The sequence below is a fragment of the Poecile atricapillus genome, chromosome 6 (assembly GCF_030490865.1).
Source record: "Poecile atricapillus isolate bPoeAtr1 chromosome 6, bPoeAtr1.hap1, whole genome shotgun sequence".
Lineage (NCBI taxonomy): Eukaryota > Metazoa > Chordata > Aves > Passeriformes > Paridae > Poecile > Poecile atricapillus.
The window spans coordinates 34,209,214-34,333,313 of record NC_081254.1 but is presented as its reverse complement, the minus strand read 5'-3'; the positions used below and the strand labels follow the sequence as shown (position 1 = coordinate 34,333,313).

Below are 124,100 nucleotides of genomic sequence, written 5' to 3'. Positions count from 1 at the left end.
AGTGGGAGGATTTAACCTGGCCTAGAGTGAGTCAGCTGTGTTTATTATCTGGAGTACCAACAACAAAACTGAGTGAAGCACATGCATACATACATTTATTTCTTATTTTTCCCTCTTACCTGAGTGCTCAGCAGCCCTGAGATGTCTTTTCAGGCGGATGGGACCCACTCCAGTGTTGGTTTTCCATGTGTATGGAGAGATGGCTCTTTCCTGCCAGGAGATACAGCCTGGAGAATGGCTTGGGAGCAGCCCTGGGGGGATGGATTTGGGGATGTTGGTGGGTGAGAAACTCAGCATGAGCCAAAAGTGTGCATGTGCAGCCTTGAAAATGAACAGGTGTGGGCTGCCTCAAAAGAAGGGAGATGAGGGAGGTGATTCTTCCCCTCTGCTCTCGTGGGACCCCACCTGGAATGCTGCATCCAGCTCTGGGACCCCAACATGAGAAGGATGTGCTGGAGTGAGTCCAGAGGAGGCCATGGAGATGTTCCCAGGGCTGGAGCCCCTCTGCTCCAGGAAGGAGAAACCAACAGGAGCTTGGTTTCTGCCACCTTCATTTTAACATCTCTCCCTTTAGGTTACCCTGGGCAAACAATTCCCTGTCCTTGCTGAGGATTCCTGAGGTTGTAAAGTGCAACTGTTGTAAAAGAGTTGTCATGAAGATATTGCTGAAACACCCAGGGATAAGCAAAGCCAGGTTCATGTTTATCACAGATTAAAAGAAGATTGCACTGCAACCACTTTGCAGACAGAACTTACTTAGTTCTGAAAGAACCTGTGCTAGGAACTACAGAAGGAAAAAGGAATCTGCCTTTCTTACCTGAGGCAAGGGAACAAGCACAGTCCTGAAATCCTGAATTCCTTTCAGCACAGCTTTAACAAAATACCTGTTCCACTATATTCACCCTGTTTTCTCTCATGAGGACCAAAGCTCTGAACTCCAGAGTATTTCTCAGTGCAGCAGTGAGTCCCCAGCCTTTGAATCTCCTGGGGTTGTGGCTGTGCCAGTGCCCCAGGTGTGCTGGTACCTGGCCTTGGCTCAGGCTGGGAGCAGCCAGGGCTCCAACACAGGCAGCACAAGCCCCTCAGCTGTGCAAACAGGGATTCTTCCAGCTCTCCTAGAAAAGCCAAGACCTTCTTGAAGCACAGCCAGGTGCTTTTTTTTCATAGTATTGTTATTTTTTTGACAAAACCATTTTCTTTTGTAAGCAAAGGGATATATAATGCATTTGTAATGCTACTGTATTTCTAATCTCAGACCTATGCCTTCTTTAAAACATCTCTCTCTGATTTTTAACTCACTTTAAGGATTTTGAATGCAACTGTCTCTTCACCCTGAAACGTACTTACACTGCCTTTGAGTGTGGAGGCATTGAATACATATTTAAAGATATGTCGTGGTTTTGAACCAGTAATTAACAAAAAGGGGAAAAAAAGATTTATTTCTTGCTGTGAGATATGGATTAAAACAAGAGCAAACTAGGCATAAAACTTAAAAGGAATAAAGAAAGTTTATTGACAAACTACAAGAATAAGAACACCAGAATAAACTTTTAGAAAAAACCTTTTCATTTCTCACTGCCCACCACTCTTTTGTTCACGTGACAACAGAGACAAAAACTTTATAGTTTTGATGGTTTAAACAATCTCAATTCTTTCTACAGTCTTTCCATCAGTTTCTGTAAAGAAACAGAAGTTCCTTTCTGTTAATTTATGGAGTTTCTCACAAGAAAGCTATTTTTGTTATAGTTTTCCGTTTCTCTGATATCAGCTGCCCAGAGCTGCTGTTATCAGAGCCCACCCCTCCCATTCCACATCACTCTGAAATGTGTTATGGGTCATTAGTTTAGGGATAGCATTTTTAAGGATAAGTTATTCAAAGGCAAAAAGTATTCTTCATCTGTTTCTATGAGCTTCACTAGAAAACAGTTTTCTCATTGCCTCTCAAGGCTTCAAATCTCCCAGCACTTCACTATACCATAATTACTCTACTTTTTACTCAAATTTACACTTTGAACACTCTAGTCCTCCCCATACTCCATCATGAATTAAAGGAGTTCTTTTCAGGACTTCATTGTCCATCCCCATAGTTTTAACAGAAAGATATTTCAGCTTAATTAAAGCATCTCCTTAATTCTCTACCTTCCTTGAAGCTTCTTTTCTTTCTTGCCACTGGTAGTTTATAAAGTCTCTTTTCATGTTGATCACTCTCCTTTTCTCTCTCTGGATAAAAAGATTAATCCGCAAGTCTCATCTGGATAAGAAAGAGTTGAAATCCTGCCCGAGCTTTTGTAGATGGTTCGGTGATCTCTGCTGAACAGGAGCTGGAGCCGTCTGCGATGGAAAGTTCTTCATAGCTGCTCTAGAGAGTGTGGTCACCGTCTCTGCTTGCAGCAGGCCCAGAGCTTCTCTCTTTCTTTACTCGGCAGTTTCTGGTAAATTCCATCCCAGCAAAACCTGCAGCCAAGCCAGGAACCGGCCTGGCCCGGCTTGGCTCGGGGCAAGCCCCTGCCGGCCCCATCTCCCGGCCGGGAGAACGGCAGGCCCAGCCCGGCCCCCGCCCGGCCGCATGGGCTGGGCAGGGAACCGGAGGCCAGCCGGAGCTCTGCTACCTTTCACAGCCAGGAAACAAAGAGAACAAGAGAGCTCTGGGTTTTTACTTTAAGGTGGGGTTCACAAGTTGATCCCCCTTTTGAATGGCTAAAACTGCTGTCAGTTCTCAGCAATGACCGATAATTGGTCATGAGAAAGACTCCAGGCAGTCCCCAGCAACTCCAACTTTCCTTAAAGGTAAAGTAACTCCATGACACTACCCTACCCTTCTCATCCCAAATTTTTGGGGTTCCAGGCCCAAATTTTGGAGGTTCCAGGACCAAATTTTTGGTGTTCTCATCCAAAATTTCTGGAGTTCCAGGGCCAAATTTTTGGGGTTCCTACCCTAACCCTTCTCATCCCAAATTTTTGGCTTTCCAGGCCAAAATTTTTGGGGTCCCTACCGTAACTCTTCTCATCCCAAATTTTTTGGCTTTCCAGGCCCAAATTTTTGGGGTTTTTATCTTCAGTGTTTGGGGTTCCAGGCCCGATTTTTGGGGTTCTCATCACAAATTTTTGGGGTTCCAGGCCCAAATTTTTGAGGTTTTTATTTTCAGTGTTTGGGGTTCCAGGCTCAATTTTTTTGGGGTTCTCATCCCAAATTTTTGGTGTTCTCATCCCAAATTTTTGGGGTTCCTACCCTAACCCTTCTCATCCCAAATTTTTTGGGGTTCCAGGCCCGAATTTTTGGTGTTCTCATCACAAATTTTTGGGGTTCCAGGCCCAAATTTTTGAGGTCCCTACCCTAACCCTTCTCATCCCAAATTTTTTGGTGTTCCAGGCCTACATTTTTTGGGTTTTTATTTTCAGTGTTTGGGGATCCAGGCCCGATTTTTTGGGGTTCTCATCACAAAGTTTTGGGGTTTTTATCTTCAATTTTTGGGGTTCCAGGCCCAAATTTTGGGGGTTCTCTACCCTAACCCTTCTCATCCCAAATTTTTGGGGTTCTCATCCCAAATTTTTGGGCATCCTACCCTTACCCTTCTCATCCCATATTTTTTGGGGTTCCAGGCCCAAATTTTTGGGGTCCCTCCCCTAACCCTTCTCATCCCAAATTTTTTGCCTTTCCACGCCCAAATTTTTGGGGTTTTTATCTTCAGTGTTTGGGGTTCCAGGCCCGATTTTTGGGGTTCTCATCACAAATTTTTGGGGTTCCAGGCCCAAATTTTTGAGGTTTTTATTTTCAGTGTTTGGGGTTCCAGGCCCAATTTTTTGGGGTTCTCATCCCAAATTTTTGGTGTTCTCATCCCAAATTTTTGGGGTTCCTACCCTAACCCTTCTCATCCCAAATTTTTTGGGGTCCCAGGCCCAATTTTTTGGTGTTCTCATTCCAAACTTTTGGGGTTCCAGGCCCAAATTTTGGGGATTTTATCCCAAATTTTTGGGGGTTTTATCTTAAATTTTTGAGGATCCAGGTCCAAATTTTTGGGGTTCTCATCCCAAATTTCTGGAGTTCCAGGCCCAAATTTTTGGGGTTCCTACCCTAACCCTTCTCATCCCAAATTTTTGGGCTTTTAGACGCAGAATTTTCCAGGTTACATACTCCGTTTTTTTTGGTTCTAGACTCGAAGTTCTGGGGTTCCAGACACAGAATTTGCAAGGTTCCATACTCAGGTTTTGGGGTTCTAGGCTCGGGGGTTTCGGGGTTCCAGACTCAGAATTTGGGGTCCCAGACTCGGACTTTGGGGTTCTAGACTCAAGTTTCGAGGCTCTAGACTCGAATTTTGGGGTTCTAGACTCGCGTTCTAGGGTTCTAGATCGGGTTCTAGGTCAGGTTCTAGATCGGGTTCTAGGTCAGGTTCTAGGGTTCTAGATCGGCTTCTAGATCGGCTTCTAGGGTTCTAGATCGGGTTCTAGATCAGGTTCTAAAGGTTCTAGATCAGGTTCTAGATAGGGTTCTAGATCGGGTTCTAGGGTTCTAGATCGGGTTCTAGGTCAGGTTCTAGGGTTCTAGATCGGGTTCTAGGGTTCTAGATCGGGTTCTAGATCAGGTTCTAAGGTTCTAGATAGGGTTCTAGATCGGGTTCTAGGTCAGGTTCTAGGGTTCTAGATCGGGTTCTAGATCGGGTTCTAGGGTTCTAGATCGGGTTCTAGGTCAGGTTCTAGGGTTCTAGATCGGGTTCTAGGGTTCTAGATCGGGTTCTAGATCAGGTTCTAAGGTTCTAGATCAGGTTCTAGATAGGGTTCTAGATCGGGTTCTAGGTCAGGTTCTAGGGTTCTAGATCGGGTTCTAGATCGGGTTCTAGATCGGGTTCTAGGGTTCTAGATCGGGTTCTAGATCAGGTTCTAAGGTTCTAGATCGGGTTCTAGATCGGGTTCTAGATCGGGTTCTAAGGTTCTAGATCAGGTTCTAGATCGGGTTCTAGATCGGGTTCTAGGGTTCTAGATCAGGTTCTAAGGTTCTAGATCAGGTTCTAGATCGGGTTCTAGGGTTCTAGATCGGGTTCTAGGTCAGGTTCTAGGGTTCTAGATCGGGTTCTAGGGTTCTAGATCGGGTTCTAGATCGGGTTCTAAGGTTCTAGATCAGGTTCTAGATAGGGTTCTAGATCGGGTTCTGGGGTTCTAGATCGGGTTTTAGGTCAGGTTCTAGATCGGGTTCTAGATCGGGTTCTAGATCGGGTTCTAGGGTTCTAGGGTTCTAGATCGGGTTCTAGATCAGGTTCTAAGGTTCTAGATCAGGTTCTAGATAGGGTTCTAGATCGGGTTCTAGGGTTCTAGATCGGGTTCTAGATCGGGTTCTAGGGTTCTAGATCGGGTTCTAGATCGGGTTCTAGATCGAGTTCTAGGGTTCTAGATCGGGTTCTAGGGTTCTAGACTCGGGTTATGGGGTTCTAGACTCGGGTTCTAGACTCGGGTTTGGGGGTTCTAGACTCTGTATAATTTTTGGGGGGGTTCAGGGCCAAATTTTTGGGGTTCCAGGGCCAAAATTTTAGGGTCCCTACCCTCACCCTTCTCATCCCAAATTTTTTTCTGGGGTTCCAGGCCCAAATTTTTGAGTTTTTTATCTTCAATTTTTCGGGTTCCAGGCCCAAATTTTTGGGGTTTTCATCCTTCAATTTTTGGGGTTCCAGGCCCAAATTTTTGGGGTTCTCATCCCAAATTTTTGGTGTTCTCATCCCAAATTTTTGGGCATCCTACCCTAACCCTATTCATCCCAAATTTTTGGGGTTCCAGGCCCAAATTTTTGGGTTCCTACCCTAACCCTTCTCATCCCAAATTTTTGGGGTTCCAGGCATAAGTTTTTAGGGTTCCAGGCTCAAGTTTTTGGGCTTCCTACCCTAACCCTTCTCATCCCAAATTTTTGGGGCTCCCATCCCAGATTTTGGGGTTCTCATCCCAAATTAGATGCTGCCAAAGCCCTTGGAGCCACCGTTCCCTGCGGCGCCAGCTCGGGAAGCTCGGCCTCAGCACAAAGGCATGGATACAGCCCCGGGAATGCCATCAGGATCCCGGGAAAATGGGGAGAGGAGACAGGAAAAGGGAATCAGAGACCCTGGGACAGAGGGAAAGGGATGAGGGAACGGGAGAGGGGATGGGAAGAGATTCCTGCTGCAACCGGGGGCAAATCCATTGAAATTCCCTCTGAAATGGGGGAAATCAGTGAAATTCCCAGTGAAACAGGGGAAATCCAGAGAAATTCCCACTGAAATGGGGGAAATCCAGAGAAATTCCCACCGGAACGGGGGAAATCCATTGAAATTCCTCCCAGCATTTGGACATCGCTTCTTTGGACTTCCAAAAATTCCCCGAAAAGCCCAGTGGGGTTTGGGATCTCGGGCTTTGCCGGGCGCAGGGAGGAGGAATTCCCGGGATTGCTCCAAGTAGGATCCAGCTGATTTCCAGCTGCCACCGCTGGAATCCCAAATCCTGGGAATTCCAGGGATCCCAGCCCTTTCCCACCACACAAATCCCGGGATTTGCAGCTGGGCTGTGCCCGCAGCTGGGGCCGGATCCCAGGAATCGGGAGATTCCCTCTGGAATTCGGCTCCAATTCCCTCAGCTCCAGCCCGGGAGTGGGAAAAGGGAGGAAAAGCTTCCCCAAATCCATGAAATCCGCGGGAGAGGATGGAAACCTCCAAAGCCATGACGCCACCGGCCTGGAAGAGCTCAGCCTCCCCCGTGTCCCACCCCCGGGATTAACTAATTAATTAATTGGATTAATTAGCCAGATTAATCACAGCTGAGGCAGCGCTGGGACCGATCCCGTTTTTCACCTGGAAAATCCATCCCTGCCTTTATCCCAGCACCGCTCAGGGGGGAGGAAAATTTCTTTTCCAGCCTGGAAAATCCCATATTTTTCCCACAGAATTGGGGTTTTTCCCTGCCCTGCTGGGGGCTCCTCTCCCTCCCTCCTTCCCTCTCACCCTTCTCTAGTTTTTGGGGTTCTAGACTCTGTTTTGAGGTTCCAGGCCCAAATTTTTGGGGTTCCTACCCGAACCCTTCTCATCCCAAATTTTTGGGGTTCCACGCCCAAATTTTTGGGGTTCTCTACCTGTCGTGGTTTCAAACCAGTAATTAACAAAAAAGGGGGAAAAAGAATTACTTATTTCTTGCTGTGAGATATGGATTAAAACAAGAGCAAACCAAGCATAAAATTTTTAAAAGGAATAAAGAAAGTTTATTGACAAACTACAAGAATAAGAACACCAGAATAAACTTCCAGAAAAACCTTTTCATTTCTTACTGCCCACTATTCTTTTGTTCACACGACAACAGAGACAGAAACTTTAGAACTTGGATGGTTTAAACAGTTCCAATTCTTTCTACAGTCTTTTCATCAGTCTCTGTAGAGAAACAGAAGTTCCTTTCTGTTAATTTATGGAGTTTCTCACAAGAAAGCTATTTTTGTTATAGTTTTCTGTTTCTCTGATATCAGCTGCCCAGAGCTGCTGTTATCAGAGCCCACCCCTCCCATTCCACATCACTCTGAAATGTGTTATGGGTCATTAGTTTAGGGATAGTATTTTTAAGGATAAGTTATTCAAAGGCAAAAAGTATTCTTCATCTGTTTCTGTGAGCTTCACTAGAAAACAGTTTTCTCATTGCCTCTCAAGGCTTCAAATCTCCCAGCACTTCACTATACCATAATTACTCTACTTTTTACTCAAATTTACACTTTGAACACTCTAGTCCTCCCCATACTCCATCATGAATTAAAGGAGTTCTTTTCAGGACTTCATTGTCCATCCCCATAGTTTTAACAGAAAGATATTTCAGCTTAATTAAAGCATCTCCTTAATTCTCTGCCTTCCTTGAAGCTTCTTTTCTTTCTTGCCACTGGTAGTTTATAAAGTCTCTTTTCATGTTGATCACTCTCCTTTTCTCTCTCTGGATAAAAAGATTAATCCGCAAGTCTCATCTGGATAAGAAAGAGTTGAAATCCTGCCCGAGCTTTTGTAGATGGTTCGGTGATCTCTGCTGAACAGGAGCTGGAGCCGTCTGCGATGGAAAGTTCTTCATAGCTGCTCTAGAGAGTGTGGTCACCGTCTCTGCTTGCAGCAGGCCCAGAGCTTCTCTCTTTCTTTACTCGGCAGTTTCTGGTAAATTCCATCCCAGCAAAACCTGCAGCCAAGCCAGGAACCAGCCTGGCCCGGCTTGGCTCGGGGCAAGCCCCTGCCGGCCCCATCTCCCGGCCGGGAGAACGGCAGGCCCAGCCCGGCCCCCGCCCGGCCGCATGGGCTGGGCAGGGAACCGGAGGCCAGCCGGAGCTCTGCTACCTTTCACAGCCAGGAAACAAAGAGAACAAGAGAGTTCTGGGTTTTTACTTTAAGGTGGGGTTCACAAGTTGATCCCCCTTTTGAATGGCTAAAACTGCTGTCAATTCTCAGCAATGACCGATAATTGGTCATGAGAAAGACTCCAGGCAGTCCCCAGCAACTCCAACTTTCCTTAAAGGTGAAGTAACTCCATGACACTACCCTACCCTTCTCATCTCAAATTTTTGGGGTTCCAGGCCCAAATTTTGGGGGTTCCAGGCCCAAATTTTTGGTGTTCTCATCCCAAATTTCTGGAGTTCCAGGCCCAAATTTTTGGGGTTCCTACCCTAACCCTTCTCATCCCAAATTTTTGGCTTTCCAGGCCCAAATTTTTGGGGTCCCTACCGTAACCCTTCTCATCCCAAATTTTTTGGCTTTCCAGGCCCAAATTTTTGGGGTTTTTATCTTCAGTGTTTGGGGTTCCAGGCCCGATTTTTGGTGTTCTCATCACAAATTTTTGGGGTTCCAGGCCCAAATTTTTGAGGTTTTTATTTTCAGTGTTTGGGGTTCCAGCCCCAATTTTTTGGGGTTCTCATCCCAAATTTTTGGGGTTCCAGGCCCAAATTTTTGGGGTTCCTACCCTAACCCTTCTCATCCCAAATTTTTTGGTGTTCCAGGCCTACATTTTTGGGGTTTTTATTTTCAGTGTTTGGGGATCCAGGCCCGATTTTTTGGGGTTCTCATCACAAAGTTTTGGGGTTTTTATCTTCAATTTTTGGGGTTCCAGGCCCAAATTTTGGGGGTTCTCTACCCTAACCCTTCTCATCCCAAATTTTTGGGGTTCTCATCCCAAATTTTTGGGCATCCTACCCTTACCCTTCTCATCCCATATTTTTTGGGGTTCCAGGCCCAAATTTTGGGGGTCCCTCCCCTAACCCTTCTCATCCCAAATTTTTTGCCTTTCCACGCCCAAATTTTTGGGGTTTTTATCTTCAGTGTTTGGGGTTCCAGGCCCGATTTTTGGGGTTCTCATCACAAATTTTTGGGGTTCCAGGCCCAAATTTTTGAGGTTTTTATTTTCAGTGTTTGGGGTTCCAGGCCCAATTTTTTGGGGTTCTCATCCCAAATTTTTGGGGTTCCAGGCCCAAATTTTTTTGGTATTTATTTTCAATGTTTGGGGTCCCATGCCCAAATTTTTGGTGTTCTCATCCCAAATTTTTGGGGTTCCAGGGCCAAATTTTTGGGGTTCCTACCCTAACCCTTCTCATCCCAAATTTTTTGGGGTTCCAGGCCCGGATTTTTGGGGTTCTCATCCCAAATTTTTGGGGTTCCAGGCCCAAATTTTTGGGGTCCCTACCGTAACCCTTCTCATCCCAAATTTTTGGGCTTTTAGACGCAGAATTTTCCAGGTTACATACTCCGTTTTTTTTGGTTCTATACTCGAAGTTCTGGGGTTCCAGACACAGAATTTGCAAGGTTCCATACTCAGGTTTTGGGGTTCTAGGCTCGGGGGTTTCGGGGTTCCAGACTCAGAATTTGGGGTCCCAGACTCGGACTTTGGGGTTCTAGACTCAAGTTTCGAGGTTCTAGACCCGAATTTTGGGGTTCTAGACTCGCGTTCTAGGGTTCTAGATCGGGTTCTAGGTCAGGTTCTAGGCTTCTAGATCGGGTTCTAGATCGGGTTCTAGGGTTCTAGATCGGGTTCTAGATCAGGTTCTCAGGTTCTAGATAGGGTTCTAGATCGGGTTCTAGGTCAGGTTCTAGGGTTCTAGATCGGGTTCTAGATCGGGTTCTAGATCGGGTTCTAGGGTTCTAGATCGGGTTCTAGGGTTCTAGATCGGGTTCTAGATCAGGTTCTAGGGTTCTAGATCGGGTTCTAGGGTTCTAGATCGGGTTCTAGATCAGGTTCTAGGGTTCTAGATCGGGTTCTAGATCAGGCTCTACGGTTCTAGATCAGGTTCTAGATCGGGTTCTAGATCGGGTTCTAGGGTTCTAGATCAGGTTTCTAGAGTTCTAGATAGAGTTCTAGATCGAGTTCTAGGGTTCTAGATCGAGTTCTAGGGTTCTAGACTCGGGTTATGGGGTTCTAGACTCGGGTTATGGGGTTCTAGACTCGGGTTCTAGACTCGGGTTTGGGGGTTCTAGACTGTATAATTTTTGGGGGGGGTTCAGGGCCAAATTTTTGGGGTTCCAGGGCCAAATTTTTGGGGTCCCTACCCTCACCCTTCTCATCCCAAATTTTTTTCTGGGGTTCCAGGCCCAAATTTTTGAGTTTTTTATCTTCAATTTTTCGGGTTCCAGGCCCAAATTTTTGGGGTTTTCATCCTTCAATTTTTGGGGTTCCAGGCCCAAATTTTTGGGGTTCTCATCCCAAATTTTTGGTGTTCTCATCCCAAATTTTTGGGCATCCTACCCTAACCCTATTCATCCCAAATTTTTGGGGTTCCAGGCCCAAATTTTTGGGTTCCTACCCTAACCCTTCTCATCCCAAATTTTTTGGGTTCCAGGCATAAGTTTTTAGGGTTCCAGGCTCAAGTTTTTGGGCTTCCAACCCTAACCCTTCTCATCCCAAATTTTTGGGGCTCCCATCCCAGATTTTGGGGTTCTCATCCCAAATTGGATGCCGCCAAAGCCCTTGGAGCCACCGTTCCCAGCGGCGCCAGCTCGGGAAGCTCGGCCTCAGCACAAAGGCATGGATACAGCCCCAGGAATGCCATCAGGATCCCGGGAAAATGGGGAGAGGAGACAGGAAAAGGGAATCAGAGACCCTGGGACAGAGGGAAAGGGATGAGGGAACGGGAGAGGGGATGGGAAGAGATTCCTGCTGCAACCGGGGGCAAATCCATTGAAATTCCCTCTGAAATGGGGGAAATCAGTGAAATTCCCAGTGAAACAGGGGAAATCCAGAGAAATTCCCACTGAAATGGGGGAAATCCAGAGAAATTCCCACCGGAACGGGGGAAATCCATTGAAATTCCTCCCAGCATTTGGACATCGCTTCTTTGGACTTCCAAAAATTCCCCGAAAAGCCCAGTGGGGTTTGGGATCTCGGGCTTTGCCGGGCGCAGGGAGGAGGAATTCCCGGGATTGCTCCAAGTAGGATCCAGCTGATTTCCAGCTGCCACCGCTGGAATCCCAAATCCTGGGAATTCCAGGGATCCCAGCCCTTTCCCACCACACAAATCCCAGGATTTGCAGCTGGGCTGTGCCCGCAGCTGGGGCCGGATCCCAGGAATCGGGAGATTCCCTCTGGAATTCGGCTCCAATTCCCTCAGCTCCAGCCCGGGAGTGGGAAAAGGGAGGAAAAGCTTCCCCAAATCCATGAAATCCGCGGGAGAGGATGGAAACCTCCAAAGCCGTGACGCCACCGGCCTGGAAGAGCTCAGCCTCCCCCGTGTCCCACCCCCGGGATTAACTAATTAATTAATTGAATTAATTACCCGGATTAATCACAGCTGAGGCAGCGCTGGGACCGATCCCGTTTTTCACCTGGAAAATCCATCCCTGCCTTTATCCCAGCACCGCTCAGGGGGGAGGAAAATTTCTTTTCCAGCCCGGAAAATTCCGTATTTTTCCCACAGAATTGGGGTTTTTCCCTGCCCTGCTGGGGGCTCCTCTCCCTCCCTCCTTCCCTCCCACCCTTCTCTAGTTTTTGGGGTTCTAGACTCTGTTTTGAGGTTCCAGGCCCAAATTTTTGGGGTTCCTACCCGAACCCTTCTCATCCCAAATTTTTGGGGTTCCACGCCCAAATTTTTGGGGTTCTCTACCTGTCGTGGTTTCAAACCAGTAATTAACAAAAAAGGGGAAAAAAAGAATTACTTATTTCTTGCTGTGAGATATGGATTAAAACAAGAGCAAACCAGGCATAACATTTTTAAAAGGAATAAAGAAAGTTTATTGACAAACTACAAGAATAAGAACACCAGAATAAACTTCCAGAAAAACCTTTTCATTTCTTACTGCCCACCATTCTTTTGTTCACATGACAACAGAGACAGAAACTTTAGAACTTGGATGGTTTAAACAGTTCCAATTCTTTCTACAGTCTTTTCATCAGTCTCTGTAGAGAAACAGAAGTTCCTTTCTGTTAATTTATGGAGTTTCTCACAAGAAAGCTATTTTTGTTATAGTTTTCTGTTTCTCTGATATCAGCTGCCCAGAGCTGCTGTTATCAGAGCCCACCCCTCCCATTCCACATCACTCTGAAATGTGTTATGGGTCATTAGTTTAGGGATAGCATTTTTAAGGATAAGTTATTCAAAGGCAAAAAGTATTCTTCATCTGTTTCTGTGAGCTTCACTAGAAAACAGTTTTCTCATTGCCTCTCAAGGCTTCAAATCTCCCAGCACTTCACTATACCATAATTACTCTACTTTTTACTCAAATTTACACTTTGAACACTCTAGTCCTCCCCATACTCTATCATGAATTAAAGGAGTTCTTTTCAGGACTTCATTGTCCATCCCCATAGTTTTAACAGAAAGATATTTCAGCTTAATTAAAGCATCTCCTTAATTCTCTACCTTCCTTGAAGCTTCTTTTCTTTCTTGCCACTGGTAGTATATAAAGTCTCTTTTCATGTTGATCACTCTCCTTTTTTCTCTCTGGATAAAAAGATTAATCCGCAAGTCTCATCTGGATAAGAAAGAGTTGAAATCCTGCCCAAGCTTTTGTAGATGGTTCGGTGATCTCTGCTGAACAGGAGCTGGAGCTGTCTGCGATGGAAAGTTCTTCATAGCTGCTCTGGAGAGTGTGGTCACCGTCTCTGCTTGCTGCAGGCCCAGAGCTTCTCTCTTTCTTTACTCGGCAGTTTTCTGGTAAATTCCATCCCAGCAAAACCTGCAGCCAAGCCAGGAACCGGCCTGGCCCGGCTTGGCTCGGGGCAAGCCCCTGCCGGCCCCATCTCCCGGCCGGGAGAACGGCAGGCCCAGCCCGGCCCCCGCCCGGCCGCATGGGCTGGGCAGGGAACCGGAGGCCAGCCGGAGCTCTGCTACCTTTCACAGCCAGGAAACAAAGAGAACAAGAGAGTTCTGGGTTTTTACTTTAAGGTGAGGTTCACAAGTTGATCCCCCTTTTGAATGGCTAAAACTGCTGTCAGTTCTCAGCAATGACCGATAATTGGTCATGAGAAAGACTCCAGGCAGCCCCCAGCAACTCCAACTTTCCTTAAAGGTAAAGTAACTCCATGACACTACCCTACCCTTCTCATCCCAAATTTTTGGGGTTCCAGGCCCAAATTTTGGAGGTTCCAGGCCCAAATTTTTGGTGTTCTCATCCCAAATTTCTGGAGTTCCAGGCCCAAATTTTTGGGGTTCCTACCCTAACCCTTCTCATCCCAAATTTTTGGGGTTCCAGGCCCAAATTTTTGGGGTCCCTACCCTAACCCTTCTCATCCCAAATTTTTTGGCTTTCCACGCCCAAATTTTTGGGGTTTTTATCTTCAGTGTTTGGGGTTCTAGGCCCAATTTTTTGATGTTCTCATCCCAAATTTTTTGGGGTTCCGGGCCCAAATTTTTGGGGTCCCTACCCTAACCCTTCTCATCCCAAATTTTTTGGCTTTCCACGCCCAAATTTTTGGGGTTTTTATCTTCAGTGTTTGGGGTTCCAGGCCCAATTTTTTGGGCTTCTCATCCCAAATTTTTGGGGTTCCAGGCCCAAATTTTTGGTGTTCTCATTCCAAACTTTTGGGGTTCCAGGGCCAAATTTTTGGGGTTCCTACCCTAACCCTTCTCATCCCAAATTTTTTGGGGTCCCAGGCCCAATTTTTTGGTGTTCTCATTCCAAACTTTTGGGGTTCCAGGCCCAAATTTTGGGGGTTCCAGGCCCAAAGTTTTGGCTTCCTACCCTAACCCTTCTCATCCCAAATTTTCGGGCTTTTAGACGCAGAATTTTCCAGGTTCCATAGTCTGGTTTTGGGGTTCTAGGCTCGGGGGTTTCGGGGTTCCAGACTCGGAATTTGGGGTCCCAGACTCGGATTTTGGGTTTCTAGACTCGCGGTCCAGGGTTCTAGATACGGTTCTAGATCGGGTTCTAGATCAGGCTCTAGGGTTCTAGATCGGGTTCTAGATCGGGTTCTAGGGTTCTAGATCGGGTTCTAGGGTTCTAGATCGGGTTCTAGATCGGGTTCTAGGTCAGGTTCTAGATCGGGTTCTAGATCAGGTTCTAGGGTTCTAGATAGGGTTCTAGATCAAGTTCTAGGGTTCTAGATCGGGTTCTAGATCAGGTTCTAGATCGGGTTCTAGATCGGGTTCTAGATCAGGTTCTAGATCGGGTTCTAGGTCAGGTTCTAGGGTTCTAGATCGGGTTCTAGGTCGGGTTCTAGGGTTCTAGATCGGGTTCTAGATCAGGTTCTAGGGTTCTAGATCAAGTTCTAGGGTTCTAGATCGGGTTCTAGATCAGGTTCTAGATCGGGTTCTAGGTCAGGTTCTAGGGTTCTAGATCGGGTTCTAGGTCAGGTTCTAGATCGGGTTCTAGATCAGGTTCTAGGGTTCTAGATCGGGTTCTAGATCAGGTTCTAGGGTTCTAGATCGGGTTCTAGATCAAGTTCTAGGGTTCTAGATCGGGTTCTAGATCAGGTTCTAGATCGGGTTCTAGGTCGGGTTCTAGGGTTCTAGATCGGGTTCTAGTTCAGGTTCTAGATCGGGTTCTAGATCAGGTTCTAGATCAGGTTCTAGATCAGGTTCTAGGGTTCTAGACTCAGGATCTCGGGTTCTAGACTCGGGTTCTAGACTCGGGTTTGGGGGTTCTAGACTCTGTATAATTTTTGGGGTTCCAGGGCCAAATCTTTGGGGTCCCTACCCTCACCCTTCTCATCCCAATTTTTTTTCTGGGCTTCCAGGCCCAAATTTTTGGGTTCTTTATCTTCAATTTTTGGGGTTCCAGGCCCAAATTTTTGGGGTTCTCTACCCTAACCCTTCTCTTCCCAAATTTTTGGGGTTCTAGGCCCTATTTTAGGGCATTCTCATCCCAAATTTTTGGGGTTCCAGGCCCAAATTTTTGGGGTTCTCTACCCTAACCCTATTCATCCCAAATTTTTGGGTTCCTACCCTAACCCTCATCATCCCAAATTTTTGGGGTTCTCATCCCAAATTTTTGGTGTTCTCATCCCAAATTTTTGGGCTCCCAGGCCCAAATTTTTGGGTTCCTACCCTAACCCTTCTCATCCCAAATTTTTTGGGTTCCAGGCATAAGTTTTTAGGGTTCCAGGCTCAAGTTTTTGGGCTTCCTACCCTAACCCTTCTCATCCCAAATTTTTGGTGTTCCTGGCCAGAAATTTTGGGGATTTTATCCCAAATTTTTGGGGTTTTTATCTTAAATTTTTGAGGATCCAGGTCCAAATTTTTGGGGTTCTCATCCCAAATTTCTGGAGTTCCAGGGCCAAATTTTTGGGGTTCCTACCCTAACCCTTCTCATCCCAAATTTTTGGGGTTCCAGGCCCAAATTTTTGGGGTCCCTACCCTAACCCTTCTCATCCCAAATTTTTTGGCTTTCCACGCCCAAATTTTTGGGGTTTTTATCTTCAGTGTTTGGGGTTCCAGGCCCGATTTTTTGGGGTTCTCATCACAAATTTTTGGGGTTCCAGGCCCAAATTTTTGAGGTTTTTATTTTCAGTGTTTGGGGTTCCAGGCCCAATTTTTTGGGGTTCTCATCCCAAATTTTTGGGGTTCCAGGCCCAAATTTTTGGGGTCTCTACCCTAACCCTTCTCATCCCAAATTTTTGGTGTTCCTGGCCAGAAATTTTGGGGATTTTATCCCAAATTTTTGGGGTTTTTATCTTCAATTTTTGATGTTCCAGGCCCAAATTGTTGGGGTTCTCTACCCTAACCCTTCTCATCCCAAATTTTTGGGGTTCTCATCCCAAATTTTTGGTGTTCTCATCCCAAATTTTTGGGCATCCTACCCTAACCCTTCTCATCCCATATTTTTTGGGGTTCCAGGCCCAAATTTTTGGGCTTCCTACCCTAACCCTTCTCATCTCTAATTTTTTGGGGTTCCAGGCCCAATTTTTTGATGTTCTCATCCCAAATTTTTTGGGGTTCCGGGCCCAAATTTTTGGGGTTCCTACCCTAACCCTTCTCATCCCAAATTTTTGGGTTTCCAGGCCCAATTTTTGGGGTTCCTACCCTAACCCTTCTCATCCCAAATTTTTGGGTTTCCAGGCCCAAATTTTTGGGGTCCCTACCCTAACCCTTCTCATCCCAAATTTTTTGGCTTTCCACCCCCAAATTTTTGGGGTTTTTATCTTCAGTGTTTGGGGTTCCAGGCCCGATTTTTGGGGTTCTCATCCCAAATTTTTGGGGTTCCAGGCCCAAATTTTTGAGGTTTTTATTTTCAGTGTTTGGGGTTCCAGGCCCAATTTTTTGGGCTTCTCATCCCAAATTTTTGGGGTTCCAGGCCCAAATTTTTGGTGTTCTCATTCCAAACTTTTGGGGTTCCAGGGCCAAATTTTTGGGGTTCCTACCCTAACCCTTCTCATCCCAAATTTTTTGGGATCCCAGGCCCAATTTTTTGGTGTTCTCATTCCAAACTTTTGGGGTTCCAGGCCCAAATTTTGGGGGTTCCAGGCCCAAAGTTTTGGCTTCCTACCCTAACCCTTCTCATCCCAAATTTTTGGGCTTTTAGACGCAGAATTTTCCAGGTTACATACTCCGGTTTTATTGGTTCTAGACTCGAAGTTCTGGGGTTCCAGACACAGAATTTTCAAGGTTCCATACTCAGGTTTTGGGGTTCTAGGCTCGGGGGTTTCGGGGTTCAAGACTCGGAATTTGGAGTCCCAGACTCGGATTTTGGGGTTCTAGACTCGCGTTCTAGGGTTCTAGATCGGGTTCCAGGGTTCTAGATCGGGTTCTAGACTCGGGTTTGGGGGTTCTAGACTCTGTATAATTTTTCGGGGGGTTCAGGGCCAAATTTTTGGGGTTCCAGGGCCAAAATTTTGGGGTCCCTACCCTCACCCTTCTCATCCCAAATTTTTTTCTGGGGTTCCAGGCCCAAATTTTTGAGTTTTTTATCTTCAATTTTTGGGGTTCCAGGCCCAAATTTTTGGGGTTCTCATCCCAAATTTTTGGTGTTCTCATCCCAAATTTTTGGCCATCCTACCCTAACCCTATTCATCCCAAATTTTTGGGGTTCCAGGCCCAAATTTTTGGGTTCCTACCCTAACCCTTCTCATCCCAAATTTTTTGGGTTCCAGGCATAATTTTTAGGGTTCCAGGCTCAAGTTTTTGGGCTTCCTACCCTAACCCTTCTCATCCCAAATTTTTGGGGCTCCCATCCCAGATTTTGGGGTTCTCATCCGAAATTGGATGCGTCAAAGCCCTTGGAGCCACCGTTCCCAGCGGCGCCAGCTCGGGAAGCTCGGCCTCAGCACAAAGGCATGGATACAGCCCCGGGAATGCCATCAGGATCCCGGGAAAATGGGGAGAGGAGACAGGAAAAGGGAATCAGAGACCCTGGGACAGAGGGAAAGGGATGAGGGAACGGGAGAGGGGATGGGAAGAGATTCCTGCTGCAACCGGGGGCAAATCCATTGAAATTCCCTCTGAAATGGGGGAAATCAGTGAAATTCCCAGTGAAACAGGGGAAATCCAGAGAAATTCCCACTGAAATGGGGGAAATCCAGAGAAATTCTCACCGGAACGGGGGAAATCCATTGAAATTCCTCCCAGCATTTGGACATCGCTTCTTTGGACTTCCAAAAATTCCCCGAAAAGCCCAGTGGGGTTTGGGATCTCGGGCTTTGCCGGGCGCAGGGAGGAGGAATTCCCGGGATTGCTCCAGGTAGGATCCAGCTGATTTCCAGCTGCCACCGCTGGAATCCCAAATCCTGGGAATTCCAGGGATCCCAGCCCTTTCCCACCACACAAATCCCGGGATTTGCAGCTGGGCTGTGCCCGCAGCTGGGGCTGGATCCCAGGAATCGGGAGATTCCCTCTGGAATTCGGCTCCAATTCCCTCAGCTCCAGCCCGGGAGTGGGAAAAGGGAGGAAAAGCTTCCCCAAATCCATGAAATCCGCGGGAGAGGATGGAAACCTCCAAAGCCATGACGCCACCGGCCTGGAAGAGCTCAGCCTCCCCCGTGTCCCACCCCCGGGATTAACTAATTAATTAATTGAATTAATTACCCGGATTAATCACAGCTGAGGCAGCGCTGGGACCGATCCCGTTTTTCACCTGGAAAATCCATCCCTGCCTTTATCCCAGCACCGCTCGGGGGGGAGGAAAATTTCTTTTCCAGCCCGGAAAATTCCGTATTTTTCCCACAGAATTGGGGTTTTTCCCTGCCCTGCTGGGGGCTCCTCTCCCTCCCTCCTTCCCTCCCACCCTTCTCTAGTTTTTGGGGTTCTAGACTCTGTTTTGAGGTTCCAGGCCCAAATTTTTGGGGTTCCTACCCGAACCCTTCTCATCCCAAATTTTTGGGGTTCCACGCCCAAATTTTTGGGGTTCTCTACCTGTCGTGGTTTCAAACCAGTAATTAACAAAAAAGGGGGAAAAAGAATTACTTATTTCTTGCTGTGAGATATGGATTAAAACAAGAGCAAACCAAGCATAACATTTTTAAAAGGAATAAAGAAAGTTTATTGACAAACTACAAGAATAAGAACACCAGAATAAACTTCCAGAAAAACCTTTTCATTTCTTACTGCCCACTATTCTTTTGTTCACATGACAACAGAGACAGAAACTTTAGAACTTGGATGGTTTAAACAGTTCCAATTCTTTCTACAGTCTTTTCATCAGTCTCTGTAGAGAAACAGAAGTTCCTTTCTGTTAATTTATGGAGTTTCTCACAAGAAAGCTATTTTTGTTATAGTTTTCCGTTTCCCTGATATCAGCTGCCCAGAGCTGCTGTTATCAAAGCCCACCCCTCCCATTTCACATCACTCTGAACTGTGTTATGGGTCATGAGTTTAGGGATAGTATTTTTAAGGATAAGTTATTCAAAGGCAAAAAGTATTCTTCATCTGTTTCTGTGAGCTTCACTAGAAAACAGTTTTCTCATTGCCTCTCAAGGCTTCAAATCTCCCAGCACTTCACTATACCATAATTACTCTACTTTTTACTCAAATTTACACTTTGAACACTCTATTCCTCCCCATACTCCATCATGAATTAAAGGAGTTCTTTTCAGGACTTCATTGTCCATCCCCATAGTTTTAACAGAAAGATATTTCAGCTTAATTAAAGCATCTCCTTAATTCTCTACCTTCCTTGAAGCTTCTTTTCTTTCTTGCCACTGGTAGTTTATAAAGTCTCTTTTCATGTTGATCACTCTCCTTTTCTCTCTCTGGATAAAAAGATTAATCCGCAAGTCTCATCTGGATAAGAAAGAGTTGAAATCCTGCCCGAGCTTTTGTAGATGGTTCGGTGATCTCTGCTGAACAGGAGCTGGAGCCGTCTGCGATGGAAAGTTCTTCATAGCTGCTCTGGAGAGTGTGGTCACCGTCTCTGCTTGCAGCACGCCCAGAGCTTCTCTCCTTCTTTACTCGGCAGTTTCTGGTAAATTCCATCCCAGCAAAACCTGCAGCCAAGCCAGGAACCAGCCCGGCCCAGCCTGGCTCGGGGCAAGCCCCTGCCGGCCCCATCTCCCGGCCGGGAGAACGGCAGGCCCAGCCCGGCCCCCGCCCGGCCGCATGGGCTGGGCAGGGAACCGGAGGCCAGCCGGAGCTCTGCTACCTTTCACAGCCAGGAAACAAAGAGAACAAGAGAGCTCTGGGTTTTTACTTTAAGGTGGGGTTCACAAGTTGATCCCCCTTTTGAATGGCTAAAACTGCTGTCAATTCTCAGCAATGACCGATAATTGGTCATGAGAAAGACTCCAGGCAGTCCCCAGCAACTCCAACTTTCCTTAAAGGTAAAGTAACTCCATGACACTACCCTACCCTTCTCATCCCAAATTTCTGGGGTTCCAGGCCCAAATTTTGGAGGTTCCAGGCCCAAATTTTTGGGGTTCTCATCCCAAATTTCTGGAGTTCCAGGGCCAAATTTTTGGGGTTCCTACCCTAACCCTTCTCATCCCAAATTTTTGGGGTTCCAGGCCCAAATTTTTGGGGTCCCTACCGTAACCCTTCTCATCCCAAATTTTTTGGCTTTCCACGCCCAAATTTTTGGGGTTTTTATCTTCAGTGTTTGGGGTTCCAGGCCCAATTTTTTGGGCTTCTCATCCCAAATTTTTGGGGTTCCAGGCCCAAATTTTTGGTGTTCTCATTCCAAACTTTTGGGGTTCCAGGGCCAAATTTTTGGGGTTCCTACCCTAACCCTTCTCATCCCAAATTTTTTGGGGTCCCAGGCCCAATTTTTTGGTGTTCTCATTCCAAACTTTTGGGGTTCCAGGCCCAAATTTTGGGGGTTCCAGGCCCAAAGTTTTGGCTTCCTACCCTAACCCTTCTCATCCCAAATTTTCGGGCTTTTAGACGCAGAATTTTCCAGGTTCCATAGTCTGGTTTTGGGGTTCTAGGCTCGGGGGTTTCGGGGTTCCAGACTCGGAATTTGGGGTCCCAGACTCGGATTTTGGGGTTCTAGACTCGCGTTCCAGGGTTCTAGATACGGTTCTAGATCGGGTTCTAGATCAGGCTCTAGGGTTCTAGATCGGGTTCTAGATCGGGTTCTAGGGTTCTAGATCGGGTTCTAGATCGGGTTCTAGGTCAGGTTCTAGATCGGGTTCTAGATCAGGTTCTAGGGTTCTAGATCGGGTTCTAGATCAAGTTCTAGGGTTCTAGATCGGGTTCTAGGTCAGGCTCTAGATCGGGTTCTAGGGTTCTAGATCGGGTTCTAGGTCAGGTTCTAGGGTTCTAGATCGGGTTCTAGATCAGGTTCTAGATCGGGTTCTAGGGTTCTAGATCGGGTTCTAGGTCAGGTTCTAGGGTTCTAGATTGGGTTCTAGTTCAGGTTCTAGATCGGGTTCTAGGGTTCTAGATCGGGTTCTAGTTCAGGTTCTAGATCGGGTTCTAGATCAGGTTCTAGATCGGGTTCTAGACTCAGGATCTCGGGTTCTAGACTCAGGATCTCGGGTTCTAGACTCGGGTTCTAGACTCGGGTTTGGGGGTTCTAGACTCTGTATAATTTTTGGGGTTCCAGGGCCAAATCTTTGGGGTCCCTACACTCACCCTTCTCATCCCAATTTTTTTTCTGGGCTTCCAGGCCCAAATTTTTGGGTTCTTTATCTTCAATTTTTGGGGTTCCAGGCCCAAATTTTTGGGGTTCTCTACCCTAACCCTTCTCTTCCCAAATTTTTGGGGTTCTAGGCCCTATTTTAGGGCATTCTCATCCCAAATTTTTGGTGTTCCAGGCCCAAATTTTTGGGGTTCTCTACCCTAACCCTATTCATCCCAAATTTTTGGGTTCCTACCCTAACCCTCATCATCCCAAATTTTTGGGGTTCTCATCCCAAATTTTTGGTGTTCTCATCCCAAATTTTTGGGCTCCCAGGCCCAAATTTTTGGGTTCCTACCCTAACCCTTCTCATCCCAAATTTTTTGGGTTCCAGGCATAAGTTTTTAGGGTTCCAGGCTCAAGTTTTTGGGCTTCCTACCCTAACCCTTCTCATCCCAAATTTTTTGGCTTTCCACGCCCAAATTTTTGGGGTTTTTATCTTCAGTGTTTGGGGTTCCAGGCCCGATTTTTTGGGGTTCTCATCCCAAATTTTTGGGGTTCCAGGCCCAAATTTTTGAGGTTTTTATTTTCAGTGTTTGGGGTTCCAGGCCCAATTTTTTGGGGTTCTCATCCCAAATTTTTGGGGTTCCAGGCCCAAATTTTTGGGGTCTCTACCCTAACCCTTCTCATCCCAAATTTTTGGTGTTCCTGGCCAGAAATTTTGGGGATTTTATCCCAAATTTTTGGGGTTTTTATCTTCAATTTTTGATGTTCCAGGCCCAAATTGTTGGGGTTCTCTACCCTAACCCTTCTCATCCCAAATTTTTGGGGTTCTCATCCCAAATTTTTGGTGTTCTCATCCCAAATTTTTGGGCATCCTACCCTAACCCTTCTCATCCCATATTTTTTGGGGTTCCAGGCCCAAATTTTTGGGGTTCCTACCCTAACCCTTCTCATCTCAAATTTTTTGGGGTTCCAGGCCCAATTTTTTGATGTTCTCATCCCAAATTTTTTGGGGTTCCGGGCCCAAATTTTTGGGGTTCCTACCCTAACCCTTCTCATCCCAAATTTTTGGGTTTCCAGGCCCAATTTTTGGGGTTCCTACCCTAACCCTTCTCATCCCAAATTTTTGGGTTTCCAGGCCCAAATTTTTGGGGTCCCTACCCTAACCCTTCTCATCCCAAATTTTTTGGCTTTCCACCCCCAAATTTTTGGGGTTTTTATCTTCAGTGTTTGGGGTTCCAGGCCCGATTTTTGGGGTTCTCATCCCAAATTTTTGGGGTTCCAGGCCCAAATTTTTGAGGTTTTTATTTTCAGTGTTTGGGGTTCCAGGCCCAATTTTTTGGGCTTCTCATCCCAAATTTTTGGGGTTCCAGGCCCAAATTTTTGGTGTTCTCATTCCAAACTTTTGGGGTTCCAGGGCCAAATTTTTGGGGTTCCTACCCTAACCCTTCTCATCCCAAATTTTTTAGGATCCCAGGCCCAATTTTTTGGTGTTCTCATTCCAAACTTTTGGGGTTCCAGGCCCAAATTTTGGGGGTTCCAGGCCCAAAGTTTTGGCTTCCTACCCTAACCCTTCTCATCCCAAATTTTTGGGCTTTTAGACGCAGAATTTTCCAGGTTACATACTCCGGTTTTTTTGGTTCTAGACTCGAAGTTCTGGGGTTCCAGACACAGAATTTTCAAGGTTCCATACTCAGGTTTTGGGGTTCTAGGCTCGGGGGTTTCGGGGTTCAAGACTCGGAATTTGGAGTCCCAGACTCGGATTTTGGGGTTCTAGACTCGCGTTCTAGGGTTCTAGATCGGGTTCCAGGGTTCTAGATCGGGTTCTAGACTCGGGTTCTAGACTCGGGTTTGGGGGTTCTAGACTCTGTATAATTTTTCGGGGGGTTCAGGGCCAAATTTTTGGGGTTCCAGGGCCAAATTTTTGGGGTCCCTACCCTCACCCTTCTCATCCCAAATTTTTTTCTGGGGTTCCAGGCCCAAATTTTTGAGTTTTTTATCTTCAATTTTTGGGGTTCCAGGCCCAAATTTTTGGGGTTCTCATCCCAAATTTTTGGTGTTCTCATCCCAAATTTTTGGCCATCCTACCCTAACCCTATTCATCCCAAATTTTTGGGGTTCCAGGCCCAAATTTTTGGGTTCCTACCCTAACCCTTCTCATCCCAAATTTTTTGGGTTCCAGGCATAAGTTTTTAGGGTTCCAGGCTCAAGTTTTTGGGCTTCCTACCCTAACCCTTCTCATCCCAAATTTTTGGGGCTCCCATCCCAGATTTTGGGGTTCTCATCCCAAATTGGATGCTGCCAAAGCCCTTGGAGCCACCGTTCCCAGCGGCGCCAGCTCGGGAAGCTCGGCCTCAGCACAAAGGCATGGATACAGCCCCGGGAATGCCATCAGGATCCCGGGAAAATGGGGAGAGGAGACAGGAAAAGGGAATCAGAGACCCTGGGACAGAGGGAAAGGGATGAGGGAACGGGAGAGGGGATGGGAAGAGATTCCTGCTGCAACCGGGGGCAAATCCATTGAAATTCCCTCTGAAATGGGGGAAATCAGTGAAATTCCCAGTGAAACAGGGGAAATCCAGAGAAATTCCCTCTGAAATGGGGGAAATCCAGAGAAATTCCCACCGGAACGGGGGAAATCCATTGAAATTCCTCCCAGCATTTGGACATCGCTTCTTTGGACTTCCAAAAATGCCCCGAAAAGCCCAGCGGGGTTTGGGATCTCGGGCTTTGCCGGGCGCAGGGAGGAGGAATTCCCGGGATTGCTCCAGGTAGGATCCAGCTGATTTCCAGCTGCCACCGCTGGAATCCCAAATCCTGGGAATTCCAGGGATCCCGGCCCTTTCCCACCACACAAATCCCGGGATTTGCAGCTGGGCTGTGCCCGCAGCTGGGGCCGGATCCCAGGAATCGGGAGATTCCCTCTGGAATTCGGCTCCAATTCCCTCAGCTCCAGCCCGGGAGTGGGAAAAGGGAGGAAAAGCTTCCCCAAATCCATGAAATCCGCGGGAGAGGATGGAAACCTCCAAAGCCATGACGCCACCGGCCTGGAAGAGCTCAGCCTCCCCCGTGTCCCACCCCCGGGATTAACTAATTAATTAATTGGATTAATTAGCCAGATTAATCACAGCTGAGGCAGCGCTGGGACCGATCCCGTTTTTCACCTGGAAAATCCATCCCTGCCTTTATCCCAGCACCGCTCGGGGGGGAGGAAAATTTCTTTTCCAGCCCGGAAAATTCCGTATTTTTCCCACAGAATTGGGGTTTTTCCCTGCCCTGCTGGGGGCTCTTCTCCCTCCCTCCTTCCCTCCCACCCTTCTCTAGTTTTTGGGGTTCTAGACTCTGTTTTGAGGTTCCAGGCCCAAATTTTGGGAGTTCCTACCCGAACCCTTCTCATCCCAAATTTTTGGGGTTCCACGCCCAAATTTTTGGGGTTCTCTACCTGTCATGGTTTCAAACCAGTAATTAACAAAAAAGGGGGAAAAAGAATTACTTATTTCTTGCTGTGAGATATGGATTAAAACAAGAGCAAACCAAGCATAAAATTTTTAAAAGGAATAAAGAAAGTTTATTGACAAACTACAAGAATAAGAACACCAGAATAAACTTCCAGAAAAACCTTTTCATTTCTTACTGCCCACTATTCTTTTGTTCACATGACAACAGAGACAGAAACTTTAGAACTTGGATGGTTTAAACAGTTCCAATTCTTTCTACAGTCTTTTCTTCAGTCTCTGTAGAGAAACAGAAGTTCCTTTCTGTTAATTTATGGAGTTTCTCACAAGAAAGCTATTTTTGTTATAGTTTTCCGTTTCTCTGATATCAGCTGCCCAGAGCTGCTGTTATCAGAGCCCACCCCTCCCATTTCACATCACTCTGAAATGTGTTATGGGTCATGATGTTTAGGGATAGTATTTTTAAGGATAAGTTAGTCAAAGGCAAAAAGTATTCTTCATCTGTTTCTGTGAGCTTCACTAGAAAACAGTTTTCTCATTGCCTCTCAAGGCTTCAAATCTCCCAGCACTTCACTATACCATAATTACTCTACTTTTTACTCAAATTTACACTTTGAACACTCTAGTCCTCCCCATACTCTATCATGAATTAAAGGAGTTCTTTTCAGGACTTCATTGTCCATCCCCATAGTTTTAACAGAAAGATATTTCAGCTTCATTAAAGCATCTCCTTAATTCTCTACCTTCCTTGAAGCTTCTTTTCTTTCTTGCCACTGGTAGTTTATAAAGTCTCTTTTCATGTTGATCACTCTCCTTTTCTCTCTCTGGATAAAAAGATTAATCTGCAAGTCTCATCTGGATAAGAAAGAGTTGAAATCCTGCCCGAGCTTTTGTAGATGGTTCGGTGATCTCTGCTGAACAGGAGCTGGAGCTGTCTGCGATGGAAAGTTCTTCATAGCTGCTCTGGAGAGCGTGGTCACCGTCTCTGCTTGCAGCAGGCCCAGAGCTTCTCTCTTTCTTTACTCGGTAGTTTTCTGGTAAATTCCATCCCAGCAAAACCTGCAGCCAAACCAGGAAAAAGCCCGGCCCGGCTTGGCTCGGGGCAAGCCCCCGCAGGCCCCATCTCCCGGCCGGGAGAACGGCAGGCCCAGCCCGGCCCCCGCCCGGCCGCATGGCCTGGGCAGGGAACCGGAGGCCAGCCGGAGCTCTGCTACCTTTCACAGCCAGGAAACAAAGAGAACAAGAGAGCTCTGGGTTTTTACTTTAAGGTGGGGTTCACAAGTTGATCCCCCTTTTGAATGGCTAAAACTGCTGTCAGTTCTCAGCAATGACCGATAATTGGTCATGAGAAAGACTCCAGGCAGTCCCCAGCAACTCCAACTTTCCTTAAAGGTAAAGTAACTCCATGACACTACCCTACCCTTCTCATCCCAAATTTTTGGGGTTCCAGGCCCAAATTTTGGGGGTTCCAGGCCCAAATTTTTGGTGTTCTCATCCCAAATTTCTGGAGTTCCAGGGCCAAATTTTTGGGGTTCCTACCCTAACCCTTCTCATCCCAAATTTTTGGGGTTCCAGGCCCAAATTTTTGGTGTTCTCATCCCAAATTTTTGGGGTTCCAGGCCCAAATTTTGGGTGTCCCTACCCTAACCCTTCTCATCCCAAATTTTTTGGCTTTCCACGCCCAAATTTTTGGGGTTTTTATCTTCAGTGTTTGGGGTTCCAGGCCCGATTTTTTGGGGTTCTCATCACAAATTTTTGGGGTTCCAGGCCCAAATTTTTGGGGTTCCTACCCTAACCCTTCTCATCCCAAATTTTTTGGGGTTCCAGGCCCGAATTTTTGGTGTTCTCATCCCAAACTTTTGGGGTTCCAGGCCCAAATTTTTGAGGTCCCTACCCTAACCCTTCTCATCCCAAATTTTTTGGTGTTCCAGGCCTACATTTTTGGGGTTTTTATTTTCAGTGTTTGGGGATCCAGGCCCGATTTTTTGGGGTTCTCATCACAAAGTTTTGGGGTTTTTATCTTCAATTTTTGGGGTTCCAGGCCCAAATTTTGGGGGTTCTCTACCCTAACCCTTCTCATCCCAAATTTTTGGGGTTCTCATCCCAAATTTTTGGGCATCCTACCCTTACCCTTCTCATCCCATATTTTTTGGGGTTCCAGGCCCAAATTTTTGGGGTCCCTCCCCTAACCCTTCTCATCCCAAATTTTTTGGCTTTCCACGCCCAAATTTTTGGGGTTTTTATCTTCAGTGTTTGGGGTTCCAGGCCCGATTTTTGGGGTTCTCATCACAAATTTTTGGGGTTCCAGGCCCAAATTTTTGAGGTTTTTATTTTCAGTGTTTGGGGTTCCAGGCCCAATTTTTTGGGGTTCTCATCCCAAATTTTTGGTGTTCTCATCCCAAATTTTTGGGGTCCCTAACCTAACCCTTCTCATCCCAAATTTTTTGGGGTCCCAGGCCCAATTTTTTGGTGTTCTCATTCCAAACTTTTGGGGTTCCAGGCCCAAATTTTGGGGGTTCCAGGCCCAAAGTTTTGGCTTCCTACCCTAACCCTTCTCATCCCAAATTTTTGGGCTTTTAGACGCAGAATTTTCCAGGTTACATTCTCCATTTTTTTTGGTTCGAGACTCGGAGTTCTGAGGTTCCAGACACAAAATTTTTAAGGTCCCTACCCTAACCCTTCTCATCCCAAATTTTTTGGTGTTCCAGGCCCACATTTTTGGGGTTTTTATCTTCAGTGTTTGGGGTTCCAGGCCCGATTTTTGGGGTTCTCATCACAAAGTTTTGGGGTTCCAGGCCCAAATTTTTGAGGTTTTTATTTTCAGTGTTTGGGGTTCCAGGCCCAAATTTTTGGTGTTCTCATCCCAAATTTTTGGGGTTCCAGGCCCAAATTTTTGGGGTTCCTACCCTAACCCTTCTCATCCCAAATTTTTTGGGGTTCCAGGCCCGAATTTTTGGGGTTCTCATCCCAAATTTTTGGGGTTCCAGGCCCAAATTTTTGAGGTCCCTACCCTAACCCTTCTCATCCCAAATTTTTTGGTGTTCCAGGCCTACATTTTTGGGGTTTTTATTTTCAGTGTTTGGGGATCCAGGCCCGATTTTTTGGGGTTCTCATCACAAAGTTTTGGGGTTTTTATCTTCAATTTTTGGGGTTCCAGGCCCAAATTTTGGGGGTTCTCTACCCTAACCCTTCTCATCCCAAATTTTTGGTGTTCTCATCCCAAATTTTTGGGCATCCTACCCTTACCCTTCTCATCCCAAATTTTTTGGCTTTCCACGCCCAAATTTTTGGGGTTTTTATCTTCAGTGTTTGGGGTTCCAGGCCCGATTTTTGGGGTTCTCATCCCAAATTTTTGGTGTTCTCATCCCAAATTTTTTGGGTCCCTACCCTAACCCTTCTCATCCCAAATTTTTTGGGGTCCCAGGCCCAATTTTTTGGTGTTCTCATTCCAAACTTTTGGGGTTCCAGGCCCAAATTTTGGGGGTTCCAGGCCCAAAGTTTTGGCTTCCTACCCTAACCCTTCTCATCCCAAATTTTTGGGCTTTTAGACGCAGAATTTTCCAGGTTACATTCTCCGTTTTTTTTGGTTCTAGACTCGGAGTTCTGAGGTTCCAGACACAAAATTTTTAAGGTCCCTACCCTAACCCTTCTCATCCCAAATTTTTTGGTGTTCCAGGCCCACATTTTTGGGGTTTTTATTTTTAGTGTTTGGGGTTCCAGGCCCGATTTTTTGGGGTTCTCATCACAAATTTTTGGGGTTCCAGGCCCAAATTTTTGAGGGTTTTATTTTCAGTGTTTGGGGTTCCAGGCCCAAATTTTTGGTGTTCTCATCCCAAATTTTTGGGGTTCCAGGCCCAAATTTTTGGGGTTCCTACCCTAACCCTTCTCATCCCAAATTTTTTGGGGTTCCAGGCCCGAATTTTTGGGGTTCTCATCCCAAATTTTTGGGGTTCCAGGCCCAAATTTTTGAGGTCCCTACCCTAACCCTTCTCATCCCAAATTTTTGGGGTTCCAGGCCCAAATTTTTGGGGTCCCTACCGTAACCCTTCTCATCCCAAATTTTTGGGCTTTTAGATTTTTTTGGGCTTTTTAAATTTTCCAGGTTACATACTCCGTTTTTTTTGGTTCTAGACTCGATGTTCTGGGGTTCCAGACACAGAATTTTCAAGGTTCCATACTCAGGTTTTGGGGTTCTAGGCTCGGGGGTTTCGGGGTTCCAGACTCGGAATTTGGGGTCCCAGACTCGGATTTTGGGGTTCTAGACTCAAGCTTCGAGGTTCTAGACTCGAATTTTGGGGTTCTAGACTCGCGTTATAGGGTTCCAGATCGGGTTCTAGGGTTCTAGATCGGGTTCTAGATCAGGTTCTAGATCGGGTTCTAGGTCATGTTCTAGGGTTCTAGATCGGGCTCTAGGTCAGGTTCTAGGGTTCTAGATCGGGTTCTAGATCAGGTTCTAGGTCAGGTTCTAGATTAGGTTCTAGGGTTCTAGATCGGGTTCTAGATCAGGTTCTAGATCAGGTTCTAGCTCGGGTTCTAGATCGGGTTCTAGGGTTCTAGATCGGGTTCTAGGGTTCTAGATCGGGTTCTAGGTCATGTTCTAGGGTTCTAGATCAGGTTCTAGATCGGGTTCTAGGGCTCTAGATCGGGTTCTAGATCGGGTTCTAGATCAGGTTCTAGATCAGGTTCTAGGGTTCTAGATCGGGTTCTAGGTCAGGTTCTAGGGTTCTAGATCGGGTTCTAGATCGGGTTCTAGGTCAGGTTCTAGGGTTCTAGATCGGGTTCTAGATCGGGTTCTAGGTCAGGTTCTAGGTCAGGTTCTAGGGTTCTAGATCAGGTTCTAGATCGGGTTCTAGGGTTCTAGATCGGGTTCTAGGTCAGGTTCTAGGGTTCTAGATCGGGTTCTAGGTCAGGTTCTAGGGTTCTAGATCGGGTTCTAGATCGGGTTCTAGGGTTCTAGATCAGGTTCTAGATCGGGTTCTAGGGTTCTAGATCGGGTTCTAGGTCAGGTTCTAGGGTTCTAGATCGGGTTCTAGATCGGGTTCTAGGTCATGTTCTAGGGTTCTAGATCAGGTTCTAGATCGGGTTCTAGGGTTCTAGATCAGGTTCTAGATCGGGTTCTAGGGTTCTAGATCGGGTTCTAGATCGGGTTCTAGGTCGGGTTCTAGATCAGGTTCTGGGGTTCTAGATCAGGTTCTAGATCGGGTTCTAGGGTTCTAGATCAGGTTCTAGATCGGGTTCTAGGTCGGGTTCTAGATCAGGTTCTAGATCGGGTTCTAGGGTTCTAGATCGGGTTCTAGGTCATGTTCTAGGGTTCTAGATCAGGTTCTAGGTCATGTTCTAGGGTTCTAGATCGGGTTCTAGGGTTCTAGATCGGGTTCTAGGTCAGGTTCTAGAGTTCTAGATCGGGTTCTAGATCGGGTTCTAGGGTTCTAGATCAGGTTCTAGATCGGATTCTAGGGTTCTAGATCGGGTTCTAGATCAGGTTCTAGATCGGGTTCTAGGTCGGGTTCTAGATCAGGTTCTAGATCGGGTTCTAGGGTTCTAGATCGGTTTTAGGTCAGGTTCTAGGGTTCTAGATCGGGTTCTAGGGTTCTAGATCGGGTTCTAGGTCATGTTCTAGGGTTCTAGATCAGCTTCTAGATCGGGTTCTAGGGTTCTAGATCAAGTTCTAGGGTTCTAGACTCGGGTTTGGGGGTTCTAGACTCTGTATAATTTGGGGGGGGTTCAGGGCCAAATTTTTGGGGTTCCAGGGCCAAATTTTTGGGGACCCTCCCCTAACCCTTCTCATCCCAAATTTTTTGGCTTTCCACGCCCAAATTTTTGGGGTTTTTATCTTCAGTGTTTGGGGTTCCAGGCCCGATTTTTGGGGTTCTCATCACAAATTTTTGGGGTTCCAGGCCCAAATTTTTTGGGTTTTTATTTTCAGTGTTTGGGGTTCCAGGCCCAATTTTTTGGGGTTCTCATCACAAATTTTTGGGGTTCCAGGGCCAAATTTTTGGGGTTCCTACCCTAACCCTTCTCATCCCAAATTTTTTGGGGTCCCAGGCCCAATTTTTTGGTGTTCTCATTCCAAACTTTTGGGGTTCCAGGCCCAAATTTTGGGGGTTCCAGGCCCAAAGTTTTGGCTTCCTACCCTAACCCTTCTCATCCCAAATTTTTGGGCTTTTAGACGCAGAATTTTCCAGGTTACATACTCCGGTTTTTTTGGTTCTAGACTCGAAGTTCTGGGGTTCCAGACACAGAATTTTCAAGGTTCCATACTCAGGTTTTGGGGTTCTAGGCTCGGGGGTTTCGGGGTTCAAGACTCGGAATTTGGGGTCCCAGACTCGGATTTTGGGGTTCTAGACTCTGTATAATTTTTGGGGTTCCAGGGCCAAATTTTTGGGGTCCCTACCCTCACCCTTCTCATCCCAAATTTTTTTCTGGGGTTCCAGGCCCAAATTTTTGGGTTTTTTATCTTCAATTTTTGGGGTTCCAGGCCCAAATTTTTGGGATTCTCATCCCAAATTTTTGGGGTTCTCATCCCAAATTTTTGGGCATCCTACCCTAACCGTATTCATCCCAAATTTTTTGGGTTCCAGGCATAAGTTTTTAGGGTTCCAGGCTCAAGTTTTTGGGCTTCCTACCCTAACCCTTCTCATCCCAAATTTTTGGGGCTCCCATCCCAGATTTTGGGGTTCTCATCCCAAATTGGATGCTGCCAAAGCCCTTGGAGCCACCGTTCCCAGCGGCGCCAGCTCGGGAAGCTCGGCCTCAGCACAAAGGCATGGATACAGCCCCGGGAATGCCATCAGGATCCCGGGAAAATGGGGAGAGGAGACAGGAAAAGGGAATCAGAGACCCTGGGACAGAGGGAAAGGGATGAGGGAACGGGAGAGGGGATGGGAAGAGATTCCTGCTGCAACCGGGGGGAAATCCATTGAAATTCCCTCTGAAATGGGGGAAATCAGTGAAATTCCCAGTGAAACAGGGGAAATCCAGAGAAATTCCCACTGAAATGGGGGAAATCCAGAGAAATTCCCACCGGAACGGGGGAAATCCATTGAAATTCCTCCCAGCATTTGGACATCGCTTCTTTGGACTTCCAAAAATTCCCCGAAAAGCCCAGTGGGGTTTGGGATCTCGGGCTTTGCCGGGCGCAGGGAGGAGGAATTCCCGGGATTGCTCCAGGTAGGATCCAGCTGATTTCCAGCTGCCACCGCTGGAATCCCAAATCCTGGGAATTCCAGGGATCCCGGCCCTTTCCCACCACACAAATCCCAGGATTTGCAGCTGGGCTGTGCCCGCAGCTGGGGCCGGATCCCAGGAATCGGGAGATTCCCTCTGGAATTCGGCTCCAATTCCCTCAGCTCCAGCCCGGGAGTGGGAAAAGGGAGGAAAAACTTCCCCAAATCCATGAAATCCGCGGGAGAGGATGGAAACCTCCAAAGCCATGACGCCACCGGCCTGGAAGAGCTCAGCCTCCCCCGTGTCCCACCCCCGGGATTAACTAATTAATTCATTGGATTAATTACCCGGATTAATCACAGCTGAGGCAGCGCTGGGACCGATCCCGTTTTTCACCTGGAAAATCCATCCCTGCCTTTATCCCAGCACCGCTCGGGGGGGAGGAAAATTTCTTTTCCAGCCCGGAAAATTCCGTATTTTTCCCACGGAATTGGGGTTTTTCCCTGCCCTGCTGGGGGCTCCTCTCCCTCCCTCCTTCCCTCCCACCCTTCTCTAGTTTTTGGGGTTCTAGACTCTGTTTTGAGGTTCCAGGCCCAAATTTTGGGGGTTCCTACCCGAACCCTTCTCACCCCAAATTTTTGGGGTTCCACGCCCAAATTTTTGGGGTTCTCTACCTGTCGTGGTTTTAAACCAGTAATTAACAAGAAAGGGGGAAAAAGAATTACTTATTTCTTGCTGTGAGATATGGATTAAAACAAGAGCAAACCAGGCATAACATTTTTAAAAGGAATAAAGAAAGTTTATTGACAAACTACAAGAATAAGAACACCAGAATAAACTTCCAGAAAAACCTTTTCATTTCTTACTGCCCACTATTCTTTTGTTCACATGACAACAGAGACAGAAACTTTAGAACTTGGATGGTTTAAACAGTTCCAATTCTTTCTACAGTCTTTTCATCAGTCTCTGTAGAGAAACAGAAGTTCCTTTCTGTTAATTTATGGAGTTTCTCACAAGAAAGCTATTTTTGTTATAGTTTTCCGTTTCTCTGATATCAGCTGCCCAGAGCTGCTGTTATCAGAGCCCACCCCTCCCATTTCACATCACTCTGAAATGTGTTATGGGTCATGATGTTTAGGGATAGTATTTTTAAGGATAAGTTATTCAAAGGCAAAAAGTATTCTTCATCTGTTTCTGTGAGCTTCACTAGAAAACAGTTTTCTCATTGCCTCTCAAGGCTTCAAATCTCCCAGCACTTCACTATACCATAATTACTCTACTTTTTACTCAAATTTACACTTTGAACACTCTAGTCCTCCCCATACTCTATCATGAATTAAAGGAGTTCTTTTCAGGACTTCATTGTCCATCCCCATAGGTTTAACAGAAAGATATTTCAGCTTAATTAAAGCATCTCCTTAATTCTCTACCTTCCTTGAAGCTTCTTTTCTTTCTTGCCACTGGTAGTTTATAAAGTCTCTTTTCATGTTGATCACTCTCCTTTTCTCTCTCTGGATAAAAAGATTAATCCGCAAGTCTCATCTGGATAAGAAAGAGTTGAAATCCTGCCCAAGCTTTTGTAGATGGTTCGGTGATCTCTGCTGAACAAGAGCTGGAGCTGTCTGCGATGGAAAGTTCCTCATAGCTGCTCTGGAGAGTGTGGTCACCGTCTCTGCTTGCAGCAGGCTCTTCTCCTTCTTTACTCGGCAGTTTTCTGGTAAATTCCATCCCAGCAAAACCTGCAGCCAAGCCAGGAACCAGCCCGGCCCGGCTTGGCCCGGGGCAAGCCCCTGCCGGCCCCATCTCCCGGCCGGGAGAACGGCAGGCCCAGCCCGGCCCCCGCCCGGCCGCATGGGCTGGGCAGGGAACCGGAGGCCAGCCGGAGCTCTGCTACCTTTCACAGCCAGGAAACAAAGAGAACAAGAGAGTTCTGGGTTTTTACTTTAAGGTGGGGTTCACAAGTTGATCCCCCTTTTGAATGGCTAAAACTGCTGTCAGTTCTCAGCAATGACCGATAATTGGTCATGAGAAAGACTCCAGGCAGTCCCCAGCAACTCCAACTTTCCTTAAAGGTAAAGTAACCCCCTGACAAGATATTACACAGCATTTGAATTCCCTTTGGTTTCTGGAAATGCTAAATTTGCATTTATTCTGTGTAGCCTTTTATTTCTTAAACCCACACACATACTTGCAAGGAATTTTCAGATGTTAACATCCCTTTTTGTGACTGGCTGTGAAGCTGCAGTGAGTGTGGGAGCTGGCATGTGGATCCCTGCCAATCAATGCTGTGTCCATCAGAACCAAATGCCCTTTAAATCATTACCTGTGAGAAGCAGAGCACAGGGGTATCAGTGTGGTGGAGTTTTGTATGAACTGAGCATGATTAGAACTGGAGGAACACCGAAAGGGAAACAAAGTCTTGATGAAAAAACCAGGCAGTTGATCCAAATATTATTTGTCACTGAGAGTATTTACTGAAATTTAGGCTTTTACAAATCTGCTGAATAGATCTGAAAGGTCTGAAATGAAAGAACCCAAGTTCAGTTAAGATTAAGTACCTTTAGATTTACACCCACTAGTATATTTTTAGAAATCAGCAGCAGATCTTGGAACACAATGGACGGGTCTAGAGGCAGCCAACATAACACCATGGTCAGAGGCATCATTCCTATGAGATAATGATAATAACTCTGTCACTTGCGCTTCTCCTGGCTCTTCTAGGGCCTGGGTAGCTGGGGAAATGGGGGCCTCTGTTCCCTGGGAAGCGCTGGGGAGGATAGAAAGGCCTGTCCCTTGGGAAAGGTCGGGGAGGAGGAAGAGGGGGCCTGTCCCTTGGGAAAGGTCGGGAAGGAGGAAGAAGGGGCCTGTCTCTTGGGAAGGGCTGGAAAGCAGAAGGTTGTGCGTTGCACCCTGATGCTTTGCACCGTAGGCAAACTCTGGGGTGTACAGGAGCGCTGTAATGGAACTGGACAAGCCTCTGGCTTGGTGAAAGGTGATTCCCACAGCTTGGGTCCTTCACACACCTGAAAAAGGAAAATAAAACCATCAACCCCACGTATAAATTGTCATGTAATGATTGTGCCATGCTCACTAAGCCCGTTTGTCTCCTCGGCTGCAGGAAACTTTCTTCCAAAAATGTCCAGCTGTGATGTTAATCTGAACTCCTGAGCACAAATGCCACTACATGGAATTTGAATGTCTGTTGGTGTAATGTGCATCACAACTCATACAGATATCATAAATGTAAAGCACCTCGTGGGATTTTGTTAATATCTATTAAATCACATTATAAATTGTAAAGTGATGAGTTAGTGGAATTTTACTGCACACTCTGCTATGCTTCATGCTTAATTAAAACAAACTAAGGGATAGCCCAACCCTGAAAGAAGGATTTAGCTTTTTGGAAGCTTAGAGCTCTCTGTGAAGGATTCCCCTGAACAGCCAAGACAACACCAGCATCCCAGCCCCTCTGACATGTCTTTGAAACCCTGCCAGCATCATCTGGTGCCATAAACCAGTGACTCCAGCAAGAGTGGCTCCAGGGACATCTGGATCAACAGACTTGCACCAAGAATGCTGCAGAAATAGTGAAGTTTTCCAAAATTGTAGTGTGATTAGTAATTGGTCGTACGGGTATGACTGAATAGTCAAATCAAGTTGTGCCTGAGCATTTGAAGGGTGTAAGAAAATGGTGTGAAATTGTGTTTGGGGTATCCCAGCTTGGCTCTGGGGTATCTGACATGCATGAATAAATATTTACCCTTCCAGTGTTACTCTTGGCATCCCAGGTCTCCTTGGCTGGCACACTCTATTTAGGTATGACAGCAGCATCAGCCTCACGGATGGAGGCAGGGGAACAACATCTGCTGCAGAGGAAGGAACTGGATGTTAATAAACCAGAGGCAAACACAGAGCAAAATGCAGCACACATTAAATACTGGCTTGCAAATTTAAATGTGGGCCTGGAATAGCAGCTGAGTGGAGAGGAAATGGATTTCTCTCCCTTTGGTGATGTTCCCTTAAAAGCTCATTTCTCCTTCCTACAGCTAACAGCTCACCCCAAGGTAACTCCTTGGCGTTGTTCTCTCCTGGCAGAGGGTGAATTTTCCAGGATCATGAGCTGTCTCTGCCTGTGAGCCCTCCAGAGCACAGGGCAGGCTATGGCAGGACATTTCAGATGTTTTTTAACCATGGATGATGCAGACCTAGGCCAGCTCATCCCCTTGGCACTCAGCACTGGGGAGGGTTCTGCTGCCAGCCCTGTACAAGCAGCCTGTGATCCCTGGCTGAGCCATGGCATTCCCAATCTCTCTGCCTGAATCCAGCCTCTCCCACTTCCCCTGCACTCAGTGAACTGCCAGCCCTTCCCAGCTCACATCTCTTACCCAGAGTATCCTGCCCTTAGGAACAGAAGTCATTAAAAAGAAGAAAGAATCAAATACTTTACCTGAGTCTGCAGTTGCTGCATCTGTCTTTGGATGGGTTTCTTGTGAAAAAAAAAATAAAAAATAATATTAAAAAAAAGGTTAAAAAGTGACCTGATAAAACTACGTGCATTGATGCCATCAGTTAATAAACACTGTAATGAGCAGAACACATTAGGAGTAGGAAATATTATTAGCAACAGTTCTGAGGAGTAGAATTGTCATAGACAAAGGTTTCATACTAAGGAAAGTGTGGAGGCTTGAGCAGTACAAGTGACATATTACTGGCATTAATGGGAAGAAGATTTAATTCTGTTTATCCCTCTGTGTAGGGTGATAATCCCCCAGGCTCAAATGTCTGCTTTGCAGCTGAAGTTCAGTTTCTTGTGTGTTTTACCAAAGCAGCCAAGTGCCTTTTATCAAAGGGTAGCTGATTTGGCCAGACTCTCAAAGAAACCCTTGGTCTGCTCTCTAAGCAACTGAGGCAGAACATTATTGATTAACGAGCAGAACTTGCAATTCAATTTTTTCAAAAGATAAAACCCACTGTGGAAAACTAAGGTTCAAATCAAATACCACTGAATATGTCAACAGGATTCCCACTGGCTCAACTTCCAGTGGGGATGTGACTTTGAAAGCACAGGGGGACTGACTTTATAGGAGTGAGGTGATCTAGAAGAAATCTGAATTTATGTTGGTGTAGTGTGTCTGCCCCAGTGAATTCCAATTCTTTAGAACTTTCAGCAGAGCAGGTATTCCTCCCACATCAACACCAACAATTCAGGTCCCTCGATTCGTATGGAAGCCAGAAGAATTATCCTCAAGGTACAATATTAATTTCATGAGATGATGCATGCCGTGGAGACAGGGAGCCTTGCCAGCACAGCATCAGATCCCAGCTTTGGTAGAGCATTAAGGGCATGAACCAGGGTAAATCTGCATCACTTACTACTGTCAATGGCTGTTGTTGTTTCAGGAGTTGAAGGGTCTGATGGAGCAGGTGAGCTTGTCACTGTGAGGAGAGAAAAGATGAAGTTAAACGTTGTCCATGTTCTAAAGACACACATGACTCACATGAAATACAGTTCACCACAGCTGAAGAAATGAGCAGAAATAAATACCTGGGTTTTCAGCTGTTGTGGGCTTGGTTGTGACTGTCAAAGAGAAAACAAAACCACACTTCATTATCTGTTCCATTATTGTGTGGGCAAAGCCAGGGCTGTCAAGGGGGAGTGGTGCAGGATTTTACTCAAGCTGATGCTTGATCCTGAAATTCTGACCAATATCCTAAAGTCATACACACCTGCTGCTCCAGGTGTTGTGTCTTCTGCAGGGGCTGATCAGAGACACGAGAGAAAACAGAACTGCAGGTTAAAAACTGTTCTCCCAGCGCTGGGCAGGTGAGAGATACCCAGACCTCAGGGGACTTGCAGGTCTCTCATGAGGGCTGGACAATGGTGCTGCTGCCCAGGGCAAAGTTCCAGAGTGGGAGCAGCCCCAGTGGCAGGAAAACACATCCCTGTGCTTCCTCTGCCAGGCTCTGCCAGCTCTGGGAGCCTGGGGCTGTTTGCTGAGCTCCAGTTTGGGGCTGGATGGAGTTTCTGACACGCAGGGCTGGGGCTGCCTTGGTGGGCACTGGATGTGTCCACTCCCATGGCAAATACAGCCCAGGGTGTGCAGGGATGGGAGGCAGCCCTGGGAAGTGCAGGAAGGCTGATTTTCTGGGAATGGGACGATCAAGTGCGAGTTTATATTGATGTCGTGTGTCTGCCCCTTCCTGAGTGCTTTCATCAGGGCCAGCTCTCCTCCTTTGCCTTTTGCTCCTTTATTGGCTGGAAGCCAAAGGAAAGGCAGTTGGGATTATCTCCAGCTCCAATCCCTGAGATTATATCATTATGGAGACAAGGAGGCAGTCAATTCCTGACCAGAGCATGTTTAGACAACTAAACATGTAAACCAGAGCAACACTGTGTTATTTATTATTTACAAGTGGTAGTGTCTGCTGGAGCAGCAGTGGATGATGCTGCTGCTGGGAGGAAGAAAAGATGAATTTAAATATTGTCTGCATGTTAAATGTATATTTTTCCCTCTGACACCCCTAGCCTGTAGGCCACAGTTACTCTTTATTGCTTACCAGGGGTAATGTCTGCTGGTGCAGGACGAGGAGAGGCTGCTGCTGTGAGAAAGAAAAGGTGAAATTAAATTTTATGTGCATGTTAAATGTATTTATTTTTTCCCCAAGACTGATAGCATGTATACCCCAGTAATGCCATTTTACTTACAAGTGGTTACATCTGCAGCTTCAGCAGTAGGAGAAACTTTTGCTGTGAAAGAGAAAAGATTAAATTAAATATTGTGTGCATTTTAAATGTGTATTTATTTTCACCAGGACCCATAGAATATGAGCCAGAGTAATGCTGTATTACTTAATACAGAAAGAAAAGGTGAAATTAAATTTGCCTGCATTTTTAACTATGTCCTTTTCCTCTGAGACCTACAACATTTCCTGTTTATAGGAAATTAGGGCTGAGATACAACGGTGATAGAGCCTATTTTTTCTGGGATACCTTGCAATTTAAGGGCTATGGCTTGGGTTTGTTTTTTTCCCATCCTTAAACACTGCCTGGTTCAGCCTGTCCCCCCATCCTTGCTGACTCCCTCACATAACAGAGGCTTGGCACAGCACCGTTTCCCCAGAACAGTGGCAGAGCTATTTCCTCAGCCCAGGCTCATTTCTGAGAGCTGGCCACTCACAGAACACTCCACACATTTATCTCCCTTTCACAGGGAAAGGCTTTCAGAGATCTGAAGTCCCAAATTAGTTTTATGGGCCTGGAGTGTATTTTTCTTTCAGAGAGAGAACTCGGAGACGGCGCCAGCAGCATAATTGGAGTCCCTGCTGGTTTGTGGCCATCATCCTTCACACACCTGTCTCACCCCTGGAGAGGTACCAGGTTTTCATTTTGGGAGCTTCTGCTGTCACCTGGCAGCTGGTTGTGACCAACTAATGCACATCCATCCCTGGTGAGGGCTGTGTTTCCTCGTCCTTAATTCCTTTTTGCTGGCCTTGATCAAAGCTCCTTCCACCCCAGCACCGTGCCAAGCATTTACTTCTGCAGAACTGCCAGCAGCAACGTGCTTGGCTCCTTCCCCAAGATCTAATTCTAAACAAGACTGCCAAATATGAGATAATTGAGAGAAATGCTAATTAACCTGTTAATCCAGGTGCTGAGTATTCATCAGGGATGGTGAAAAGTGTTAAATAGAAAGTTTAGCACTATTTTAAGGCTGCATTGGCTGTCTAAATCCAGGTGGGGATAGTGAGAAAGAGGCAGATTAAAAATTCTCTATTTGGATCCAGGCCTTGAATTGCAGGCAGAAAGGAATTTGTTGTTATTCAGCTGATATTAAAAATGGTTTTATGGGAGGGAGGCAGCTTCCCCATTAAAGTTTTTTAATCAATTAATTATTTAATTAATCTAAAATATGATCAGCAATCTGAAATTTTCAGGGGGACTTTTTCAGCAAATAAAGGACTGATTAAGTAATAGCCTCGAAAATCTTTAATGTCTTCTTGTGGGCTGACTACAGAGAGATGAACAGCCACTTCTCACTTTCAGCAAATCAGTAAAAGAAAATAATCAATATCTGTATCTCTCCAAAGAAAATTCTTTGTTAAGTGTAGGATATAATCAAAGGAATCAGTGAGCACTGAATATTCCTGAGACTTTAACACAGTTCACCTTCATTATGTACAAATTGAAGTAATAAAGTTAGTAGAGCTGGAAAGGAGCATTTTTTCCCTTTAACCATTGAACAGCATCCCCGTTACACACAGTGTGTAGAAGATGAAATTGTCTGAACAAGGAAGGCAAGCAGCAAAATCTGACCAGAACTCTGCAAAAGAATCTTCTAAGAAGGAAAATTTTTGTTTCTATCATTTTGAAAGTGGAATGACTGTCAGGAAAAAGGCAGAAAAAGAGCAACTGATAATTCTTCACTGTGTGGTGAAATTGTGGTTTAAATATTTTTTAATACCTAAAAATTGTTTCTTAAATTCATTAAAGCATTAATTCATTAAAAGGTTGCAAAGTGTGCTACGGAATGGATGCCAGAGTAAGAGTTTCCAGAAAAGAGCATGGGAAAAGGAGGGTGTGGGCACACACTGCAGCACCATCAGCTGTACCTGGCTCTTCCTCAGCTTCCTTCACTGTAGGCACTGGTGCTGGAGTTGTTGCTGGCTCAGGGCTGCTTGTGGCTGGGGCAGAAGTGCTCAGATTGTCTGCTTCTGTGACAGAGTACTCTCCTGAAGCTTTGAGGGAAAAAAAAGCAGGAGGAACAATGAATAATATTGGCCAACATGAACAGGAACCACAATTAAATTTTGGTTAAACTGTTTGGATTTGTCATGTCGCTAGAAAAGTACAAAGTCTTTATCACCACATAACACCACAATAAATCAATATTTAGTAGTTGGGTATTTAAGCTTCTTAGCTTAGAGAATGAAGCAATATGTTCATAGCCCTCCTTATTAAACTTCTTTGCAACATTTTTGCACACAGTCCGGCTGTCCCTTAGCTCCCTGAGGTTCCAAATTGATTTTGTAACTCAGACTTTGCCTATATAAGCTGTGTTTAGGATTCCTGGTGTAGTTATTGCCTCGGGCTCCTCATTCACTGAAGTGGATGCAAAGGAGGAACAGAGGTTTTGAAGGGAATGTGAAAGTGGTGAGAAAATACACCAGTCAGTGATAGAAAGTGGAGCTGATGATTGCTGATATGCTTTTGATTATATCCTTGAAGGAAAAGAGACTTGGATTTTAGCCTCTAAAATCTGGTTATTCGAGTCCAAATACTCAGGTGAAATTGTACTTTGTTAATATGAATATAAGCTGGACTTTCCTTCAGTGAGACAATGAGCTAGCAGTTGATCTTGAGGTTTATTCATTTACTTTAATCCTATCAATGTAACCTCTTTGGAACAAACTCAAGCACTTTTGATTAGATTTTATGTCATTGTGTCTGTATCTTACCTTCAGCCAGTGTGGAAAGGATTTCTTTAGCTGAGGTTGTCGCATCCACAAGTGCAGCAGGTGACAAGTCTGATCCTGAGGAAGAAATTGGAAACAAGAGGGAAAGAGCTCTCAGGTAAGGCTGAAATCAACTCTTGATGACTTCAAACCGTGCCCCATGAGCTGCACTGAGAGGTGCTGATTGTGCAGCACATTTTGGCTTCTCACTAAAGTCCCCTCCTAACCACGTTAAAAACCATGTTTTTCTGACATGCTGCATGTTGTGTAAATGCCCTTTTCCTGTCTGTGGAGCAGTTTCTGATGTCCTGCTTTCCTCTGTGGAGGTGGTGGAAGGGAAGGAGGCTGAAAGGGTGAGAAACTAAATGGTTGCAAGCAGCAATTAAAAGCTTAAGAGTGATTTCAAGAGCTTGTGACTTGATTTAGGTCTCCAGTTTAATAAAAAGACTGATCTAGTGGGTGGTGTCCCTGCCCATGGGAGATGCTTGGATCCAGGTGATCTTTAGGGTCCCTTCCAACCCAAACCATTCCATGATTATCAGTCTGATGAATAACTGGAGAGTCTCATCCCCCAGCTGAGGGAAATGAGTGAAAATGCCTGTCCGTGGTCTTACATGTTTCCAGAGCTTTTATGAATTTTGAACTCACAGAATAACAATGATCTGGACAGTTTTTCTTTGCAATTTTTTAAAAAAATGTATTCTTTATAGCTACAACTCAGAGGTATAAATCATTAAATGTGTGTATCCCTGCTGTGTCCTGACAGGCTGGTATTTTACAAGTGAAGATGTTGTAAGGGGATTGTTCCTTCACAAAAGAGGAACTAAGGAAAACTACATTGTCTGCTATGAATATTTACAGATTTACATGGTCACATCTTAATTTAGCTGAAACCCCCAAATTAACAGAGTATTTATTTTAAGAAGCACATGTGAAATGGCTCTTCTTACCTTCATCAGCTGTGGTTGGGATTTCAGGAGTGGATGTGGTAGTTTTCTCTGTGGCAGTAGCAGCTGCAGAAGTCACATCTGGGGCCAGTTGGGGAAATACAAAACAGAGAGAGTTTGGCAGCAATTAGGAGTGAACACGTGAATGGGTCTTGGTAAATAAATTTGGGCTTTATGGGGAAATGAATCATTGCAAAGCCTGTTATATTTGATTGCAAAAAAATTACTTTCACCTCCTTTAATATTTACTAACAAAGGCGGTGGGTTTGTGTTGTTCCTCACTGCCTTGTTTCGCTCCTAGAGGTGCAATAATCATTTGGAAAGGTGCAAAGGAGCCATTGTAAGGGAGATTAAAGCATGAGATTCGTCTTGTGCTTTGGGAGTGACATCCAGCCCCTTTCCCTCACCTTTCTTGAGGGTTTCCACAGTCTCTGGAGCAGGAGATGTCTCAGTCTGTGCTGGGGTTGGGCTGGGAGCAGGGGAGGAACCTGCAGAGACATTGCAAGGGTCTGTCACATCATTCACATTTTGGGTTTCGTGGGACAGAAAGATCCCTGGATTTTAACTTCTGTTCATGTGGCTCAGCACAAGCTCTTCCAGCATTGTCAGTGAGTTTGGGACACTTGGGCTCCTCCCACCTCCTTTAAATAAATCACATCTGTTGCTCAAAATTTCCACACGTGACATTTGCAGCTTGTTTTTCACCCTGGCCTTTGCCAGCAGAAATCAGGGGTTCTGTGCTAATTGTCACAGTTGCTGCTGTGTTAAAACTTTAAGAATAAATGGTTTTGGGAGCCAGCTTTTCATTTCTGTGTTACATATAATAAAACAGCGATTCTATGATTCTATAGGGTAAAAAAACCTGCATTTTAACTGCTCTTCTGTGACTGGGTATTATGAAGAGTGTAATTAACACCTAGAAACCCCAAGAAACATGAGTCTGTACTTTAAGGTTTCCAGGGTGTTATGATTATTTCAGAAAAAAAAGTGGAATCAGAAACTTAGACCTGGAGTATGAAGACTTGCTTCATGTTTTCACTAATTATTAGTAGGTAAGTGGCAAATACAGTTTGTATTAGCAATGCAAAGAAATAATGAAAATATAAAGAAATAATGTTGCAGTCGATGGAATAAATAGTAATTTGGAGCAATAACTTGTAATTCAGAGCATGTGCCTTTGTAGAAAACTATTTCAAAGATGCTGTAATAATGTGATTTTCTGAGTTAAAAATTAGCCTCTGAGCACTGGGGAGACTAAAGAGCTAATTTTGGGAGTCCTGTCCCAAAAGCCCAGCCTTACCTGTTGGTGCAACTGTGGTGTGCAGTGCATCTGTGAACAGCAAAAAACAGACATTTACCTTATTGGGCATTTTTTTATATTATATATTTATGACAAGAATTATTTTTGTTTCCACTCACACATGCCTGCTTCACAACTGGATGGGCCTCTATTTCCTCCTCACTCTTTGCCTTTCATATCTTGGGGCTTGGCTATAATCAGATGTTGACTAAAGCTGTCCTGAACTACCTGCTTTTCACTATTTTTCTACTCAGGGCTCACTGTCCAATCTTGTTATTTTTTGCAAGGCATCCTTTTGCTCCTCAGTCACTCAGACTTAAACAGAAGCAGCCCCCCCACCTCCACTTTTCAGCCCTGGCCTGATTTCCAAGCTCTACCCTGATGTTTTGTGCATTAAAGGAACAGGATAGTACAATTTTTCTTGTGATTACTTTTATTTTTACCTGAGCAGATGACACCAACATCCTCATTGAGTCCACAGTTGTGCTTGCCCCAGCCGGCGTGCCGGCAGTCCCAAAGGTGGGATTCAGTTCCTCTACACTGCACATCATCCAACTGGATAATTTTTCCACTGAGGCCAAAGTAAGACAGTCCCAGGACAGAGACAGCTTGGCCACAGTTAAGTTGTCTGCACACAACGTTGGCACTGTTCATACTGAAATAATCATCACAGACCGAGCCCCATTTTCCATCATGATAAACTTCAACCCTCCCGGCGCATCGGTCCCCTCCAGATTCCAGTCTCAGCTGTGGTTGTGGTGGAACTAAAGCAAAAGTTGACAGGTGAATCTCAATTTGCTTATTTATAGCTAAATCTCTGATGTCTAAATTTGAATCCCCATGGCTCTGCTGCGTGCAGGACCTGATCTACCCTGGTAGGGCACGGCTGGCTGTGCTGCTGAGGCACGGCTCACCCACAGCTGGCTCGGGGAGCTCTGCACATCTGCAGCTGCCTTCACACTCAGGAGCACGTCTCTTACCTTTGGGCTGAAATTTCTCTTTAATCCAATTGGAAAATTTGTCCCATACTGAATCTGAGTCTCCATCTGGCTGGTTCCACCAGGCTCCGCTTGCTGTGGCAGAGAATAAAACGTATTCACCCTGAAGTAACACATCATACTCTTGTTTTGTAAATAATCCAAACAGCCAGCCCTTAATCTACACTCTGTGAAATCATCTCTTTTTGTAAGGAATTGGCAAGACTTTTTTTCATGGTGATAAATAAAGCTCAAATGATCTCATTCAAGATTATAAATTTGAAGGAACATGTCATGCAGAGCATATTTCCACCTGGGTCTGGCAGACTTCTCTGTGTTTCCTTCCCCTCTTTCTCTACATTTTAAAAAGTACAGCATAGAATAATTTTAATTAAAACTTGAATATCAGAAGAAGAACATTTAGAAAACAGCTTCCACAAGCTGTTTCCCTCACGGAAAAGAAACAAAAGAATATTCTTCAGTCTTCTTCAGTCTATAACCTTCATAGGTTATATTTTGAAATATAGGATCTTAATATAATATTACATATATTGTACATATTGTATTAGGTATTTTGAAAAACAAATATTTTGAAATACAAATATTTTTAAATACATTTGTTTTGAAATACATATACTTTGAGATACATATATTCTGAAATACAACCTTTGGATTTGGACTGAATCTTTGAAGCAGAAGACAAACCATCAATTCTATGTTACAACACTCATCAGCAGTACTCAAGGACAACCTTTGCTGTCACTTCCCATCAAGCCAGCCTGTATTAGTAAATAATTCTGTAACATTTCCCTGCAAGGATGAAGAGATTTTCAAGGCAGTACCTGGTTCAGACAGGAGAGTGGTGCTCAGCAGAAGCAGCCAGGTGAGACGCACGTGAAGGTCCATGGTTGTTGGGGGTGGTCTGTCCTAGCCCAGCACAGCTGCAGAATTTATACCAAATGGGTTCTGGTCTGCATCAAAGGCGGGTGCTGTGCAACCTGATCCCTCTCCCTCAACTTCCAGATCGATGCCAAGGAAGTGATTTAGTGAGGATTTTCCCTTCACAGGGTACATCCAGACACCCGGATGAGGAGATCACGGAGCTGTTCCGGACTGGCCACTGAGATCTTCCCAAACACTCCCCGGGCACCTTTGTGGCCCTGTGTTGATGGTGTGGCTGTTCCAGGAAGCAGTGATTTACTTTTGGAGATTAGGCTGTTTGGTAAGGATTCTCATGCCACCCATTAAGACAGTTTCAAATTTACAACCATATTAACCAGATTAAATTGGCGTGGGGATTGTGCCAAAAGATTAGCATCCTAAAAGTGTCAGGCAAGCCTCAAACAAATTCTCTTTGTTTGCCAAAATTACTCCTGTAAGAAGCAGTTTTTCTTATTTTCCTGACTTCTCTTCAACCTGGGAGATCTCTCCAGCGTGTTTCAGATGTGCAGTTCTCTCTGTCTGATTTGCAGCCCCCAGAGCAATAAAAGAGCTTCCAGTTTTGTCCCTGGCATGAAGTGATGGTGTCAACACCACCATGGCCTCTGATATCCTAAAGGATTCCTCCAGCTCTGCCTCATTTTGTCCTGTCAGAGAGAAGGGACTCAGCTACAGAGTAAAAAAACCAAGCTGAATTTTCTTAGCTGAATTAAAAATGAACATAAATTCTTTCTTTTCATGAATGCTTTTTTTACTTTCATGGCACAGTGCAGCTCTATTTGGAGCCCTGATATGAGGATAGAAGGTGACATGGAAGGAACATGGCTGAACACAAAACTTTAGTTGTTAAGAAGCATCAAGATCTGCTTTTTCAGCATTCCTCAGTGTACTTTACAAAACAGGTCCCAAGGAAGTCATGCAGAGAGTAAATCCTATGTGCCAGGAATCAGCAGGGATAACAGGGCTGACCTTTGTGGTTTTGGAAGAGCAAATCTATTCCCCAGAACACTTTAAAGATATCTATCAAAATCTGCTCCTAGCAAACAAACAGGGTTTGTAGTGAAATAATTTTGGGCTGGAGGTTCGGGGTAAATCTTTCTTCACAGTGTGAAGTTTTGCTGCACTGGCACATCTCCCCTCCCTGGAAATAACTTTATTTAGTGTCATAATTTCTCTAAGAGGCTAAAAGCAGAGGGAAAGGCGGAGCTGTTCTGGTGGCTGCTGCCGCTGGAGGGCAGAGGGGCCCCGTCCTTGGGAAGAGAACGGGGCTGGGAAAAGATGCTCCAACATCTCAGAGCTGCTGTGGCGCCCATGAAGACATTCCACCTGTGCAAATCCCTTAAAAGTACACGTATTTGTAAAGAATTTCACTAATGTCTTTTTGAAGGAGTAAACTAGGGCTGATTGCCTTTCTTCTGTGTCTGTTTATTTATATTTCTCATTGCCTGGGGAAAAAGAGAAATCACTGATGTGTGTGAACTCACAGTTTTATCCCATGCTATAGCAATGTAGTTGTCACTGCTTTCAACATCATACTGCACTCCTGAAAATTGTTCTTATGCCATAAATCCTGGCTTTTGCTGAACCCACAGCATACCCAGCAATCTGGGGAGGGCCATTTCCAGTGTCTCGCCACACTGGAGGTGTTTCCCAGTGCCAAACTCAATTCTGCACCAGCCCCTTCCCCAGTTCTGTCCCCTTCCCTGGACACACTCCAGCCCCTCAATGTCCTTCTTATCCTAGGGACCCAAAGCTGATCCCAAGATTTGAGGTGCCCCTGGCACAGGGGGTGCTCACTGCCCTGGTCCTGCTGGCCACATCTGTGCTGGAACAGGCCATCATTTCTCTCTGACAGCTTTTCCACTAAAGGCCAATCAGTTCTGAAGTGAAAGGTGTTTTTGAGGAATCATTAGAGAAAAGGCAAATCCCAGCTGAAGTAAATCACATCCTCCATAACATAACCTGCAAAGCCATTGCCTGTATTTATAGTGAATTCATTGTAAAGTGAAAACTTTGTGTATGAAGACAGTCTTTGGGCAAAGCTGAGTGTGGAGTGCTGGGTCCAGCTTCCCAGTTCCAGAGGAGAATTCCCTTGGGATAAGGATGTCACATCCAGCCTCTGGAAGCCCCAGTGAGGGAAAATCTTTCTCAGAGGTGAAGGCTGTGCTGAAGTGGGGGGGTGTCCGTGACCTTGGCCCCACACATGGCAGGAGAGGTCATCTCCTCCTGTTCCCCAGCTAAGGCTTTGTGTCAACACACCTTGCTTGCCTTGGCACGTGCTGCATTCCTGCAGCTTTTCCTGCTTTCCACTTTCACGTGGACAATGGTCTTAGTGGGGAGCTTTCCTCAGCTTCCAGCAAATCCCTTTGACCTCAGCAGTGCCATGGGCAGGGTCACACAGAGTGCCACCAGCGCCCTTTGAGCATCTGTTGTCACAAACACGGGAGTGGCCTTGGGGTGCCAGGGACTGAGCTGTCACTTCTGTTGCCTTTAAATTTAACTTAAATTTTGGTGGTAAAGGCAGTGAGGCACATGAAGTGTGCAGTGTAACTCACTCCCAGATGAGCAGATAAAACTCTGTAGGCTGCCAAAGTTAAAGTGATTTATTCCCAGCCGAATAGCGGTTAAGAAATTAGTTGTAATTAAATAAATTACCTGTGTTAGACAAATGATAGTGGGTATTTATTGACATACTTACATTGAAGTATTTAAATTAATAGAACAAAATCAAGGTTCAACTCATTGAGACAAGGGTGACCAAGACATGAGGTTAATCAAGCCAAAGCAGCACAGTGTCACCATGACTTCCTTAAAACTGCATTTTCTTTCCTCCTTGCATCTTGATATCACTTCAGGGCCTTTGAGCTTCATAAGGAAGTGTAAAAATTCTCTTAGGATTTTTTTGTGTGAGGTAAATCCAGGTAACAGATAACATTAAAAATGCTGTTCTATGTAACACCTTTCCTTTTAAGACTTGAAACTTTTAACTTCTGATCCAGTGAAGAGGTTTTTCACACACAAAAGGCCACATCCTTTCAGTCCTGTGGCAAATCAGATTTATACTTAAGTTTCATATATTAAATCTCCTTAAATATTGAAAATCTATGGTTAGTCTCATGAAAACTCAGGTAAATCAGAATTACTGCTTTCATTGTGGTCAAAACACACTGTATTTTAAGTTTTTCCTCAGGCATAAACTACTGAAGAAATTAAATAAGGTGCAAATCAGTCATAATTTAAAGATCAACTTTTTATGGTAGGGAATTTTTTTCAAGATAGAAATGTTTGAATAAATACAAAATGAAAATGCCAGGTATTTCAGTTCCCATAGAAGCTGTCAGAGGAGGAAATAAACAAAACATACATTTTAGCAATTACAGTTTCTATAAAATTAACTTTATTTTTAGAAGAGGTTCTTCACCCAGAGGGTGGTTGGACACTGGAACAGCACCAAACCTACCAGAGGTCAAGAAGTGCCTGGACAACATTTTAAGTCAGGTGGTTTAATTGTAGGTTGTCCTGTGAGGAGCAGGGAGCTGGACTCAAACATCATGGATTGTTTCCAAATCAAAGATATTCTATGATTCTACAACAACACTTCACCTTTTTTGTAAAACCTCTTTTGTTTCACAAAGTGTCCAGCAACTGGATAATTAATTATGAGCTGACTGTCCTTGCTAGCAACTTGAAAAATCAGTGGAGAACAAGACTTTGGGCTTTTTTTACCATCAGGCAGGCATTAAAAAAAGTTAAGGTTAAATTTGGGTAAGGATCCAGAAAGGCCAGAAGGTTGTGGCATGTCCTTCAGAGACATCTGACACAAGCTCTGGTTCCTTTTTCTTGCTTTCTGTCCCTAAGCTGCAAAGGAGTCATGACTCTAAACCTTTACCTTTGGTTTATCCTGGTTATCTCACTTAAATAAATGATCCTCAGTTGTTCAATAAAAGCTTTGTCAGGGTGAGATATGTGGGATTAGGACATTAAGTTCAGGAAAAGTCTCCTGTATGAAAGTTTGTTGGTTCTGTGAGGGCAGAAGGAGGGATTGATTTTGTTGTTCCTCCCAAGCCTTGGTAGTAAGCAAATAAAGTTGGGTAAAAGAGGTTACAGGTGCCTAAAAAAGTGTGGCAGTAATATAAAAGGACGAACTCTGAGTGACACTGCTTAAAATGCTCTAAAAGGTTTTGAATCTTAGTTGGATGGAAGTTTGCCATGTCAAATATGGATTAAAAATAAAGAAAAAAGAGGGAAACACTGCATGGGACAGAGATTTGGTGACAATGTGGGTATTAACAGAGGCATAATTCTGCTGAGAAATGTGTTTTATAGTTCAGGAGAGCACTTTGCAATTTGACAAAATTAAAAATTCACTGTGGCTCCTCTTGAGCAAGCAAAGGTTTTGCCTTTTAGATGAGCAAATGGCATCACAGTGACTGTCACACTTCTGTCCATAACAGCCCTTGTGAGAACTTGTGAGAACTCCCACAGGTATTTCTCCTTTCCCCCTGCACTGCACATCATCCATGACAATTTTTCCTGGGCTGTGAGCAAAAGTCACATCTCCTGAAGGTGATGCCCCATGTCCACAGACCTGCTGGCTGCAGACAGCTGCTGCATCACTTTTATCCCAGAAATCATCACAAAATTTCTCCCAATATTTCTCTGAAATATTTTGCAAAATATTTCAGCCTGCCCTTAGCAGTGGCTCTACCCATTTACCACCCCCACTGACATTTATTTGAAAGACAAAAGAGAGTTTCCCTGAAGCTGGACATTTCATGGAAAGACAGAATAAGAGATTTATGCAGGTTGGTTTATGCTGCTTGAAGCAGGTTGTTCTGGGTCGTGACTATAAGAGCATTGAACACTTCCAGTGTTTTGCTCTGTGCAAATTCAGTTCTGAAACATCAGAGCACGATATTTAATGCAATTACACAAATGTAAGAATGCCTCTTCCTTCAGATCCTGTGCCAGCTGTGGATGAAAAAATCAGTCACTTCTAGGTGGAGTTTGAGTCAGTGCAGTAACAACCACATCTAGTAAGGAAATGGTGCTGAAGATAATGTTGGAACAATAGGAAGCAGATTAATACACCTTTTTTCAGGACTATTACACAGGTCTACAACAGAAGTCAGACCAGTCTTGAAATGCATTTGTTTATGACTGCACAGGAAAATATGAATTTTTCAAGTGTTAGCAGTAACAAGGTTGTATAAATGAAACAACGTGGTCACTAAAATGAAAATCCAAGGTAAATCAGAGTAGAACCAAAGGATTTGATTTGATAGGGTTTGATACTACAGAGGAAATGTTGCTGGAAGGCAAGAAACTGAAAGAGCAGCGATAGCCAATGTAATTTCATAGAGTGGAGATACTTTTAACTTCTTAGAAGTTCTGGTAAATTTTTTTGCAGGAGTTCCTTTCTAATAGCTTCATTTTTGGAGCTCCTTAATAATTGTTTGAAGCCCTTCTCTTCTGTGGGACCAGTGGTTAACCCCTCCCCTTGGACATCCCACAGCAGCCACTGCCCCAAGAGGAACCAGGGAGGAAACATTACCAGGGCAATGGACTGCCTTATCTGCAGTAAACAAAACTCTATTTTTTTCCCCAAAAATGCAGTGCCAGGAACCTCTCAAGGCTGTCCAAATTCCAGCCTGTGTTTCAAACAGTTAATCTCCAGCTCGATTTTTGTCCCCCCAGCTGTCACACTGCTGCCTTTGGGCAGCACCTCGTGTGATGCCAGGATGAATCCTGGTGGTGCTGGCAGGAGCAGCCCTCTTGTCTTCCCCAACAATGCATTCCTCAGCCAAATCCAGCGGACTTGTGAAACAAAGAGGGTTTGTCTCACGCTGGCAAAGCTCAGCTCAAGTGTTTACTCTTCATGCTCAGAGTGCTGCTCTCAAACCAGCGCTGCCCAAACCTCGAGGGGAAACTGAAGCTGAGGGGAAACTGAAACCCTAACCCCACGCTTCTGCAGCTGGGGCTGCACCTTTGGGATTCTGGGCCTGAATTTGGGATATCAAGATCCAGAATTTGGGGCAGAAGGGCTGGCTTTGCCAAACAGAATGATGGAATTGCTGAGGTTGGAAAAGACATGCCTTTGCATGGAGGCATGGAGCCCTCACGTGAACACAACTTGATTTTCATCCTATCTCGTGCAGCAAAGCCCTGCTTGAATCCAGGCTTGGCAATGGAAGATGGTAACTAATGCCAAATGCTTCTGAAACATCTCAACATCACTAGTCAGACACCAGGAGGAAATAGAGAATCTGAAACTATGGTTCCTCAAAACTGAGAAAAACACAGGGAAAAAAAGTGACAGTCATTCAGGCTCTTTAGAACAGCAGCAGTAATTAATGGCTATATTACACCCTGTGACTAATCCACTTATTTCAGAAAAAAAAAAAAAAAAAAAAGGAAATTTTGGTTGGATGAGTACCAGGTGATTCAGGGCAAAAGAGGTGCTCCAAGTGTTATTCTAGGAAATGGAAACAAATCACTCCAGTGACACAGCTGGGTCACTGATCAGCTTCCTCAGACAAGAGAGGTTTCATTAAAATAGGCTTCTTGTGTCATGAGTCTGAGGGAGAAGGTCTCCTAATATTCACAAGCTGCTGTGTGAATTTTAGTGTCTCCTTAGCTTTTGCCATCTAGATAAAAACAGACAAAACATTTAAAAATACGATAGGGAGATCCTGGTGTAAGTCTGTTAAAAAAGCTTGGCTGTGACTTGGTGAGTCTGATGGAGTTAACTACGAAAATAAAATTATCAGTTGAGTGAAATGATCTCCAGAGTATATTTCTTTAGTTATATAATTGGAATTTGGTGCAAGTAGTGGGGCTTGGGCATGAAAGGACCCCTGAGCCAGAGCTGGGAGCAGAAGGTTGTGTTCAGCTGCTGAATTCAGCTTATTGTCAGTAGATATCTGTGGGATTCCATGGGGAAAGCATGGGGAGAAAGTAATGAAAACAAGAAAAATGGTGTTTCTTACCCATACCCTGCAAACCCTAATTAGATTCTTGAAATCTCAATCCACATGAGGATTTTTTATTAATAAATCATTTTTCAAATAAATTGGAAAATGAATCTGCTTGCTGGCTATGAGATGCAGAAACAAAAAACAATGTTTATTTATACCCAGTTATAAATATTTTTGTGGTGGGTTCCTGGGAAGGAGGACCACAGAGTTGAATTATCTGCTTCATACTCCAAAATTAGAATAGGAGGATAAACAGGACAGGAAATCCAGCATACAAACAAGCAAACAAGGACTTTGTTTCTGAGCTTTGCTTCAACCTCAGTTCTGGCCAAATAGGTGATTTGATAGCACTGGGAACAGCATAAAGCCAGGAGCCCATAGACCCTATGGAAATATTTACTAAAAAATTTATGTGTATTTTAAATCAAATTGATTTGATCCCTTCTTTTCCCATTAAAGAAACCTTCAGGGAAGTTTCTCACAGACATGCAGTTTTGTCAGAGTTCTGAGCACTTTCAGCTGTTTGCTTGTTCCCCCCTCCCAGTGGGATGGGGGAGAGAATTGGGGAAAAATAAAAAGAAATGAAATGAAAAGAAATGAAATGAAATGATAAAATAAAATAAAATAAAATAAAATAAAATAAAATAAAATAAAATAAAATAAAATAAAATAAAATAAAATAAAATAAAATAAAATAAAATAAAATAAAATAAAATAAAATTTCTTGAGCCCCCCAGCCTCCTCACTGGCACAGCAGCACGAGGAGCTGACTGAGTGTGAGAGTTGCTCAGAACCATCAGCTCCCAACATTATTCTCATCCTAAATCCAAACAGGGCACTGTACCAGCTGCTGGGAAGAAAATTAACTATCCCAACCAGAAGCAGTGCAGTGGTGTAATTCAGTTCTTGGGTTGACACTTCTAAGGGATTTTCTCATGGTGCTGCAAGCAAAATATTTATTATTGGTGCTGAGATGATCAGTTGAGTGCATACTGCTGAGAGAAAAAGCACGTGGGATGTGTTGTGACAGACACACCAGGAGGAGCTGAAATAACCCAACACCAAAGTCAGACAGTTTTTCAAAGGATAAAGCTGCCAAGTGATGGTTGGTGTGTCTTTCTGAGGGAAGAGGAGGTGGCAAAAATAAGCAGCCCCCAGAAATCTCATTTAAAAAGAGCAAAGGAAGTGTCCTTCACCTGCTCCTGGCTCTTGACACCCTCGTGTTTGCAGGCACCAGCCTCCCCTGTGAGACTGGCATAACATTGATCCCCTACAAACCAAACAGAAAACCAAAACAAAAGGCCAAATAAACAATTTTGGCTTACATTTTGCCTTTAATTCTTTGTATTTTTTACCTAGTACATGAAAGGCAAAAAATCCCAGGTCTTGCTTTTCATGTTTTCATGCACCAGTGATAAATGTTTCTGTGGCATTTGGCTGTTTGCATTTCCAGCATATTTCAGTCTGATTTATCAATGTGCACAAGACATTCTGAAAGGCTGGCTAAGTCCTGAGAAGCCAAACTCCTCACAGCCACAAAGCACACAACCAAGGAGGGGAAAAAAAATTAAATAGTTTTGTGATCAGCAACCAAAAGTAATAAAAATGGAACAAAATTTTTCCTTCTGGAAAGCAGATATGAACTGTCTTTCACCTCTTGACTGACATTTGGGTGAGAGCTGAAGAATCTCCTGGCTGAGATTCAGTCTCCTGCATGACATTTGTGTTTTTGCCTGGTTTAGGATGTATATTAATGGGAAGGTTACCAATTGATATACCAAGCCTTTAGAATAGATTGTGTGTTTCAGCCTTAAAGATTGCAAACAAAACGTCTTTAACAGCTCAGTATATTTTGAATTTGGATTTATTTCCATCTAGAGAAGTTAAAACTTCATGGAAAAGATATTAATCAGTGCTCAAAATAACTAGAATATTATATAGCCACAAATGCAGTTGGTGTGGTAAGATCAATTTTTACATTTCCTTTCCAGGGATCATCCATTCTCTCCAAATTAAATCTTCCTTCCTTTCAATAAACCTTGAAATATTTCTTGATGCCTCATTCACATTTTCCAGCGCACAAAATCTTGAGGCATTAGATAAATGGTTTTAGAATGATGTGAGAGGAGAATTAAAGAGGAGGAAAATGAAATAAGTGTGCCAAACAGCTTGTGGCATGAGAGTTGAAATTCTTAATCCTTTAAGAGGTGTTAGGATTACAACGCTGTTCTAAGGCATTGCAGCAGAATTTATTGTGGATAAAGATATCACAGCTTCCCACAAGTGACACATGTGAGAATGTCACCAGTGAGGCTTTTTGGTGGCCCAAAACATGTAAGGTTTGCCCTGAATTCACAGAAACAACAACTGCCAGGAGGGTGACAGCACCAACCACTGGTGTGAGGGAATTGTCAGCAGCAGGGGCAAGATATTTCAATTATTTATATTAAGATAAATTTTATATTAAGATATTTAGAAGTTCCCTGTGTAATGTTTCAGAAGCAGGGGCTCAGACCATCACTTGGAATTTTTCCTCAAACAGACCACACTCTTCAACACAGTAAAACATTTATATTTTAAGCACAGAGACATTAATTTGAGAGTCAAAATAGATTTATTGCTTTGTAAACATTCCTTCTTTCGATTATAAATTATACTGCTCACAGAACAGATTAATTTTAGCTTGGAAATCTCTGCATTTTATAAATAAGCACAGACCCATTATTGTTTCAATAAGAAATAAAGCACTAGAAGCAATACTCAAAATAATTAGAATATTGTATAGCCACAATTCTGGTTGCTAGAGGAGCCCAGCCCTATGAGTGAAAGTTTTTGGGGTTTGATCTCAGCATATTGAAGATCAAGGCACAAAGATCTCCAGTATTAAAGGGATGGCTCCCAGATCAAAGTCAGAAATAAGCAAACTCACAGATTCATTGCTTTCAACTATTTGGACAGGCTTCATATTAGCAGGGATGACAACTCAACTAAGTAAACTTCATAGGCAGAAAACAACTGAGGGAGTGAAATATTTCTCAGGAAAGCTGGGAATTTGCTCCCAGATGGCTGTCATGGAATCATGGGATCATTTAGGTTAGAAAAGACCTTTAAGGTTATTGAGTCCTGCCATTAAACTAGCACAGATAAGTCCACCAATAAACAATATCCCCAAGTGCCATCAAATTCACAATCAGACTGGAGCTAATTAGAACAGTTCAAGGAGTTACAGCACTAAAAGGGATTACAGGCAACTCTCCTTTGGGACAGCCAGAGAAGTTACACCTTTAAAAACAAAAATTGAAAAGGGTGAAAGCAGAAGCTTGCAAAGTGTTGATCCCTTCCTTTTTAGGGAAAAGTTGGCAAAAGCAGATTTCAGTGACAGGCGACAGAGCTGTGGCTTTTCTTGAAGCCCGTTGGTTATCCTAGAGCAAACGTGAGAGAAATTTACTGGTCTTTTCCCGTGTTCCCCCTCGGAGCATCCCCTTCTCGGAGCTGAAGGGGCCCAACCACCACATCCACGGGTTCCTCAGCAGAGCTGGTGTCTCTCTTGGCCCTGGAGCTGCAGCCCCGGTAGCAGCGGGAGGAGCGGTCCCCGAGCCTGCAGACCAGCATCTGGCACTTGAGGTACACCGACGGGTGCCGGCTCATGAACTCAAAGGCATTGAATTTGAACCGAGCAAAGTGGCTGGAAGGGGAGAAGTATGTGGCATAGGAAGAATCTCTGGGACACCTAGAAAGGAGCAAAAAAAAGGGGAATTAGTCTTCATGGATGCACGTTTCACATTCTTGCAAAATTAAAATTCAAATTATTTGATTTATTCTTATGAGTTCCTGCAAAATTCAGATTAAAACTGAATTATATCATAGTCGGGTACTTGGAAAGCAGGGGGATAAAAATGTAACTTTCATAGCATAGTATGGACTTCAAAAATACAGACTTTTTGAAGTACTGTGAAGCAGCTGGAGTATTGGCAACTCCTATTTTTCCAAGAGAAAGACACTGTAGGTAGTGAAGAGGGAACAAGAGATTGTTAGTAATATCAGTGTTATACAAGGAATAAAAAATTAGTCTAATGCTTGACCTAGTTTTACTCAAATATTTAACTCCTAGGATGACAATTCCACCTGCCAGTTTTCACTGTCTCATCTACTTTTCTCCCACTGCTTTGAATTTTGCTCACAGGACGAGGATGGAGTAAGTGAAATGAAATGATAGTGAGGCGTAAATACAATTTCTCACTTCCAGGCCCATACTGTAAAAATAAAATAAATCAAAGACCACTTTTCACAGCCCGTTGATAGTGAGTTCAAACCCCATTCAGACTGGCTGCATTATTTAAAACAATAAAAAATTAAAATACATAAATACATAAAGAAATAAATAAGTAAAATATAAATAATAATAATATAAATAATATATGATATGATATGATATGATATTATATTTGATATGATATGATATGATATGATATTTGATATAATATGATATGATATGATAGAATATAATATAATACTATATGATATAATATAAATAATATACAATATGATATGATAGGATAGGATATGATATATGATATGATATAATATGATATAATATAATATGATATAATATAATATTATATGATATAATGATATGATATAATATAATATAATGTAATATAATATAATGTAATGTAAATTCATATAAATTAATATAATATAAATTCATATAATGCATTAATATAATATAATATTAATGAATAATATAAATAATAAATAATTTGGTGTGCTGCTTCTAACAACTTGAAGAAAGCTCTTACCCATTCCTGACTAAGTAATAGGCCTGTGTGTTAAAATCACGAGGGTCAGGGGACGCCACACACGTGTCCACGACCACCTTCAGGTTTGGGTCCGAGCTGTGGAGACAAGCCTGGAGGTAGAGGTTTTGGTTGAGGTCGATGTAGTAGGGAGAGCTGCGCACTTGCCGCAGGAACGCCGGGGAATCGTAGAAGGTGATGTTCATGTCGTATCTTCCAAACTGGTACTCGTCCACATCCACAGTGTCCTCAGCAGCGTACATCACCTGCTGCCAGCTCTTCCTCAGCATTTTGCAGCTGACATGCAAGTTGATGTCCTTTTTCCTCTTGATGATGTACCCGGAAGATGCAACCCTGATGGTGTTGGAGTAGTTGATTGTGTCGTTGTTCTCCTGTTCAACGATGCAATTTAAAATGGGGAATTGCGCTTTTGTCACGTTCTATGTAAGTTTTGCTAAGCTTAGAATAGACAACAGAGTGCCCAAAGCAGGGGGTGTACCTGTTGTACGGTCCCACAGCCGCTGTAGGGAATGTTGAACACAACCTCCCGTGCTGTGACAGTCGGTCTGCAGCGGCTGTCGCTCAGGGTGACACTCCGTGCTGAGTAACCCTGAGACTGGAGGTAGCGTCTGCTGACCACCACGTGCATGTAGTCTGGCAAGCACTGAATGGCTGGTAGGAGAGGAAGGTCCGATTTATTTGTGATTTTAGGAATTTGGTAATGATGAGAGGCAGTTCTTTTCTTAATTTAGAAGTCAGGCAGTTCCCGCCCCTACCCACTGTATTTCACGCACATCATTCATTTTCCAGAAATATCTTTAAATTTACACAGGTGTTTATTTTGCAATTAAAAGCAATAATTAGGCTTGTCTGTTGAGAAGCATTGGCCAGGAACTTACTGGTGTTGTGACCTGCTGGAATGGAGGAGTAATGAGCCTGAAACCCTCTGAAGGAATATCTGGAGTCACTGTGGAAGCAAACACTCATCATGTTTGAAGAGGACACGTATGTGGGAAAGGAACCAGCACAGAATCTCCCAAGAAGAGGGGAAGAGTGGACAGGTCCATCATAGACTTCAATGTAGTCATGCTGGCACATCCCGCTTTGCATCCTGGTAGAAAAACATCAGCACCTTGTCAAATCCATTTCAGAAACTCTGATTTCACTGCCTAACATGTGATAAAGTCTTTCAGCATTTGAACTTTTCTCAGCACAAATTTAATTTGGCTTTTATGCAGCTTTGGCAAAAAATGGTGAGTGAAAAATGCAACAGCAATCCAGATTTTGATCTGGTCTTCCAGCTGTGGATGTTATTGGAAGTATCCTTAAAATTGGGAAGGTTGCCTGTTTCAGGTAAGATTTCAGACTTCTCAAGTAAGTTTTGATGTTGATATTTGCCTAGGAAATCAATGTTTTACTTACACAATGTCTCTAAATGTGAGCGTTACACGGAAATTGTTCTGTACTTGAATTTCCCATACACAGTCAGCGTCATTCGGATAATTTCCAGGATAGTTGGGACTCTGGAGCACCCCAGAGGAATCTGAGACTGAGCCACCACAAAAATAAGGTGCTGCAGAAAGAAATGGGAAAGAAATTTACTCACAGGAACCTCTGCAAAAGTGTAGTTGAGCTGTGTCTCATGCACAGCTATTGCAGAGCAGGTCCCCTGCTGACTGCAGGGGATAGTCTATAGGAGCTGAACCAAAACTAATATTTGTTTTTGCTTTAGGTTTGCTTTCATATTGGATTTGGAATTCCCTCAGAGGTGGATTTCCAGCCATGGTGTCAGACTACCCTCTTCAGGCTGGGCTGGTAACACCTGGATGCTTTCTGCCCCTTTTTAGAGTTGAGGTCAATTCTGGGAGGTGTCATGACAGCTGAAATGGAAGTACCCTCCTCAACAGCCTCTCATCAATTACTCTGCTGCTTCTCCTTAATCCTCTAAGGTCTTTGGAAGGTAAAAAAGTTGCAAGTTTTCTAGAAAACTGTAATTTTTTGGTCTCAGACTGAAATAAGCACTTCAGGCTGCTGAGAAAAGTCTTAAGTACAAACATAGCTGAAAAAGCTTTAGTGTTCCTGCCAGCATGAATGACATAATTCCTGTTGAGCACACAGATAGTCCTAAAAGTGTCTTCGTAGGAAGGTGAGCACAAGCTCTGAACATAAATCCTACAAGACATGACCTTTAAAGATGAAAATCCATTTTATATTCTGTTTGAAAAAGGTCACTCACACGTGCAGTGATATTGTCACAGAGACAAAAGACAAATTTAGAGAAATGTGCAGCAGGGAGACAGACGGACCACAAATTAGCAATGTGAGAAGAGCCACAGAAGAGCATTACCTGGTGGAGGTGTTGAGGTGGCCACTGGAGCTGTGGGTGTGAAGGAAGGAGACACATGTGGGAGAATTGCAGTTCATGAGAAAAGTGCTGGGGCCTGGACACGGCCTCGCCTCGAGTGTTAAAACAGGGATCACAGGGAGGCAGGGAAGTGGAAACAGGAGGCCGGGCACAGAGGGGCAGGAGCTCCACAGGAGACCCAGATGCCTCCACTGCAAATTATCTTATTCCCATTTCTTCTGATTATATCCCAAAACCCAGAGTATGTCTAGGTAACAGCTCTGGTACTACCCACGCAGGAATTGAAGGGGTGAAGGCAGAATGATCCCTGAGGATGTTGTCCCTGGTTGCAGTGGGAGACAATTCCTCTGCAAAAAGTGTCCTTGAACCAGCAATGGCTGCAGAGTTGCTGGACTCAAAGCACAGCTGCCCCATTTGCCAGCTCTTCCCCATGCTCTGTTTGCATCCTCGCTTTAGTTGGTGCTGGCCTAACTGCAGAGGCCCAGGGCTGGGAGAGTCCCTGCAGTGCAAGCAGCTCTGGCAAGGGAGATCAGGAGCACAGAGGGTTCCAGGGAGTGAGAGTGGACAGGGTTACCTGGGCTGCTGCTCTGTGCTGTGGTAGCCATTGTCGTTGTGGTGGGCACCAGCGCTGGGCTGGACACCTCGGTTGTGGCGGGAGCTGGTGCTGTGGTGTTTGTTTCCAGAAGGGTGGATGTCTCTGTTAGGGAGGTGATGAGTTCAATGGTCATGGTCATGAAAAGCAGAGCTGGAGGCCAAATGGCAGGAGAGAGGGTGGAGCTCTTTCCTTCCTTTCCCCCATCCTGGCACCAGCCTGACCTGTCCCCAGTCCTGCCCCATCCTCCATAAAGAACAATCCCTCAGTCCAGAGCTTTGCCCCATCAGTGGATGGCAACAGTAGGAATTGTGGAGTGCCAACTCTTCCTTCCTTGAGCAAAAATGAAGTTTCTGTATGGCATTGACTTCAGTCCCAGGCAGCAGAAGACCCCAGCCTTGTCTCTGCCTTGGCCCAACAGAGAACCCTCTCAGAGTGATATGCAAAGGGCTGATGGTCTCTGCTGGCCACCCACCTGCACAGATGACGCTGGCATCCTCCACATGCCTGCAGTTGTGCATGCCCCAGCCGTTGTGCCGGCACATCTGGAGGGAGGGCTCGTCCCCGCGGCACTGCACGTCGTCCAGGAAGATGCGGCCGGAGCCCAGGCCAAAGCGAGCATTTCTTGGGGCGTCCACGGGCTGGCCACAGCCCAGCTGCCGGCACACCACCTGGGCATCCTGCAGGTCCCACTGGTCGTCACACACCGTCCCCCAGGTGCTGCCGTCGTACAGCTCCACGCGGCCCTCGCAGCCGTTCCTGCCGCCCGCCAGCCGCACGCTGCCTCCTGACACACGGCACAAGGAACAACATCAGCTCTCCAACACCTCAGCATCCACAGCCCCCACCACCTCCCCTACTATTTCGGAGATTTTCCCACAGTGACCGTGACCTGGGGTGGTGCAGACCCCGAGGACTTGGAGGGGACAGTGGCTGAAGAAAGACCCTGGGTCTGGAGATGGCACACGCACCCTGTCCAGGGATCTGCTGGGGCCTGCTGGACCTACCTGGGGACAGAGGTGCTCAAGACCCATATCCAGAAAAGCCCTGTGCTACCCTTTCATGTGGCCCATTCACTGAGGGGGACACTCACGCACACTTGGATATGTCAAGGGCACAGGGGAACAGCAGCCTTGTGCCAACAAGGATCAGCCCTGTTGGACTCCCCTCTTCTCTTATTGTGCCAGTCTGAGCTGGATTTAAAAGCTGGCTTAAGTTGGCTGAGCTGGACTTACCTGTTGTAAGAGGCCACTGAGCAGGAGGGGTTGGCTGGGTGGCTGCAACAAAGAACAGGGAGTGAACAAGTGGGTAGAGAATGCAGCAGGATTGTAACAATTGATTGACATGGACATGGACATGAAAATCCAGGCAGTAGGACTAAATAGGGAATTGAGCACAGAGTTCTGTCCAGCCTTTCCCCCATCCAGACATCAGTTTGCTGTGCTCCCAGTCCTGCTCCATCTTTCCCTCTCTACAATCTCTCCATCTGCATTTTGCCACCTCATCACCCAGCCTTGGCTCTGCCAAGAGAAGTCAGCATGTTTGCTTCCAGTAAAGGAACCCAAAACCCTTCTGATGGTCTCTGCTGGCCACCCACCTGCACAGATGACGCTGGCATCCTCCACATGCTCACAGTTGTGCACGCCCCAGCCGTTGTGCCGGCACATCTGGAGGGAGGGCTCGTCCCCGCGGCACTGCACGTCGTCCAGGAAGATGCGGCCGGAGCCCAGGCCAAAGCGAGCATTTCTTGGGGCGTCCACGGGCTGGCCACAGCCCAGCTGCCGGCACACCACCTGGGCATCCTGCAGGTCCCACCGGTCGTCACACACCGTCCCCCAGGTGCTGCCGTCGTACAGCTCCACGCGGCCCTCGCAGCCGTTCCTGCCGCCCGCCAGCCGCACGCTGCCTCCTGACACACGGCACAAGGAACAACATCAGCTCTCCAACACCTCAGCATCCACAGCCTCCACCACCTCCCCAAGTGTTTTGCAGATTTTGACTGTGATCTGGGGTGGTGCAGATCTAAGGGGATCAGGGGAGGGCAGTGACTGAGAAAAGATCACTGGAATACAGATGGCAGATGTGACCTCCTCTGGCCCTCGCTGCTGGTCTCCTTATTGAGCTTCCTGAGGACAGACATGCTCAACATCTTGGGTCATGTGTCCAAAAAGTCCTTTGCTACCCTTGCAGGTGGCCCATTCACTGAGGGGGACACTCATGCACACGGCAGATGTCGTAAGCACAGGGGACCAGCAGCCTTGCACTGATTAGCCCTGTAAGACTCCCTTGTTCTCTTCTTGTGACAGGCTGCGGCCCTGCTTTAAAACTAGGCGGGGCTGGACTTACCTGTTGTGAGTTGAACCTGAGCAGGAGGTGTTGGCTGCACCACTGCAAAGAAGAAGATGGAGTGAACAATAGGGCAGTGAATGTAACAGGCTTGGGGCAAGGTGTGAACATGGATGTGGACATGGTCATGAACATGGATACGAAAAACCAGGCTGGAGGATTGAATGGAGAAGACACTGTGGAGCTCTGTCCCACCTTTCCCTCCACCCAGACACGAGCCTGATGTATCCCCCAGTCCGGCCCTAAGTGTTGGATTCTGCAATCCATTCATCGTCTCAGTGCCAAATTGCTGCTCTGCCCCAGCTGTATTGAGGGAGAACAGCTGGCCACCCACCTGCACAGATGACGCTGGCATCCTCCACGTGCCTGCAGTTGTGCATGCCCCAGCCGTTGTGCCGGCACATCTGGAGGGAGGGCTCGTCCCCGCGGCACTGCACGTCGTCCAGGAAGATGCGGCCGGAGCCCAGGCCAAAGTGTGCAGTGCCCAGCGCAGCCACGGGCCGGCCACAGCCCAGCTGCCGGCACACCACCTGGGCATCCTGCAGGTCCCACTGGTCGTCACACACCGTCCCCCAGGTGCTGCCGTCGTACAGCTCCACGCGGCCCTCGCAGCCGTTCCTGCTGCCCGCCAGCCGCACGCTGCCTCCTGACACACGGCACAAGGAACAAGGACAAGCTCGCACCAACCCCGTGCTCTGCTGTGCCCACATGGGCCACTGCAACAGGGAGCCTGCATGGCTGCTGCAAGGCCAGGCATGGAAGGATGGAATTACCTGTGGAATGTGGACTGGCACTGGTGGGTGATGAAGCTGTGGATGCAAGGAAGAATTTGGTGTCAATGATAAAGCTTTCAAAGAGATTCAGCAGATGTCATGCAGATGAGAGTACCCATTTTCTAGGATCCCCTGTCCTGTGATGCCTACAACACCCTGCAGAGCTCTTTCACTCATCTGAAATGATCATCCTGACTTTGCTGTTTCACACGTAACCCCTATTCACGCAGAGATCTCGCCTGAATTTCAAAATATTTAAGACAGCAGCTTTCTTTCCCCCAGGCACATTCCCAATACACCAGAGCATGTCTAGGAAATAGTTTTGGTACTACCCAAGCAGGACCTAAGGCAGTTAAGGCAGAATGAATTTGTTGCTCCCAGTTGCAGTGGGAGACAATTCCTCTGCAAAAAGTGTCCTTGAACCAGCAATGGCTGCAGAGTTGCTGGACTCAAAGCCCAGCTGCCCCATTTGCCAGCTCTTCCCCATGCTCTGTTTGCATCCTCGCTTTAGTTGGTGCTGGCCTAACTGCAGAGGCCCAGGGCTGGGAGAGTCCCTGCAGTGCAAGCAGCTCTGGCAAGGGAGATCAGGAGCACAGAGGGTTCCAGGGAGTGAGAGTGGACAGGGTTACCTGGGCTGCTGCTCTGTGCTGTGGTAGCCATTGTCATTGTGGTGGTCACCAGCGCTGGGCTGGACACCTCGGTTGTGGCGGGAGCTGGTGCTGTGGTGTTTGTTTCCAGAAGGGTGGATGTCTCTGTTAGGGAGGTGATGAGTTCAATGGTCATGGCCATGCAAAGCAGAGCTGGAGGCCAAATGGCAGGAGAGAGGGTGGAGCTCTTTCCTTCCTTTCCTCCATCCTGGCACCAGCCTGACCTGTCCCCAGTCCTGCCCCATCCCCCATAAAGAACAATCCCTCAGTCCAGAGCTTTGCCCCATCAGTGGATGGCAACAGTAGGAATTGTGGAGTGCCAACTCTTCCTTCCATGAGAAAAAATGAAGTTTCTGTATGGCATTGATTTTAGTCCCAGGCAGCAGGAGACCCCAGCCTTGTCTCTGCCCTGGCCCAACACAGAACCCTCTCAGAGTGATATGCAAAGGGCTCGTGTTCTCTGCTGGCCACCCACCTGCACAGATGACGCTGGCATCCTCCACGTGCTCACAGTTGTGCATGCCCCAGCCGTTGTGCCGGCACATCTGGAGGGAGGGCTCGTCCCCGCGGCACTGCACGTCGTCCAGGAAGATGCGGCCGGAGCCCAGGCCAAAGCGAGCGTTTCTTGGGGCGTCCACGGGCTGGCCACAGCCCAGCTGCCGGCACACCACCTGGGCATCCTGCAGGTCCCACTGGTCGTCACACACCGTCCCCCAGGTGCTGCCGTCGTACAGCTCCACGCGGCCCTCGCAGCCGTTCCTGCCGCCCGCCAGCCGCACGCTGCCTCCTGACACACGGCACAAGGAACAACATCAGCTCTCCAACACCTCAGCATCCACAGCCCCCACCACCTCCCCAAGTGTTTTGCAGATTTTGTCACTGAAACTTAGATTTGAGATGGTGCAATCCTAAGGAGACCAAGGAAGGGGAGTGAGAGAACAAATAGCCCTGGTGCGTGGAAGGCTGATGCATAATGTGCAAGGATCTGCCTGGGAATTTGATGAGAACAGCCTGGGGACCCTGGGAGCTGCTCGGGGCAGGGGGGTATTTTCCAGAAAGCCATTTTTGCACACTATGATCATGGGACATGGCATGAGGGGTCACACTCATACACCTTTCTAATGTTTGAGACTAGGGGCAGTGAGAGGGTATCCACAAGGGACTGGCCACCTCTGCCTGATGGTTGCAAAGCAGCAGCCGTGACCTGGCATCAGGACAGACACCTGTGTCTTGGGCTGGCCTGGGAAGTGCATGGGCCTGAGGGATTGGATAACCATCTGCTTGGAACTTGCTGCCCCACAGCCAGGAGCCACGGAGGGTGTGGCAGAGCGGGGCTTGGACTGGGCAGCACGGCAGCTGCCATTCTGCTGAGGCTCAGATCGTCCCTGGCAGAAGCCCTCAAACGACAAGACCCTTTGCTGTGGGCAGAATGGACCAGCAACATTGCAGTGAGCAGGCCTGTTCTGTTCTCCTCTTGTGCCAGGGTGGGGTAATTTTAAAACTGGAAATATGCAGGGTGGGAAGGAATTACCTGTTGTGTGTGGCCATTGAGCAGGAGGGGTTGGATCGGCAGCTGCAAGGAAAAAGAGGGAGTGAATGAAATAATACTAAAGGCAGCAAACTTGTAGCAGTGGATGGAGTTGGACATGGACATGCTTATGGAAATGTTAGACTCAAGGAATAAAGGGAGGAAAGGTCATGGAAGTCCTGCCAATGACCGACACAGACACCAGCCTGAAATGTGCCCAGTACAGCCCATGCCATGATCCCACAAACGTCTTTGCACCCCCATGGAGCACCTACACCTGTGAGATTGGAGAGCCTGTTCTGCCCTCTCTGTGCAAAAGTGGGGATTTTGCATGACACGTATTTCAGCACCAGGCAGAAACCAACCCCAGGATTTCCTCTCTGTCCCAGCTCTGCATGGCTGCTTCCCATGGAGAACACCAGAACCACCCCGTGTGAGCTTCTGGAGAGCTGATGATCTCTGCTGGCCACCCACCTGCACAGATGACGCTGGCATCCTCCACGTGCCCACAGTTGTGCATGCCCCAGCCGTTGTGCTGGCACATCTGGAGGGAGGGCTCGTCCCCGCGGCACTGCACGTCGTCCAGGAAGATGCGGCCGGAGCCCAGGCCAAAGCGAGCATTTCTTGGGGCATCCACGGGCTGGCCACAGCCCAGCTGCCGGCACACCACCTGGGCATCCTGCAGGTCCCACTGGTCGTCACACACCGTCCCCCAGGTGCTGCCGTCGTACAGCTCCACGCGGCCCTCGCAGCCGTTCCTGCCGCCCGCCAGCCGCACGCTGCCTCCTGACACACGGCACAAGGACAGGCTACCACACACTCTGCACCCATAGCCACCAACTTCCCAACTGCTTTGCAGATATTGCCACAGTGACCATGAGCTGGACTAGGGCAGACCCAAAAGGGTTCGGGGGTGGATTGTAACAGGGGATACACTCCAGGCATGCAGACAAGAGTCTAGCTCTGTCCAGGGACCTGTTGGTGTCCTGCTGGAGTTGCCTGCCTGCAGAAGTCATTGAGGCACTTCCAGAAAAAGCCTTTGCTACCCTTGGGAGTGAACCAACCCTGATGTGGACCATTTGAGCACTGTGGAGTTGTCATGGGCCAAGGCCATCAGCAGCCTTGCACTGAGCAGCATCAGCATTGCTTTACTCCCCTCTTCTCATCTTGTGTCAGGCTGGACCTCACTAAAATTTGGGCAAAAGCTGCGTGAGCAGGACCTACCTGTTGTGAGTGGCCATGGAGTAGGAGTGGTTGGATTGGCAGCTGCAAAGAAGAAGAAGAAGAGGAAAGAGTGAAGAAAAGCGTAGTGAGGCTTGTGGCAGTGTATGGACTTGGACGTGGACATGGTCATGAACATGGACATGAAAATTCAGGACTAAAGTGGGAAGAGAGCTTGAGTCCTGCCTTTCCCCCCGACTCTGATACTAGCCAGACCTGTCCCCAGTCCTGCCCCGTCCTCCCCAAAGAACAATTCCACCCTTCTGCTCTTTGCCCACTCATTTAGCCGCAAAAGCAGGAAGTGTGGAAAATGCAGTGTGCCCTCTCAGTGTCAAAATGTGTCATTTGCATCTCAGAGGATTCAGCCCCATGTGGCAGAAGACCCGAGCATTACCTCAGCTGTGCCCTGTCCAGGGAGCTCAGCTCAGCTGTTCCCAGAGGACAGACCCAGAACCCTCTCAGAGTGATATGGAAAGGGCTCGTGTTCTCTGCTGGCCACCCACCTGCACAGATGACGCTGGCATCCTCCACATGCTCACAGTTGTGCACGCCCCAGCCGTTGTGCCGGCACATCTGGAGGGAGGGCTCGTCCCCGCGGCACTGCACGTCGTCCAGGAAGATGCGGCCGGAGCCCAGGCCAAAGCGAGCGTTTTGTGGGGCATCCACGGGCTGGCCACAGCCCAGCTGCCGGCACACCACCTGGGCATCCTGCAGGTCCCACTGGTCGTCACACACCGTCCCCCAGGTGCTGCCGTCGTACAGCTCCACGCGGCCCTCGCAGCCGTTCCTGCCGCCCGCCAGCCGCACGCTGCCTCCTGACACACGGCACAAGGAACAACATCAGCTCTCCAACACCTCAGCATCCACAGCCCCCACCTCCCCATGTGTTTTACAGATTTTACCACAGAAACTTTGATCTGAGGTGGTGCAATCCTAAGGAGACCAAGGAAGGGGAGTGAGAGAACAAATAGCCCCGGTGCGTGGAAGGCTGATGCATAATGTGCAAGGATCTGCCTGGGAATTTGATGAGAACAGCCTGGGGACCCTGGGAGCTGCTCGGGGCAGGGGGCATTTTCCAGAAAGCCATTTTTGCACACTGTGATCAATGGGACATGGCATGAGGGGTCACACTCATACACCTTGCAGATGTTTGAGACTAGGGGCACTGAGAGGGTATCCACAAGGGACTGGCCACCTCTGCTTGATGGTTGCAAAGCAGCAGCCGTGACCTGGCATCAGGACAGACACCTGTGTCTTGGGCTGGCCTGGGAAGTGCCTGGGCCTGAGGGAAGGGATTGCCCCCATCTGCTTGGAACTTGCTGCCTCACAGCCAGGAGCCACGGAGGGTGTGGCTGAGGGGGGCTTAGACTGGGCAGCACGGCAGCTGCCATTCTGCTGAGGTTCAGATCGTCCCTGGCAGAAGCCCTCCAATGACAAGACCCTTTGCTGTGGGCAGAATGGACCAGCAACATTGCAGTGAGCAGGCCTGGTCTGTTGTCCTCTTGTGCCAGGGTGGGGCTCACTGTAAAACTGGAAATATGCAGGGTGGGAAGGAATTACCTGTTGTGTGTGGCCATTGAGCAGGAGGGGTCGGATCAGCAGCTGCAAGGAAAAAGAGGGAGTGAATGAAATAATACTAAAGGCAGCAAACTTGTAGCAGTGGATGCACTTGTGGTGAGGTGCATTTTCATATATTGTTATGAAAATGGTTTGTTCTTATGTTCCCACATGTTCCCCTGAAGCTGGTTTGTCCCTAGGTTATACCCTCCCCTATGCTGCCCATCATTGTATGCCCAACCCCTTAATTCTGAACCTTCCCTGCCTGTCACCACAACCCTGACCCTTGCTCCCCATCCATCATTGTAAACCCTGCCCCTTGTTCTGGATCCTTCCCTGTCCATCCCTGAATCCTCGAGGCCCTATTGGTCTGTGTGGCCTGCCCACTCCACCCCCTTATCCTTATTGGTCCCTGAAAAGTAATCCACTCCCTTTACTCCTCCCTTCTGCATTCCCATTGGCTGTTTGTTTGTACCCTCCCACCGGATTTTTTACTGTGCTTAATCCCGTGCACAGCAGTGGTCGGGGCTCTTTGTTCCCTGACCCCTTCAGTGAATAAATCCTTCCCAGGAACCCAAACCAAGAGCCTCTTCCTCGTCCTTTGCTTCCCCCTTCCTTCAAGAACTGAGGGTGCTGTAGAGCATCAGATCTAAAGTTTATCTTCTGTGTCTTCAGGCAGGAGCTGCTGCCCACTCCCAGCGTGGTGCCTTGGAACTAAAACTAGCCAGGACTACGACACCATGTCAGACTTGGGCATGGGCATGGACAGAGGCATGGACATGGACAGGGGCACAGACATGAACATGGAAATGATAGGCTCAAGGAATAGAGGGAGGAAAGGTCATGGAAGTCCTGTCATTGACCTATACAGGCACCAGCCTGACATGTCCCCAGTACAGCCTGTGCCATGATCCCACAGACCTTTTCTTTGCACCCACATGGAGCACCTACACCTGTGAGATTAGAGAGCCTGTTCTGCCCTCTCTGTGCAAAAGTGGGGATTTTGCATGACACGTATTTCAGCACCAGGTAGAAACCAACCCCAGGATTTCCTCTCAGTCCTGGCTCTGCATGGCTGCTTCCCATGGAGAACACCAGAACCACCCCGTGTGAGCTGCTGGAGAGCTGATGGTCTCTGCTGCCCACCCACCTGCACAGATGACGCTGGCATCCTCCACGTGCCTGCAGTTGTGCACGCCCCAGCCGTTGTGCCGGCACATCTGGAGGGAGGGCTCGTCCCCGCGGCACTGCACGTCGTCCAGGAAGATGCGGCCGGAGCCCAGGCCAAAGTGTGCAGTGCCCAGCGCAGCCACGGGCCGGCCACAGCCCAGCTGCCGGCACACCACCTGGGCATCCTGCAGGTCCCACTGGTCGTCACACACCGTCCCCCAGGTGCTGCCGTCGTACAGCTCCACGCGGCCCTCGCAGCCGTTCCTGCCGCCCGCCAGCCGCACGCTGCCTCCTGACACACGGCACAAGGCACAAGGACAAGCTCGCACCAACCCCGTGCTCTGCTGTGCCCACATGGGCCACTGCAACAGGGAGCCTGCATGGCTGCTGCAAGGCCAGGCATGGGAGGATGGAATTACCTGTGGAATGTGGACTGGCACTGCTGGGTGATGAAGCTGTGGATGCAAGGAAGAATTTGGTGTCAATGATAAAGCTTCCAAAGAGATTCAGCAGATGTCATGCAGATGAGAGTACCCATTTTCTGGGATCCCCTATCCTGTGATGCCTACAACACCCTGCAGAGCTCTTTCACTCATCTGAAATGATCATCCTGACTTTGCTGTTTCACACGTAACCCCTATTCACACAGATATCTCGCCTGAATTTCAAAATATTTAAGACAGCAGCTTTCTTTCCCCCAGGCACATTCCCAATACACCAGAGCATGTCTAGGAAATAGTTCTGGTACTACCCAAGCAGGACCTAAGGCAGTTAAAGCAGAATGAATTTGTTGCTCCCAGTTGCAGTGGGAGACAATTCCTCTGCAAAAAGTGTCCTTGAACCAGCAATGGCTGCAGAGTTGCTGGACTCAAAGCCCAGCTGCCCCATTTGCCAGCTCTTCCCCATGCTCTGTTTGCATCCTCGCTTTAGTTGGTGCTGGCCTAACTGCAGAGGCCCAGGGCTGGGAGAGTCCCTGCAGTGCAAGCAGCTCTGGCAAGGGAGATCAGGAGCACAGAGGGTTCCAGGGAGTGAGAGTGGACAGGGTTACCTGGGCTGCTGCTCTGTGCTGTGGTAGCCATTGTCGTTGTGGTGGGCACCAGCGCTGGGCTGGACACCTCGGTTGTGGCGGGAGCTGGTGCTGTGGTGTTTGTTTCCAGAAGGGTGGATGTCTCTGTTAGGGAGGTGATGAGTTCAATGGTCATGGCCATGCAAAGCAGAGCTGGAGGCCAAATGGCAGGAGAGAGGGTGGAGCTCTTTCCTTCCTTTCCTCCATCCTGGCACCAGCCTGACCTGTCCCCAGTCCTGTCCCATCCTCCATAAAGAACAATCCCTCAGTCCAGAGCTTTGCCCCATCAGTGGATGGCAACAGTAGGAATTGTGGAGTGCCAACTCTTCCTTCCATGAGAAAAAATGACATTTCTGTATGGCGTTGATTTTAGTCCCAGGCAGCAGGAGACCCCAGCCTTGTCTCTGCCCTGGCCCACCACAGAACCCTCTCAGAGTGATATGCAAAGGGCTCATGTTCTCTCCTGGCCACCCACCTGCACAGATGACGCTGGCATCCTCCACGTGCTCACAGTTGTGCATGCCCCAGCCGTTGTGCTGGCACATCTGGAGGGAGGGCTCGTCCCCGCGGCACTGCACGTCGTCCAGGAAGATGCGGCCGGAGCCCAGGCCAAAGCGAGCGTTTTGTGGGGCATCCACGGGCTGGCCACAGCCCAGCTGCCGGCACACCACCTGGGCATCCTGCAGGTCCCACTGGTCGTCACACACCGTCCCCCAGGTGCTGCCGTCGTACAGCTCCACGCGGCCCTCGCAGCCGTTCCTGCCGCCCGCCAGCCGCACGCTGCCTCCTGACACACGGCACAAGGAACAACATCAGCTCTCCAACACCTCAGCATCCACAGCCCCCACCTCCCCATGTGTTTTACAGATTTTGCCACAGAAACTTAGATTTGAGGTGCTGCAATCCTAAGGAGACCAAGGAAGGGGAGTGAGAGAACAAATAGCCCTGGTGCGTGGAAGGCTGATGCATAATGTGCAAGGATCTGCCTGGGAATTTGATGAGAACAGCCTGGGGACCCTGGGAGCTGCTCGGGGCAGGGGGCATTTTCCAGAAAGCCATTTTTGCACACTGTGATCATGGGACATGGCATGAGGGGTCACACTCATACACCTTGCAGATGTTTGAGACTAGGGACACTGAGAGGGTATCCACAAGGGACTGGCCACCTCTGCTTGATGGTTGCAAAGCAGCAGCTGTGACCTGGCATCAGGACAGACACCTGTGTCTTGGGCTGGCCTGGGAAGTGCATGGGCCTGAGGGAAGGGATTGCCCCCATCTGCTTGGAACTTGCTGCCCCACAGCCAGGAGCCACGGAGGGTGTGGCAGAGCGGGGCTTGGACTGGGCAGCACGGCAGCTGCCATTCTGCTGAGGCTCAGATCGTCCCTGGCAGAAGCCCTCAAACGACAAGACCCTTTGCTGTGGGCAGAAAGGACCAGCAACATTGCAGTGAGCAGGCTTGTTCTGTTCTCCTCTTGTGCCAGGGTGGGGTAATTTTAAAACTGGAAATATGCAGGGTGGGAAGGAATTACCTGTTGTGTGTAGCCATTGAGCAGGAGGGGTTGGATCGGCAGCTGCAAGGAAAAAGAGGGAGTGAATGAAATAATACTAAAGGCAGCAAACTTGTAGCAGTGGATGGAGTTGGACATGGACATGCTTATGGAAATGTTAGACTCAAGGAATAAAGGGAGGAAAGGTCATGGAAGTCCTGCTAGTGATCGACACAGACACCAGCCTGAAATGTGCCCAGTACAGCCAATGCCATGATCCCACAAACGTCTTTGCACCCCCATGGAACACCTACACCTGTGAGATTGGAGAGCCTGTTCTGCCCTCTCTGTGCAAAAGTGGGGATTTTGCATGACACGTATGTCAGCACCAGGCAGAAACCAACCCCAGGATTTCCTCTCTGTCCCAGCTCTGCATGGCTGCTTCCCATGGAGAACACCAGAACCACCCCGTGTGAGCTGCTGGAGAGCTGATGGTCTCTGCTGGCCACCCACCTGCACAGATGACGCTGGCATCCTCCACGTGCCCACAGTTGTGCACGCCCCAGCCGTTGTGCTGGCACATCTGGAGGGAGGGCTCGTCCCCGCGGCACTGCACGTCATCCAGGAAGATGCGGCCGGAGCCCAGGCCAAAGCGAGCATTTCTTGGGGCGTCCACGGGCTGGCCACAGCCCAGCTGCCGGCACACCACCTGGGCATCCTGCAGGTCCCACTGGTCATCACACACCGTCCCCCAGGTGCTGCCGTCGTACAGCTCCACGCGGCCCTCGCAGCCGTTCCTGCCGCCTGCCAGCCGCACGCTGCCTCCTGACACACGGCACAAGGACAGGCTACCACACACTCTGCACCCATAGCCACCAACTTCCCAACTGCTTTGCAGATATTGCCACAGTGACCATGAGCTGGACTAGGGCAGACCCAAAAGGGATCGGGGGAGGCTTGTAACTTGGCATATATTCCAGGCATGCAGAGAAGAGTCTAGCTCTGTCCAGGGACCTGTTGGTGTCCTGTTGGAGCTGCTTGGGCGCAGAAGTCATTGAGGCACTTCCAGAAAAAGCCTTTGCTACCCTTGGGAGTGAACCAACCCTGATGTGGACCATTTGAGCACTGTGGAGTTGTCATGGTCCAAGGCCATCAGCAGCCTTGCACTGAGCAGCATCAGCGCTGCTTTACTCCCCTCTTCTCATCTTGTGTCAGGCTGGGCCTCACTAAAATTTGGGCAAAAGCTGCGTGAGCAGGACCTACCTGTTGTGAGTGGCCATGGAGTAGGAGTGGTTGGATTGGCAGCTGCAAAAAAGAAGAAGAGGAAAGAGTGAAGAAAAGCGAAGGGAGGCTCGTGGCAGTGTATGGACTTGGATGTGGACATGGTCATGAACATGGACATGAAAATTCAGGACTAAAGTGGGAAGAGAGCTTGAGTCCTGCCTTTCCCCCCGACTCTGATACTAGCCAGACCTGTCCCCAGTCCTGCCCCGTCCTCCCCAAAGAACAATTCCACCCTTCTGCTCTTTGCCCACTCATTTAGCCGCAAAAGCAGGAAGTGTGGAAAACCCAGTGTGCCCTCTCAGTGTCAAAATGTGTCATTTGCATCTCAGAGGATTCAGCCCCAGGTGGCAGAAGACCCGAGCATTACCTCAGCTGTGCCCTGTCCAGGGAGCTCAGCTCAGCTGTTCCCAGAGGACAGACCCAGAACCCTCTCAGAGTGATATGCAAAGGTCTTGTGTTCTCTGCTGGCCACCCACCTGCACAGATGACACTGGCATCCTCCACGTGCTCACAGTTGTGTTCGCCCCAGCCGTTGTGCCGGCACATCTGGAGGGAGGGCTCGTCCCCGCGGCACTGCACGTCGTCCAGGAAGATGCGGCCGGAGCCCAGGCCAAAGCGAGCGTTTTGTGGGGCATCCACGGGCCGGCCACAGCCCAGCTGCCGGCACACCACCTGGGCATCCTGCAGGTCCCACTGGTCGTCACACACCGTCCCCCAGGTGCTGCCGTCGTACAGCTCCACGCGGCCCTCGCAGCCGTTCCTGCCGCCCGCCAGCCGCACGCTGCCTCCTGACACACGGCACAAGGAACAACATCAGCTCTCCAACACCTCAGCATCCACAGCCCCCACCACCTCCCCAAGTGTTTTACAGATTTTACCACAGAAACTTTGATTTGAGGTGGTGCAATCCTAAGGAGACCAAGGAAGGGGAGTGAGAGAACAAATATCCCGGGTTCATAGCCGGCTGATGCATAATGTGCAAGGATCTGCCTGGGAATTTGATGAGAACAGCCTGGGGACCCTGGGAGCTGCTCGGGGCAGGGGGGTATTTTCCAGAAAGCCATTTTTGCACACTATGATCATGGGACATGGCATGAGGGGTCACACTCATACACCTTGCAGATGTTTGAGACTAGGGGCACTGAGAGGGTATCCACAAGGGACTGGCCACCTCTGCTTGATGGTTGCAAAGCAGCAGCCGTGACCTGGCATCAGGACAGACACCTGTGTCTTGGGCTGGCCTGGGAAGCGCACGGGCTTGAGGGAAGGGATTGCCCCCATCTGCTTGGTACTTGCTGCCCCACAGCCAGGAGCCACGGAGGGTGTGGCAGAGCGGGGCTTGGACTGGGCAGCACGGCAGCTGCCATTCTGCTGAGGTTCAGATCCTCCATGGCAGAAGCCCTCAAACGACAAGACCCTTTGCTGTGGGCAGAATGGACCAGCAACATTGCAGTGAGCAGGCCTGGTCTGTTGTCCTCTTGTGCCAGGGTGGGGCTCACTGTAAAACTGGAAATATGCAGGGTGGGAAGGAATTACCTGTTGTGTGTGGCCATTGAGCAGGAGGGGTTGGATCGGCAGCTGCAAGGAAAAAGAGGGAGTGAATGAAAGAATACTAAAGGCAGCAAACTTGTGGCAGAGGATGCACTTGTGGTGTGGTGCATTTTTATATTTTGTTTTGAAAATGGTTTGTTCTTATGTTCCCCCATGTTCCCCTGAAGCTGGTTTGTCCCTAGGTTATATCCTCCCCTATGCTGCCCATCATTGTGTGCCCAACCCCTTAATTCTGAACCTTCCCTGCCTGTCACCACAACCCTGACCCTTGCTCCCCATCCATCATTGTAAACCCTGCCCCTTGTTCTGGATCCTTCCCTGTCCATCCCTGCATCCTCGAGGCCCTATTGGTCTGTGTGGCCTGCCTGCTCCACCCCCCTATCCTTATTGGTCCCTGAAAAGTAATCCACTCCCTTTACTCCTCCCTTCTGCATTCCCATTGGCTGTTTGTTTGTACCCTCCCACTGGATTTTTACTGTGCTTAATCCCGTGCACAGCAGTGGTCGGGGCTCTTTGTTCCCTGACCCCTTCAGTGAATAAATCCTTCCCAGGAACCCAAACCAAGAGCCTCTTCCTCGTCCTTTGCTTCCCCCTTCCTTCAAGAACTGAGGGTGCCGTAGAGCATCAGATCTAAAGTTCAGCTTCTGTGTCTTCAGGCAGGAGCTGCTGCCCACTCCCAGCGTGGTGCCTTGGAACTAAAACTAGCGAGGACTATGACACCATGTCAGACTTGGGCATGGACATGGACAGGGGCATGGGCATGAACATGGAAATGATAGGCTCAAGGAATAGAGGGAGGAAAGGTCATGGAAGTCCTGTCATTGACCTATACAGGCACCAGCCTGACATGTCCCCAGTACAGCCTGTGCCATGATCCCACAGACCTTTTCTTTGCACCCACATGGAGCACCTACACCTGTGAGATTAGAGAGCCTCTTCTACCCTCTCTGTGCAAAAGTGGGGATTTTGCATGACACGTATTTCAGCACCAGGCAGAAACCAACCCCAGGATTTCCTCTCAGTACTGGCTCTGCATGGCTGCTTCCCATGGAGAACACCAGAACCACCCCGTGTGAGCTGCTGGAGAGCTGATGGTCTCTGCTGCCCACCCACCTGCACAGATGACGCTGGCATCCTCCACGTGCCTGCAGTTGTGCACGCCCCAGCCGTTGTGCTGGCACATCTGGAGGGAGGGCTCGTCCCCGCGGCACTGCACGTCGTCCAGGAAGATGCGGCCAGAGCCCAGGCCAAAGTGTGCAGTGTCCAGCGCAGCCACGGGCCGGCCACAGCCCAGCTGCCGGCACACCACCTGGGCATCCTGCAGGTCCCACTGGTCGTCACACACCGTCCCCCAGGTGCTGCCGTCGTACAGCTCCACGCGGCCCTCGCAGCCGTTCCTGCCGCCCGCCAGCCGCACGCTGCCTCCTGACACACGGCACAAGGCACAAGGACAAGCTCGCACCAACCCCGTGCTCTGCTGTGCCCACATGGGCCACTGCAACAGGGAGCCTGCATGGCTGCTGCAAGGCCAGGCATGGGGGGATGGAATTACCTGTGGAATGTGGACTGGCACTGGTGGGTGATGAAGCTGTGGATGCAAGGAAGAATTTGGTTTCAATGACAAAACTTCCAAAGAGATTCAGCAGATGTCATGCAGATGAGAGTACCCATTTTCTAGGATCCCCTATCCTGTGATTCCTATAGCAACCTTCAGAGCTCTTTCACTCATTTGAAATGACCATCCTGACTTTTCTCTTTCACACGCTGATCAGGGAATGAGTGTGGGCAGGGTTATTTAGTGTGCTCCCTTCCTCCCTTGCAATCCATGCTGTAGTGGTCATCTCTTCTGACATTGTTGTTTCTGCTGAGGTTGTCTCTGTTGAGGTGCCTGTCTTTGGCATGAGGGTTTTTTCCTTGATCTTTTGCAGTGTCATGGACATCTCTGCTAGGGAGGTGGTTCTTACAATGGCCACTGCATTTGGTATGACAAGCAAGGCTGGATTGTCAATGCTGGTAGAGGCAGTGAAGCTCTGTCCAGTCATTTCTCATAGAGACACCAGCCCAAAGTGCCCTGAGTCCCTTCCCAGCCTCCCAGCTCTGTGATCCCTCTTCTCTTTGCCACCTCTCAGAGACCCTATTCCTGCAGGCCAGGAGAGCCTGTTGTGCTCTGTGCAAACAGGGCTTTTGCTTGGCACACACTCAGCTCACCAGGCAATGGAAAACACTAAGGTTCCTGTTTTACTCCACATTTACCAAGAGAGGTCAGCATGGCTGCTTCCAAGGGAGGGCACCAAAATTCTCCAGTGGGAAGTGCCCCAGGGGTTACTCAGTTAAAAGTTGAGGAGCACTAAGAAGACCAGTGAGCAAGAGATGACAGGGTTACCTGGTGTGCTCCCCTCTCCTCCCACAGTTGTTTCCTCTGAGGTGGTCATCAATGATGAGGTTATCATCTTTGTGGATGTGGACATCTCTGCTGAGGTGGACACCTCTGGTGTGGCACTGGATGACGCGGCGGTGGAAGGATATATTGGGCTGGATGTTCCTGCTAAGGAGCTCATTACTGCAATGACAATGGACATGGGAATGGACATGAAAAGCAGAGCTGGACAATTAATGGGGAAGAGAGCATGGAATTTTGTCCTGTCAGTTTGGGAGTTCTCCCTGCAGTGCAGTCAGGTGTGGGAAGGAGGTCCAAGGGCACTAGAGAGAACAATGAGTGATAGTGGGCAGGGTTACCTGTTTTGCTCTCCTCTGCTGTGGTGTCTGATCCCACTGTGGTGGTCGTATCAGGCAGTGGTAGGGCAGTGGATGACATTGTCTCCTCTGGTGAAGTGGACATCTCTCCTGGGGAGGTCATTAGCCTTGTGTTGGTTGTAACCTCTAAGGTTGTCATTGGCACTGTGGTGGCCATCTCCAGTCGGAAGGGTGTCTCTTCTCTGGGGGTTGATGGCACCATGGTGGCTGTCTGCAGTGGGGGTGTCACCTCCCCTGTGTTGGTTGTTAATTCAGCTGTTGACATCTCCCTCAGGAATGCCTTCTCCTCCGGGAGGACTGTTGATTCTGACACTGATGACTCTCTCAGAGATGTGGATTGTGTGAATGTTGTCCCTTCTATGGAGGTTGTCTCCAGTGCTGAGGCTGTTGTATCTGTTGGTGTTAGATCAGACTCTTCTGTGAAAAAAGGAGAAAAACACCCCACACGTGAGCACCATGCAATGGGTACATCTGTGTGATGGCAACAAGCCCAGTTCCTCTAGGATGAAGTGAAATCAAGAGCAATTACTCTGATGGCATAGTCTATCTTGTGTGGGGTCAACGGAGAGAATGAAAGTGGGTAACAACCAATGTAAAATTTCTCTTGGACACGGTATTTCCAGATGGTAAGCGGGGTGTGGCATCTGCTCCCAGCCCCAGGACATCATAGCCCAGGCACAGCCCAAGACTCTACAGCTCCTGGCATGGAGAGAGGAGCTTTGGGGCTGCTGGCAGAAGCAGGGCTTGAACTTGTCATCATCATGAATGCCCTTCTGCACAGGATCAGGACATCCCCAGGAACAGCCTGGGTCTTGGGATGGTGCTTGGTGCAAGGGCAGGAGTGGACCAGGCTGAATAATCTGTTGAGTACATCCAGCCTGTAGAAGGCCCTGGAACTATGAATGCAAGCAAGAAATAAGTGGCATTTAAAAAGCTCTGAACTCATCACACATAGATTAATAGAGGTATTGTAGCAATTTTCACTGTTTTCTTCTAAGTGAAAAACACTGGTGTAGTTAGCACTTCCTTCTAGCATGGATTCAGCTCTCCAGGCTCTTGCTCTCTAAGGAAAGGTGGAAAACTGCAATATAGATATAAAACATCTGAACAATATGTTGTCATCAGCCATGTCTTGGTTCATGATGATCTGTTGTTAACACATGAGAAAATAAGATACAAATAAACCACATTCTCCTAAAAATAATGGAAAAGTAAAATGAACACAGCAAGGTGAAAGAGTACTCAAAATGGACGGATATTTGCAGAGGAAAGAGGCATTAATGGGCCTAAACAAAGGAAGACTTGAAAAACATGGAAACAATCCAATGTGAATTGTGAGCTATGACAATCTGATCTGTGATTGTGAAATTATTATTGCCCATAATGAATCCATTGAGAGTTCACCTAACCCCATTCTTCCATGATAAACTTCACCTATCAAACACAGCTTTGCCTCTAATTTTGAATTGTTTCCTTATTGCCACCACTAGGTGATTAGATGTAATCATTTTCTGTGTATCTGCAATGTATATCTGATCCTTGGGGTTTTTAATTGCTTTCCATGGGTGAGCAAGTGCAGTTTGACTGTAGGGAGAAAAACATGAGTCCATGCTGGTTCTGCAGGGTTAGCAGAGTGAAAGAACAGGGAAGAAAATGTGGGAGTACCTGAACAGACAACAGAAGCATCTTCATAGTGATCACAGTTGTGGATCCTCCATCCCGTGTGATTGCAGCGCAGCAAGGACACCTCATCTCCGCTGCACCTCACATTGTCCAGCATGATGGGACCTGAGCCTTGCCCAAAGTAGGCACTTCCTAGAGCTGCAAGGGCCTTGCCACATCCCAGCTGCCTGCACACAACCTGGGCATCTGCGAGGTCCCAGAAGTCATCACAAACTGTCCCCGACTGTCCTCTGTAATAGATCTCAACACGACCTTCACATGGGTGCCTTCCGTCCACCAGCTGGACATACGGAGCTTTGGGAGAGAGGGCATGAGCACAAAACAGTCAGCAAAATAAGCTGGAAGGGACTGGAAGGAGTGACTGTTCTGCTTTCTTCCCCTCTTGTTCCTAGAAGTTGTTGGCCAGCCCAGTATTAAGTGCCTGTGAGGACAGAGGTGATTTGTACCTTTTTTATTCCTCTCTTCCAGTTCTCAAAATCACGTATATTTTATGCAAGATCCCTACAGTAAAGTTAGGCAGCAGACTAAGCAAAAATGATTTAAGCAAGAAAATAAATTTTCGAGACAAGTTTAAGGACTTAGAGTCCACACATCACCAAATCCTATAGCTTATAAGAGTGACTTTAGTGGAAGAATTCCACCAAATGTTCTACAGAATGGACGATGGTCTCAACAGGATTATAAAGATTTCAATATTTCAGTGGCATTCTTACATACCAGCAAAATGTTATTACATTTTGAAATAAAGAAATAACCTATCATGTATACAGCTGATTATTGCAGTCATTCAGGTAAAGCCCATCTGCTTTTCAGTTTTATATGTCTTGTTTAGACATTCTGGTGTGACCAGAATGAAAATTCTGATTTTAGAGATCCATTTTTGGTAAAGAAGTTCATTAAAGTCTTTATTACCAAGTGTAAGCAAGCAAATAAATGTTGTAACTTTGGATTTGCAGTACTTACACTCTAGAAATCAAAACATTCAGCTGCACTCGCTATATTTTACTTTGCTGCCAAGTACATATTTACCTTGTTATTAAGTACTAAGTCATCCAAAGCAAAACAAATCTCAAAAGTTCACAGCTCCAGGATTTCTTCACTGCACCTAATTCTTTGCTATAGAGCTAGAAGTACAGTCAAGATGATGACCAAACTAAATTTGCCCTGATTTGTATGACTTTCAAAGGGCAAAGCTATAAAAGTGGTCCTTGACTTACATCTGACTTGTTCCTGCAAATATCTACTTGAACACACACATTTTTGAGCCCTACTCACAGGGTTCTTGAGAAGTGAAACAGCAAACCTGGCAAAAAGCCAGAGTGGGATTTGGGAAGTAAAGCCGACCTAAACCAGTTTTATTTGCTTTCATTCAAGGCCTGTCATCACTGTGAGAGCATAACCATCAGCTGGGGATGAAATTGGATAGGTTGAATCCTGCCTCACACTTCAAAGGTATCAAAAAGACAAAAGCCTGTGATTATACAAATACAGCAAATACTCTGCTCTGGGACACAGAGGCAGAGAGCAGAGAGAAGAACTAGAGCAGCCAAAGTGAGATGATTTATGACCAGAAAAGCAGGAGACAGATGAGAGAATTGATGAGGTGAATGGTGGCAATATAAATTATCATCATGAAGCTTAAATAACTCATTAGATAAGTCATCAGCAATTATTCTAAGATATACGCAGAACTATAAACTCAAAGTCACCCAAACCACTCAGGAGATAGAAAGTAATCATGGAAGGAAAAATTCTATGACTATAAAAAAAAATTGAACTAAAAGCATTTAATCTCTCATAGTTTTTAGATGTCCATCATTTAAACACAGTGCCAGAGTGTGAAAACTTCATGTTATATTCTATAAAATTGTACATAATACCAAGAAGAACCAAATAATACAAGCAATATTAAATATATAGCATATGTGCACACAGATATACTCTGGAATAGATACACATTGAAAATAAGTAAAGAAATAAATCTTTCCATAGTTTTTAGATCAGATTTCTGGAACTGGAAGAATCCTTCATGACATAATCACAGACACAATTCTTGCAATGATACAAGGCACTGAGTAGGACCCTGTGGCAGCAAAATGAACTCCACAAAATGGTTCAAATCATTCTTATCATCCACCCTGATGATTAGTTCATAATTATACTAGAACAAAACTGCTCTTTCATCCAATTTCCCCTTTATTCTATTGCCCAAACCAATACCAGCCTGAATCTAATTTCTGCTCTTGGAATCAACAGAGAGGATTCCAAGCAGTCTTTATCATTTTTTTATGTGCCCTGGAACAAGTCTAAGTGTTTTACCTGTTTTGGCCTCCAGAACTGCTGGACCTAGCAAGAGTAGCCATGTTAAAATCATAGTGGTACCCATCTCAGCAGGTGTTGTGGGTAAAAAGGACCTCACAATATATAGCCTCTATTTCTGAAGGGGAGTGGCTCTACAGGTCTCTTTTTCTACAGCAGAATAATAAAACAACCACAGTCCTCTGATCTGGAACAAACATATGTTTGATTAGTTATTTAATATTTTGTAACTTCCTGGGTTTTGCAGAAAGACAATATCTCAAGAGTAACATTTTCCATTGCCTGGAAGGAACTATTTATGCTACCATAGGTTTCACAATCATCTCACTGTACCAAAAAAAAAGAGAGCTCCTGTCCAAAGATACCTTTCCATTCTGGCTGGTACATCTCAGCACTTTTCTTTCATGAGGAGGTTCCTGGTCAGGTATTGGGATATGAGTGGAATCTTGAAACTTAAATGGGTTTATTCCAGCAAAGTAGCAAGAGACCGTTGCCAAATGATGTGGCAGATCTCCTTGGGGAGCCATGAATGTCCTAAAGCTTCAGCAGCCTTTAAATAAAATTAGATCAGAGCTGGTGGGCCTATTTAAGAATGACTGGGGGGTCTCTGAAGAACCTTGCAGCTGAAGTCAACAGCTCCAGTCGCAGCTCGACTAAAAATAAATATTTAAATATATTAATTTAAGTTATTAAATTTACTGTATTAATATATTAATTAATATATTAATTTAAATTGTTAAATTAAAATATTTAATATTTAAATATAAAAATTTTTAAAACTTTATTTTGGGGCGTATTTAAGTTCAAGCCAAAATTCCAGTCAAAATTCACTGACAGACAGGTTGCAGAGAAGTGTCAGAGAATCAGGGTCAACTGATAACTTTTTGTGCAAACATTGTGGAAAAAAAATCAATGGATTTTATGCATAGTGAAAGAAATTACATTGGCTGAAACTAATTTTATTCTAAAATTTCATTTGATCCTTTGAACAAAAAATCAGGGGAAAAAAGTTCTGGTTTCTTCAGATTAAGAAAATATCTTAATATATTCCTTGTTTAATTTTATGTAGTCACAGTGACAGCTGTATCATTCTTTGAAGAACGAATTCAAGGGTTTTCCACAAAATGAAAAAATCATTTATTCTCATTCATCACTCTTTTGCCAGAGTGGTTACTTTCCTCTCTTTCTGTGTTTCTAACAATTTAACAAGAAAATCTGATGACCATCCTAACAGTGAAGAGTCAGAATATTCATCTCATCCCTACCTCCACAGCCATCATGTCTTGCATGGAATTATCACCAGTTAAAATTGTTGCCATATATGAATTTATTGCCTTCAGGGACAGTCATCAAGCAGGAAGACCAAAGCCCAGGGGGAAAAGAGAATGATCTAAAACATCTTTCCACAAAGGCCAATATCATTGGAATGGAAGAAGGAAGTGAAAAATAAGAGGCCAAAGATAACTTTGGAAGCCTTGAAAGTGAGCATTCAGAATGGTAAATATGTTTCTTCTTTATCCAAACAAGCACATTTGCACATGAATGAGGATATGTACACAACACCTGGCATTCACTATTCATATTCTGGTTTTGACACCTTGACAAGAATGAGAAATCCAATGTATTTGACTTGCCAATCAAACCCTGCAATCAGTGAAGCAAGAGAGAGTGATGGATCACAGTTCTTCTGCAAACTCCTGTAATAACTGAAAGAGGGTGAGGAGGAAGGGGAACACAAAAGGGATTCCCAGCTGGTTCAAGTGTAAAAAAAAAGTCTTCAGCTGCCCAGATAAAAAATGAGGATTGATTGTTTGATTGATTAGTCCTTCATTACCTTCTTCATTAATAAATTACTAATTTTAAAAATCTAGATATTTCTAGAGATCTTTATTGTCAATCTCTGCACAATGGAAATAGATAAATAATTTGTTTTAATTAACCTTAGTTAATTAATGCAAATACCATACAGTATTTCACCCTTCCCACTGACTAGGTAAATCTCTTGCAGTAACACATTTTTGTTGTCAAGGTCTTCCTATAGCAGCTTAAGGTATTTCCCAGCACATCAGTCTGAATGAAGCCACACTGAGCTTTGGAAACAGTTTTTCTTCTGCTGATAATTGTGAGGGCACTTTGCAAACAAACTGGGTTTTTGAAGGTAAGAATGGAGACCACTGAAAGGACAAACAAGATTAATCAGCTTTCACCCATGACTGTAGGAAAGTATCTGCACTGGAATAAGGATAATAATAAGGATATCCACAGACTTCTCCACAAAGGAATGATAGTCTGAATCCAGGCAGGAAGGTTTGTGGCAGAGAGACCATTCACCAGGCACAAGACCCTTTCCTCATCATCAAACACAATTTTCTCGAATCCTGCATTTCTGTAATGCATGTGAATCAAAGGAGACAAAAGGAAACGAGGAGGAGTCTGAGACATCTATTGCCTGAACAGATGGCAAGGCTTTCTGCAGCAATATTTAATATGGAAACCAGTGAACTTGGTAATTCCACCTTGCATTTTTACCCAGCCTTGGTATTTCTCCATCTGGGAGCCCTGGCACAGACATGCTATGGGAAAACTCAGCTCTGAACAGCACAGAGATGGGTGAGGATTGGAGACACCAGGATCTAGGCCTGGGATATTTCTGCTTGTCTGGTGAAAATAATATTGAGAGAATAGGAGAAGTGGAAAAAAGTGCCACCAAGCTGTACCCTGCAGGATGGTGTGGTAGCAACGCCACAGCAGCAGGGCCACAGCAGGAACAGGGGAAGGAGAATACAGCAGGTCTGGGAAGAGCAGAGGGGAAGGTCCTGCTCTACAGAGTTAGGAAAGGCCAGGTCCAAGAGAGTCCTTGCTGTGCTGAGCAGATGGCTGGATTGCTCTGAGCCTGGACAATCTCTGGTCCACAGAACAGAAGAAGGCAGGTCAGCCTCCTGAGGTGCCCTGCCCTCCAAAGGTGGCTGGAGAGGGGGGAGGAGGACCCTAAATCCTTGTTCCTCAAGTGTGGGAAAAACCTCTGCAGTGCCAGTCCCTACTTGTGTGATCCCTTCTTCACATCACGGGGAGGTGGTGAGGGACCTGCCTGGAGTCACGAGAAGGCAGCTTGAGGGAACAAATGGTGCAGGCTGTGGGGCTGGTTCCCGTCAGAGCTGCCCTTATCCTCCTTGTCAGGTCAGGATGTCACACCAAGAGTACAGTGAGAGCTTCCTCACACGTCACCACGTTGGCTCACCTCGCACATCTGACATTGCTCGGTTCCAAATGAACCTACCTCTTTCACAGCTGGCTGGGAAACAGGAAAGTCTCAAGAGGGGCATTTCTCAATCAATACCAGTGACCTTTCCACCTGTATTAAGTAGCTTCTTCCAAACAAATTCTTCCTTTTTTATTGTTTTTTATTTTGTTTTCGCATGGGAATGAGACAGGTCACACTTCCTTATGGGAACTTAACACACATTCTCTCCCTCCCACCAATTCCAGGTGTAGAAATGTGTGAGAGCAAGAGCAGGAATCATTGCTTGGCAAAGTCACTTTGTCAGAAGCCACACTCCCCAACCCAACAATGTGTTAGCCATGAGTTCACACACACAGGTGGGATGTTTGCAAGTATGCACACAAAAAAGTATTACTCAAAAAAACATTTTCTTTCCTTCTTTTTTTAATTACACATTTATGTAATGAGATTATATTCGTCCTCTGTACAAAACCTTATAAATGGCCTACATTTACTCAGAGAAATATGAATTTGGGAAGAACCATACTGCCCAAAGTCAGGAACACTGTACAGCAATAATTCCTCACCTGCAGCCCCTGAGCCTATTTGTTTATAGCTCATTATTGAGATTTTTTTTACTGCAAAGAGACATTTTTCTTGTACTACTTCCCAGTGTATCTTATGGTGCAACACAAGTGTTTCATCTGCATATCAGCAAGGGCCAAATAAGTCAGTTCTTGTTTCTCAAGTCACCTATTTCAGTCTTCTCAGACACTCAACGAGTTCAGTGGAAAAGCTTTGAAATGTCCAGCACTGAAGATGCTTTTTTGGATGCTGGGATGAAAGGTCAATCCTTCTTTACACCTGAGGTGTATTTGGACTAGACTTTAAAATCAGATTGCTTTATAAATTCAGTTCATGGTAACATCAGGTGTAATCTTGATTCTTCAGACACGGTCTGAATGGTGGAATAATCAAGTAAGAGCTGCCCTTCACACTGATTGCAAACCCAAATAATGAAGCAGGTGGCTGGTGAAAGTATCCTTCCACCTCCATGCCTGGAGCTGCCTCTCACATTTTCTGGTATGGGATGGCCTTCTGCAGTTTCTTCTTCAAAAGAAATCCTCCTGCTGTGAGAACAGCAGCTAGCAGCACCAGGGTGGTCACAGCCAGGGGAATGTGGGAGCTGCCAGCAGGCACTGAGCTCAGAGTCTTCCCTTTTGCCCGGATGTCAGAGGCCAGCTCTGTGCATAAAAGAGGCAGAGAGAAACTTACTTTCTTTTTTTTTTTCTTTTTTTTTTTCTTTTCTTTTTTTTTCTGAGCTAGTTAATTGCAAAGATAATTAAGCAAAGAGAATTTGAGTTAAAAAGCTCTAATCTATCTGATCAGAAAACTGCATGTTATTTCAAAAATGGTTCTGTGGTCATGCAAAACAAAAGATTGTGGCAAGGAATTAAAGAGAAACTGAGAGTCTGTAATGGTTACACTCAAAGACCTTAAGATGTTGCTTTCTGGTAGTGGAAACAGCAGCTAAAGGACGCTGAGAAACAACATTTCCAAGAGAACCTAGAAATTGATTACAAATAAATAATAGACATGCAAATCAGGCACACACAGCTTTAGAAATTTAATATTAATACAATTAATATTACTTATATTAATATAATTAATATAAATCCAGCAGGGAGATTCTCATCCCTCTTCCCACAGAACTGAATCAATTCCCATTTGATATGTGCAGAACAAAGAATGGATCTAAACGATGATAGAAAGGAAAGCTTGTAAATCTCATAGAACCATTTCATATACATATATAAAAATATATAATCCTCCATAAGAATTAAAGCAGAATTGTAAATAAACCGGCAAAGGCACATATCAGAGCTGGATTTCATGTCTGAACTGAAATGCAAACAGACAGTAACACACAGAGTCTTACGTTAATGAAGATATTTAAACTTACCAATGTTCCTGTTCTCAGCGTGAGCTTCCCGAAGCTGCACTGGTCCAATAACAACATTCACTTGTTTATGGGAAGAATATGCATTCCTCCTGAGCCTGCTAACACAGCCTTGATAGCAGCGGGAGGAGTAGTCGTGGTACCTGCACACCACCAGCTGACACTGCAGGAAAACTGATGGGAATCGGGTCACGAAGGAGAAAGTGCTAAACCCAAACCGAGCGACATCGCTGCGTGGCGAGGGGAAAAGAGAGTAGGTAGGATCACTAGCACACCTGTAAAGATAAAAAATCAACAGATTAGCTGCTAACTCACAGCTTCTCTTGAGTAGAAGCACTATTACATGCTCTCTTTGCAGTAAGTTTCAAGGTTAAATATAAAACCAGGAAGTAAAAGAGAAATCAAAAGGCTTTTTTTTATAAAAAAGGGCTTTTAGCAAGAAGAGAAATTACTAAATGTACACAGCGCAGAAATTTCATAGCTTAACAAGTTCTGTGTAAACATGAGTAGCTGAGAAATGGTTAGTGGTTCTGCTGGGTTCTGTGCTTCAGGTGACAGCCTACTATGCATTTGCAAACAGGATTAACTGTTTGAGAAGAGACCCCTGAAAGTTGTTGCAGAAAGTTCCCCTTTCTCCTCTGGAAGCATAAAACTAATTTTAATACACCTCTTTCTTCTTTTTTTTTTTTTTTTTCTTTTTTAATAAACATTCTCTTTAGTGCTTCCATGTACTTTGGTGTAAAATTAGGCAAAGTAGTTTAGGTTTCTAGTATGTAAGAAAAGGCTAAAGAATTTCTCTACTTTTTGAGTAGACAGTTTTGTATTCCAGTTATGATGCTGTAAAATTCATGATGTACCAAAATGTAGAGCCATGGACATCCCTCCTTTTCATACATCTATTTCAGAAACAAAGTCAGACCTCAATTTCCTCACTGCCTCCTTGAGTGAAATCTCAGTGCTTGACTGCAACTTCTGAATGACATTTGTCTGTCATTCTGAATTTTATTCAGGCTTTGCCAAAAAGTTGTTCTTACAAGAACATTTGCCCTGAGAATTACAACCAATGTACACTGGTCCTAAATCACCTCATTTCATGAATTAAGCTCTTTTAGAACTACACACAGAGACAGTTTTAAATTAATTTTTTACAAGGTTCTTACCCACTTTTGGTCAGTTCATAGCCCAGTGTTCTAAAATCACTAGAATTAGGCGATGCCACGCATGTGTCCACAAACACCGTCAGATTTTGGTCAGAGCTGTGAAGAGAAGCTTGGAGGAACAAATTCTGATTCATGTCAACATAGTATGGGAAGTCATGCACTGGCCACTGGAAAGATGAGGAGTTGTAGAAGGTCAGGTTCACATCGTATCTGCCATACTGGGTTTTGTTGACATCGGTGACCTCATCAGCAGTGTACATCACTTGAACCCAGGTGTTCTGCAGCATTTTGCAGCTGATGTGCAAGTGGAGGTCCTTTTGCCTCTTGATGACTCTGCCAGGTGCAGGCACTTTTATCACGTTGGAGTAGGTGATCATTTCGTTGTCGCCCTGTTTGACACATTAAATGAGTGTTAAATTCCCACATGTGGTCATGCTCACTGTAAATACTGAGTATTATGAACTTCTGTATGTGCCAGGTCCTAGCAGTCAGAAAGGACATGTCACACAGAAAAATCCCAAGCAGCCAGGATGGGATTGCTCACTCAACTCTCCCCTCTATTTTTGTTCTCTAGAACATCATTCCAAAATAGATACAGGGAAGGATATAGGTACCCTGGGAAGGATAAGTAAAAATATTTAGCCAACTTCAGGCTCCAGAAACACATGCTCCTTTCCTGAGTTTTGCATGCCTGTGGCCTACAACACCCTTTGCAATCCATGGCAATTTTCCAAATGTCTGTTAAATTCCCATGCTCTTCCAAATATCTTGACACCAACCTGTCTATGTGTGCCACAGTCGCTGTATAAAATATCGAATATAACCTCAGTTGATGTAATTTTTGGTCTACATTTAGAGTCTGCCAGGCTGATGCTCCCCACTGAGTAGCCCTGGGACTGGAGATAGTTTCTGTCTACCACTGCACGCATGTAGGTTGGCAAGCACAGAAGGGCTAGGGGGAAAAAGAAATATGAATTATTAGTGATTTCAGGTACTTGATAATGCTTCCATATTGCAAGTCCAACAAATGCAATCACTGTTACCATTTAGAGAAGAGAATTCATAAGCCAAACCACTTATTTTTATGCTTGAGACTTAGATATCAGTAAGCAATAGTCACCCAAAGTAGTAGCTTTAAATATTTCATCCTTTGAATATTTCTAGACACACAGCTGGGCCAGCTCTTAATGGGCCTGACCTGGTGTTGGCAGTAGCTCTGCTTTGAATAGCTGGCTTTGGAAACCTCCAAAAGTCCCTTCTAACCAACATTTCTATGACCCTGTGAAAGTTTGTCCAGAAAGGTACAATAATATATATATGAATTATGATGTGATACAAAGAAATACGAGTTCAGAAAATAACATAGAAAACTTCTAAAGGCAAATAAATGGAAATTTTTTAAGAAGAAAAAGTAGTTATTTTCTGAATGTGAGCAGTCAATAATCAGTCACAAAATTCAAGTAGGAGTATCAGCTATGTGGGATTCCTTCAACAACATTAACAAATACTTATTTAATAAAGAAATCATTAAAAAGTTTAACTCTAGTAACATAAAAAAAAAAAAAAGTAAGAAAGCTCCTGAGCAAAGAAAATATTACTGAGGAACAGAATTACAAATAGAACAGAAACTTACTGGTGTTCTGGTCTGCTGGAAAGGACTGATACTGAGCCTGAAAACTTCCACTGGAATATCTGGAGTCACTGTAAAACCTGACAGACATGAAGTTTGAAGATGAAGTGTATGTGAGAGGAGAGCTAGAACAAATTCTTCCAAGTGAAGGAGAAGATTTGGGTGGCCCATCATAGATCTCAATATAGTCATTCTGGCATCCACCTTGCAACCTGAGGAAGAAAGATAAGAATATATAAAATAATGCATTTGCTAAACCTTGGGGTTAAAATGCTGAACAAACTATATGATAGTATTCTGCACTCACACATTTCCCATGTATATTTATCATTCACTTATAGTATGGGAAATGTGTCCAGGAATTCTGGATGCAGTTGGGATTTGGAATTTTCTTATTGCCCAGGCAGAAAGTGGTTTACTTACTGAATGTTATCAAATGTGAGCGCAATGCGGAAATTGTTTGTTACATGTATTTGCCACAAACAATCTGCTTTATCTGAAGCATTCAAAGAAGGACTCTGAAATGTTCCGGAGGACTCAAAAAGTATATCACCACAAATAATTTTTTGACCTGAAGAAGGAAAGAAAAAAATAAAATAAGGGATAGAAATAATTGGTTTAGATTTACTTATGATCAAATAAAAATATGTTTTATATACAGAAACCATGCAACACAAGGTTAAATCTCAAAAGAAACATAATGATCATGTTCCTCTCAGGCTACAGGAGTGATGAACTCTTCAGAGAATTATGACCTATGCTTGCAATTATTAACTTCGTGGTCTTCAGGCACATAGGTATGAAATAAACTGTGGTGGCCTAAATACCATAAAAGCAGAGAATGAACAAAAGAAAATCTCCTGTGAAATCAGCATACTCTGAAATCCACCCCCAGCACTAAAATCACCCAAACACAAAAGACCAGTGTGTAGCATATAAAGAGTTAAAACCAGTAAGTATTTTTCCCAATGTACAATACTATGCAAATGAAACAGATCCCACTTGCAAAACAGTAATTCTTACACTTCCAGGGTAATCAGAGAAATGGTAAAAAATATATAAACATATATACCTGGAGTACTTGTAACAGGGTCCGTGCTTGTGGCATCTGTATGGGAAAAGGAAAAGGGGGCAGGTGAGACACTGGAGGATGAGGAAGCATGGCAAGGTTTTCTACCACCCCAGGGGATGCTGGTGCCACCCTGTCACTTGGGATATGGAGAGCCTGGGGGTCTCAGCAGAATGTTCTCACATGGTGGGATCAAGCAATGACATGATCCCACACTCTCATCCCAAACATTCATCTAAAGTTCAGTCGACAAAGACCAGAAGGAACTTCCCCTTGCCAGGGCCTTGGCAATGCTCAAGGAATTTAAGGTTCCAAAGGCTCAGTTTCAACTGCAATCTGCTGTGCTTTTCACAGGCTCTACTCTACTTTGGAGAAGATTAAAACCCAGATTATGAGACATTGATTGTTTCTGCAAAAACAGTGACCATAAAACCCAGAACGAAAGTCAGACCGACCTGTAGGAGTAGAGGTGGAAGGGCTGGGCATATCTGTAGTTGTGGCAGCTGTAGGGGAGGAAAGGAAAGAGGCAGGTGAGGCCTGTTGGGTGAAGGACCATGATAGGGTTTGTCCCCAGGCTGGACATGTTGCTGCCACCTTGGCACGTGGGCAATGGAGAGCCTGGGGGTGCCAGCAGAACGGTGTCTCATGGTGGGATCAACCAAAAACATAATCCCACATTCATCCCTAACTAATGCTGAATTCCAGCCAGCAGGGGACACTTTCTGAAAGAGTGTCAGAATGGAGACAGTCAAATCAGTGTTACCTGAGCACACAACGCCAGCATCTTCACTGTGACCACAGTTGTGGACACCCCAGCCATTGTGGCTGCACTGGAAGAGGGATGACTCCGACCCTGTACAGCCCACGTTGTCCAGGTAGATGTTGCCACTGCCTTGTCCAAAGGAGGCACTTGATGTTGCAGAAACAGCAGGGCCACACCCCAGCTGCCTGCAAACCACCTGGGCATCATTCAGGTCCCAGTCATCGTCACAGACGGTGCCTTGGCCCCCAGAGTGTGAAATCTCGACACGACCCTCGCAGCGGTTCTGGCCGTTCACCAGGGTGATGGTGCTGGCATCTGGGAAGGAAGGAGGTATAGAAAACTTGGGAAGAAAGTCTAGCACAATGGCACTTTCTCTTACCAGGGTGATGTCTTTTTCAACCTAGAAACGAAACACCTTAAGCTTTTGGGATAATTTTCATAGAGGAAATAATATAAAAGTGGATTTTTATTGGATGTCTCCTGGGCAGTTCTGGAAAAATATTCACAAGAGCCCACCCCCACTGGGGTGCATATAGCTCTATATGCTTGGTAAATCAGCAAAATTGACAAAACAGCACCAATCAGGAGCACAATTGGTGATGCAATTTCCCCCAGTCCAAGACCCTTCAAAGTCCTCTCTGCCTCAGTTGGGACTGTATTTAGTTGATGAAAATGCATCTGAAGAGCTGTTTTTTGGCCTTGGTCTCCAGGAAGAACCAAGATAGCATAGGGATCCTGGAATGAGTTTTGAATTCCTGCCTAGGAAATGCAGCATCTAAGTTACAATAAGAAGCTACAAAGCTGTAAATATTTGTGTAAAGTATACAGAGAATAGATAAAGGAAAAAAGGTAAAAACCAAAAGGACATCAAGGCCTTGGAATCACTCTATGAGTTGCAGGCCACCACAATTCCCAGTCTCATCTGGGTTAAACTGCTTTTCCTGACTTCTCCTCTCCTATGAAGGAAACCAAACCCCAAACTCTGAGGCACTAATTATTTCTGCAAAAAGCAGTGGCCAGAAATTGCAGGAGAAATTCAGACCCACTGTAGGAGTGGGGAAGGGGGTGCTGGGAGAGGTGGTGCCTGCACTTATGGCAGCTGTAGTGGAGGAAAGGAAAGGAATGGGTGAGGCCTGTTGGGTGAAGGACCATGATAGGGTTTGTCCCCAGGCTGGACATGTTGCTGCCACCTTGGCACGTGGGCAATGGAGAGCCTGGGGGTGCCAGCAGAACGGTGTCTCGTGGTGGGATCAACCAAAAACATAATCCCACATTCATCCCTAACTAATGCTGAATTCCAGCCAGCAGGGGACACTTTCTGAAAGAGTGCCAGAATGGAGACAGTCAAATCAGTGTTACCTGAGCACACAACACCAGCATCTTCACTGTGACCACAGTTGTGGCTGCCCCAGCCATTGTGGCCGCACTGGAAGAGGGATGACTCCGACCCTGTACAGCCCACGTTGTCCAGGTAGATGCTGCCACTGCCTTGTCCAAAGAAGGCACTTGATGTTGCAGAAACTGCAGCACCACACCCCAGCTGCCTGCAAACCACCTGGGCATCATTGAGGTCCCAGTCATCGTCACAGACGGTGCCTTGGCCCCCAGAGTGTGAAATCTCGACACGACCCTCACAGCGGTTCTGGCCGTTCACCAGGGTGATGGTGGCATCTGGGAAAGAAAGAAGGTATAGAACACTTGGGAAGAGCATCTTGGACCAAAGGCACCTTCTCTCGCCAAAACCTGCACATCATTCTGTGTCTTTCAGCCCACCACAATTCCCAGTCTCGGATGGGTTAAAATGCATTTCCTGGTTTCTTCTCTCCACACAAGGAAACCAAACCCCAAACTCTGAGGCACTAATTGTTTCTGCAAAAAGTGGTGGCCAGAAATCTCAGGAGAAATTGAGACCCACTGTAGGAGTACGGAGGGTGGTTCTGGAAATGGTTGTACTTATGTTGTGGCAGCTGTAGGGAAGGAAAGGAAAGAGGCAGGTAAGGCCTGTTGGGTGAAGAACCATGCTAGGGTTTGTCCCCAGGCTGGGCATGTTGCTGCCACCTTGGCACGTGGGCAATGAAGAGCCTGGGGGTGCCAGCAGAACGGAGTCTCATGGTGGGATCAGCCAAAAACATAATCCTTCCCTCATCCCCAACCCACAGCGAATTACAACTAGGACCACATTCCGAAAGAATCATAGTACAGTCAGTCAAATCAGTGTTACCTGAGCACACAACACCAGCATCTTCACTGTGACCACAGTTGTGGCTGCCCCAGCCATTGTGGCTGCACTGGAAGAGGGATGACTCCGACCCTGTACAGCCCACGTTGTCCAGGATGATGCTGCCACTGCCTTGTCCAAAGGAGGCACTTGATGTTGCAGAAACAGCAGGGCCACACCCCAGCTGCCTGCAAACCACCTGGGCATCATTCAGGTCCCAGTCATCGTCACAGACGGTGCCTTGGCCCTCAGAGTGTGAAATCTCGACACGACCCTCGCAGCGGTTCTGGCCGTTCATCAGGGTGATGGTGGCATCTGGGAAGAAAGGAGGTATAGAACACTTGGGAAGAGCATCTTGTACAAAGGCACCTTCTCTTGCCAAAACCTGCACATCATTCTGTGTCTTTCAGGCCAGCACAATTCCCAATATGGGAATTAAGCTGATGTTAAACTGCTTTTCCTGACTTCTCCTCTCCTATGAAGGAAACCAAACCCCAAACTCTGAGGCACTAATTATTTCTGCAAAAAGCAGTGGCCAGAAATCCCTGGAGAACTTCAAATCCACTGTAGAGCAGGGAAGGGAGTGCTGGGAGAGTTTATGCTTGTGTTGTGGCCACTGTAGGGAAGGAAAGGAAAGAGGCAGGTGAGGCCTGTTGGGTGAAGAACCGTGATAGGGTTTGTCCCCAGGCTGGACATGTTGCTGCCACCTTGGCACGTGGGCAATGGAGAGCCTGGGGATGCCAGCAGAACGGTGTCTCATGGTGGGATCAACCAAAAACATAATCCCACATTCATCCCTAACTAATGCTGAATTCCAGCCAGCAGGGGACACTTTCTGAAAGAGTGCCAGAATGGAGACAGTCAAATCAGTGTTACCTGAGCACACAACACCAGCATCTTCACTGTGACCACAGTTGTGGCTGCCCCAGCCATTGTGGCTGCACTGGAAGAGGGACGACTCCGACCCTGTACAGCCCACATTGTCCAGGTAGATGTTGCCACTGCCTTGTCCAAAGGAGGCACTTGATGTTGCAGAAACTGCAGGGCCACACCCCAGCTGCCTGCAAACCACCTGGGCATCATTGAGGTCCCAGTCATCGTCACAGACGGTGCCTTGGCCCCCAGAGTGTGAAATCTCAACACGACCCTCGCAGCGGTTCTGGCCGTTCACCAGGGTGATGGTGGCATCTGGGAAGAAAGGAGGTATAGAACACTTGGGAAGAGCATCTTGGACCAAAGGCACCTTCTCTTGCTAGGGCTTTGGAATCAATCTAGGAATTTCAGCCCACCGCAATTCCCTGTCTTGGCTGGGTTAACCTGTATTTCCCAGGGAGAGGACTAAACACAAACCTCTGCCCCACTAACTATTTAGGCAAGAGGAGTCACCAGAAAAACATGGACAAACATTCAGACTCACCTGAAGGAATGGACAACTTTAACCTGGGTGGGTCCTTAGTTGTGTCATCTATGTGGAAGAAAGAAGTTACAGGTGAGCTGTTGGTGGATGAAGGAGCACAGCCAGGTTATTCCCAGTTCTGGGGATGTTGGTGCCACCCTGTAATCTGGGAGATGGAGAGCTTGGGGGTGTCAGCATGGTGGTTTTTCATTGTGGGATCAACCAAAAACATAATCCCACACTCATTCCCAACAGACATCCAATTCCAGCCTACAAAAACCACAAGCAGGTGCCTTTCTTTGCCATGGCCTTGGCAATGATGTGTGAATTTCAAGTTACCATGACCCCCAGTCTCAGATGCATTCAGCTGTGCTTTTCCCAGACTCTCCCTTTTAGAAGACTAAACCCCAAACTCCATGTCACTAATTATTGTTGCAAGAAGCAATGGCCAGAAAACCCAGGAGAAATTCAGACTCACTTGGAGGAGCAGGGAAGGTTAATCTGGGTTGAGTGATATCATATGCAGGGGAGGAAGAGATAGAAGCACTAAGACCCTGCTGGAGAAAGGAGGATGGCCAGGTTTCTTCCAGCACTGGGGACATTGGTTCCACACTGTCCTGGGGATCTCAGCAGGATGATATATTTATCCCTGCTATTTAACTCATTGCCAAAACACACCTAATTCCAGCCAACAAACACCACAAGCAGGCAGCTTCCTTGGTTGGGGACTTGGCATCTTTCTGCAAGTTTCAGACCACCAGGAGTGCCAGTCTTGGCAGCTGGTACAGTTATGATGTACTTTTCCTGGCCTCTACTGCCCCATGGAGAAAACCAAACCTCAAACTCCACAGAAACTACTGGCTCCTCAAAAGCACTGGCCAAAAACTGTGGGCAGATTCAGACCTACCTGGAGGAGCAGATGACATTAACCTGGGTGTATCAGTGCTGGTGGCATCTGTAAAGAAGGAAGAGAGAGAAGCAGGTGAGTCCCCTGGTGGGTGAAGGAGCATAATCAGGTTTCTCCCAGAGCTGGGGATTCTGGTGTCACATGGGAGATGGAGAGCAATGTCTCAATCTCAAGGGTGCTCTTCTGTGGAAGGAGCAAAAAAACCAAGAATTTTGGGACACATCTTCCAATCTTGTGGATTTCCATTCATTGGCAACTTTCAAAGTCATATATGGCTCTGAGCATCTTCTGCTTTAAACTGTCTCTGCTTCTTTTTGGAGATGCAAACCAGAAGTTTATTAAAGTTGCCTTGTAACCCATATCATTCTCTGATTCTGTGACTCCATGAGTCTATCTCTTTAGGATTATTGTTGCACATGGCTGCTTTCAGTGACTGAATTTACAATACATGTGATCAACAAATTCAGATGAGGTATGTTTTCCCTAGAGAGCTGCATCTTCTGGGATGCAGGTGTAAGCTCTGGTTTCTGCAAAATAAGAGATAATTAGTAATGTCATATTCCACAAGGGCATGGCATCCTCACAAAATTATCTTTTCAGTTAATAAAAGGATGTAAACAGAGACAACTGAGGGCCATTCTCCCAATTAGCAAACCTATTTTTCATGCACGAATGTTTGGATTAATGTTTGATCAGACTAAAGAGAATAATTTGGATTTTTTGACTAATATTTGAATTTTTTAGTGACAATTCTTAATGTGTATTTGCTAGGAATGGTCAGAATTTTCTGGGAGGCCAATAAACCAAGCACTGAAGTGTTACTGTTAACCTAATAAAGTGGAATACTCAAGAGGTTACAGGAAGAGGTGTCCGGGCATGAGTAATACAGAATATTTGTGGAACTCCCTTAAATCTGTGCTTTTAATTTGAAATACCACAGTACTTTTGGCTGTTTACATACACAGGTTTATCTGTAAAATTAAATGAGTAGTAAAAAATCTCAAAACAAGAACAAATAAAATTTGCAAAAAATGTATTCATGATTTTAATGCAAAAAAAGTCGGTGACATGCTTAGTCAGGTCAGTGATCTGACACAACATTCTAAAAGTGCTGTGTCTTTCTCAAGCCTTTTTTATCTGAGTAGGACACACAAAATTCTTGGTAATTCCCAGACATACAGAAAGTGACTTTATACTGTGAAACAGATATCAGACCCTTTTGGTTTCTGTGTTCTATCATTTCATTGTTTTAAATGTCTCTTATTCTGATTTCCTTGGATTACTTTTCATTTCTCTATTTTCTATTTTTATAATTCAAGCATTTTTAACTGTCTTTTGGAAAGCAGTGGGGAAAATGAGCAATGCACACTGTATCACCAATATTCCCAGGGATATAATGGGTGTTGTTTTCTTATTTATAGCTGCAAAAAAACAGTGAACAAAGAGGTGTCTGAGTCAGAAGAAATTCCTAGCAGGAGCATAAGACTTCAGATATCTTCTGTGAAAGAGGAGTGAGAGTCATACCTCTTTTGTTCATTTGTTGGGTTTTTGTTGATTTAGCTTTTTTTAAATACTGATAGTGTTTAGAAAGTCCTTGGCAATACTAAATATTGGTTTCTGAGGAAACCAAATGCTGTTTTGTATTTGCATGCATGCAGGCTGGGTTGTTACAGTCTCCAGGTTTTTATTCCACATGCCTGAAACTCCCAAGTTAGTAAAATGCACACACCTGGGATTTCCTGACACTACAACACAACAATTGTGTCTTTCTGTTGCACTCCCATTAAATTATATAAAGCTAAATAAGTATTGGGTGGTTCCATGTGCATTTGTAAGGTGGAATTTGAAGTATTATAAAGCAAATATGCATTACAGCCGAAGAAACTATAATCCCTCATAATTCCATACTGAAACCCACAGATTTATAGGAGCAAAGTCTCTCAGTCTTTCATGTCAGAATTCTTTTTAAAGTTGGTTCAAACTTAGCTACAAGACACCACTGCAAAACAATGGTAATTTCATCACACTAAATTCACTTCAACAAAAATAATACTTAATTGTGATATCAATTGCTTCATAATTTTAATCAGACAACCTGATGTTATCTAATTTCAATCTGTCTTCTAATCTTTGCAAAGTGTTGATTAAACTGGCCTGTAAGTGCCATGTATAAACCCAGCACAGTGAAGTAAGACACCCTTTTTCCTACCTTTTTGGGAAGAAAAGTTTTTGTGTAGATTAGGTGAGATGGCATCCAGGAGTGCTGCATTTAAGAGGAATAAGCACAGCAAGTTCCTGGTTGCACCCATCTTGTCAAGAGATCCCGGTAAAACCGAGCATTAGAATTTATACTCTGCACTGGTAAAAGGCTGGGGCTCCCAAGGTCAGCCTGGCCCATGCTGTGTCTGATTTATTATGCTGTATTTTTTATGATTATCTGATCTTTACAGGAGGATTACATAGGGGTGGTAAAGTTTTAGTTTCCTTGATAATTTGTGTTACTAGGAAGAAAAGTAACTCTATGCCAGCCAAGACCATAATATAGCTTTATTTTAAATTATCTTAACTGCACGTGCAGAGTTACCTTTGGAACCAGACTGGTGAATAAATGTGTTTCTTTGCCTCAGACATCCCAATTTTATTTATTTATTGCTAATAGGTAATTGCTTGATTACACAGACTGTAACGTATTGTAGGATGAGGCAGCAAATTCATAGCAGGTTTTCTCATAAATTCTTCAGCAGAGAGTCCTGGTCTCATAAATGTTTATATTTTAGTTCTCCATTTGAAACTGTAGGTTTGTTTCCCTGCTGTTTGTAGACAAAAATCATGTCATAAATGGGATTAAGTAAGGAATCAAAAGCAAATTCATGCCAATTTTTTGTAACATACCCTAACTGGACCTCACCTTCAGGCCTCTGTAGAGCTGGTTTTGCTTTACCAATGTCTCCCCTCAATCTACAGCTGTGGTCCTCAGATGCATCTGCCAGCAGCACTCCCTTCAATCCCTTGAATCACACAGGTTATAAAAAAGAAAAGAATGATGGGTTGAAATCTAAAGTCCTGCTGAGCTGGTTTCCTTGGCTGGTCTGTGTGAAGTCTTAATGGAGCTGTAGATGACTTGGGGGCACGACACCCATAGACCTTTCTACTGGGGTCATTATATTGCATTTCTACTGCTTCTGCTCACCTGATGAGGAGGAATAGAGGTCAGATAGAAACAGACCAGTTGTTGGTCTAATACTCTTTTCATTACAGCCCATCCAGGCTGTATTTCTCTGTTCACTTTGGCTACAAGACCAGCTGCAGTCAAACTGGACTAGTTGGACATGCTGTATTCCTGCTGGTGTATTCCAATCTTCCTTCTGTAGAAAAGCATAGCTTGGTCCAAAACAAGGGGAATAAAGAATGATCTTCCTGAAAAGGTTCACAGTGCTCAAATAGAGGAAAGAAGGACAAAAGGCCGGAGTCCAGAAACAGAATCTGAAGCTGTTAAAACCGTTACTGAGAAGAGCAAACAAACTGGAGGACAATGGTAAATACAACTGATTGTACTCACATGTTAATAAAGAAATGGAAGCCTGAACATTGCTATTCACAGCTCTACTGCTCCTGACTGTCTGACAAGAGTGAAAACAATACCATGTGCTCAGTGGAGTGGTCATACACTGTCATTGGGAGGGGGTTGTGAGGTCAATCCTGCTTCAAGATTCTTGAAAAATGAGCCAGACTTGTCTCAGTGGTGCCTGGTGGCAGGTTGAGAAGCAATGAGCATGAATTGAAGTACAATAAACTCTACTTAACATAAGGAAAGAGAATTCCACTGTGAGACTGGAGAAGCAGTGGAATAGGTTGCCCAGCAATTTTGTAGATCCCTCAATCCTTTAAGATGTTCTCACCAACTGGGCACAGTCCTGAGCAGCTTGTTTTCATTGACCCTGCTTTGGGCAAGGGGATGGAGTTTAGGATCTCCAGATTGTCCAGCCATAGCTGCTTTGAGACACTGTGAACAGAAAATTTATGGATGATATCAAGCAGTTTCAACAACAGAGGAGGTTAAATTTATCCACAATAATGAAATCTGCCAGCAAGGTTCATGAACACATGAACATGTCAGGTTGCTTCCTGGTTCTCAGCAGTTTCAGCTTATTGGTGCATTTCTGGCACTTCCAGTAAGTGTTTTTTAAATTATATGAGGATCTATGCCTTAATTACAGCCACCTTTGATTTGCAGAGGCTAAAATTCCAATGTACTCTACAAAACGTGCCTCAGATTATCTGTCTTATCTATTGCACACACTGAGATCAGAGAAGCAGGAAGTTTTATGCAAAACAAAGTACCATAAAAGTCTGCAACGTGAGTTATGAGACTCTGTTCCTGCTAGCAGATCAGCAATCCATTGCTGTTCTCACATCAGGAATAAATGAAACTTTTGCCCTGTGAGATAAAATGCATGGGATCAAATTTGTCTTACTGTAATCAAAAGTCTTGAGATACAGGAAACCTTAAGACATTTGTCTAAGAATATCAGCCTCAATTAATGAATAATCTGGTTTTTTCAGAGGTCAGCTTCTTGCTGGAACAAGTGTTTATTAAATTATATTGTTGGATTAAAAACCAAATGTTTTCTATGCAATTTTAATAAAAAATGCAGTTTCAAACGGTTGAATTTTTCAATCACAGTTGTAATTTTTTAGAGGCTCTCAGAGCTGTTAAACACTACAGAAAGCTCTTCTATGTTTATTGATCAATCATTTTCTTCCAGTTTAACAAAGGAATAAGAAGACTTACAGTAACACTCTGTGCTGTAGCTCTGTGGACTGGTTTTCTGTCATACACTTCTTGCAGGAGGGAACTTGAACAAAATTAGTCTCTCTGTATCTGCCCAGGAATGCTCTGCTGGACTTCAATTCCTATATCTGTCTCTATTAATTTGTGTTGTACCAGATGGGCCATACCCTGCTAGAGGAGCACCCAGCACTCAGACTTTCAGTCTCCTTTGCTTCGTCCCCACAAAAGGAAAAATGTTCAGTTTTAAGTCTAGGAAAGTGGCAAAAATGAATATCAGGCATCTTATGAAAAGCCATATGCAGGTGAAATCAATCTGTGCACCACCTCTGCCTGTGTTTGACATTTGGGGTCCTGGGTCTCATGTCCTCAAACCCCTTTGTATGAACAGACCTGCACTTCCCTTGGGACATGACACATGTGTATTTTTGTCACATAATGAATGAATGACTGTCCCCAGCAGTCAGAACTGCCTGTGTTTAAAGGGTTTCTGGGAAAGAGTGTGAGAATAATCTTAGTGGATGCTTCTTTTTGGGTCATATCTGCTCCTGCCTTAAGTGACCCTGCAGCTGGATTCTTTGTAGTATGCAAAGTATGATTGCAGTAGCATCATAGCTGATCCTCAAACCTGGCCTTTGACCTCCAGCCCCTTTTTATACTCTTCTATTCAAATCCCCCTTAGTTCTTTGAAGTGTTTTTAGCTTTAGTGTTCATTTAATGCCACTTTCCTTTCTGAGTTTTGCTGAGAGAAAAAGCACCTGATCTGGTGGAGTCTGAGGCAAATGGCTACTGAAAGAGAAGGTGGGAACACAGAAAGCAGCTTGGCTCCTGGACTTCCAACTCTCTCCAGCGTTACCATCTGTTCACCTTCTTGCCCTGACCTTGCCTTTAAGCCAGAAGGACCAGCAGGAAGGAAATGATGCTGCTGCTTGCCAAAGGGAATGGCTCAAGGAAATTCAGCTCTTCATGTGCAGAAATGTCTAAATGCAGGAAAAGCCGCTGATGCTCAAAAGAGAGAATCCATCAGAGGTGTTGTGCTGCTGCTGGGTGCTTTATGATGTACTTCTAAACCTAAGGGAAGTACAGAGGAAAGCAATATGCATTTCTATCTGTGAGGAAGATCTTTTCAAAGCAAGAAACAGAAGAGAAATCAGTTATTTAGCAGTTTCACAGTAATTACCTCTCAACACCAATCCGTTTATAATGCCTTGCTCAACTTTTATGGTATTTTAAAGCTGATACAAACTGATAAACATCAAAGTCCTTCTCCAGAAAGCTAAAACTGACCTTATATACACCATTTTGTCTAAATGCTTTTACCCATTCTGGCTCTTTTCAATAATGTGTTTCTATGTCTGCCTTTAGCCAGCCTCATTATTTCTTCCTTTGTTCTCACAGCTTGATAAGAATTATGTATTTCTAAAGCCTTTAAATAACCCATGAGCTTTGAAAATGTATTTGAAACTAATTCTTTGGCCACAATATTACACCTTTGTCAAGGATTTTTTCTCATCCTATATACCTCCCAGAAATTATCAAAATTAAAAAGAAATTATCTTAAAGCAGTTTTCTTTCTGGTTAAACACAGAAATGCAAAGAAAAAAACTGAACTAAACTAGCTTTAAAATAATAAACTGTATTTACTTGGAATGTTAGTGGATCAAAAGAAAAAATATGACTACATTTCTGTGTGTATAGTGTTTAAGGACATTCAAAAGCTAATGGAGTAAGAATTCCTTTTTGTGATATGACTGTGGTACTATGTCTCACAGTAATTGTGTTTCAGGCCTATTTATGTGCAGAGAAACACCTGTGGTCCTAAGGGAAAGGAAAACCACATTAAATTTATGTAATATTCTTCATCCTAAAGAAGACAGCTGCACTAAAAGTCTTGATTCCCAAACATGTAAATCTACATTTCTAGCTGGGAGTGGTTGTGATAATTTTCCCACTCAGCCCAGCTTGTGCAAAGTCTTCCCAGAAATTCCCTGGACAGCAGATGTCTACATGTGCTGCTCCATGCTTTGTCTTTTCTAAGAATTTTTTTCTTTCAAAGCTTAAAAACCAGAAAAAAAAATCCCAAAAAGCCATAATCAAAAATCCAGGTTTACTGGGTTTACATTTTCTCTGATCAAGGCCCCAATAATTTATACCTTTTGTATAAAAAAAGTGTGCCTTGATTTATCATTTAAAGTAGAACTAGATTTTTGTTTGTACCTATCATAAATCTTTAAACTTCTTAGTATTTTTTGTGTTCTTCCTTGCACTAATCAAAGATCTACAAGCATCAAGAAGTTTATCTGCACCAAATCTGCACCAAAGCAAAAATTGCCAATGAAGAATTTTTTTCCTATCTGCAGTACAGTACTCAGTGCAACACAATCTGTTTTTCTGAGCTTCATGTTTCATTTTCTCTGAATCACACATGGAGCAAGACAGTAAACAAAGTGTAGTATGTGCCATGTCCTTTCACATTTTGCTTTTTCCCCCACCTAACTGGGCAGATAATTTCTGCCAGTGTGTTTTTTATGGTGTGAGGGATGCTCTACATCTGATCATCTGAAGCAGCAGTATTTACTACTTAATTTCTTTTGAATGAGTGGGCAATGACAACTGTAAATACACCACCTTACCCCCCACATTACAAGGCATTCTTTAACAATTCATAGACAGGGAAGTTAGCTAATTTTGCCACAGTAAATGAAACGAGTTTCACACATATATTGCTGTGTTAAATATTGAATGATGACAATATGCATTGACATTTAACTGTGAGCCAAGAGAAACCATTAAAATTAAATATTTGAATTAGCAAATGTTTAAATAAGTTATGTGCATAACTTTTCTACTATGACTAGTCTCCCAAATTCTTTTTCAATCACTGGGGCAGTTGAGAGGTGTGTTAACTTTAACCTCTGCATGATCAGGCCTCCAACACACTTCTCGAAATCCATCCTGAAGATGTTTGCTGAAATACTCACTGCCCGAGTGAAGCTCTCAGTTTATAAATTTCACAATGATGGTGCATATTGAGGGCAAACATACCTCAGCCCCCACACAGGAAAACTCCCAAAAGCCAGGTCAGACTGTGCCACACCCTCCTGCACAGTGCAGAGCCTGGCACAGCCATGGCCATGCCATGCCAAGCAGCAGGTTTTGTTCTTTACCATTCAAGGACAGAGATGAGGTCTGCCCAGTGGGCTCCACGCTGTGTGTGCTGTTATATAAATAAACAAGAATTTGTGTAAAGAACAGAGCCCAGAAGTTGGCTGCACCATAATTCATGGGCAGGCACTGGCTGCAGTAATTGGCTGCCCAAGGGCTTGCAGCCTCATGGAATGAGCTGGCAAAACTTGCTTGCCTAAGCCAGGCACTTCAGCAAACATCTCTTTGTTAGAGAAGATGAATTTTGTATTGGTCTATTTATCTAAATATAATGGAAAAAAATCAAAGGGGAAAAGGTGGTGGAGACATCTTAAAAGAATATAAAATATATTTCTATGGCTTTCATTGACATTTAGATATATCAGACTGACTTCAAGCTCAACAAATATGGTCCCAGAACAGAACAGATCCATAGAAATGTTCAAAGTGATCTGAAAAGATTCTGCATTGTGTTAGAATTTCATAGATCTCATCTCTTGCTATTTCCTACCCTCATCCCTGACCTACATGCTTTTCTTGAGGATTTCACTGTGCTGCAGCTCTGGCTTTGGTGTTCCCTGGTCCACATGAATACAACACAATGGATCTACTCTGTCCTGTCATAAGGATGGGTGAGTCATCCCTTCAAAAAGAAAAAGACAATAGCCATTGACTTATTCCATTGTTCTCTTTGTAGCTGCCACCCTACAGTGTAGCAAGATTGGTGTAGTTTTGAACCAAGAACTTGAGCTGAGAATCATAATAACATGGGCTTTTACTGAAGTGACCAGCAGCCTTGAAAGAGAAATAAAGGCTAGTACAAGCCTTTTCAAATAAGATTTGGTCAAGCACTTCAGGGAAGTTGGGTTTAAAAAGAGAAAATGTGAGAGTAGATGTCATTTATTAATAATCATCATTTGCATTTACTAAGAACACTATCAAGACTACACCATTTGCCCTAAACTGAAGGTTTTATATAGAGCTGGAGAAGACTTATGATACATAGCTAAGGAATGGTGAGGAGAACTTCAGACCTGCAAATATGACAGTGCAAGTACCTCTTTGGGGATATTGATATATTTTCTATTCATTCACCAGTATTTAATAGAGAGAGAAATTATAGAGATATGTGGGGTTTTGCTGCAATTTTGGAGGTTGTGGTTGCATGATAACAGAAAGTTATCAGAAGCCATTAGCTGCTCCACTGACTTAAGTCACAAATATTAAACCCTGTGTGTCATTAAACCATTGTGTGTCATTAAACTTTCATCCAGTTCAATCCTCAATCCGTGTTATCTCCCAGCCCTCTTTCCTTTCAGGAGCCTTCCACTGAAAAATTTCCTTTGGCAGTGCTGCAGTTGCTTTATCTCAGTGGTACACCATAAGTGAAAGTCATTGAAATCTCATCTAACATTTTTTTTCACTTGGGAAACTCTGAACACATTTCCAGCTCCCACTCCTTATTAAACATGTGGTCCAGACCCTTCCCCAGCTCCTTTGCCTTTCTCTGGACACGCTCCAGCACCTCAATGACACTGCAGCAAAACTGAACCCAGGATTTGAGGTGCGTCAGCAGAGCTGGTTCCCTGTACATGCCACATGATAGCACTCAGGGTGACAGACACGAGGTGTTACAGACATAAGGTGTTGTGCTGTGCCCATCTCACAGCAGATCTGGCTGTGTTTTTCACTGGCAGAATCAAGATATCCGTCTTAGGAAGAGAGAGTTTATGGTTCATGCACTATGATTAAATAAAACAGCCTAATATTACAGGGTGGCAACCAATTTGAGGGTTGTTAAACTTTCCCTGGTCTTTTGGCTTCCTACAATGTTGAGTTGTTATGTCAAGCCCACCTCTTTTCATGAAGTGAGCCTCCACCATGGAAAGCCTGTCAGGCTTGGATTTTAATCTTGAATCATGAATGAAATTACTCAGTGCAAGGAAATTGTCCAATCCACAGAATTATTCAGTGTGACCAAGTGCTTAGCAAGGTTCACATAACCTGATATGGAATTACTTTCTTCATTTTCTGCTTCAAGAGAAACCCATCCAGAGTGAAAAAGTGGACTGGATGATCCCTGTGGGTCCCTTCCAACTCGGGATATTCTGTGATTCTGTGAACTGCCAGGGGCTGACAGCAAAAATTAAACTATTCACAGGAAACATCAGATGGAACAGCAACTGAATTCATGTTTTCCTGGATGGTACAAGAATTCAGCCCTGGGAGAGATGAAGAGACCTGGTCATGCTTTATCCCTCATTGTTTTATGTCCAAGACATAAAAAATGCTGGAAAACATTATTCTAGATTAACAGATTTCTTGCATTCCAACACATCCAGACTCACATGTATTTTAATACAACTTGTTTATAGAACCTAAACTGCAATTTCAACATTTCAGTTTTACCATTAAGAAAGCAATGAACAAAAAGCTTAAAGATCACAAATTTCATTCCCCATAGAACTGCTGAGGTAGCATTTTTGTTATATGGGGATGACTGACACAAAGTGGGATTAACAGGCATGAGTCAGTAAGCACATTCCTAACATTTATTCTAGACCTTCTGGCAATCTGGCAGCAGTTTCTTCCAGAATTCAATCAGCATTTAAAGATGCTGTCTGTCAAAGGAGACAGTTTTATTCAGACTCATTTTCATTCCTAGTCTCAGGTGCAGGTTCCCAAAGCTGTATTGGGCCAGCAACAACAATCACACTTTCTAGGTCAGAGCTTGCCTCTCTCTTGGACCTTTGAACACAGCCTTGGTGGCACCTGGAAGAGTAGTCAAAGGCTCTGCACACCACCAGCTCACACTGCAGGTAAACCTCTGGGTTGCTCTGAATGAACTGGAAGGCATTGAATTTAAACCGGAGGGTGTGTCTGCTGGGTGAGTAATACGAAGCATAGGTAGGGTCTTTAACACACCTAAAAGGAAGCAAAAAAACCCCTCTCATGAATACACAGGCAGTAAAACACACAGCATGACAATGAAAATGGTTCAGAAAGCTACAGGTGGGAAAACCAAAATGCATTTCTTTGGCAGAATTGAACAACATTGCCTTTCCTCAGCCTGGAGTGTGTCTGATACCTGGTGTTTGTATGATTCTGTGAAGGTAAATTAACCTTACCTGAGGTATGTCACTATTACCTTTTAAATAAATAAATAAATAATAATAATAGTCAACTGGCCATAGCCATTTAGTCTACATTTTATTTTAGGCCGTAATGTCTGTGTGTGTTGTATTTTGGGTCAATCCATTCCCTTTTTCCCAGCAAACCCTGAATGCCCTTGTCCATTAATTAATTCGAAGTTGTCATTATTTTGTGCTATATTCACACTATTCCATTAAATAAAATAAAAAATTAATAAGAGATACAGGAGTTTGAAGGCAGTTATATCTGTAGTTGCAATGCATAAGAACTCACCCATTCTTGACTATAGCATAGGATCCTGTTGTGAAATTGTGGCGAGTGGGAGATGCCACACAAGTGTCCAGAAACAACTCCAGCATTGGGTCAGAGCTGTGCAAGGAAGCTTCCAGGAACAAATTCTGGTTGATGCTGACATAGTAGGGCGAGTCATACACTGGCCTTGAGAAGCTTGAAGAGTCATAAAATGTGAGGTTTACATCGTATCTCTCATATTGAGTTTCATTGACTTCAAAATTGTCGTCCGCGACATACATCGTTTGTGCCCACGCGTTCTGGAGCATCTTGCAGTTGACATGCAAGAGAAGATTTCTAGTTCTTGTGATTAATGTGCCAGAAGAGGACCCTCTAATAATGTTGGAATAGCTGATTGTGTTGTTGTTTCCCTGTTTGGCACATAAAATAAAATGCAAAATTAATTCATATAATCAGTTAATCTATTATACATTCTAAATTTTGCTGTATCCTTGCAGCAGTGTTTATTGTAAAAACATTATTTCCCAGAAAGTGTGATGTGGAAAAATCTGAATCTAGGGATTTCTGTTCTCAAGATAAAAATCCATATTCTTCATGTGATATTCACTGCCCACAATTTTGGCCTAGAAAACTAGTCACAATAAATGCAGACATAACAGAATTAAATACAACCTGTACAACATTAAATACGTGAAGGTTCAGGTCCAGCTCATTATCTAAGCTGAAATCTGGCTACAACACTATTAGTCAGATTGAGTAAAAGCTTTGAAACCTTTTTAACTATCACACTCATCTTGGGACCTTGAAAATGCCAAGTATTTGTATCCTTCCACAGCTTATTTCATGGGAGATTGATGATGGGCTCTAAGAGAATGCTCTGTTAGCAGAAGCAGGAAATGCAAGTGCAAATAAACCTTTATTCTTCAGGAGAGAGGGAGGCAACCCATAATCACCAGGACACTTCCAGTCCCTGCAGATCCCAGTTAGGTTTCAATTTGTGTTTTCGAAGCAAATTCTTCTGTTTGAATTTTTGATATCCTCCCATTATTTTCCCACTTTGTTGAAATGTTCAGTCCTACCTCTCTGACAGTGCCACAGCGAGTGTATGGAATGTCGAATGACACATGATTTGATGTGATGTTGGGTGTGCAAAAGGGGTCGTTCAGGGTGAGGTTCCAAGCAGAGTAGCCATGGGACTGAAGGAAGTATCTGCTCACAACCACGTGCATGTAGTTTGGCAAACACAGCAGAGCTAGTGGATGGCAAAAAAGATACATTACAAGCTCAGAGAAGTGACAAAAAAAGGTTGTAAGTAGTGGATTAAATAAACACTATCTCTTGCAGCTGATACGGCAGAAAGAGTTCAGAATCCAAACCATGGACTTGAATCTCCATGAAAATGCTACAGATCTAATTTAAAACAACACTAACAAGATTAACAATCAGTGAATCAGAAAATAATTGAAAAGCATGTTTCTGCTTTAAGGATGAACTTACTGGTGCTGTCATCAGCTGGGGTGGAATGATAGTTGGCCTGAAACCCCCTGTATGTGTATCGGGAGTTACTGTGGAAGCGGACAGTCAGCAGGTTTGAGGATGATGTGTACATGGGGCGATAACCAGAACAAATCTTCCCAAGGACAGGAGAGGTCTGAAGGGGCCCATCATAGATTTCCACGTAGTCAGAGAGGCATCTGCCACCTTCCATCCTGGGAAGCAACATAGCTATTTAGTTTAATGCTTCATTTTCATATTCTTTGGTTTTTGTTTGTTTATTGGTTTGATTTTTTTAGTCAGATTAACTCTCTCTAGCAGAAGAATACATTTGATTGATATGACTGTCAAATCTTTGGAACAGAAGCTACAGCCTCCAATTTCTGTCTCAGGAGATACCAGCCACATTTTTGAATAAATAAGCAAAAATAAACACATTTTTCATCTCCAGATGTACTAAAAGCTTTGATGAAGACCCTTGAAATGAAGTAGGCATTTGCTTAGTAAGTCCAAGCTGTCAATCCCATACATTTATCTTCCCAAGTAATAAATTCTTACTTACTGAATATCTGTAAATACAAGTGTGACACGGAAGTTGCTCTTTACATGTATTTCCCACACACAGTTGGCATTGTTTGGATAATTTCTGGGGTAAAATGGGCTCTGTAAGGTACCAGATGAAGAGGAAAGCAAGCCACCACAAGAATAATCTTCTGCAGAAAAATACAAGAAAAAAGATATGTATCCACCTTTAGGGGTGTGTTTGGAGTATGTCTGTGTGAAGTTTGTCTAATCACAGAGATAGTGACTTCTATCAGCTTCAGTGGCCTCTCTATTAGGTTCATATACATCTGAATGAAGGTTAGGAGATGCTACCCACATTGAGTAGATTTTATAATGCTGATCTGTAGTGCCTGCATTATCAGGACACAAATATTTGCCACAGATTTGCACAGACTTTGAGGCAGGAATTGTGGAGATCGGCTACTCCTTGAAAGAGGAAACCCCTATTACAATTGCTAATGACCAAAGGGAAGAGGGAAAAAAAAATCAAATAATTTTGTCTCAATAAAAAGAATGCTGATAAATATCCAATTCATAAATTTACCCAAGTCCTTCAAACCTACCTGAGGTTGTTAACGGAGTGGTCATCCAGTTGGAAGTACTGTTGGGAGCTGTAGGGAGAGAGCAGCAGGTGAACACTCAGCATTTTGCCTGAGAGAAGCAGCCCCTCTGGGGGTCACCTGTCCCCAGAAGGGCTCCTGAAGGGACACTGGAACACCAGACCCACAGTCACTACCTGGACACATGGCAGGATCCTGTGTGGCTGCACCTCCAAGCCTTCCCCCTCCACCCACCAGCCCAGGCAGCTTGTGCTCTGCTCAGCTCCCATCAGCAGAGCCTTGATCTCCTCTGTTAATGGTCAGTAGGGTGGCACAGAGTGGACCCTCTGCATGTTTGCTGGTGACACCAAATTGGGAGGAGGGGACAGCCAAGCAGATGGTGCTGCTGCCATCCAGAGAGAGCCTGGCACTGCAGACAGAGAGCCTTGCTCCTCCACAGCTGCCAAAAGGGGTTCACTGCTCTCTGGCTGAGCACATCAGCTCTCTATTTTGGGAAAGTGAGAGGCCTTTGGCCTCTGCAGCAATGAGTGTGCCAAGGCTGAGCAACTCCTCTCCCTACAGCATAGGCCAGGAAAATTGATGACAGCTCAGTGGCATCACTGGGGGAGGTGGAGAGAGTGCCATTCCTGCCCACCAGGCAAAGAAACGGTGTCTGGCAGCAGCTTCATGGCCATCCTTTCCTGAAAAATGCCCTTGAGCCAGGATACCTCTGAGTGGGGCCAGAGGGTCTGCATGCCCACAAGGTGTTGAGAAGCACCAGAACCTCTTTGTGATTGAGTTTGAGCTTCTGTCCTGGCAAAGAGTAAAGGACAGCTCTAGTCTTACCCACAGTGGTATGGAAGTCAAGAAATGATGAGTAGTAGGCGTGGAAGCCTCTCCTGCTGACGCTGCCGTCACTGTAGAACAGGACGGTGAGCTGGTTCCCGGATGAGTTGAAGACGCTGTTGTTGTCCCTGCAAACAAGGCCGAGGCGCCAGCTCTGGGTGGACCCTCCGTCGTACACCTCGATGGCATCGTAGGAGCAGCTGTTGCCCTCCAGCCTGCAGGGAGAGGAGGATGTGTCTGCACCACAGGCTGCAGGAGCTGTGGGGCCCAGCAGCCCGGCCCCACGCCCAGCTCTCCCCAGTGCTCGGGCAGAGGCTGCCGAGGCCCCGCAATGGGGACGAAGCCGGCCCTGAGCCCACAGCCAGCGCCCGGCTGGACTCACTCCACGTCCGTAAACTGGAGCTGGATCCTGCGGGCCGGGTCCCGCAGCCGGATGTGCCACACGCAGTAGGAGTTGTGAGGGTAGGAGTTGGGGTACCCCGGGCTCTGGAAGGTGCCGGACAATCCCTGAAGTAAGCCACCACAGGAGGAGTTCTCTGAGGAAAACAGCAGAGCATGGGCAGAGAGCTCTTATCCCATCACCAGAATCCGTCAGGGAAGGGCATGGCCCCACCAAGGAGGCTGTGCCACAGTCCCATAGGGACCCTCCCTCCTGGGCACCCCAAAACAGCATCCCTGCATCCCCCCAGCCCAGGGCATGGGTTGTGCTCAGCTCATGCAGTAACCCAAAGCCATGGGGCTTGCTGTCCAGTGGGACACCTGGGGAAGGAGATCATCAGACCCCCTAACTCCTCTGGACTTAAATATGGTCAGTGACAGAGGGGAAGTTGAGCTGGAGGCACCTGGTGCTGCAGGGAGAAACCAGCAGGGTTGACTCCCAGTACTTTTCCTAGGAAATACAATCTGCTGGGAGTCTACCCTCTCTAAAAGCCAGGCTCTTTCCAGAAGTGCCCAGTGAGGGGACAAGAGGCTATGGACACAAACTGAAACACAGGAGGTTTCCTCTGACCATCAGGAGACTTTTTTTCTCTGTGAGGGCAGACACAGGTTGCCCACAAAGGTGACAAATAGCCAAGAGCCCTCTGGATATGGTCTTGGGAAGCCAGCTCCTGCTGATCCTGCTTTTAGCCGGGGGCAGGACCAGATGTACTCCAGAGATCCTTTCCAACCTCACCATCCTGTGATTCTGTGATGTGTAACTGAGGGCAGAAGCTAGTCCAACCCCACAGCTCCTCTGGATTTACCATATGTTGTCCATGACCTGGAGAACATCAATCCGGAGACAGCTGGTGCTGCAGGAGAGAGCAGCAGGTGAGCAAGCAGTGTTCTGCCTAAGAGGATCATCCTGCTGGGAGTCCCCCCTCTCCAATGGGAACCCCGTTGAACCCAAATAAAAGCCAAAGCCCACAGTCTGCACTGGAATGTGGCAGAACTGAGATGGCTGCAGTGCCAACACTTGCTCAAGGACATCCCCACTGCAGCACCATGAAAACCAGTGCCAAACCTCTCCCACAGAAGGCTGCTCAATCCCAAAGGATCCCAAGCAATCCCACACCTCCGTGAATGTTAGGGATGTTAGCCAAGGTCTGTAAGTGCAGCCTGCACAGAGCATCCCAGAGAAAGAAAACCCCACAGAAAAGCTGTATATAAACAGAAATCTCTGGTTACCTGTTGGAGGCACTGTTATTCCGGAGTCTGGAAGGAGAAAACCAGAGGGTGTGAGGCACTTGGACTGCTTGGCTCCCCTTGGAGCAAGTATTTAATTTCAAGGAAAGTTATGGAGGGACTCATGGGGAGGTTAGCCTGACTATAAACTATCCCTCCCCTCACACCCTGCTCTGTGCAGGAAATCCCAGATTTCCCAGGTATAGTCTGCAAACACGAGATTGATGCTCCCCCTGAAACGCCACCCTCTGCATCAGGGACATGGACCCATAATCTGCTGCTGCCCTGCTGAGCACGGAGCAAGGGCTGGACAGCCTTCATCCCACCTCACTCCAGACAGCTTTTCATCAGGAAAACGCCACCAAAACACAGACACCCACCTGAGCATACGACAGAAGCATCTCCATGGTGGCAGACACGGTACTGGTAGGTGTAGGGGCAGTGCCACAAGTAGCGCTCGGTGCCCACACAGTTCACCTCAGTAATCATGTAGGGGTAGAAGTTGTTCGAGGGGAAGGAGTGCGTGTCTGTGAGAGGGGAGCCACAGCCCAGCTGCCTGCACACCACCTCGGCGTCCTGCATGTCCCACAGGTACCCACACACCTTCTCCCAGGCTCCAAAGTAGTAGATCTCCACGTTGCCTGCACACTGGTTGGGCCCACCGCTCAGCCTCAGCTGCAGATCTTTGAGAGACACAAACCCCTTGGTCAAGCTGGTGGTGCTCTGGGTCCAGGCAATGACATCCCACATCTTCTCTGGGCGTGTCTGCATCCACCTGCAGCACAGCCCGGGGCTGGCTGCCCCTTCTCAGCTCCCTCTCAGTGGGATGGAGAGGTGGGGGCAGCAGGGGCAGGCACATCCCATCCCTGGGCCCAGGGCTGTGACAAGAACCCAGAAGGACTCACCATCATATATGATTTGAGCTGTGGAGAAGAACAAGCAGGAAAAAACACACAGAGAGCAAGAGAATTAGGACCAAGTCTTTGGGAGCTGTCAGTGCTCTCTACCCTTCCTCCAGTGAGTCAAGATCCCACTGAAGGGCACAAGTGATAGAAGATCTTACTTCTAGCAAGGAGGCTGGTTGCTGGAGAGCAAAGCCATCCCCAAATTCCTGCCTCCCAAATAATTTACTTCTCATGTACACTTCTCATGTACATCTCCATCCCCGTCCTAAAGAAAACATGAGCTTTTTAATCATACTAACTTGTCCCCAAGAATAAATACTATGACAAAACATAAATCTATCACTATTATATAAAATAACAATCTGGTAAGTTCTACTTACTAGTCGTGTGGTCAGGAGTTGTTGGGGGACCACTTGTTTCTAGAGAAGAAAAAAAGTAGGATAGCATATGTATAGGTCAACAAGGCAAAATTAACATGAAACTTCCTCAAACCTTGTTTCAGTCTCTAGCAATTTACAGCCAATGAATTTTAGATCCAGGAGAATTCTGTCTATTTTAGTAACTCTCAGCACTTTTTTCTTCCATTAACCATCAATACCCACCAAAACCTGCAACTGGTCCAGAGAGTACCTTGAGGTGGGAGCAGTTTTCTCAGGTCACCCAGCCCCCTGAACTGGAAGACAGGGACAGGGAGCAGAAGGAACCCCCCATAATCCAAGGGGAAACAGTCAGTGACCTGCTACACCCCTTGGATATTCACAAGTCTGTGGGGTTGGATGGGATCCACTCAAGGGGGCTGGGGGGGCTCAGCCTGGAGGAAAGAAGGCTCAGGGGGAACCTTATTGCTCCCTACAGCTACACTGAATGGAGGTTGCAGCCAGGTGAGGGTCAGTCCCTTCTCCCAAGTAAGGAGTGATAAAACATAGCCTCAAGTCAGACTGGAGATAAGGGGAAAACAGAAAGAACAGAAAGAAAGAATTTCCTGGAAGGAACAGACTGCCCCGGGCACTGGTGGAGTCACCGTGGCTTGAAGGGATTTAAAAGACATGTAAATATGACACATGTAGACATGTAAATGTGTGGGACTGCTGGGTTAATGGTTGAACTCGATCATCTTAAAGGTCTTTTCCAGCTGGAACAATTCTTTGATTCTATCTGCTGGTTTCACCTGATGGATCAGGAGGTGTTAGCTCTACTACTGATGTGAGAATAGGCTGTGAAAAACTGCCTCTTTCTCTCTTTCTCCAAATCAAGAACAACGGAAATGAAGATGACATCAAATATCTGGGGAGGTTGTCAGAACAAGGCCAGTGACAAGGGAGGCTGCACATCTCATTATTTCCGTCGTGCACAGCTGCAGGTAAAAATGGGGTCTCCAAAAGCTCCCTGTCCCAGGTTCTGCTCGCATCTCCACCACATCTAAGCCACCTCTCATTCCCTTCCACTTCCAACACCACTGATTCCATCAATACCACGCAGCTGGCGTCAATAACTGGGTCAAAGAAAGGTTTTCCCTGCTAGGGCTGATGGAAAGCCTCCAGGTGGCACTAAGAGATCGAAGGTGTCCAGCAGATCAGGGCTCTGGCACTTGGAGAAGGGTGATCTCTTCCCCGGTGTTTTTGTGATCAGGGGACAGCACCAAACCTATAACCAGAATTAATAATGGCATTTCCTGTGAGTCCTGCTCTGTCCCTACATAGGCCGCTGAAAAGCAGTCTACAAACCTGCATCCAGCCAAAATTTGTCTTTTTAAACTGTGGATAACTTTGCTCTGGGCTTTCAGAGATACTCAGAATCTACTGCATTTATACAGCCTCCACTTTCCACCTGGTTTTATTACCCTAAGGTTTTAACCCAAGCAATGATTTAGCTCTTCATTGCAGTGATGACTCTCATTCTTTCTGAGAGCAGCAACAGATATTCAATTCTATTCTGTGTTTTAAGTGCACATATGTGCTGCCATATGGATCCTATATATGGGTCCATTCAGCATTTGGGACCCCAGTCTGAAGGACACTGACTACCCTGGCTTCTTTGCTATCACTGGACTAGAAGAGTTTTCATCAGCCTGGAGAGAGAATATTTAGCAAGGCCAACTCTATAAACAATGTACATTTTTATATTACTTTGAAGTTACCTGCTGTTAGAGGTATTTTTGCTGGAGAATCTGCTAGCACCAACACAGAAAACAAAAACAAGAAAAAAACATGTTGAAGGAACATTACATGAATTAAGTAATAAGGATGAGAAGTTTGCATGCACAGGATCCCCTGGTGTCACTGGCAAAGGGATATCTGTGGATTGGCAAGGGAATTGATTGGCTCCAGCTGTTTGGGATAAATCCTGCTCTGTGGACAGCCTGAAAGGTGTGAATATACCCTCACTAACATCACTGGCATCATTTCTGGATGCAGAAGGCTCTGACAGGGACAAGTGTCATTTATTCAGATATTATGAAACTTTCCAACATATCCCACCACACTGCTCCTCATGCATGCAAGGCTTTAAATCTAAATTAGCTGGAAGGGTAATGAAAGGGTTAAACAGCAGTTCAGTATTTTCCAGCTGAACATCAGCACAGTTTTCAGTAGCACTAATTGCACCTCAAATATTTATGGAGGGAGAAAATAATGGTGGCATTAAAAACTCAAATCTGGAAATGGCCCTGAGTGCTCTTTCTTTCTGCTGTGTGTGAGGGGGTGTGTGGGACCATGGAAAGGGAAAGCAGGTTTGCTTTTAGTTCATTGTTTCAAGGCAAGTTCATTCCAGAACTTTACACCTGAAAGAGAAAGAGTTGGAAAGACAGCAGCTGTGGCAACACTTTTGATGTTTTTCCATCCCTGCATAGAGGACATAACAGCAGCTGCTTAAAAAGAAAGGTCTTGTCTCTCCCAGCACCAGGCTGGCACCCTGCTCAGTCAGGGAAGTCTCACTTGGGAAGGAGGAAAGTGTTTTTTGGATACAAAAAGGCCTGTTTCACCCTGTTCTAAATATCCCCCCTCCCATCCAATATTTGTCTTGGTCCCCAAAGGGATGAAAGTGGCTGGGCAGACCACTGACTCTGCAACCAAATTAAATTAAGCTCCTAACAGGAATTAGCCTATGAGAAATTAGACTAATAAAAAATTACAGTAATTTCCATTATAATCTAATCATAATAATAATGGGGACAGGAATATGTGCCATACTTGTTTTATCTAAGGCACTCTGTTATTAAACACCAGAGGGTTAGAGGTAACAATGTACCTAATCAAATACAAACCCCACGATTCGTACACCTCACCCTCTTTAAAATAAACATGTATTTAGTCCAGAAAATACCTATTAGTCTTTAAATCCATTATCCCAATATAAAGGATCAGAAAATGTTATCATTGGCTTTGCAGTATATTAATTTTAATTTCCTTTACTAGATTCTTTATGTAAAATGATGGGAAAAAAATTAAATTCATTAAGAGATTTGATAACATTGATTTGCTCAGCTCATAGGTTTGACCTGTTTGTGGTTTACAAAAGAGCTGAGCCATGTTGGTAAATCCTCTTTTACTCTTAAATCTTGACATTAGCCCAAGGTGAAATATAGCTACAAAGGTGATCAGAAGTGAGGCTCTTTACCTGCATCCACCTGAATGTGAAGAATTATCATCACCAGCCAAGACAAGATCCTGGTGGCAGCCATCTCCTTGGAGCTCCTGATGCAGGAAGACACCAGAATTTATAGGCAGAGTCACCAAAGGGTGCAGCTCAGCAGCCCAATCTCTCGTTTCTGTAGCTCAATACCACATTCCCCACTGCTTCCACCTTCCATCACCACGTGTTTGATTTGTAAACCAATATTTACAGCTTCCTGGTTCTACAAGAAAACAACACCTGGCATCTGATCCAGGGAAAGCAGAGATCAAAAGTGGTTGCAGTAGCTGCTATTTTTCAATCCCATTCCTCTTTGGCTGTGGAGTTCTGTTGTTGTCACTTATGTAACTTGTCCCTTTCTTGGGTTTGAGCTATATCTGAGCCAAAGCTGCTTCCTAGGCTGGTGCAAAATGTGCCTTTCCTTTTGTGACTGAACATGTGGAAGGGTAGGACTGCAGTGGGAAACAATCCAAGGGCTAATGGAAACCCTTTGTACTCTATCCTAATAGATGTCACAAAAACATGCAGCAAGAATACATTCTTCTTTTTCCATTCTCCCTGTGTGCATCTCTCAGTGGGCTCTATCCTCATCAGAGCAGCAAGAGTCAGGATGTTTAAGCTCTGCAAGTTCATCAAAAGTAATTTTTCGACTTTTGACACAAACTCAAGCCAAACTTCGGTGGTTATACACTGATCATTGTTAAACTGCACAAAACCTTCCCAGAGAACAAGGGCTCCAAGCCTGAGGATAGGGGCAAATATAGAAAATAAGTGAAAATTCATCTCTATTTCTGAAGCTCTTAAGAATTTGGCAGCACTCTCAACACAGTTGTCCCCCTGAGATTTACAACAGATTTAAGGTAATAGATAAGTAATGGCACCCAATGGAACTTACAATGGATTTGAATGAAGAGAAAGTAACTCAGGTCATGATGAAGTTTCAGTGGATCCAAGTGCTCATCAAAGAACCCACATTTGCACAGCAAATTTGGCAATGTTTGAGCAGCATATAAAGTCTCAGAATCACAGAACTACTTAGCCTGGAAGAGCCCCTGGTCCAAGCTTCAATTCAAAGCAGGGTTATATTCAAAGTTCAATCTTTAAAAAGTCTCAAGGCTTTAGGAATTTGTGTAATTCAATTTCTTTTCTAGAGAGAACGTGCAAAAACTTCTAGTAGATAAAAATTTGACATCCTGGTTGTTCCTGCTGCTAGTTTTGGATTTATTACTGATTGGCAAACAAATTCTTCTCAGAAACTCAGGAACAGGTTTCTTGTGCCTCCTGAACCGTGCAATACAACAGCCAACAACCAAACTCAACCTCACACAGCACAGGAGAGCCAAAAGAAGATCAAAAGGAGAAAGGAGGCACAAACTCCATCATGAGAATGGGGGGGGGGGAAATGAAGGGATTAGTTTGTTAGAGATGCAAACAGTTTGTTGACTCTGTAAACACAGGGAGGCTTTTATTCTCATGGTTTTGCAAGGCAGGTGGAGGAAGTGGTCTTTTGGAGGGACTGGAGGAAGAAAGGGATGTGGCTTGGTAAACACATTGGGGCAGCTGCAGACCCAGAGAGATGAAAGAAAAATAAAACCAGACTCAAACCATTCAAAAGTCAATCAAATTTGGTACTATTAGAACAAAAAAAGAGAACATGTGAGACAACCCTGAGCTCAGGGTGACTGGTGCACACAGATCCCAATGGCAATCAGCACTGCATGACCATCCCAGTCCAGGACTGGCATTCTCTCTGTGGAGCCCAGCATCTCAGCTCCTCAGATAAAAAGGAAGTGTGGTGGATTGCCTTTGGCTGCCTGCAGGACACCCACCCAGCCTCTTTCTCATTCCTCCTCCTCAACAGGACAGGAGGAGAAAAAAAGGTGAAGAAGTTCATGGGTTGAGATAAGGGCAGGGAAATCACTTGTTGTCACATGGAAAGTGATTCAGTTATAGAAAAATAACTTGTTTGCTGGTTAAAAGAGACAGGTATAGCGAGAAACACAGTTAACTTAAACACCACCTTCCCCACTCCCTCTTTTGTCAGGCTCAAGGTCACTTCTTCATTCCACTCCTGCACCTTCCCCTTCGCTGGGTGGCTCAGTGGGACTGTGGTCAGTCCGTGGCAGCTGTCCCCGCTGCTCTGTCCTCCTCCCCCTTTTCCCATGCTCCACTGTGGGTCCTTCCCCTGGGCTGCAGTCCTTGAGCATAAACCAGCAGGTTATCCTTCAGGATAATCCAGCATCAGCTCTCCATGGCCACTGCTCCTTCAGGAAATGTCCTCTTGCTCCAGCACAGGGACCTCTGTGGATTGTGGGGACAGCTCAGGTCTGGCACAAGGAGAATCTCCTCCTCCTCCGTCTCCTCTAACTTTGGTGTTCACAGGGCTGTTCCTCATGTTTTTGACCCCAAATCCTCATTTTCTGCATGGCATTTTATACTTTCTTAAATACAGTTTAGTAATTAAGCACAGCTCAGCCACGCCCTGAGGTGGGACAGTTGCAGAGTTGGCTGGAACACGCTGAAGCACCAGAGCTGCTGGGTCAGTAGTCAAGACACCAGCTGGCACCTGTTGAACCACCCCCTCCTTTTAATTTCATTTGCTTCATTTGCAGTGGTCACTACCCTGACACTGCAGAAAAATGGTGCTCTGGTACTGACCTGGTTTTTTGCACAAAAAAAGACCTTTCTTCTCACCAGGTGGGATGGCTGATGGAGTCGGGGATTTTCTTGACTCTTGGCTCATTTAACCAGAGCTGGAACTTGATTAGAATGTGTGGAAACATTGGTTTCAGCTTGGATCCATGCTTGCTTTAAAAGTCAACTATGCAATGAAGTTCTTGCCCTTTGGATGGTAGAAAAGATCCAAGTTGTTCACACTTTTTAATTAATTGTTATAAGCAGCTAGCTCCCAATAACTCCTTCAAATTCAATTGATACCATAACTTCTATTCCAGCATCAGTGATGCTTCTCCCCTACAACAGGGCATGGCAAGGGCCAGAAAGCTGGTGCCAATCCTCATCCCAAGCTGAAATAGCCTCCATGGCACACAGCTTCCCTGCTCCCTGTCCACTCTCCCCATCTACTCCCTTTCCTTGCATCTCTGTCCAAAGCTTTGTTTGCACAAGTGACACCAAAGCAAATTGTAAGGCAGGAATGGTTTCATTGCCTCAGGAAATCAAGATTTATGATTAAGCTATGTTTGCTTGGGATGGGGAAGATGAAATGATTTAACCTGACACTGGACACAGCCTTGCTGCCTGGCTGTGGGAATACCAGTTCCCTCCTGACAGGCCTCCTGCCTTCCCTCTGCTGCACTTGGTTCCATTTCTCACTGGCCATGAAGTTACAAATGTGCTCTTTAAGTACAGTGGTGGATCTGGCAGGGAGAGAAAACAGGGTCAAGCTGACTTTCCCTGTAGAAGGCACTGCTCTGTGGGAGCTCAGGACCTCTGACCAACAAACTAATATGATTTTGCAGAAGCCATTTATTGTTTGCGTTGCACACTTTAAAAATCCATTAATCCATTCTAAAACTGCTCTTCATGTGATCACACATCTTCTCACTGGTGCCCCTGTCCTGTCCCTGTGCTCTGCACACACCCCTCGGGGTACAGTGCTGGTCACTGTCCAGGTATTCCATGTATGCTCTCTGTTATCTGCCTCTTGTGGTCCTGTTTTCTTGTTTTCCAGCCTCTTCTTTCTTATTTTTAGAATAGCTTACATCTCAGCAACCTTGAGAAATTCCAGAGGGTCTAATAATAAACTCTAAATACGGTTTAGCTGGAGCACATCACGGCCCAAGCTGTTCAGATGCATTGCTACACTACTCTGTCCCTGTCATCTCCAGCAGCTTGGCTCAGCCCTACAGCCCTTCCACCAATCCTCTAAAGATTCCCTCTGCACCCTTGCAGCTTTCCTTTGGTTCTCTTTGTTATCCAGCTGTGCCTGTGTTCACCATGGGTGTCTGAGAGCCCGTGCACAGCTGGAACAGAACCAGCTAAAGATCTTGATTGCGAGGTGCCAACAAGAGAGGTCACCACTGCAGTCATACAGACCTGGGGGGGGTCTCCTCTCTTCATTCCCCTTGTACTCTCCCTCTCTCAGCTCGCTGCTCCTTTCCCAGCCCACTCCTCTCTGCTCCCCTCCTGTGTCCCTCATCCCCAAGAGGAATGGAGTTGGGATGCACACCAGCAGCTGGCAGGAGGGCAGAGGGTGTTTGAACAAACAGCTCGTGCCTGGTGCGTTACGGGTGAGAGCATCCAGGTAAGCAGGTGGGAACTGATCTCCGTGAGAGCCAAGAGCTGTATAAGGAAATTATAGTATTTTTCTTATGATATTTATGATAGATGACATTCCAGAGCAGTAACCATACTCCAGCCAGGAGCAGAGTTAAAAAATAGGGAGAAAAAAGGCTCAGCACAAACTCAGGCTGAATTCAGCAAAGAATTTCATTTGACCAAAATGCTAAAGTGCAAAAAATTTCTGTTCTGGACCTGTCATAACAAGATGTTTCAAATAAAATTTTCATAGAAAATTGAGCCAATGTATTATTTAAAGCTTGAAATACCTGAGAGCCCGAGACACAGTCCCTTTGAGGCAGTGAAAGACTGCAGCTGAGACATTTATTAGGTAACCAGCTCTGCTATTTTTGAATTGCTCTCCCCTGCTTAGAAGAGATGTTGAACTGTTGCTGAAGCGAGGGGCTTGGGATTATGTGGGAAGAGTGCTAAGCAGGTGGAAGGACCCTTGTGCCTTGTCTCATTTTGTGTTCCTGTTGGCTGCACCTCATCTGCTCCCAACACTCCTCCCTGTCCCAGACCTCCACTGCCTCCAACCCTCCCCAGCTAATGAACACCAACCTCTTTAAATGCAACAAGATTTGTTTACCAAATATAAGAATGAGATAACAGAAATCTTTTACCATACAGCAAGGGGACGTAGAGCAGAACAGGAACTCCTTGATCCCTGTTTGCTTTCTGGTAGCAAATACCCCAATATTTTATACTCGATGTCAGAGCACAAGATATTCCTTTGTATGAACATAAAGTCACCACTCCTTAAATCAACACACTCAGGCCTGCAGCTGTGAAGATAGATAAAGGGTCAATGGCAATAGAAAAATAAATGAAAAATATAATTTTTGAGAATATCCTTATCACTAGGATGTCTTAATGCACAAAATCTATATAAACAACTACAGCAAGAGAGACAATAATGAGACCTAGAGTAGGGACTAGGACTGAGGTTTCCACACTTTCAACCTTTAGAATTGCAGAAAGCTGCTCCTTACCCTGCAATTCTCTGTGCCTGGCACCACAGAGACAGGAGCAGAGAGACTTCTCCCACCCTGGCCACCTGGTAATCAAGTGTTTAGGTTGGTTTTCTGGGATAAGATTGATTGGTTTGACCTGGGGCATTTCTTTGCTGAACAGAATAACTCTTTAGCCATTTTCAGATGGGAACCACCTGTGTTCAGAGAGAAAACAGCTCCTGCTTTCCTGTCTTAAGTACCCTCACCTGGCACACACTGATACCTGCCACCATTTCAGACCTTTTTGACAATTGCTAAATGTCTGAGTCCCAATAACCAAACTTAAATACCTCCTGGGTTTGTGGCAACTGATGCCAGCATGAGATAGGGGAAGGGCAGTTCAGCTTCCATCCATCCCAGATCTCCCTTGGGTCTTGCCTTATGTTTGTTGAACAAATTTGATCTGCTACCCAACAGACAGCAGAAGCTGAAAAATGTACTGCTGTGATTTTCTGCAGGAGGAGGGTGGGTCTGAAAGATTTTATTGTTTGCTGAACCAAGGAAGGAAGATAATTAGTGGAATGATCCATTAAACCACATTCCCATGAAATGTCACTGAAGAGTAGAAATGTTACCATAAACTTAAGGATAACCAGAAGCACTTGGCAGCTTGAAAATTTGCATTTACTTGTAACTAAGAACTCGAGATCCAAAGTTGGTGTTAATGCTCAAAACCTGTCAAGAGTTCCTCCACCCCCCAAAATGCTAAAACACTTTGTTTTGTCATTAAAAAAGCTTAACACTGCTATCAAACAAATATTGACAATCTTCCCATGTAGTTTCTCACCCACTGCATAAAGAAACAGTGCTATGTATTATTAACACATACTTCTGCCTATACAGTTTGGCCAACTTCCAAAACAATCCATCCCACCTGGTTTTGAATTTAGGACAATGGTTCCATTAATTCAGCTGGGCTGATCACTGCTGGTTATAAACTTTGCAATTCTGCCTCCTTTTCCCAATATGACCTGTAATTGCACCAAACACTTCTGACACCCTGACAAAATAAATAAGGCCACAGCCAGACTAAAAAATGTCAAAGCCAAGGGCATTTGTATTAAAAAAGATAGAGACTGTATCCATAAAGTCATTTAAAAGACAAAAAAAGGAAAGAACAAAAATGTCCTTCATGAGGGGAGCAGCTGTTTGACCAGCACAGACACAGGACTGAATTCTGCAGTTGTATTTGAAGGCAAAACTGACTTTCAGCCCCAAATGCCAGGAATTCAGACATTTGAGGCTGGATCCTGGGAGCCTCCCACCCAGAGAGACCCAAGTGCTCACCAAAGCCAGGGCTGCCCATGCACACTGAGGGAGCAGCCACAGCTCAGCCTGGCACTGCTGCTCACAGAGGGGACAGCCCCAGCTCTCCACTCCCACACTGGCCTTCCACTGGAGGTTTGGGATCACATCAAGGCTCTTTGCTTTAGGTTTCTGTGCCATTTCCCATTCTTTGTTCTTCAGAGACACTGCCCAGTGTCTGGAAATCATTTTCTGTGGCCATTGTTTTAAATAAAACAATTCGATTTCTTGGCTGAAGCAGACTCTCCTGGAAGCACAGTTTCCCTGCTGTGGCTGAGGTTTGGCAAGGATGTGATGCAGAAACAGAAAATGCCCTAAAGCAGATCCCAAACAGATTGCAAGACTGCAAGAATTGCAACCTCCACTTTATAAAATACATACAGGCACCTCATCACTACAATGAAGTGCCAGGCAAAAGCTGGGAGGCGAAATCCTCTCAGAAACCAC

The 124,100-nt window shown here is 45.6% G+C and overlaps 2 protein-coding genes across 2 annotated transcripts; both read right to left on the bottom strand.

The window, feature by feature from the left end:
• Positions 1 to 55,200: 55,200 nt before the first annotated feature.
• On the bottom strand, positions 55,201 to 105,871 carry DMBT1 (deleted in malignant brain tumors 1). The gene is made up of 39 exons (XM_058842060.1): positions 105,844 to 105,871; positions 94,572 to 94,940; positions 93,705 to 94,067; positions 92,894 to 93,205; positions 91,535 to 91,888; positions 79,396 to 79,725; positions 77,713 to 78,147; positions 77,360 to 77,536; positions 76,529 to 76,564; positions 76,090 to 76,401; positions 74,962 to 75,003; positions 73,902 to 74,213; positions 73,405 to 73,446; positions 72,655 to 72,966; positions 72,184 to 72,225; positions 71,129 to 71,440; positions 70,636 to 70,758; positions 70,007 to 70,042; positions 69,568 to 69,879; positions 68,421 to 68,462; positions 67,364 to 67,675; positions 66,864 to 66,905; positions 66,114 to 66,425; positions 65,643 to 65,684; positions 64,587 to 64,898; positions 64,094 to 64,216; positions 63,465 to 63,500; positions 63,026 to 63,337; positions 62,692 to 62,733; positions 61,943 to 62,254; positions 61,581 to 61,622; positions 60,821 to 61,132; positions 60,328 to 60,450; positions 59,736 to 59,765; positions 58,811 to 58,961; positions 58,288 to 58,499; positions 57,888 to 58,060; positions 57,392 to 57,780; positions 55,201 to 56,322 (listed from the first exon to the last, which is right to left on the bottom strand). The coding sequence occupies exons 1-39, from the start codon at positions 105,869 to 105,871 to the stop codon at positions 56,037 to 56,039; spliced, it is 7,854 nt and encodes a 2,617-aa protein (XP_058698043.1). The 3' UTR covers positions 55,201 to 56,036.
• Positions 105,872 to 106,498: 627 nt separating this feature from the next.
• Positions 106,499 to 117,085, bottom strand: LOC131580644 (deleted in malignant brain tumors 1 protein-like). The gene is made up of 14 exons (XM_058842058.1): positions 117,022 to 117,085; positions 113,787 to 113,825; positions 113,407 to 113,424; positions 112,882 to 113,184; positions 112,505 to 112,531; positions 112,081 to 112,128; positions 111,219 to 111,372; positions 110,837 to 111,051; positions 110,015 to 110,062; positions 109,450 to 109,600; positions 108,891 to 109,102; positions 108,473 to 108,645; positions 107,415 to 107,803; positions 106,499 to 106,913 (listed from the first exon to the last, which is right to left on the bottom strand). Exons 1-14 carry the CDS (start codon positions 117,083 to 117,085, stop codon positions 106,628 to 106,630), a joined length of 2,127 nt encoding a protein of 708 aa, XP_058698041.1. The 3' UTR covers positions 106,499 to 106,627.
• Between the last annotated feature and the right edge of the window lie 7,015 nt (positions 117,086 to 124,100).

What these genes read in the sequence shown, in the direction of transcription:
- DMBT1 (XM_058842060.1), bottom strand. Translation starts at nt 105,871, where the DNA reads ATGGTGGAGGCTCACTTCATGAAAAGAG. An exon ending in AGCAGAGGAGAGCAAAACAG is followed by an intron (nt 77,537 to 77,712) that starts GTAACCCTGCCC and finishes TTGTCATTGCAG; the next exon opens with TAATGAGCTCCTTAGCAGGA. An exon ending in CTCACATTTAGAGACATTGT is followed by an intron (nt 58,500 to 58,810) that starts GTAAGTAAAACA and finishes TTTTTCTACCAG; the next exon opens with GATGCAAAGCGGGATGTGCC.
- LOC131580644 (XM_058842058.1), bottom strand. Translation starts at nt 117,085, where the DNA reads ATGGCTGCCACCAGGATCTTGTCTTGGCTGGTGATGATAATTCTTCAC. An exon ending in TGCTTCTGTCGTATGCTCAG is followed by an intron (nt 112,532 to 112,881) that starts GTGGGTGTCTGT and finishes TTCTCCTTCCAG; the next exon opens with ACTCCGGAATAACAGTGCCT. An exon ending in TGACTTCCATACCACTGTGG is followed by an intron (nt 110,063 to 110,836) that starts GTAAGACTAGAG and finishes CTCTCCCTACAG; the next exon opens with CTCCCAACAGTACTTCCAAC.